This window comes from Callospermophilus lateralis, chromosome X, assembly GCF_048772815.1.
Source record: "Callospermophilus lateralis isolate mCalLat2 chromosome X, mCalLat2.hap1, whole genome shotgun sequence".
Classification (NCBI taxonomy): Eukaryota; Metazoa; Chordata; class Mammalia; order Rodentia; family Sciuridae; genus Callospermophilus; species Callospermophilus lateralis.
The window spans coordinates 18,134,711-18,278,889 of record NC_135325.1 but is presented as its reverse complement, the minus strand read 5'-3'; the positions used below and the strand labels follow the sequence as shown (position 1 = coordinate 18,278,889).

At 36.7% G+C, this 144,179-nt stretch overlaps 1 protein-coding gene across 5 annotated transcripts; it reads right to left on the bottom strand.

Annotated features, from left to right (window-relative positions):
• Positions 1–43,799: 43,799 nt before the first annotated feature.
• Gk (glycerol kinase) lies at positions 43,800–125,608 on the bottom strand. Of its 5 annotated transcripts, XM_077107473.1 has the most exons (22): positions 125,377–125,608; positions 114,900–114,973; positions 111,335–111,441; positions 103,634–103,711; positions 92,388–92,471; positions 88,878–88,954; positions 86,719–86,856; positions 84,704–84,813; positions 84,217–84,283; positions 83,092–83,109; positions 81,108–81,143; positions 80,675–80,742; positions 71,353–71,395; positions 70,436–70,516; positions 58,127–58,205; positions 57,069–57,165; positions 56,144–56,228; positions 55,536–55,656; positions 55,290–55,433; positions 52,698–52,778; positions 47,712–47,798; positions 43,800–45,922 (listed from the first exon to the last, which is right to left on the bottom strand). In XM_077107473.1, the coding sequence occupies exons 1-22, from the start codon at positions 125,452–125,454 to the stop codon at positions 45,912–45,914; spliced, it is 1,764 nt and encodes a 587-aa protein (XP_076963588.1). In that variant the 5' UTR covers positions 125,455–125,608; the 3' UTR covers positions 43,800–45,911. The 5 variants fall into 5 exon arrangements, with proteins under 5 accessions (XP_076963588.1, XP_076963590.1, XP_076963589.1 ...); XM_077107475.1 differs by lacking the exon at positions 92,388–92,471; XM_077107474.1 differs by lacking the exon at positions 83,092–83,109 and having other exon boundaries at positions 125,377–125,607.
• Positions 125,609–144,179: the final 18,571 nt, after the last annotated feature.

The window sequence follows — 144,179 nt, the reverse complement described above, 5'->3', positions numbered from 1 at the left end:
AACTCAGAAAACTTATCAGAAAAATAACCCAATCAATAAATGAGCCAAGGAACTGAACAAACACTTCACAGAAGAAATATGAATGGTCAAAAAATATGAAGTTCAATATCTCTAGCAATTAGAAAAATACAAATTAAAACAGATTCCATCTCACTCCAAGTCAGAATGGCAATTATCAAGAATACGAGTAACAATAAATGTTGGCAAGGATGTGGGGAGGAAGGTATTGTACATTGTTGGCGAAAATGCAGATTGGTGCAATCGCTATGGAAAGCGGTATGGAGATTCCTTAGAAAACTTGGAATGTAATTACCATTTGACCCAGTCATCCCACTCCTCAGTCTATACCCAAAGGACTTAAAAACAGCATACTACAGTGACACAGCCACACCAATATTTATAGCATCTTAATTTAACAATAGTCAAGCTATGGAAATAACCTAGGTGTCCCTCAACCGATGAGTAGATAAAGAAAATGTGGTATATATACACAATGGAATATTACTCAGCCATAAAGAATGAAATTATGGGATTTGCTGGTAAATAATGAATTGAACTGGAGAATATCAGGCTAAGTGAAATAAGCCAGTTTCCCAAAACCAAAGTCCAAATGTTCCGAATTGTGGATGCTAACCCAAAACAAAGGAGGTGGGGGAGGGGAACAATAGAAATCCATTGGATTAGACAAAAAGAAATGTAGAGAGGGGAGGGTGAGGGTAATAGGAAAAACAGAATTAATTGGTCATAACTTTCTAGCCTTGTATTTGAATACATGATCAGGGTAACTCCACAGGAGTGGGATCTTACATAGATTATAACCACAAGAGTGGGATCTCATGTAGATCATAACTTATTCTCTTCAAGTATAATCTGCCAAAATATATTCTACTTTCATGTATTGCTAAAAAGAACAAATTAAAGAATTCCTTGTCCTTCCATGTACTTTTCAAAATGCTCAATATTTTTTTTTTTTTGCTTTCATCCTCCATATATACTTAGTCAATAAATGCTAGCAACTCAGCTTTAGTGGCTTGCTTGGATTCTATTGTACCCTTTCCATCAATATGGCTATAACCTCACTTCTTCTCTAAATTGCTGCAATCATCTCCCCAACTCTTCTTCCTTCCTACACTTATTTTTTGATCCATCTTACTATAATTTTGTTTGGAAATCTACATCTGTTCTTTTTTCCTATAAAATAAAAATCCCCCAGTTTATTGCAATTGTTGATAAATGCCTCTTCAACCACGGTCTGCAAGGCCCTACCTACCTACCCAAGACAATCTTCTGTGACTCTCAGGTCTTCTGCCTGGACCTAAGACATTTTCAAGGGTAATTTTATTTCTACATGATTTAGTCTTATGGGCAGACTTTTTATTTGGTAGACTATAAATTGCACATGTGTCTAACACTGCTATTTTAGTTATTTGGGTCATGAACATCCCTTTCATTTGTTTGAAAGCTGGCAGGGAGTGGTAGTCAGTGCATATGACAGGAAAGATCAGAGTTTCAGAGGGGGTAAAGGGAGAAAGATCAAATTCAGATTTGGTCACCAGATAACATAACAACCTTTTTTGTGCATAACAAACTACTCCAAAACTTAATGGACTAAAAGCAATAAACCTTGTTTCTTACAATTCTGTAGACCTTGCTGGGCAGTTCTGGTCCAGGCTAGCTCACCTGATTCCTGAAATTATTTGGATGCTTTATTGAAACTGAAGCCTGACATCACTCACATGTCCAGCAACTGTCAGACTAGTGTGTCGTGTGCACCTCAGCAGTGAGGGCTCCTTTCTGCTCCACATGTCTTGTCTTCTAACAGACTGGCTCAGTCTTCTTCATATGAGAGAATCAGCATTTCAAAGAGCAACAAGAGGACAATCCCCAGTGGCAAAGTACTTTTCAAGGCTCTGCTTGTATTCAGTTTGCTAATGTCCCTTTGGGCATAGCAAATCATGTGGCCTATATATTCAAGATACACTTTTTTTTTTTTCTGTAGTGCTAGGGATTCAACCCAGGGTCTCTATTATGGTTTAATATGAGGTGTTCTCCAAAAGTTCATGTGTGAGACAATGCAAGAATGTTCAGGGGCTGGGGGGTGTGGCTCAGTGGTAGAGCATTTGCCTTAGCATGTGTGAGGCACTGGGTTCAATTCTCAGCACCACATAAGTAAATAAAGTCCATTGACAACTGAAAAAAATTATATATAGCCTAGACCAGAACTGCCCATATATATATATATATATATATATATATTATGTAATATATAATTTTATATATATATATATATATATATATATATATATATATACATACATACATACATACATACATACTGGGAGCCATCAGCCAAGTAGGTATGACAATTTCCTTGCCAGCGCACCCCCATGTTTCTTTAGTGGAAGGACTCATGGAAATAGGACATTTTGCAGGACATTGCATGTAAGGTGACCTTGCTCTAGGACCAGGGCAGATCCGTGTTTAGGGTGTTCCCCCTTTAGAATAGGGCGTATCCTGCTGCTGAGTTCCTCTTGAGTTCTTAGGGTCAGACAGTATATTTGGGAGACAGAAGCCCAGGAGTAGTGGATTTGGGCAGAGAACGTGGATTTCCCCAGCACGTGTTTGTAAACGGCCTGTGTGAGATCAGGAATAAAGAATTGCTGTTTGAATCTACAAGCTGTGTGGCGACTCGTGATTTGTGCCCAGCCAGAGACTGCGGCATATATATTTTATATATATATATAAAATACACACACGAATGTTCAGATGTGAAATGATCAGATTAGGAAAGCTGTAACTTAATCAGTGGATTGGTCCACTTGAATGGATTAACTGGACAGTAACTATAGGATGTTTTTCTAGGATGTGGCTAGAGGAAGTAGATCACTAGGGGTGAGCCTTTGGATTTTATATTTTGTCCCTGGTGAGTTGAGTTCCCTGCTTCCTTGTTGCTATATCCTGAGCTGTATTCCTCCTCCATACCCTTCTGCCATGATGTTCTACCTCATCTCAGGCCCAGAGTTGTGGAATCAACCAACCATTGACTCTGAAACCATGAGCCCCAAATAAACTTTTCCCTCCTCTAAAATTGTTTCTATTGGGTCTTTTGGTCACAGTGATGAAAAAGCTGACTAAAACATTACATAAATGAAATTATTGTCTTGAGAAATGTACTGTTTTTAATGTGGCTTTTCTCAGATATTTTCATTTAAATGTCTCTTTTGCCTTCCTGATTTTGAAATATATGTTCACGGTAGAAAAACAGTGAAAAGAGGACAGTAAAATTAAGTAAAATCCAGTTGCTAAGAAATAACCATTCTTAATGCTTCAGATTATTCTTCAGTCTTTTTCCCTATGGATTCTCATCTTGTTACTAACTTCCAAGCAAAGTGAAAACTTCTTCTGAAAAGAGCAAATGGATTTAACTATTCCCTATTTTGAAAATATATTTAAAACATTTATGTGTTGAAATAAAAACCAACTGACTGACATGCCATTTAATTTTGTGTGAGGGGGGGGGGTGCTGGGGATTGAACCCAGGGCCTTGTGCATATGGAGGCAAGCACTCTACCAACTAAGCTATACCCCAGCCCCCCATTTAACTTTTGTTAAGAGTACCAGGAATGGAAACTGAGGGAGTGCCAGAAGATAGGAAAGCATTCATCTTGCTCACTTGGCAGTTAAGCAAGAAGTTACAGCCATAAAACTCACAATTACTGACAAGTTATAAATATGTCCCATTCTCTTTCTTTAGAAAATTCTTCATATAATCAAAACCATTTCCTTTACTTGACTCATTACAAGGGCCTTTTTGCCAAGAGTACCTTTTCCATGCAAAAGTGAGAAGCAGATTGTTCAAGAACCTCTACTTTTTTGAGGGGATCTTGACATTTTGGGGGGGTACTATGTTTTTTCAGCAAATTATTGTTTTTTTAATGTGTTCTTTAATTCAGCTTCCCCGATCAATTTCTTATCAGACTTTTAGCAAGTCTATTGACACATGTCCTTGGAGTCTTTCCCAGTCAAAACTGTCACAAATATACGAAAGCCACATAGATACAGTAAAGCTCAAGTTGGCTCTATTTACCAATTTCTACATTATTACTGAGACTAAACTCATCTTGAAAAATTAACATGGGAAAATGGAAAAAATTTCACCCTAACTACAAACCAATCATTAACTTATCTAACAATAAGATTTCAGAGGCATTAAATTTCTCACTTATTGGAAGAAAAGAATGAATGGAGTGATGAAGAATAGTAAATGAATTCTAATTTCCCCTATGGTGAAAGTTTTGGTCATCTTACCATGATATTGATATAAATGCATGTTTTTAAAACTTTTCTTGAAACATTTTTAATTTTAAATGGAAACACTATCTTTATTTTATTTATTTATTTATATGTGGTGCTGAGAATTGAACCCAGTGCCTCACACATACCAGGCAAGCGCTCTACCACTGAGCCACAACCTCAGCCCCTAAAATGCACGTTATTTGGAATGAATTTTTGAAGGGAATGCAGTGAACTACAACTACTCAATTTCAGGATCACAATTACGGAATGGATGTAGGTAGTCCAACTAGCTTAAGGGGTAGGATTCTAGACAGAACTGATTTTAGGAGGGATGGATTTTTTGGAGGGGAGGTCAACTATAGGGATTATTCACCTGGGGTGATGATAGGCACAGACTTTCACAATAAAAAGTTATCTACCAAATAGTAACAAAATCTCTACTTCAAATTAAGCAACCCATGAATAAGTGAGGAACATTGCTGAAAGTCTTTGCACACTGGTAGTTTTGTTGTGGTGGTTATTTTGTGAGCAGTGCTGGGGATTGAGCCCAGGGCCTTGCAAATGATTTACCATTAAACTTCATCCGGGAGCCAACCTTGGACAACCTGGACGTGCTGGAGATAAGAAGGCTACCCGGAGATGCCCAGGCCCTGGAGAGATGAGGGTTCCAGCTTGTCATGAGCAAAACTCCATACAAGACAGGTGCAGTCAAGGACACAGGACTCCTTATTCCCAGAGCTACAAGTCTAGAGCTAAGTCTTTCTGGAAAGAGCAGGATGCTGGCATTTCTCATCTTCACCAGCTCCATGCTGCAGAGGTCAAATTCCAGCCAAGAATTACTGACATATTGAAAGATTGTGCTCTACCGCCGGGCGCCTGCAAGTTACGCAGACCTGCGAATCACCAGCTGATCAGACCCAGCAACCGCGGAGCAGCAGAGCCACCCCGGGCCTGCAAGGTAGGGGCACTTGCCACCCACTGGCAGGTCAGGCCCAACAAATTGCGGAGGGGCACAGCTGCCCCACGAGCCTGCTAGGTAGGCAGAACCCTGACTACCAACAGAACAGGCCCAGAGGCCGGCCAGACACATCGCCCCGCCCCAGTTGGGGGAGGGGCAGAGCCGCTGGGCGCCTGCAAGTTACACAGACCTGCGACTCACCAACAGATCAGGCCCAGCAACCGCGGAGCGGCAGAGCCACCCCCGGGCCTGCAAGGAAGGCGCACTTGCCACACACCAGCAGGTCAGGCCCAACAAACTGCGGAGGGGCACAGCTGCCCCACGAGCCTGCTAGGTAGGCAGTACCCTGACCACCAACAGAACAGGCTCAGAGGACGGCCAGACACATCGCCCCGCCCCGGTTGGGGGAGGGGCAGAGCCGCCAGGTGCCTGCAAGGTAGGCAAACCTGCGTCTCACCAGCATATCAGGCCCAGCAACCAGCGGAGCGGCAGAGCTACCCCCGGGCCTGCAAGGTAGGTGCACTTGACACCCATTGGCAGGTTAGGCCCAGCAACTCTCGGAGGGACACAGCTGCTCCACGCACGTGCAAGGTAGGCGGAACCGTGACCACTGACAAAACAGGCCGAGTGGCCCGCCAGATACATCGCCCCAGTTGGGGGAGGGGCAGAGCCGCCACCAGCGCCTTTTAGGTAGACAGACCTGCAACCAACAGACAGAACAGGCCTAGTGGCCAGCGGAGGGGCAAAGCCACTGCTCACGCCTGCAAGGTAGACGGACCTGTGACCACCGAAAGAACAGGCCCATCGAAAGTACAGGCACAGCGGCCTCCCGGCGTGGTAGGCACATTGCCTCAATTGGAGGAGGGGCAGAACCACCGCCAAAGCCTGCGAGGGAGACTTTGCAGCTATACAAGAGCAATATAAATATATAGGGGGAAAAATCAATAACACAACAGTTTCACCAAGCAGAAAGAAACGCGATCAGTATGAAAAGACAAGGAAAGAAAGGACCACAAGCAATGCAGGTCAACTCAACTTTAGAAGAGGTAATTTCTGCAGCAGATGGGATGTCAGATAAAGAATTCAGGATATACATGCTTCAGATGATCTGGAGTCTCAAGGAAGACATTAGACAGCAAAATCAGTCAATGAAAGACCACTTCGACCACTTTGACAATCAATTACATAAACAAATCCAAGAAGTAAAAGATCAATTATACAGGGAGATAGAGGTTATAAAAAACGAACAAACAGAAATCCTGGAAATGCAGGAAACAATAAACCAACTTAAAAACTCAATTGAGAATACTACCAGCAGAGTAGAACACTTAGAAGATAGAACATCAGACAATGAAGACAAAGTATTTCAACTGGAGAAGAACATAGACAGCTCAGCAAAGCTGTTAAGAAACCATGAGCAGAACATTCAAGAAATATGGGATAACATAAAGAGACCAAACTTAAGAGTCATTGGGATACAGGAAGGTACTGAGGTCCATACCAAAGGAATGAGCAATCTATTCAACGAAATAATACGAGAAAACTTCCCAGACTTGAAGAATGAGACAGAATCCCAAATCCTAGAAGCCTACAGGACGCCGAATGTGCAAAATCATAAGAGATCCACACCTAGACACATTATAATGAAGATGCCCAACATACAGAATAAGGAGAGAATTTTAAAAGCTACAAGAGAAAGGAAGCAGATTACATTTAGGGGTAAACCAATCAGGATAACAGCTGATCTTTCAACACAGACTCTCAAAGCTAGAAGATCCTGGAATAACATATTTCAAACACTGAAAGAAAATGGGTTCCAACCAAGAATTGTGTATCCAGCGAAATTAAGCTTCAGGATGGAAGATGAAATTAAAACCTTCCATGATAAACAAAAGTTAAAAGAATTTGCAGCTAGAAAACCATCTCTTCAAAACATCCTTGGCAAAATATTACAGGAAGAGGAAATGGAAAATATCAATGAAAACCAACAGCGGGAGGTAGTACAGTAAAGGGGGGGGGGAATAATCAAAGAGGAAAACAAACCATGTTTAGTAACATAAATAAACAAATATGGCTGGAAGAACAACCCATATCTCAATAATAACCCTAAATGTTAATGGCTTAAACTCACCAATTAAGAGACACAGGCTAGTAGAATGGATCACAAAACAAGACCCAACAATATGCTGCCTTCAGGAGACACATTTGATAGGAAAAGACATACATAGACTGAAGGTGAAAGGTTGGGAAAAATCATATCACTCATATGGACTTCGGAAACAAGCAGGAGTGTCCATACTCATATCAAATAAAATAGATTTCAAGCCAAAGTTAATCAAAAGGGATGAAGAGGGACACTACATACTTCTTAAGGGAACCATACACCAACAAGACATAACAATCATAAATATATATGCCCCAAACAATGGTGCAGCTATGTTCATCAAACAAACTCTTCTCAAGTTCAAGAGTCTAATAGACCACCATACAATAATCATGGGAGACTTCAACACACCTCTCTCACCACTGGACAGATCTTCCAAACAAAAGTTGAATAAGGAAACTGTAGAGCTCAATAACACAATTAATAACCTAGACTTAATTGACATATATAGAATATACCACCCAACATCAAGCAGTTACACTTTTTTCTCAGCAGCACATGGATCCTTCTCAAAAATAGATCATATATTATGTCACAGGGCAACTCTTAGACAATATAAAGGAGTAGAGATAATACCATGCATCTTATCTGACCATAATGGAATGAAATTGAAAATTAACGATAAAAGAAGTAAGGAAAAATCATGCATCACCTGGAGAATGAACAATAGGTTACTGAATGATCAATGGGTTATAGAAGACATCAAGGAGGAAATTAAAAAATTCTTAGAGATAAATGAAAACACAGACACAACATATCGGAATCTATGGGACACATTGAAAGCAGTTCTAAGGGGAAAATTTATTGCTTGGAGTTCATTCCTTAGAAAAAGAAAAAACCAACAAATAAATGATCTAATACTTCAACTCAGAATCCTAGAAAAAGAAGAGCAAAACAACAGCAAAAGAAGTAGAAGACAAGAAATAATTAAAATCAGAGCTGAAATTAATGAAATCGAAACGAAAGAAACAATTGAAAAAATTGACAAAACTAAAAGTTGGTTCTTTGAAAAAATAAATAAAATCGACAGACCCTTAGCCACGCTAATGAAGAGAAGAAGAGAGAGAACTCAAATTACCAGCATACGGGATGAAAAAGGCAATATCACAACAGACACTTCAGAAATACAGAAGATTATCAGAAACTATTTTGAATCCTTATACTCCAATAAAATAGAAGATAGTGAAGGCATCGATAAATTTCTTAAGTCATATGATTTGCCCAGATTGAGTCAGGAGGATATTGACAACCTAAACAGACCAATATCAATTGAGGAAATAGAAGATACCATCAAAAGACTACCAACTAAGAAAAGCCCAGGACCGGATGGGTATACAGCAGAGTTTTACAAAACCTTTAAAGAGGAACTAATACCAATACTTTTCAAGCTATTTCAGGAAATAGAAAAAGAGGGAGAACTACCAAATTCATTCTATGAGGCCAACATCACCCTGATTCCTAAACCAGACAAAGACACTACAAAGAAAGAAAACTACAGACCAATATCTCTAATGAACCTAGATGCAAAAATCCTCAATAAACTTCTGGCGAACCGGATACAAAAACATATCAAAAAAATTGTGCACCATGATCAGGTAGGATTTATCCCTGGGATGCAAGGCTGGTTCAATATACGGAAATCAATAAATGTTATTCACCACATCAATAGGCTTAAAAATAAGAACCATATGATCATCTCGATAGATGCGGAAAAAGCATTCGACAAAGTACAGCATCCCTTTATGTTCAAAACTCTAGAAAAAATAGGGATAACAGGAACATACCTCAATATTGTAAAAGCAATCTATGCCAAGCCTCAGGCTAGCATCATTCTGAATGGAGAAAAACTGAAGGCATTCCCTCTAAAATCTGGAACAAGACAGGGATGCCCTCTCTTACCACTTCTGTTCAACATAGTTCTCGAATCACTGGCCAGAGCAATTAGACAGACGAAAGAAATTAAAGGCATAAAAATAGGAAAAGAAGAACTCAAATTATCACTATTTGCAGATGACATGATTCTATACCTAGCAGACCCAAAAGGGTCTTCAAAGAAACTATTAGAGCTAATAAATGAATTCAGCAAAGTGGCAGGCTATAAAATCAACACGCATAAATCAAAGGCATTCCTGTATATCAGTGACAAATCCTCTGAAATGGAAATGAGGACAACCACCCCATTCACAATATCCTCAAAAAAAATAAAATACTTGGGAATCAACCTAACAAAAGAGGTGAAAGACTTATACAATGAAAACTACAGAACCCTAAAGAGAGAAATAGAAGAAGATCTTAGAAGATGGAAAAATATACCCTGTTCATGGATAGGTAGAAGTAACATCATCAAAATGGCGATATTACCAAAAGTTCTCTATAGGTTTAATGCAATGCCAATCAAAATCCCAACGGCATTTCTTGTAGAAATAGAGAAAGCAATCATGAAATTCATATGGAAAAATAAAAGACCCAGAATAGCAAAAACAATGCTAAGGAGGAAGTGTGAATCAGGCGGTATAGCTATACCAGACTTCAAACTATACTACAGAGCAATAGTAACAAAAACAGCATGGTACTGGTACCAAAACAGGCGGGTGGACCAATGGTACAGAATAGAGGACACAGAAACCAATCCACAAAACTACAACTATCTTATATTCGATAAAGGGGCTAAAAGCATGCAATGGAAGAAGGATAGCATCTTCAACAAATGGTGTTGGGAAAACTGGAAATCCATTTGCAACAAAATGAAACTGAATCCCTTTCTCTCGCCATGCACAAAAGTTAACTCAAAGTGGATCAAGGAACTTGATATCAAATCAGAGACATGGCGTCTGATAGAAGAAAAAGTTGGCTATGATCTACATACTGTGGGGTCGGGCTCCAAATTCCTCAATAGGACACCCATAGCACAACAGTTAATAACTAGAATCAACAAATGGGACTTACTCAAACTAAAAAGTTTTTTCTCAGCAAAAGAAACAATAAGAGAGGTAAATAGGGAGCCTACGTCCTGGGAACAAATCTTTACTCCTCACACTTCAGACAGAGCCCTAATATCCAGAATATACAAAGAACTAAAAAAATTAGACAATGAGATAACGAATAACCCAATCAACAAATGGGCCAAGGACCTGAACAGAAATTTCTCAGAGGAGGACATACAATCAATCAACAAGTATATGAAAAAATGCTCACCATCTCTAGCAGTCAGAGAAATGCAAATCAAAACCACCCTAAGATACCATCTCACTCCAGTAAGATTGGCAGCCATTAGGAAGTCAAACAGCAACAAGTGCTGGCGAGGATGTGGGGAAAAGGGTACTCTTGTACATTGCTGGTGGGACTGCAAATTGGTGCGGCCAATTTGGAAAGCAGTATGGAGATTTCTTGGAAAGCTCGGAATGGAACCACCATTTGATCCAGCTATTCCCCTACTCGGTCTATTCCCTAAAGACCTAAAAAGAGCACACTATAGGGACACTGCTACATCCATGTTCATAGCAGCACAATTCACAATAGCAAGACTGTGGAACCAACCTAGATGCCCTTCAATAGACGAATGGATAAAAAAAATGTGGCATTTATACACAATGGAGTATTACTCTGCATTAAGAAATGACAAAATCATAGAATTTGGAGGGAAATGGATGGCATTAGAGCAGATTATGCTAAGTGAAGCCAGCCAATCCCTTAAAAACAAATGCCAAATGTCTTCTTTGATATAAGGAGAGTAGCTAAGAACAGAGTAGGGACAAAGAGCATGAGAAGAAGATTAACATTAAACAGGGATGAGAGGTGGGAGGGAAAGGGAGAGAGAAGGGAAATTGCATGTAAATGGAAGGAGACCCTCAGGGGTATACAAAATTACATACAAGAGGAAGTGAGGGGAAAGGAGGAAAAATATAAGGGGGAGAAATGAATTACAGTAGAGGGGGTAGAGAGAGAAGAGGGGAGGGGAGGGGGGAGGGGGGATAGTAGAGGATAGGAAAGGCAGCAGAATACAACAGACACCAGAATGGCAATATGTAAATCAATTGTTGTGCAAATGATGTGATTCTGCAATCTGTATATGGGGTAAAAATGGGAGCGCATATCCCACTTGAATCAAAGTGTGAAATATGATATATCAAGAACTATGTAATGTTTTGAACAACCTACAATAAAAATTAATTAAAAAAAAAAAAAAAAAAAAAAAAAACTTCATCCCAGCCCTAATTTTTTTTTTTTTTTTTTTTGTGTGTGTGTGTGTGTGTGTTGGGGGGACTGTACTGAGGATTTAACTCAGAGGCTTTCTACCATTGAGCCACATCCCTAGCCTTTTAAATTTTGAGACAGCGTCTCACTATGGTGCTGAGGGCCTTGCTAAATTGCTAAAGCTAGCCTTGAATTTGCAATCCTCTTGCCTCAGCCTCCTGAGTTGTTGAGATTCGAGCCCTAGTTTTAGAAGAAAGTTTGAAGTAAAAGATCATAAACATTGTTAAGTCACTCTGGACTAGTATTTTACTCCAAGTTTAATATTTTGGTTCACTCTCTGGAGTCTTTAGGTAGTTGCTTTTTGTGTTTTGTCCAGTGATTTTTAGTTGTCTATTATAGGATCACTTAATTGGGTACCTGCTTGGCCACACAGGAAGTGCAACTCCTATTGAACTACACTGTAGGATGCGGATTCTTTGAAATATATTGATATTTGTCTTAAGGACCATTTTTTATATCAATTGTGTGTTTGAAAATATGTATTTTGCCACTGATGCAGTATCTTTCTTTATTGTAATTATGATTTTTTAACTAGAACATTTACAGTTATATATAATAGTTGGGTTCATTTTGACAAAAATCATACATGCATGAAGTTTGATTTACTCCATTTCAATCCCCAATGCTCCCTGCTTTCCCACCTCTCCTTCTTCCTCTTTTTCTCCTTCCGCCACTCTACTGATCTTCCCTTCACTCATTTATTTCATTTTTTAATTTTTTGGTACCAGGTATTGAACTCAGGAGCACTCAAACACTGAGCCACATCCCCAGCCCTATTTTGTATTTTATTTAGAGACAGGGTCTCACTCAGTTGCTTAGAGCCTTGCTTTTGCAGAGGCTAGCTTTGAACTCATCTTCCTGCCTAAGTCTCCCAAGCCACTGGGATTATAAGTGCCTGCCACTGCACCCGACTTCACTTGTTTATTTTTGTTTAGTGCTTTCATAAATAAAGGTTAAATTCCCTGAGGCATATTAATATACACATATGGAATAAATTTAATAAAATCACACTATATCTCCTCCCTTTTCCCATTCTTCCTCAATCTCCTTTCACTCCACTGATAATCCCTATATCTTTATGATATCTGCTTGATAGTCTTTCTAGCCAGTCAAATGTGATTAATTGTGTAGTTGAAATAGTCTATATCTTCAATGATTTCTATCTTCTTGATATATTAAACTAGAATATCTAGATGAATGTCTCTCATTAGGAATATGGATTTGTCTCTTTCTTGATCTGTCCATTTTTGCTCTATATATTTGGAGTCTTATTAAGTGCAGAAAAGTTTTTAAGTTGTTATAACTTTTTTTTAAACAGTTGTAGACAGCATGCCTTTATTTAAATTTTTTATGTGGTGCTAAGGATAAAACCCAGTGCCTCACACATGCTAGGCAAGCGCTCTGCCACTGAGCTATAGCCCCAGCTCAAATTGTTATAACTTCTTAGAAACATTGAACCTTGTATCATAATGATCACTTGAAACTTTTTTTTTTGGTAAGACTTTCTGCATTCTATTCTATGTTTAGGTATCTTGGTTTATAATCAGATTACAAGCTTTATTTGGAGAATGTTTATTATCTATCTCAACAGAACAATGATCTTTAGGGAGCTGTTCCTCCCTCACCTCCTTGTGCCTTTGGAACTGCCACCTGTATTCCTTCCACCTCCTTATTCAGAGTTCCTTAGTCTGAGGGAGGTGGATGTGGCTCTAGATGGGCCAAATTTCTTCCTTATACTTTTCTAAACTGTGGCTGGGGAGGAAGTTTTTCTGCCTTGTGGTCTGTAACACTGTAGAGATATGTGTCCAGAGCTTCCCCATCAGTTACCTTTTCTGTGGAAAATTCTCTTTGCTATGAGAAAAAAGCACTGATGTCTTTATGTCCATGAATCTAGTTCTGTTGCTGGTTGGTTAAATAAGATAATACATTTTTGCCCCAGCCTTTTGCCCCTAAGGCAATTTGATCCATTGGTTGCAACAAATGCCCCAATTAACATTCATGAAGAACTTTAAACAGCTATCTTCACCAATTTTTCCCCCAAAACCTCATTTGGAAGGAAAAGGAGTGATTTTCTGTTTAATAACAAAAGTATTCTTGCACCAAGTGTGGTGGCATATACCTGTAATCCCAGCTACTCGGGAGGCTGAAGCAGGAGAATCACAAGTTCCAAGTCAGCCTCAGCAACTTAGCAAGAACTTGTCTCAAAATACAACACCCCTGTACTGCCAAAAACAAGTATTCTTGATTACAGGAATATAGTTACAACATCTTTCAAACATACCTAAATGTTTGAATGCACATAATTTGCATTCTTGGAATATATTGGGCAATGGCTTAAGGACAAAATATTGATTTAAGCAAGCAGGGAATTAAAAACTAATTTTTCAGGGGGTGCTAGGATCTGAGCCCAGGGCCTCACACATGTGAAGCACATGCTCTATCTCTGAGCTCACACCCTGTTTCATAAGCTAATTTTAATATTTATATGACTTCATAAATGACCTTAGTGCTTTACCACCTACATAAGCACAAAATCCACACAAAATAGAAACAACTGTCTGGAAGCAATAAAATTTAGATGTTATGAAACAAATTTCTCATAACTATAATCAGTAGATCAACAAAGAGGTCAAAGTTTAATTTACTGGTAGCATAACATGCAAATCTGAAAAATACCCTTTGAAGCCAAATTTCCTGTTAAAAGACATATGGATTGAATGAAATCATGACTAATTTCAAACTATATTTAGAAGTATCATATACAAATATATACTTTTCACTCAATATTCAATAAATCATATATTATATGTAAAACAACTATTTGGCTCATTATTAAATTCAGTAGTATTTTATAATTTTAATATTAATTATATTTCTCTATTCTGGCATACAATATTTAATTCAATAATAGTTTGCTGAAGGAAAAGAGTTCTTGGTAAATTTATGATTAAAAAATTCTATTTTCCTGCTCTTGTCTATGGTAATGGTGAATGACCAAATATTTATGAGCCCATATTTGATATTTTAATGATGCTTGCTTGTAATCATTCTCCCTGCCCTTTACTTTTGGCCTTCTATTGTATCTCAAAGAAAGAGAAAGATAAAGAGAAGGAAGTTGCTAGATTAGAACTACAATAAAGTATTGCTTTGAACTTATCAGTCAAACACTGGGCCTGGAAGTTCTTCTAAACCTGGTCACTTCCATTCATTCAGTTTTTGCTACAGTGATATTAGACAAACATAAACCACTTAAATATACTTCTATAATGTTCTATTTATAATCTATTTAAAGCAATACCTGCAATAAATTATTCAAATCTCGATTTTATAAATCAAATATCCAATTATTTCCCCATGTAGTTTTCAAATACTATGTTTTCTACTGGTAGGCAAGAATATACTATAAAAAATTATTCTCTAGCCAATAAGCAAACTCACTCTTTGAAGAGATCATGTTTTAGTTTCTGGCTAATGCCAGTTGTTGAGTTGCTATTCATACCATTAAGATCACTTGTGGGATAAGCTTTGATATACAAGATGCCCATTATTTTTCAGAGTAAGTTCCTTTTCTAAAATTTCCATTTCATCAGAGAAAAATCTACAAAGGCTTTAAACACTAAGGATTTTCCTATTAGCCTGGAAATATTGTGAGGACAGGCCATGGTAATAAAAATCCAAATCTCAGTGGCTAGGCACCAGAAAGATTTTGTGACTTCTGATTAAAATGGCTATTGTAGGGACTTAGACTGAATGAGGCTCCGTCAAGACACTTGGTTTTACAATTGCAAGAGGAAGAGAGTGATGGAGTGTCCCCATGATCCTTTAAACAAAGTTTAAAGCTTGGCAGTTGTGGTAGGTGTAATTTGTTATCTGTAAATTAGAAATAGTGCCTATTTGGAGTGATAGAGAAGAATCAGCTTTGATTGCAGAGACACAGAAAGAGTGACAGGAGCCTGATGGCTTGATAACATTTCTTTTAGCATTGAATAATATTCCATTGTCTGGATGTATCATAGTTTTTATTTATATGTTCACCCACTAAAGCACATCTTGATTGCTTTCAAGTATTGGTAATTATGAATAATACCACTATAAATATTCACGTACACGTTTTTGTGTGGATATAAGTTTTCAATTCCTTTGGATAAATACCAAGAAGCATGATTGCTGGATCATACAATAAAAACATGTTTAGTAAATCAATAAATGGGCAAAAGAAATGAACAGACACTTCTCAAAAGAATACAAATGGTCAATAAGTATATGAAAAATGTTCAATATCTCTAACAATTAGAGAAATGCAAATCAAAACTACTGAAATTTCATCTTATTCCAGTCAGAATGGCAATTATCAAGAATACAAGGATCAATAAAATATTGGTGAGGATGTGGGGAAAAGGGTACATTCCTTCATTGTTGGTGGGACTTCGAATTGGCGCAACCACTCTGGAAAGCAGAGATTCCTCAAAAAACTAGGAATGGAACCACTACCACTCCTTGGTAGATATCCAAAAGATTTTAAATCAGCATACTACGGTGACATAGCCACATCAATGTTTATAGCAGAACAATTGACAATAGCTAAGCTATGGAGCCAACCTAGGTGCCCTTCAACAGATGAATGAAAAAAAATGTGATATATATATATCAAAGAAAATGTGATAAAAACAATATTACTCAGCCATTAAGAAGAATGACTTTATGACATTTGCCAGTAAATGCTAAGTGAAATAAGCCAAATGCAAAAAAAAAGAAAAACTAAAGGTCAAATATTTTCACCAATATGTGGAAGCTAATCCACAATAAGTGGGGGGGGGGAGGGGAAGAACAGAAATTCTGTAGGTTAGAGGCCGGGGTTGTGGCTCAGTGGTAGAGCACGTGCCTAGCATGCGTGAAGCACTGGGTTCGCTCCCCAGCACCACATAAAAAAAAAATAAAATACAGGTATTAAAAAAAAGAAATTCTGTAGGTTAGACAAAGGGGAATGAAGGGAAAGGAGGAAGATAGGAAAGACAGTGGAAGGAATCTGATATAATTTTCCTGTGTACATATATAAATACACCACAGTGAATCCCACCATCATGTATATCCACAAGAATGGGGTCCTAACTAGAATAATATTCCATGCCTATATAATTATATCAAAATGGATTCTACTGTCATATATAACTAAAGAATCAATAAAAATCTTAATTCAAAAGAACATGTTTAGTTTTATAAGAAACTTCTGCTTTTCAAAGTGGCTATATCATTTTGCATTCTAACCAGCCAACTAGTGAGTGTCTCATGAGTCACATTATCACCACCATTTGGTGTTACTGTTCTGGATTTGGGTCATTCTAATAGGCATATATCAGTATCTTATTGTACACTGCATTTCACTGTATGTAGCTCAACATCACAAAGGCCATTTACATCAAACCCACTGCTAACATAATAGTGAAAAGTTGAAAGCATTTCATGTAAAAATTAGGAACAAGTTAAGGATGCCCACTCTTATCACTTTTATTTAACAGAGTACTAGAAGTCCCAGTGAAAGCAATTAGGCAACAAAAATAAGTGAGGACTGGGGTTGTAGCTCAGTGGCAGAGCACTTGCCTAGCATGTGTGAGGCATTGGTTTTGATCTTCAACATCACATAAAAATAAATAAGTAAAATAAAGATATTGTATCCATCTACAACTTAAAAAAATTTTAAAAATAAGTGAAAGGCATCTAAATGGGATACAAGTTAAATTATTTGTTCACCAATGACAGAATTTTATATATAGAAAACCCTAAAGGTCTTCAATAGACAAATCATTAGAATAAACAAATTTAGTAAACTTACAGGGTATAAAAAACAAAAACTGGCAACATTTCCATATAACAAAGAACATTTTTACTGAAAAAATAAAACCAAGAAAATAATCCCATTTAAGGTAGTAAAAATGCTTAGGAATAAATTAAACCACAGAAGGGAAAGATTTGCACACAGAACATTACAAAACATCAATGAAAGGGATTAGACGCAAATGATCAGAATGATGTCCTGTGTTCATGGATTTGAAAATTAACATTGTTAACATGTTCATATTACCCAAGGCAATTTACAGATTGAATGCAATTCATGGCAAAATCCTAATGACATTTTCAGAAATAGAAAAAAAAATCGTGAAATTCATATAGAATCACAAAAGATCCTGTGTAGCCAAAGCAAGCATGAGCAAAAAGAACAAAGTTGGAGTATCCTGCTACCTGATCTCAAAATCTACCACAAATCTATAGTAATCAAAGCAATATAATATTGGCATAAAAACAAATACTTAGACCAATGGAACAGAATAGAAAGCCCAGAAATAAACCCAAGCATATATGATCAACTAGTTTTCAACAAGGGAACCAAGAACATTTCATGGGGAAATAACTTTTTCAACAAATGGTGTTAGGAAAACTGAATATTTACATGCAAAAGAATGAAATCAGACTCTGATCTTATATCATACACAAAAATCAAGTAAAACAGTGGATTAAAGAACTAAGCATAAAATCCAAAACCACTGAAACCACAAAAATCCTAGAAGAAAACAGGTGAAATTGTTCACAAAGTCTTGGGATTTTTGTTATGATGTCCAAAGCACAGGCATAGAAAGCAGAAATAAGTAGAATAATAAACTAAAAAAAAAACTTTTCAATAGCAAAGGAATCATTCAACAAAATGAAAAGGCAACCTAGGCGTTGGGAGAAAATATTGTGAGCTATAGGATAAAAGGTTAATATCCAAGAGATAAGGAACCCACATAACTCAATACCAAAACCCCCAAATAACTGGTTAAAAGTCAGGCAAAGGGCCTGGCACAGTGGCACATGCCTTTAATCCCAGTGGCTCTGGAGGCTGAGGCAGAAGGATTAGTTGTTCAAGCCCAGCCCCAGCAATTTAGTGAGACTGTATCTCAAAATATAAAATAAAAAGAGTTGGGGATGTGGCTCAGTGATTAAGTGTCCCAGGGCTCATTCCCTAGTACAAAAAAAAAAAAAAAAAAAAAAAAAGGAAATCCTGCCATTTATAAGAACACGGAAAAACCTAAAAGCCATTATGCTGATTGAGATAAGCCAGAGAGAAAAGTACTGCATGATCTCATTTATATGTGGAATTTATTTATATTTGTGCCAGGTATTGAACCCAGGGATGCTTAACCAATGAGCAACATCTCCAGCTCTTTGTTGTGTCTTTTTTATTTTGAGACAGGTTCTCACTAAGTTGCTAAGTGTGCCACTGCACCCAGAGGGAATCCTAAAATATGAAAACCGAATACATAGAAACAGTAAAATGGGTGGTACTGAGGATGGGTTAAAAAAATTGGACTGGGAAATCTGATTGGGTTGACGTTTGGGTTTTTTCATTGCTTACCAGATATACAAGCTTGTAAAATATCTTCACCTCAGACAATATGGGTTTTGTTTTCGTGCTGATATTCAAATCCTTGATTCTGGTTGTTTCTGAGGCCCAAGGATATCTTCTCCTTTTATCCCAGCTTGGTTGGACTTCAAAATGCACAAGAATCTTCTGATGAATCTTTTTTTTTTTTTTTTTTTTAAGCTTAAGCAACGTAGCCACCACTCTCTACTGCACAACTTCTCCCACACCTCTGTAGCTTAAAGCCAGTATTTATTTAGTCTCTAATAATGTGGATCAGCTGGATGATTCCGGGCTGGGTTGACTTTATTGCTCTCACCTGGGTCTACTCATGCAAATTTGTGGTCACGTGCCCAGCCTCACCCAATGGCTGTTAGCCAGGGTACTAGGGGCAGTGACTGGGACATGTAATTTCCTTTCCTTGACAGTCTATCTCAGTTTCTCCACATAGCAATTGCAGGCTTCCATTCAAAAGTCAAAAGAAAGCTGGGTGTGGTGGTGTATGCCTGTAATCCCAGTGGCTTGGGAGGCTGAGGCAGGAGGATCACAAGTTCAAAGCCAGCCTCAGCAACTTAGTGAGGCCCTGAGCAACTCAGCAAGACTATGTCTCTAAATAAGATACAAAATGGAGCTGGGGATGTGGCTCAGTGTTTAAGCACACCTGAGTTCAATCCCCAGTACAAAAAAAAAAAAAAAAAAAAAAAGAAAACATAAGAGGAGGCAAGCCTCAATGTGCAAACACTTTTTAAGCCTCTGATTGCCTCACATATTTTAGTGTCCATTGGCCAGAGCAAGTCATGTGGTCAACTCGATTCCTCTGCTAGAGAAATAGACTACACCTTGTGAAGGGAAGAAACAAATTTTGGCCACGTTTGCAATGTACCACAGCTACTTCAAATTGGATTTATTACTTGTGCTCCAACTGCCAATACAAATAAAGCTTTTTAAAAAGTGTTTTGTGAAATAATGTTTACAATCATATCTCATTGCAAGAGCAATCGCTTACAACTAAGCAGGCAAACTACAAGAAATGTTTTTCAAGGTTTTAAACCAACAGTGCCTTCAAAGCAGTCTCCTGCTGGCATTTTAACAGGGTACTCCCATTTGCAAGGATTTTGGATGGGATATTTAATTAATGATCTCAGAGACACATATTGTGTATATTTATTCTTTGTCCTGAAACTACTTCCTTTGCAAATGCACTTGGTAATACTCCAAAGTGCTTTTCTGCTAGTAGGCAGAAGAACAGTTCTATAAATTGTTGGTTGTGGAAAACACAAAAACAGCTAGCTCATCCTGTTGCAGTAGAGAGCACTTTTGATTGCTTTGTCACACTTCATGTGAGTTTTACCAGAAATGCTGTAGGCTTTGCCTTAAAACCCCTCCCAAAGTGGTAGAAATGGCTCAGCAAATATTTATTCTTGCAGCTCAATAAAACATTCCTATTTCTTCAAGCATTGATGAAGCCATCTGGAGCCCAGAATGACCAGACAAATGGGCAACATTGGTTACTATTGCCTCTCCTCAAGGAACATTAACTAAAATGTCCTTTTAAAGTAAAGCATCTGGACCTATTTATCACTGTTTAACAATGTGAAGGAGATTGCATCCTAACCAGAGGATTGTGCTGACATGCTGAATAGGCATCAGAAAGAAATTCAAATGGGAGCAAATGACTGCCAACAGTTCTCCCTCCCTAGAGACTTAGAACTCTCAGTGTCATGTATGGCCCCAGGTCCCCAATTCATGGTTCCATATTTTAGAGTGTTTTTGATTTTTTTAAAATAAGGTTAAAAGCTGGGCGTGGTGGCTCACACATGTAATCCCAGCCACTCGGGAGGCTGAAGCAAGAGGATGATGAGTTCAAACCTAGCCTCAGCAACTTAGCAAGACCTTAAGCAACTCAGTGAGACCCTGTCTCTAATAAAATATTAAAAAGGGCTTGGGGAGGATGCTGGGGTTGTGGCTCAGTGGTAGAGTGCTCACCTACCATGTGCAAAGTGCTGGGTTCGATCCTCAGCACCACATAAAAATAAATAAATAAAATAAAGGTATTGTGTCCAACTACAACTAAAAAAAAAAACCCATTTTTTTAAAAAAAAAGGGCTGGGGATGTGGCTCAGTGGTTAAGTGCCTCTAGGTTCAATCCCTGATACTAATAAATAAATAAGGTTAGAACTTGCCACTAGATTAGACTCTACAAAAGCATATGTAATTTCATGGACACAGTCTCTCCCTGCCTCCTCTTACCCCAAACATAGACATGCATGTGTGTGCATGCATGTGCATACACACACAGATGTCTGACCAAACTTCTGAATAATGACTTCTCTTCTGAAAGGCATCTCCTCATCCAGACCCTGAGCCCTCAGAGTTGATGGTTCCTTCCTCAAGGCCACTAATGAATCATGAGCATTTTAAAGTAATGGTGTGATATATCAGATTAACATTTAGAAAACTTTGTTAGTGTCATATTGAGGTGGTTAATTTTGCTATGTAAAACAATGAACCCCAAACATAGAACCTTAAACTATTATTTTATTGCTCATGATTCCAAGGGTAAAGGAAATTATTTCAATATTCTTATTTCTTCAATTCTTAACTCAGTACACATGGGGCCCAGTCAAAGGCGTGGATACAGAAAGGTGTGATCAATTTGGGCCATCTGAAGCAGAAGGTTTAATTGTATCACAAATGAGTTACTTTCAAGTTTAAGGATGGAGCCAGATATAGTGGCATAGTCCTATAATCCCAGCAGCTCAAGAGGTTAAGGCAGAAGGATCCCAGGTTCAAGGCCAGCCTCATCAATCTGGCAAGCCCCTAAGCAACTTAGTGAGATCCTGTCCCAAGATAAAAAATAAAAAGGGCTGGGGATGTAGCTCAGTGGTTAAGTGCCCCTAGGTTTAATTCCTGGTACCAAAATAAAACAACAACAGCAGCAAGAAAATAAACCCTTAAGGATGGGAACTGGGTCCTGTGGTACACAACATAGCCCCAGCTATTTAGGGGGCTAAGGTGAGAGGATTACCTGAGCTCACCAAAGTTCAAGACCATCCTGGGCAACATAGTGAGACCCTATCTCAAAAAACAAACCAAACACATTATGGGTGGATATTTTATAACCCTGGTGATGTTTATACATTTGTGTATATTCAAGAGATGATAAAGCAGGATGCAATAGCAGATGTCTATATTCTCAGCTACTCAGGAGGCCAAGGCAGGAGGCTCACAAGCTCAAGGCTAGCATCAGCAACTTAGTGAGATCCTGTCTCAAAAAAAGAAAAAGAAAAAGAAACAAGAAGGTTTGGGAATGTAACTCAGTGATAGAGTGCTTTCCTAGCATGTGTAAGATCTTGGGTTCATTCCCAGCACAATAAACAAGCAAAAAAGATGAGACTTTAGGGGCTGGGATTGTGGCTCAGAGGGAGAGCTTTCGCCTCACATTCGTGAGGCACTGGTTCAATCCTCAGCACCACATAAAAATAAAATAAAGTTATTGTGTCCACCTATAACTAAAAAAATAAATATTAAAAACAGATGAGACTTTAAATAAGGTTAACAAGGAGGACTATTGGGGAACAGGTTAATATATATGTTCTATTTTGATTTCTATTTATGTTTAAGAAAATTTCACTATATGGCTTATGCTCATTTCTAAACTGGAGAGGTGTTAGTATTGTCTAACCCTAGAAATTTCATCCCATAGACATTATAGAAATATTAGATAATTATGATCACAGGGTATTGTCACCACTATTTACTGCTTCACATCCAGAGAAGTACCTGTTTATTTATTTACTTTTTTATGGAGCTGGAGATCAAACATAAGACCTTGTGCATAATAGGCAAGTACTCTACCACTAAGCTATACCCTAGCACTGAATTTATTTTTTGTTTACAAATCAGTTCCATGCCTACACAAAGGAGACCATAATTCATGATTACTTCAAATATAAAGGAAACAAATTCTTATTCTCTTTTTGTTCATAGTCTTTTTAATCTCTTTAAAATCTTCTAATTAGTCATTTATTCCAAAAATAGTTATTTGGCTTATTTTGTGCAAGGAATAATATTCAACACCATGTAAAATAGGGTTTCCCATTTGCTAACCCCCTATCCCAGGCTTATTCATTCATTCAGTAAATATCTAATCAAGTAGATTTTGTATCCCAAGTATAATTGCAACTCCACACATCAAACTCATTCATTCAATCAACAAATACGTAGTGCGTATCAGTTATGTGCCAGCATATCACTGTGCTTGATGTTAGTGCTCCAAGAGTGAGCGATGTTCGGCCTTCTTTGCTTTCTAGAGTTTATAATGGGTTCAATCCCTGGTACCAAAAATAGGGAATGGGATCCTAATTAGAATAAATTATACTCCATATATGTATAATATGTCAAAGTACACTCTACTATCATGTATATCTAAACAGAACAAATACAAGAATGATTGCTGTGAATGTCATGTAGGGCCACTGTGGATTCAAGGAAACAGGTTAAGAGCAATCCCCATTTAGTATTCCAGGTGGGAGTCTGGGCAAGACTGGGGTCAGTGAAAATGGAGAAAAGGAGATGGATTTCAGATTTACACAGGATAAAAACAGACCTTGGAGGTGGGTACATGTCAGTGGTGGATAATTATAGGCTGGGCCTACTGTACTGACCCCCATATGCTTTCATTTGAAGGGTAATTTGCCTAAGGCTGCTCTGACAGTGCCTGGCTTAAGTCAATAGAATATGCTCATTCTTAGCAACCGAACAGGTACTTGGAGGAGAAATGCAGGTCCAAAAGTCTCCTCCATGCTGATAAGAAGAACACAAGTGGGCTGGGATTGTAGTTCAGTGGTGCAGCGCTTGCCTAGCATGCATGATGCACTGGGTTGGATCCCTAGCACTACATAAAAAAAATAATAATAAAGTAAAGGTATTAAAGAATAGTATGTGCTCATACCTGAATTATCTCTTTCCAATGAAAAAGAGAAATCTAACAGCTTTCCCTTATTTTGAAAAATCTATGTCCCCATCAGTTGAAACTGGTAGTGTTTCTGTCATAAATTCTGAGGGAGAGGGGCTGGGATTGTGGCTCAGTGGTAGAGTGCTTACCTAGCATGTGTGAGGCACTGGGTTCGATTCTCAGTACCACATATAAATGAATAAAATAAAAGTTCATCAACAACTAAAAAAAAATTTAAAAAATTCTGAGGGAGAGGGAAACACCAAAATTGACTCCTAAATCTCCCAAAGTTTCAATATTAACTTATTTTTTAAACAGGTCGTTGAATGGTTTCTTTGAACGTTGAACTTTTTTGTTGTTGTTTATTACCTTTATTAAGGTTTCTACAAACTTCCTAGAGGTAGAAACAATCCATGTTTTCTTTTGGAGAAGAATGGCAAATGCATTCACCTGAGGTTGTCCATGTGAGTCATTCACATGGTGTATCAGCTGAAACTGTATAAAAAACCACTCCCAAAATGTAAGGACAATAATTTTTTTTACCCATGATTTTGAGGCATGGCAATTTGGGTTGTGTTCAAATGGGTAGTTCTGGGCTCACACTTGTGAACACAGTCAGCTAGGAGGTCAGCTAAGAGCCTTCAGCCCACATGGCCTGGTGGCTGCTCTCTGTGGTCTCATCTTTTAGCCTGGCTTCTTTACATGGTATTGTCAGAGATCCAAAAATCAACAAAAGAAGACCATCCCTTAAGTGCTGCCACTTTTCCAGTTTTGCTTGCATCTCATTTACTCTTGTCTATTGGACAAATTCAGAATCATTGTACAAGAACATGGATATAGAGAGCCATGACCAAATTGGAGACCATTACTGAAACAAATTGCCACATGTGATTTCATTGTTTTAACAGTGAGTGACTTCAAAACTGTGAGAGGAGCTAGGTGCGGTGGTGCACACTTGTAATCCCAGCAGCTTAGGAGGCTGAAGCAGGAGAATCACAAGTTCAAAGTCAGCCTCAGCAAAAGCAAGGCACTAAGCAACTCAGCGAGACCATCTCTAAATAAAATATAATGAAGGACTGCGGATGTGGCTCAGTGGTTGAGTACCCCTGAGTTCAATCCCTGGTACCACCACCCACCCTGCTGCCAAAAAGAAAGAGAGAGAGGGGGGGGGGGGATTTTCTGTGATCCCAGGAATTTATTCACATTTATATAGGGTCAAAATACTAGCTTATGAACACCAACTACTTGACCTGGTGTTCTTGATCTAGTGTGTATTGAGGTAATATAAATTTTAAGTATTCAAGACTGAAGCATGGAGTTGATTGATGCTCACCCATCTTATGCCTTTGATGCATTTATTTCATAGAAAATTCTAGAATCACTGCAGCTTCTTTTCTTGTGGGTTTGTGTGTCTAATATGAATTATCTTTTGGTTTATCAAACATCTTGTGGCTGACTCAAAGTGTATCCTGGATCACTGAACACTTGTTTATGTAGGATTTCTTTTTAAAAATGTCCTCTCTTTAGAATAGATATGGGAAGTAATGACAAACTACAAAATGTCTATAGTATACGACAAAACATTGCTCTTGCTCACATGCTGTAGATCAGCCAGGGAGTCTGCTGATCTAAGCTGGATCAGGGTCAACTCCATGTGTCTCATTGTCCTTGATCCCAAGGGTGAGCTAAGTAAGGCACATTCAAAAGTTTAAGACACGAAGATTTCTTTCTTTGATCTTTTGAAAGAAAAATATTTCCAATAATTTTAACTGCCAATCTCTTCCCTAAATGACAGTTAACATTATTGGAAATATTTTTCTTTCTTTCCATTTTATTTACAAAAGTTATGGAGACATTCTAGTTGCCCATTGTTTCTATTCTTGTGTGTTCCCAGCACAGGTGAGAAATTTGTTTGTTAAACTAAATTATTGAGTATATCTCACACTATATCCTCTTAACCACAAGTATGACAACAGATTCTTTTCTTTTGTGGTATTTTATTATTCATAGAGGAAGGATCATCTTCTGTTCTCATTTTTAAATAGAAGTTCTAGACATTTATCAAGCATCTAACACTTTCAAAGGCTGCTCAGGCTATTTTGCCAGTTAGCTGAGAAGGAATGGCCATGGAAAGCAGTTCTAAAATCCCCCTAGAGAACCAGTGATTAAAAAAAAAAAATAACCCTAGAACAAATAAATCTTCTGTGGTTGATAGGATAAGAAATGTTACTTTAGGGTCATCTACTTAGGTACAGTCATGTAAGCTTTATGGATTGATAATAAGTATTAATGACAGAAGGTACTGAAGTAGAAAATAAAGGCTTGGAAGTAAATATAGTAGGAAGAATGTCTGTGTCATAGACTAGTATGTGGAATCTAAGCTAACTCTAGCAGGATTTTAAGACAGGTGGAAGCAATGCACATGATCATAGACTGGGTCACTACCATTTGTGGGTAGCATATTTGCATGTGTACATCATCCAACTTATTTATTTATTTACTTATTTGGCACCAGGGATTGAACCGAGGGGTACTTAACCACTGAGCCATATCCCCAGCTCTTTTTTATATTTTATTTAGAGATAGGGTCTTGCTGAATTAGTTAGGGCCTCACTAAGTTGCTGAAGCTGGCTTTGAACTTGTGATCCTCCTGCCTCAGCTTCCCAAGGCACTGGAATTACCAGTGTGCATCATCGTGCCCAGCACATCACCCAACTTTTGGCCCCAGGAATGCATATGACAGAAAAATAATTGATTATGATCAGAATAGAATCAACAGTGCTAAGAAGTTTGGGAGAGTGGTTAAGAGATTTGGCTTTGAAGTCTGACACACTCAGTTCTGTCACTCTTTGACCTTGGGCAAATCACCCTTCTCTGAGCAGCTGCTAGGGATTCAGGAAGTTTGTGTCTTCTTGGGGAAAATTCTAGTCCTAGGAGCAACCTCTTTGTACCATTCTGTCATCTGCCCCTTCTCATTCTTGACTACTCTTTGGGGGCTCTGAAGTTTTCTTCCCAAGTCTCTTTAAGGAGCAGAACCTGAGCTTCCCTCTTTCTTTTCCTTTTTTCCACACTCACTGCATTTAGAAACATTTATCTCTTTCCCTTCCCTCAAAGCATAAATCCTCCAAAGCAGTAAAAATGGAAAAATATACGCCAGGGAAAAAACATTTTCTTAGCACAATAAACTGTCTAGTTTAAGTGGGGAAATAATAGTAACTAATTTAAAGGGTATTTAGGAAAGTACAAGAAGTAATATTGTATGAAAAAGCACCTAAAACACCTAAGCTGCAAACATAGTAACAAATAAATATTATTGTTGCTTGCCTATCCCCTCACCTGAGCAATAGTTTATAAACTGTTAATATACACTATATTAAACCTCTTAGGCATTTTGCTTTATTTAAAAAATCTCTATTTTTTTTTTTACATTTTTTCTTAAAGTAAGAGATCTTGACTCAACTCTTGGCTCATCCTTTGTAGAGAAATGCAATACTTTTTCAAGCTCTGGGAATGATTTTATTTCCCAAAAGATTCCAAAATTAATGTAATCTATTCTTATTCCCCAGATGTCTACTTTGTTGTAGTAGTTTAGAGCTGATGTGTTAAAATCTTGGTCCTCAATGTGGAAGTCTTCACTAGGTCTCACCCCTTCAAGTTTCCACCACCTCCCATTAGCACCACACTTCATTGTCAGGAAGCAAGTGTCGGGGGGTTCTGGAGTTCCACAACCCCCTTCAAGGCATAATGAAGTGAGTGGTGTTGCTCCACTGGGTACTCCCACCATGATGGATCTTGCAACCAGGGCCCTTATTCCCCTCATGGAGACAATTCCCATTCACACAGTGTATATAATCCTTGTTCTACAGAGTTCTCTGTCTCCTTTTCTTTTTTACTTTCCATCTTCCCTCTTTACATTTCTTATCTGGCTTCTTTGGGCATCGGACATTTTGACACAGGCATAGGAACCAGAGGGTACAAAGGAAAGGAGAAAAAAACTCAGTAACCCCTTTTCCTTTTATGTGCCTTTTCATTACTATTTTTCCTGCTTATTAAATGATAACACTAGTTAGTATTTATTGAGCAGCTGTTCTATGTAACATCCATGCTCTATGAAATGTGTATGTATTGTTCTATTTAATCCTCACAATCTCTAAGAGGTAGGGATTCTTTATTTTCTAGATGAGGGAATGACACAATCAAATAAATTATTAACAATTAATAACTGATTCATAACTCATTGTGTGTCAAATCCAAGCAGACAATTCAAGATTTTAATTAATATGCTCCCCTCCACACGTTGTTTTCCTCTAATGTTTTAAAAATGTGTTTTATTTTTCGTCAGGATTCTCACAAGTTGTGATTTGCTTTTAGTTTTATGCCATTCTCTATAGAGTTGCAATTCTTTCTTAAACCTTTTTAAAAATCAAACAATGCAAATGTGTATACAATAGGAAGTGGAAAGTTCACTTTCCCATAATTCACTAGGAAATTACTACTACGAGTTTGATGTAGACTTTTTCTTATGAATCTCAATAGCATTCTCTGGTTACACCACAATGGCCATATTACGAGAAAACCACTATGATGGAGTTTATGATTGCAATAAGCACGAACTATGTCCAGAATTGCACTCTGAGTTCTGACAATTTCTGTTAAGCTTTCCTCACTTTGCCTCAACCATTAAGGAGAATGGAGAAGCCGAAAAGTGACTCCAGGGGCAACTTCCAGGAGATAAAATGGCTAACGTTCCTTCCTTCATGCCAAACTGCAATGACTGATCACCACATGTGGGGAGAAAAGTCATTACCTAAGCCATCAGGAGGACCATCATTCATAGAATGTCATTCTAAAGTGCCATTCCCAATGTACTTACTACAGTCTCTCTTATAGCTAAAGGTAAATTCTTAGAATGTTATTCATTCATTCATTCACTCAGTTATTCATTCATTCAATACATGTCCTTTCAGCACTTAACATGTGCTACCCATTCCTAGGCACTGGAGGTTAAAAATAAACAAATATGAAAAAAATCCCTGTCTTCATGGAGCTTACATTTCTAAAAGAGGGTAAGGGAAATAGGCAGCAAACAAAGTAATTTAACAAAATACTTAGTGTGTGAGGTGGTGATAAATACTACAGAAAAAAATATTAGGGAAGAGGGTCAAGTATATTGAGTAGGCTTGTGATTTTGCCTCTGCTTGATTTTTTGGCTTTTTATTGTAATATATAATTGATAGAAAAGTACACAAGAAGCTGGGCATGGTGGCACACACCTGTAATCCTGGTGGCTTGGGAGGCTGAGGAAGGAGGAACATGAGTTCAAAGCCAGCCTCAGCAACTTAGCAAGGCCCTGAGCAACTTAGCAAGACCTTGTCTCTAAATAAAATATAAAAAGGGGTGGGGATGTGGCTCAGTGGTTAAGCACTCCTGGGTTCAATCCCTGTACCCCTCTCCCCCCAGATTTTAAACTACATAAGAGATGAATAGAAAACTAAACAAATTATTTGTTATTATAAAGTGAACACTCCTGTATGGACAAGCTAGAATGGCCAACATCCTAAAAGCTTCTGGCAATATTACTGCCCAGCCACTGCCTCTTCACTGTCCAATCTTCTATGCTTATCAATCCCTTGCATTTTTTTTTAGTGGATGAAAAATATGTAAGCTTTATTAATTTTTATAACTACATGGGGGATATTCACAAGAGATAAAGATCCAAAGGAATGGGCAAACCAGGAAACTCTTATACTTTTTTATTTTTTTTTTAATTTTTTTTTATTGGTTGTTCAAAACATTACAGAGCTCATGATATATCATCTTTCATACATTTGACTCAATTGGGTTATGAATTCCCATTTTTACCTCAAATACAAATTGCAGAATCAAATCGGTTACACACTCACGTTTTTACAAAATGGCATATTAGTGACTGTTGTATTCTGTTACCTTTCCTATCCCCTACTATCCCCCCTCCCCTCCCCTCCCATCTTCCCTCTCTACCTCATCTGCTGTTGTTCAATTCTCTCCCTTGTTCCCGCCTCCTTTCCCCTCACAACCTCTTGTACGTAATTTTGTGTAACATTGAGGGTCTCCTACCATTTCCATATGCTTTCCCTTCTCTCTCCCCCCACTCATCTTTGTTTAATGTTAATCTTTTCCTCATGCTCTTCCTCCCTGTTCTGTTCTTAGTTGCTCTCTTTATATCAAAGAAGACATTTGGAATTTGTTTTTTAAGGATTGGCTAGCTTCGCTTAGCATAATCTGCTCTAATGCCATCCATTTCCCTGCAAATTCTATGCTTTTGCCATTTTTTAGTGCTGCGTAATACTCCATTGTGTATAGATGCCACATTTTTTTATCCATTCATCTATTGAAGGGCATCTAGGTTGGTTCCACAGTCTAGCTATTGTGAATTGTGCCGCTATGATCATTGATGTGGCAGTATCCCTATAGTACGCTCTTTTAAGATCCTCAGGGAATAGTCTGAGAAGGGCGATAGCTGGGTCAAATGGTGGATCCATTCCCAGCTTTCCCAGGAATCTCCATACTGCTTTCCAAATTGGCCTCACCAATTTTCAGTCCCACCAGCAGTGTACAAGTGTACCCTTTTCCCCACATCCTCGCCAACACTTATTGTTGTTTGACTTCATAATGGCTGCCAATCTTACTGGAGTGAGATGGTATCTTAGGGTGGTTTTGATTTGCATTTCTCTGACTGCTAGAGATGGTGAGCATTTTTTCATGTACTTGTTGATTGATTGTATGTCCTCCTCTGTGAAGTGTCTGTTCAGGTCCTTGGCCCATTTGTTGATTGGGTTATTTGTTATCTTATTGTTTAATTTTTTGAGTTCTTTGTATATTCTGGATATTAGGGCTCTATCTGAAGTGTGAGGGGTAAAAATTTGTTCCCAGGATGTAGGCTACAGACCAATATCTCTAATGAACTTGGATGCAAAAATTCTCAATAAAATCCTGGCGAATCAAATACAAAAGCATATCAAAAAAATTGTGCACCATGATCAAGTAGGATTCATCCCTGGGATGCAAGGCTGGTTCAATATACGAAAATCAATAAATGCTATTCACCACATCAACAGACTTAAAGACAGGAACCATATGATCATCTCGATAGATGCAGAAAAAGCATTCGACAAAGTACAGCATCCCTTTATGTTCAAAACACTAGAAAAACTAGGGATAACAGGAACTTACCTCAACATGGTAAAAGCTATATATGCTAAACCTCAGGCTAGCATCATCCTAAATGGAGAAAAACTGAAGGCATTCCCTCTAAAATCTGGAACAAGACAGGGATGCCCTCTATCACCACTTCTATTCAATTTAGTTCTTGAAATACTAGCCAGAGCAATTAGACAGACAAAAGAAATTAAAGGCATAAAAATAGGAAAAGAAGAATTTAAATTATCACTATTTGCGGATGACATGATAATATACTTAACAGACCCAAAAGGGTCTACAAAGAAACTACTAGAACTAATAAATGAATTCAGCAAAGTGGCAGGATATAAAATCAACACGCATAAATCAAAGGCATTCCTGTATATCAGCAACAAAACTTCTGAAATGGAAATGAGGAAAACCACTCCATTCACAATATCCTCAAAGAATATAAAATACTTGGGAATCAACCTAACAAAAGAGGTGAAAGATTTATACAATGAAAACTACAGAACCCTAAAGAGAGAGATAGAAGAAGATCTTAGAAGATGGAAAAATGTACCCTGTTCATGGATAGGCAGAACTAACATCATCAAAATGGCGATATTACCCAAAGTTCTCTACAGGTTTAATGCGATGCCAATCAAAATCCCAACGGCATTTCTTATAGAAATAGATAAAGCAATCATGAAATTCATATGGAAAAACAAAAGACCCAGAATAGCAAAAGCAATTCTAAGCAGGAAGTGTGAATCTGGAGGTATAGCGATACCAGAGTTCAAACTGTACTAGAAAGCAATAGTAACAAAAACAGCATGGTACTGGTACCAAAACAGGCGGGTGGACCAATGGTATAGAATAGAGGACACAGAAACCAATCCACAAAAGTACAACTTTCTTATATTTGATAAAGGGGCTAAAAACATGCAATGGAGGAAGGATAGCATCTTCAACAAATAGTGCTGGGAAAATTGGAAATCCATATGCAACAAAATGAAACTGAATCCCTTTCTCTCGCCATGCACAAAAGTTAACTCAAAATGGATCAAGGAGCTAGATATCAAATCAGAGACACTGCACCTGATAGAAGAAAAAGTTGGCTCCGATCTACATACTGTGGGGTCAGGCTCCAAATTCCTTAATAGGACGCCCATAGCCCAAGAGTTAATTACAAGAATAAACAAATGGGACTTACTTAAACTAAAAAGTTTTTTCTCAGCAAGAGAAACAATAAGAGAGGTAAATAGAGACCCTTGCAGTTTTGATAGTTTTATTACCTATGTATGATTCAGAGCTATTAGTTCCTCAGGGCCCTTTCCAATTTTGTTTTTTTCTTTCTTCATTTGTTCTTTTTAGTTATACATGACAGTGGAAAATATTTTCACATATCATACATACATGAAGTATCACTTCCGATTCTTGTGGTTGTACATGATGTGGAGTTTCACTGGTCATGAATTCATATATGAACATGGGAAAGTTATGTCAGAATCTTTCTACTGTCTCCCTTTCAGATTTTCAACAGAGGTCATGTTCTTCTCAAGGGGTGGCCTCTGGACAATGACTGAGCAGATGGTGATACTCAGGCCTGGACATTTCTTCCCTATATGGGACTCCTTTAGCAATCTTCATTCCAGATCTCCCATTTGGGGTGGCAGAGATTTTCCACCTTCTTTTCTTTGGGTTCTCCAAATTGGGTAATTTGTCCTGATCTACCTTCCGATTTACTAGTGGAAAATTTAATATGTTCTATCTGTTGTAAACCACCATATTCTTTTGTAGTTGTTGTTCTTTATAGTTATACATGACAGTATAGTGTATTTTGACATATCATACATACATAGACTATAACTTATTCTAATTAGGATCCCATTCTTGTGGTTGTACATAATGTTGAGTTTCATTATTTGTGTATTCATGTATGACCATAGAAAAGTTATGTCTGATTCATTCTACTGTCTTTCCTATTCCCATTCTCCTCCCTTCTCTTCATTCCCTGTGTCTAACCCAATTAACTTCTACTTTTCCCTTCCCTCCCTTATTGTAAGCTACTGTATTCTTTTTCTTTTCTTTTCTTTTTTTCTTTTTTATTTTTTTGGTACTAGGAATTGAACTCAGGGTACCTAACCACTGAGCCACATCTCCTGCCCTATTTTGTACTTTATTTAGAGACAGGGTCTCACTGAGTTGCTTAGCACCTCTCTGTTGCTGAGGCTGGATTTGAACTCACAATCCTCCTGCCTCAACCTCCCGAGCCACTGGGCTTACAGGCTTGTGCCACCATGCCCGGCAAGCCACAGTATTCTTAATTTTGGTAATTGAATTTTCCATTCCTAGAAGTTCAGGTTCGTTCTTTTTCAAACTGGCTATGTTGCCTTTTATAACTTTCTTCTTTGCAAGGCATTTATTCCTTGAAACTTGTCAGAAAATATCTGAAATTGTTAAAATATATGTTATCAGGTTCTCTTTCATGGTGCCTTGTTTTCTAGTACTATCTGACTTTCGTGCTGGTCATTGCCTTTGAAGAATTTTTTTCTGGTGGCCTCCCAAGGCCTAGGATGAAGAGACTTTGTGATTCAATTCAGTCATGTGCCTGAGAGCACTTCTAGTCCAGTTGCATCAACCAAGTTCAGGGCCTGATGGCCCCTGCTCATTGGGGTGCACATTTGTATAAGGGAAGATATGTCCCTCTCAGGGATTCTTTACATTTTCATTCTTTTTCTCTTGCTCTGCTCAGATCCAAGGCAGCCTTCTCCTCAGATAGGGGGTGAAGGAATTGAACCAGTCCTTATCCTGAGGTTGTGGTCTTTTTAACCCTTCTATAAACCTGGAGAATCCCCTGTAAGATTCCCTGTATTTTGAATACATCCTCGTTCTGATCTTCTGTATCTGGATCCCCAAGCATGAAGCCTGATCATCTTTGATGCTCCAATAGCTCATCTCTCTGATTATAGGCTATCATCCAAATATTTTAAATTGCCTGAGAAGTTCATTACTGTCTTTTCATCTCAACACTTTAAAGGTCTTGTTTTGACATTTACATGAGAAAGTTGATCTGAATAACCCTATGTGATAGATTAATATGACCACAAACTGTTTGCAGCTCTCTCTCTCCCTCCCTCCCTTTTTTTTCATCATGCACTTAAGTCTATTTTCCCTTCCCTTCAATCTAGTCTGGCCTTCTGATTTGCTTTGACCAATAGAAAACAGTGGAAGTCACATTGTGGAGTTTCCTAGGCCAGGAATTCAAGAAGCTTTACAATTTCCACTTTTGCCCTCTTGGAATTCAGCCACCAGGGGAAAGATGTTTGAGATATCCTACTGGACAAGCAGTGTGGAAAACAACTGAGTTGTCCTGTTCAACAGCCCAGGTTCCTGCCGATGTGTGAGTGAGGTCAACCTGGGCCAACCAGCCTCCATCCTATGGGCCATCTGACTGTAGGCCCAGGAGTGATTCAAGTGAGACCAAGAGAAATGCCCCTACTGAGGCCAGAGCAGACTAATGGTCTATAGAATTGTGACCAGTAAAATGGCTGCTGTTTCAAGTCACTAAGTTTTGGGGTAGTCTATTATGAATCAATAGATAACTCATACACACAATTTACTGTATATCAAAATCTATAATCACCTTTAACTGAAAAAAAAAATATATATATATATATTTTTTTGGTACTGGGGATTGAACCCAGGAGCGTTTAACCACTGAGCCACACCCCCAGCCCTTTTTATATTTTATTTAGAGGTAGGCTCTTGCTGAGTTGCTTAGGGCCTCACTAAGTTGCTGAGGCTAACTTTGAACTCCCAATCCTCCTTCCTTAGCCTCTTCAGCCGCTGGGTTATAGGCATACGCCACCTCACCCAGCCTTAACTGAAATTTTAATGCCAAAAACATCATTAACTTAGTTTTTGTCATGCATTACTCTAAGAAGATATTTATGTAAAGTGTATTAATAAACTACATATATTTTATAGTACTAACCCAATATTTGATAGCAGAATGGATAATTTTCTTTTGATTTCAGGAAAATCTTCCTGAATGCACACTTAAAATTGCCAAGTTGAGGGCTGGGGTTGTGGCTCAGTGGTAGAGCACTTTCCTAGCACTTATGAAGCTCTGTGTTTGATCCTCAGCACCACATAAATACAAATAAATAAAGGTATTATGTCCAACTATAACTAAAATAAAAATATTAAAAATTGCCAAGTTCATTTGGATACACCATAGTCAATTGATTACTAAGCCTTGGTAAGAAAAATTGTACCTTCCTTTCTCTAATCACTTCCTAGAGGACTAAAATTAACTGCTATAGTAATATTTAGAAACAAATTTCATGATTCTTTAACCTAGAAACCTGAAAGTAGAGGAAAAAATAGTATAACCCTAAGGCCAGTCACTGTATTTCAAGTTAACATCTTACTTATATTTTAAATAAAAAAGCTTTTCTATAACTTTCTACAAGAGAACTCCAAAAACAGTTTGGGAAGCAAGACAATCTCTTTGACTACATCTTTATGGTGAGTATTTTTAGCATCCATCCATACATCTACAACTAAATTTCTCACTAATAGTGTAATGCAATGATGAATGTCATTACCTCCCTTGGATAATAATTAATTTGGATTGCTCAATTCCAATGTAGTTCATGATACTTTTAAGAGTACTATATTAAAGAAGAAAATTTAAATTTCTTATTTTAAATAAAAACAATTCCACGGAAAATATGCTTTACTCAAAAAAAATGTCTTTGGAATTAGGATGGTGAAGTTGTTGGCTCAGTAACTGTTTTATGATTAAAAGAATTTAATCCTGTTTATAGATTTTTAACATTGACATGAACTTATTGTGATCTTTTTAAATATTTTTTAGTTGTAGGTGAACACAATACCTTTATTTTATTTTTATGTGGTGCTGAGGATTGAACCCAGTGCCTCCCTAGCGCTCTACCACTGAGCTACAACTCCAGCCCCGTTATTGTGATCTTATATTACAAGTATACCCATTGTCTCATACAACTGTATGAATTCATTTTTTAACTACATAATATCCTATAAATTAGATTATTCATCTTTTTCCAAATTAGCTAGATTTTAATATATTTGAGTGCTTATGGTGCTTAGAACATTTGATCAAAATGTTGATGGTTTATAGTAATACAGAAAACTTTCTTAATATCTTTGTAAAGTTCAATATGTAAGAAGCTAATGACAACGATAATAGTTAAAAAAGATTTGCCACATATTGAGACCATAATTATGCTATACAATTAACACGACTTTATTTTAATTTGGTCATGTTTATGGATTATTAGAGAGAGATTCTTTTTCTTTAAAATTTTCTACAACCAAATAGGTGAAAGGCAAAAATAATAAAATAAGGAACAGTGAAACATAATTTGGTTTGTATTGGGACTATAATGGGGACTGTATTTTGCCTTGGAATTGGTTGATTCTATTACATATAGTATCTAAACAATCAATTATGAACAGAGGTTTTATATTATTTTTTAATTTTTTTTTTAGTTGTAGATGGACACAATACCTTTATTTTATTTATTTATTTTTATGTGTGCTGAGGATCGAACCCAGCACCTTGCACGTGCTAGGCCAGGACTCTACCACTGAGCCATAACCCCAGCCCCCAGGTTTTTATATTTTATTTTTTAAGAGAGAGAGAATGAATTTTAATATTTATTTTTTAGTTTTGGCAGACACAACATCTTTTTTTGTATGTGGTGCTGAGGATCGAACCCGGGCCGCACGCATGCCAGGGAGCACGCTACGGCTTGAGCCACATTCCCAGCCCCGGTTTTTATATTTTAAAGTTTCAAAATTAAAACAGGACATAACTAAGAATATATTTGTGACTGAATAAATGTAGGCAAGTACATAATGTGTAATTATCAAAGTTTCAACTATTAAATGATGAACTTTAAGTTATGAAGATGAATATCTATAAACCTGACTTTTATGATATATTGAAAAGTCTAAGGAAAAGCAAAGATGCGGGAGAGTGTAGGTGAATTTATGGCATCAGTTAAGCTTTTGGTTTTTATCATCTAGCATGAAAGCACCGTGTACATCTCCCAACGGTGCTTTTGTTTAACTTTGATTACCAAAGACTAATTTCTACATCACTTGCTGCTGGGAGTCTCAAGAAGACAGAGAATCCTTGACTGTGGGGAGCAGCTCCATCTAGTGGTGAAATTTGTTTCTTACACGAAACCAGCTTTTCAAAAGGTAACCAGATACTATTCTAGACCGCCTTTAGCAAGCTGATAAAAGTTTAGATTACAAATGATGGATTTGGAAAAGATTGGGAGTATTGAATGGCCTATTCCTTAATAAATGTGATTGGATACTTGACACATTTCAGTATAAACGACTTGGCATCTGTGTATGTTATGATTATTTTATTGACATTATGGTGTCTTCAGATTCAACTGGAAAAAGAAAAAACAGCACCACTAAATTTGAAGTCCTGTCTACTATGACCAAATAAAAGAAACCTGTTTAACACAGCTTTACACTGTACCTTCCCCAGTCCTTCAAGATGGGGGCAAGATGGGGCTGGGGATGTGGCTCAAGTGGTAGTGCGCTCGCCTGGCATGCGTGCGGCCCGGGTTCGATCCTCAGCACCACATACAAACAAAGATGCTGTGTCCGCCAAAAACTAAAAAATAAATAAATAAATATTTTTTTAAAAAAAAAAGATGGGGGCAAGAATCTTTGCCTTGAGCTACTTAATATCTTGGCTCAAGCCAAGAATCTGAGACAAGAGTATGGATGGAGGATTTTCTTTCCTTAATTTTGAAGGCCAATCTTTTTTGTGGGGGAGGCCCATGTGGTTACCAAAGAGTAGTTCAATTAGCTAAACATAGACATTGGAGTTAATAGGAGACAGCCATAAAATGCAATAGACTCCAGAGTATATGAAGCCATTATAATAGGTATAGGCCCTCAGCCCTAGCATACATCTGTGTCTGAGAAGGAAGGGGAATGTGCTGTTGTGGAAGAACAAATGTGTACACTGAACACCTGGTAAAAATTTCCCTTCAATAATGTCTTACTTGTGGTACCCCATGATCTTAAGCATGCTAGGCAAGCACTTCACCACTGAGCTACATCCCCAGCCCCTTTTTATTTGAGGCAAGGACTTGCTAAGTTGCCCAGGCTGTCCTAGAAATTGTGATCCTCCTGCTTTGGTCTCCCAAGCTGTCCCTTCAGCAATACTTATTATTCCATTCTGTAACCCATAGAATAGCCCTGATCTTGGGTATTCTAAATATACAGACTTAATAGAAAGTTTACAGAACTCTCGTATGCTCACATGTGAGTATACCGAATAAAAATATATACTCTACCTGGGCACAATGGCACACACCTGTAATTGCAGCAACCCGAGAGGCTAATGCAGTAGGATTGAAAGCTAACTTGGTGAGCGAGACCTATAGATGCAGTTCAGTGGTAAGGAACCTCTGCATTCAATCTCCATTAACTCCAAGTTACTTGGTGTGTGTTAGGGAGCAGAAGTACAACTTTACAGGATATACATATACACATATATATTTAACACATAGAATTAGAGAATTAACTCTGTCCATGAATGGATAAAGATAACATTGAAATTCAGAAGGATCCTGACAACTTTGTTTTAGTCATTACTCGTGACTATTCTTTTAAAATCAATTAGCTATCACAGATGGTTACTTTAGAAGACTAGGGCCTCAAGATTTGATTTAATTCTCCCTAGGACAGATTTTCAGGTGAAAATATCTGAGGCCCTTTGAGTTCTCTGGTAAACAGTCTCCTTAGATGTGGGTCAGGCATCCTAATATTGAATTTATCACAGGAAAGCCCAAGTATATTTTATCTCTTGGAATATCATCCAGGTTACAAAAAAAATCTGGTGAAGGTACTTAATCCTAACCACAAACCAAGAAAAAAAATATGTGTGTGTGTGTGTGTGTCTGTCTGTATATGTGTGTGTAATGACTAAAGTTATATATATATACACACACACAATTCTTAATAAGTAGTGACTGAATTAAAAAAATAAATTAGCTAATACTAACTAACAATAACATTTCCCTGAGTGTGAGCAAAGAGAACTAAAATAACAAACACCATAATGGCAAACAAACAAAACCAGCATAGGTGAAATTGGATACTTGGTTTGTATGAGAGCCCAATTTTCCCTTCTATAGCAGTTGTTAACCATTTTGATTATCATGCTACTGTTTTATTTTACCCCATGTCTTTGTGATCCTTTGAAAACATGTTCAGAAAAAAACAAATTCCAGTTTTATTATTTAGTGCTTCCTTTGGACCATACTGAACTAGAATCTTGCAATAAGAGGCCTTGTGCCAGGTATGGTGGTACGAGCCTGTAATCCCAGACACTCAGGAGGCTGACACAGGGGATCGAGAGTTCAAAGCCAGCCTCAGCAAGAGTAAGATGCTAAGCAATTCAATGAGATTCTGTCTCTAAATACAAAATAGGGCTGGGAATGTGGCTCAGTGGTCCAGTGCCCCCGAGTTCAATCCCCGGTACCAAGAAAGAGGCCTCGCATCTAAATTCAAATCCAACAGGATGATCACAATTGTTTTTCACATGAGACTTTTTGATCCAGAAATTTTCTACCCTTAACATGTAATTACAAATGTGAGCTTACAAATGTATAGCTAATAAAATTTGTGGAAGGCACTATGTAGGAAATAAAACAAATGGGAATTTCTTTTTGAACTTTTAAAATTCACTTCATAACAAGTGAATGGTTAAGGGTGAAATTATTTTTAGGATATAATTTCAAATATAATTTTAGGATATATTTGAAATTATACCTCTTCTGTATTTGAGGTGCTTAAAATTTTTTTTTTGCTGGAAAACAAGATTTCAAACTTTTTTAATTGAGAAGGATGTCAGGATAAACAATTAAACTGATGGCCAGTGAGTGATAAATTTAGATTCAAACAATCATGAAGGCAATATATCTTTTTTATTATGAAATAGACCAAGTATTACATAAATAGATCAAGTACATAAATGTAGGGGATATAGTAAATACGTGTGTACTTACCATTAAGCAGTGTCAAATCTAAAGATTTTGTGATATTTGCTGTAGCTCTTTTTTAGAAACAGCTTTTCAGGTTTCAGGGAAGTCCCTTTCCATCCCCCATTCCAGAGGTAACCACTCTAAATTTGGTTATTATCTCTAACCATGTTTTATACTTCATGTTCATTTGTATGAGGTACATGGTACATGTTAAAAATCTTTATATAAAGTTTATGAATATTCAAGATGTGTGAAATATTCCCTTAAAGTTCGGGGGGATCAAAATGATAACCACAGGGATTATTTTAGGATTATGGATGATTTTTCCATTCTTTGTAACCTTTTATTTTTCCAATGTCCCTTTTTCTTTTGGTACTGGGGATTGAACCCAAGGGTGCTTTACCACTATACTACAAACCCAACACCTTTTTATACTTTGTTTTAAAGCAGTATATTACAAACAAACCTACTGTTGTCTTCCAGAAGCTTTGTAGTAAACAAAGAGCACATTTAGTAGAAAATTAATCAAAGGCTGACGGTTTAAAGAAGTTGGGAAGAAGTTGATAAACAGATAAAATTAAACCTTTAAGGAAATTAGGAAATAGCACAGTTAAAATTTTCACTTAAGAAAAAGTCAAGTTACTAAGAATTATGATAATGTTGTGGCTAATACCTTCAGAAGACTTCCTCTTCATTTATCAAGTTTTTTTTTTTTTTTTTTTTTTTTTGGTGGGGGGTAGTGAGGACCAGTTATCTGCATCCTTTATTATCAGTATATTCTAGTGAGCATACCATAAAAACCCCTAGAGGGTGAATGGAAAGGCATCAGTGACAAAAGCACCTTAGTTTTTCCCCAACAATAAGTTAATGGAAGTGGAATAAAAGTTCCCCAGCACCACAAAGAAGGAGGAGAGAGTCAAACTTACTAACTTCCATTTTTCAAGGAATAAATAAAATTCATTTTAGGGATCTCAAATTCATATTCCATCAGGGACTAGGTATTTGTTACTTTACATAGTGCAAATTTAAAAAATAATTTTGTTTTAAATGAGCCCATGGGAGTGAATTTGGCATGTAGATTACTAACTCATGACCTCTGATATTTTAAATTACTTTTAGAGATAGAATTCATATATTAGAAAATGCACCCCTTCCAAGTAAAGTCAGTGGTTTTTAGTAAATTCACAAAATTTGGCACCCTTCACATCTAATTCCAGACAATTTTCATCACCCCCCCAAAGAAACCCCATACAGTCTGTAAGTTCCCATTTTTCCTTCCTTGTCCCTGGCAATCACTAAACTTTCAGTCTCTATGGATTTATATATTCTGAACATTTTATATAAAAGGAATCATACAATATGTAGTGTTTTGTGTATGGGTTCTTTCATTTTGCATAATATTTTCAAGGCTCATCCATCTTTTCAAGACACAACAGTACTTTATTCATTTCTATGGCTGAATAAAATTTACTATATGGATGTACAACTTCTGTTTATTAACCCATCAATGGATATTTGGGTTGTTTCCTCTTTTGGCTATTACGAATAATGCTATAATTATTCATGTGCAATGACTTCTGAATTTAAGTTCAAATTTTAGTTTTATAAATAGTGGATATATTAAACATGATTCAATAGTATACATACTAACACTTAAGATAGTTCAAATATATAGTGATAGTAAGATGGTTCAAATATATAGTGAAAGTTCTTCTCATCCTTGTCTCCCAAATGTCCAATTTTCATTCCCTCCATTCTGTCCCAGAAAATAAACACTATTTTTTTTTTTATTTAGGTAGCTGGGATTGAATACAGGAGCACTTGATCACTGAGCCATATTCCCAGCCCTATTTTAGAGACAGGGTCACAACGAGTTGTTTAGTGCCTCTCCATTACTGAAGTAGCTTTGACTTGTTCCCCCAGCCTCACCCTCCCAAGCCCCTGGAATTACAGGTGTGTACGCCACTGTGCCCAGGACCCCATTAATCACTTATGTATTCCTGAAAGCAAGATAATTTATTTGTGCTGGGGTTGTAGCTCTGTGGTAGAGTGCTTGCCTTGCAAGTGGAAGGCACTGGGTTTGATCCTCAGCACCACATAAATATAAAAGTATTGTGTCCATCTACAACTTAAATAAATTAATTTATTTATTGGAGGAGGAGTGCTGGGGATGGAATCCAGGGCCCCATGCATGCTAGGTAACACTCCCAGGCTTTTTTCTTTTTAATAGAAATGTGCTTCTCAGTACCTTGATTTTTCACTTATCTTGAATGTTTCTATTTATTTTTAGACAGTATCTTCATTCTCTTCTACACATTTCTCTTGAGCAGCTATACCACAGTTTATCTACTCTCCTTTTTATGGTTACTTTGGTGATCTAAATATTTGCTTTTTACAAAATTCACTTGTCAACTAGCCATACAATAATAAACAACCAATGAGATAAATACTATGAGATTTAATAATGAGAAATAAAAGAACTGCCATCCTCTTATGTCATTAGGTAAAACTGAAACTGAAAAATCGGTAATCAAAGATATTGGCCTAGTTAAGCAACGTGGGGTTTTGTATGGTGAGGGAGCAACCCAGAGCCTTACACATGAGCAATTTGTTTTTAAACTACTTCTTCTCAGAATATTTTTATAGCCCTCAAATTTAATTTAATGGGTCATTTTCATTAAATCCGATACAGGGAAATCTAAGAGGTTTTTGCCTATAGGAAAGACTTAAGATACAAACCTATGAAGTATAGACAATGTAGCAACCAAACTGCTTTCTTGTTTTTCTAATTGCTTACTATGCGAATATATTAAGATACTTGTTAAGTTGCAAGAACAAGGGATCAACTAAACTTCAACATTTAAATATTAGTTAAAACAAGCTATTAAACAGTTTGTTAAAAATAATTTTTGTCATAATAGGCAGCAGGGGAGAGAGGAGTGGAGGTTCGCCAGATTGGACAGGAGGGAGTGGGGGGAAAGGAGGAAGGGAGGAAAGATAGGAATGCAAAAGACCGCAGAATGATTAGGACGTAACATTCCTATGTTCACATATGAATACATGACCAATGTAACTCCATATCATGCCCAACCACAAAAATGTGAAGTTATACTCCATGTATATCAAAATACATTCTACTGGGCTGGGTTTGTGGCTCAGTGGTGCAGCACTTGCCTGGCACCTGTGAGGCACTGGGAGGCACTGGGTTCTATCCTCAGCACCACATAAAAATAAATAAAATGGAGGTATTGTGTCCATGTACAACTAAAAAATTTTTTAAAACATTCTACTGTAAATGTATGACTAAAAAGAATAAAAATTTTTTTACAACTATTACTATTAGGTAAGCATGGGATAAATAGTTCCTACCCTATTGTTAATGTCATTAGTTTCTATGCTATGACAATTTTTATTGGGTGGTTTCTCTGAAATAGCTTCTACTCTTCATTTTGCACAAGGCTACAGTATACCAATAAACATTCCAAAGTATTGGGCTTTGGACACTTCAAAAATGCATTAAAAACTCTTAAGATATCATCACAGAAGGAAAGATGCATTATTTATTTTACCGAATAGTTGGAGAACAAAAGACTGAGGTGTTGGCTATCGAGTTGAGAGAACAATGGTACAACTAGACTCCACTGACTAACCCAGGTAGAGAGAGGCTGGAAATGCTGAGATGGACCATTTTAGTCTGTTCTAATAGACTGATTAAGGTGTTCATCATTCCAGAAACTATTTCTTCGGCTGTTGTTTAATTCTTCCGAGTATGCCTGATCAAGTGCTAACAGCTGAGTTTCAAGTTTGCTGAAACATCTTTGTTAATTTAACTTGATCTAAATGAGAAATTCAAGTAAGAATGAGGGGTCAATTTATTTTGTGTAAATTTATCATTAAATATCAATGTGTACAATTCAAACATTTACAAATCTTGCAATCTGTAGAAAAATTAATGTAATATTAAGATTATCTGAACAGTGATTTGCACCATTATTTAAAATTATCTCAACCTACCTTTGTAGAAAGGTAATTATGTTTAAAAGTATCCCTGCCAAAAAGTGATAATTTCACAGTACCTTTCTTTAGTATTTGTGTCACTTAAATGCCAGCTGCATCAATAAAACCCAGCAGATTTAATAATTTAGAAACAGCACAACCAGAACAGTAAATACAAACTATGATTAATTCCAAACAAAACCTCTTTTATCAACATATAAATATTTTCCCATTCAACACTGATAGAAGAAAAGAATTAGGAGGCAATATTTTCTTGTTTACTACAAAAAAAATTTAAAAAATGTTAAGAAACTAGGTGAATTCTTATATAATACTAAATATTTTGAGAAATAATTAGTTTCACTGGAAGGCATTTCTAATGGTAAACCTTTTTTCATTTGTAATATGACAATGAGCATTGATAATTCTCTAGCATTTCCAGATTGAAAGAGATTGTCTTTATTCCTACATTTTCCTTTTGTTTTTAAAATCTGACATTCCCTCAATCCCTCAAAAGAATCCCAAATATATAAAAGATTAATTGAAACAAAAAATAATTTTATTTTGACTAACGCTCGTGTTTGAGAACAATGTTTACTGTAATATTCCATAGTTTTCTTTTTTAAAGATATATATCCAGCTAGACAATTAAATAAAAAGGTAAAGTATAAGAAATATAGCTGAAATCATAATAAAGTACATTTTCTTTTATTGACATAGGAGATATACTTAAATTTTAAATATTGGCTCTTTAAGAAAAATTTCTCTTGGTTAAATAATATGCATAACCGTTGCCCAAACATGTATACAGCTGTTTCCCCCAAACTATTTATATACATAGTAGTCCACTTAAAACCAGATATGTTAACCTACTAAATACAATGTGCTCCTAAATTTATAAATGGGCTACCAGTAGTATATAAAATATATAGGCATGTATGTTATACATATAAAGTAAAAAAATATAAAAAGGAGAGATGGAAGAAATAAGAAAAAGAAAACATCCTTTCCTATAAGATCCAGACAAAAAGTCACTCTAATTAGCCAGACAATGTAAAATACTGAAGCATTTCAGTTTTGGCAAATACTTTTCAGAAAAATATTCAAACTATGAGATACTAAATTGTTGTCTTAATAATTTTAGTAGAATTTTACATTTAAACATTCAATGAAGATGTGGTTTTCTAATATATAGAAAAGAAAACTTTTGGCAAACCAAAAAAAAAAAAAAAATCACTCTTTTTAACAGGTTAGTATTAACCCCTTAATCAGGCATGTAAGGTGCAGATAATCAAAATCCTGGTCCGTTAGCATCTGAATATGTTTGATGAAAGACTCCAGTGGACAGGATCTGAATTCTTCCTAAATCTTAGAGGGAATGGGGCAGGATGTTATGACAATGGAGGGGGTCAGCCCCAAATGTAGCTGGCCCAACCTTAACTGTCAGTGTTAAAAAACACACCAAATATTTCTGTAGCATTCTTTCTGCGGCATTTTCTTTATCTCAAGCCACAGGTCTACTTGGAGGATCATGCAGCAAGTGGCTTATAAATAAAATCAGAGTCTATGAATAGTGTCATCACATTAAGAGACAGAATTGCTGGATTCTCTCATTACATAAAAAGCTTGCATCTTGGGAATCCATGAGTTGGTATTATTTATGGGATACCTAAAATAGGGGACAAAAACCATATAAATCAATAAGACATATATACAATTCAGGAGTAAAAGCAATGAAGACTATTCAATCATTTATTGAGCTAGAAATTCAATGATTTCAAAATAATGCCTTCTAGTTAAAATGCAACAAATGTAACTAAGCCTATTCCAAAATTGGCAAATACAACTACTGTTGCTAGTTGTTTACAAGGCAAACAATTCCACTATTCTTGAATTTTGGTATATGTCACAAAAAGAACCTAAAGATGGTGACAATGTGCATTCTAGAAGCCTACCAATTTGAATACAATGTGTCCTTTAGTTTACAGATAGGCTACATGTCTCAATTTCAGAGACCATGCCTTATCACACTGTCAGAGTACCAAAAGAAAAATACCAACACCATTACCACCGCCCCCGCCCCCCCCCCAAAAAAAAAATCAATGAAAACTTTCAGCTGCAATGTTTTTTTTTTCCTTCCTTTCCATACCATCATTATGCATCTCAAAATACTCGGGATAATGAAAAGTAACAGAACAGTTTCTAAAAGTGTATGTTTATATTTCTCTATAAATTTAAATTACAGTTCTCATTGCAACATTTAGAGTCTTCCACCAAACATTCCCGAGAAGCAGAAAGAGAACAGACATTTGCTAATTCCATATAGATTTATGTATACAGAATCCCTTAGCATATTAGCACTAATACCAGGATACTGTTAGTACACAAGCAATGATTTGGGAAAAAAAATTATCTTGAGTATACTTGAATATGAAATCTAGTTTTAAATTCTCATGCAAGTAACTCAAATTTTTCATTAAAAGATAATCTAATGTTCAGATATGTAATTTTCATTTCATAACACATAGCACTAAACTGATGATGCCAAGCAAAATAAATACTTCTCAAATTTCTACAAACAGATGTTTCTCCCACAGTAATATGTTTAAAATTTGCATTTTAAATCCAGGTCATCATCATATTAACTAAGAGAGATAATTTAACTCTTTCTGTAATCATTATGATTTTATAAAATGTTTTTCTTTCATGGAAACATATAAATAAGAAGCAAGTTGTTTCCATTTAAGCCAGTAATTTGAAGAAACACTGAGCTATCATCAGGAGCAACTTCCAAAATGACTACTATTGAAATAAACACAGATTATGTTTTGCATTTCATAATATGCTGAGACATTTTACTTTACAAGAATATTCAGTAGCTGTTAATATGCAAAAATAATTCAGTTTTTGTTTAATCTCCAATTTACATAATAAATTTAAAAATTTCAGCTCACCAAATATATTCTTTTAACTAAAATAGAAGTGACTACAAGTCTTTTCTGATTTTAGAGTTTTATAAGAACTCTACTAACATGCTCTGGCTTAGAATCTTGCCAGATATGAACTATCAAGTCTTGTTTAGCAAATTTTCAAAAGTATGAAAAACAATTTATATACTTAATTAATGTCAAAATTACACTTTAACTTTCATCAGTCACTCTGAAAGTCCTTTCATTTAAACATTAACATTTGTACTCTTCCACTTTAACTATTGATGTAGCTGACAGCAGAATGTAGCCCCTCAAAGAAACTATCTACTAAAAATAAAAGTTTAAGCAAAGTCACAGTCCTTAATTCCAATTGTTCCAAAAGATTAATTGATATAATTATATCTTTCATTGATTTTCCAGGTTCCTAAACACAGAAAGAATGAAAAACACTGAAAACTTTCTGCTGAATTATACATAAACACATTAAAGCTAACTAATAACAATTGTCTAATTTAAAGAGTAACTAACCTGAGATGTACCTTGCTCCGATTAACATTACCATGCTACTCACTATAAAAATGCCCAAGGGCAGACTACAGAAGATACTAGGGTCACCTGTGGTCATCCAAGTAGAAGGGAATTCCAGTCAAGCAAACCAAAAGAGAGACACATAATTACAATATTTATGTTAAGAATCACATGATAGCAAAACAAAATAAGTTATAAAAATAGCATATTCATAAAAGCTAGCAAAGAGTTATTACTTTAAATCAAAAATATAATCAATATCAAAGGCTTATGACAGATAACAAACAATACAGAGACCATGCCACAAGTAGCCAAGAACATAATACATATAGACCAACATTAGCCTTCCACTGGCAAAGCCAAAGAGAGCCTATGGAGAACTTTTTGGGAGGCTGATGAGTTTTGGGGTTTTCTCCCCCAAAGACACTAAATGAGCATATTCACTCAAAGTTCAAATTATACATCCTTTGGCTGTCAGAGAAGAGTTATATTAGTCTATTAAAAATGAATTCCAAATCCCTTCTTTGCTGAAACATTGATTCAGTCTCATTTTTTAAATAGATGTTGATGTGTAAGGAAATGTACCTGTAATATATTAATCTACATTTTCAAATTACGCAAGAACAACTATTTTGGTATTTTCTAATCTGACATCTATTGGAATCCCTTTTTTAAAGAACATTCCTTATATATACCCATTTTTAAAATTTAAATATTATATATTTAGGGCTGGGGTTGTTACACAGTTGTAGAGCACTTGCCTAGCATGTGTGAGGCACTGGATTCAATTCTCAGCACCACATATAAATAAGTAAAGGTCCATTGACAACTAAAAAAATATTTTCTAAAAAAGTAAAAAAAAAAAAAGGGGGGGGTACTGGGGTTGTAGCTCAGTGGTAGAGCACTTGCCTAGCATGTGTGAGGCACTGGGCTCGATCCTAAGCACTACATAAAAATTAATTAATTAAATAAAGGCATAAAAATACAATAATGGGCTGAGGCTATGGCTCAGTGGTAGCGCTCTCGCCTGGCATGTGTGAGGCACTGGGTCTCAGCACTGCATATAAATAAATAAATATCAACAACTAAAAAAAACTTTAAATACAATAACATTATTAAAATAAAGTTTAAAGAGATTATATATTTAGAATATATAGTACTTTTTATTTTGGTGTTGGGTATTGAACCTAGGACTTCCAAGCTATATCTCTAACCTCTAGAATATTTAATAACTCTTTAAAGAAGCTTATTAAAAAACAACGCCCAAGAGTTGAGGAAGCATAACCATTAGACAGGGGCTTCACTGAAATGTGGTTAAAGATTCTCTGTGGGTGTATTGTGTGATACAGTAACTAATGACAGTAATTTCTTTGCTTTTCGAGGAAAGGATTTTTCCTCCCTCACCATGCATTTCTTTCCCCGTAGAGGTAACTTTTCATTAGAGGGACATTATCCATTTTCCCTACTTTGTCACTGTTTATGTTATTTTTGTTTTCAAATAAAATAGGGTTTTGTTCCCTATTTATACTGACTGCTAAGGCTTGGATATGAGGTTTCCCCCAAAAGCTCTTGTGTTAATTTAGGAATGTCTGGAGGTGTGAAATGATTGGATTGTGAGATCAGTAACCTAATCATAATCAGTCCATCCTAGTTTGAATGGACTGTGTGGTACCTGTACCCACGAGGAAGTGTGGCTGGAGGAGGTGGGTCACTGGGGACATGCCCTGGAAACATGCATCTTCCCTGTGGCCCCTTGTGACTCTCTTTGCTTCCTAACTCAGCTGGGATCTGAGCAGCTTTCCTCTGCAGGGCCCTTCCTTCATGGTGTGCTACCTCACCTGGGGCCCAGAGCAATGGAGAACTAACCAAAGACTGAACCTCTGAAACCATGAGCTCAAAATAAATTTTTCCTAGGCTGGGGTTGTGGCTCTGTGGTAGAGTCCTTGCCTACCGTGTGTGAGGAACTGGGTTTAATTCTCAGCACCACATAAAAATAAATAAATAAAATAAAGGTATTGTGTCTATATACAACTAAAAAAATATTAAATAAAATAAATTTATTCCTCGTGTAAGTGGTTCTTGTAGGATATTTTTGGTCACAGCAAACCTGAATAAAACAGAGACCGTATTTTAATTAGATTTTAGAAAAGGAAAATCTATGTTCTGGTTCTCTTACAGCAAGTTATAAGTTATGCTAAGGTACAACATCTGCTTTTTTGGATATTCCTACGGTGAATTCTATTTTGAAAAGATCTGAAGATTATCTATATTCAGGAGTTGCTATTTATATATAATGTTAATGAAGCCATTTCTCTTTTGGTGGAATATATACATGTTTATATATTACATATATGCTTATATCACTCATATATGTATATATAGTGTTAATGAAACTATTTCTCATTAATTCCACCAAGAGAAATAACTTCATTAAAAATATCCCACCTAAGTTGATAGTAACTCTTGGATGCAGATAAGAGTAAGATTCTCTCATATATATATATATATATATATATATATATACACACACATACACACACACTATACATATTGATGTATTATCATATATAATTAATATACATATTGATATATTATCATATATATACCCACATGATGTTACATTATATACATATACTAGTAATATACAGATACATATTATATAATATATAGTATACGTATATATAGTTATATATGTAATATGCTTGCTATTTGATATGTATAATATATATAAACCAATTTGACCTGCTTTCAAAATGCCATTATGGTGGGTTGGAGCCCAAACCCATTGTTTGTGATAAACCTTCTCTAAAAAACATCAAACCTATAAACACGTCTACATCTAAAACACATAACAAATGTATATTAATAATGCATTCAAATAAAGTCACAAGCAAAAAATAAATGACTGTTCTAATGTTGACAAAGTGCTCTGGAAATCAAGCAAACAATACTCTTCCCATAATTTAAAGCAATTCTAACATGCTTTCGAGTTTATTAAAATAGGGCCCTTTGTAATTCTATTATCACATAGCTCATTATATTATAGTTATATAGCTTAAAAGAATATAATTAGTAATTTATTAATTAAATATTATTTGGAGCTTATTAATAAACAGCTTAGAAATACCCCACATATTAAATAATGTTTTTAGAACTTTGACCTTAAAGCTACTATTGTCTAGCTGAAACAAAAACAAAAAATCTAAAACTCCCAAAAACTCAAATTACTTTTGTCATCAATGTTGATAAGCAGAACTGAAGAAATGTAAATTTTTGTTTGTTTTTACCAACTTTTTCTTAGCATTTTAAATTAATTGATAGGTACATAAACAATGGGAAATGGGAAAATAGGTACATAAAAATGGGAAAATTGATTTGGGGGGAATTCTGCAATTAAAAGTTATATCTTCAACTACCAATATAGAGAACTGTGAGAGTACAAAGTATGGCATACAAGGAGGAAGACAGGAAAATTATGCTATTAACAAAAATTCACCTACTAAAAAAAAATCTTGTAACCCAACTTCTCATTAATTCAGGACAATTAAAAAAGAAGTCAGGTACCACACCTATTACGTCTCACATAACATATGTATATAATGTAACATCACATATAATACATACATCTCACATAACTAGCATTATGCTAGAAAAATACATATGACTAAGAAGTGTAATTGTAAAGGATCTCAAAATTGCAGTCTTGAAAGAAAGGCTTGGCTGTCATCTTGGAAAAGGCAGCTGAATCTGAGAACAAAAAGGATATCAAGCTCATTTTGGAGAAAAAAAATGAAAGCTCCAAAAGTAGGAACATCAGGACTGAAAATACAGATCACACACGGAGCTGTGGTGACAGATTGTTCTAGAGGCTTGTCTTACAAGCCAGATACATTAAAAGTGGTTCTAGGGGGCTGGGGATGTGGCTCAAGTGGTAGCGCACTCGCCTGGCATATGTGGGGCACTGGGTTCGATCCTCAGCACCACATAAAAATAAAGATGTTGTGTCCACCGAAAACTAAAAAATATTTTTAAAAAGTGGTTCTAGGGGGTAGCTCAGTGGTAGAGCACTTGCCTAGCATGCATGAGGCACTGGGTTCCATCCTCAGTGCCACATAAAAATAAAACAAAATAAAATAAAAGCATTTTGTCCATCTACAACTACAAAAATTGTTTTTAAAAAATTCAAAAGTGGTTCTATACTCACTTTGGGGGTTGCAAGGCAGGTAATATTTCATTTACAAATCTTCTCCATTAAAATATATTCCTAATCATATTATTGGCCATTGTTTTGTTCATTATACTCTTGTATTTAGCAAAGAATTTAATTAAAGGCAGTTTGAGGCTGTTTAAATCTAAATGGTTTACTTGAGCTAAATATCTTCCTGCCTAAATGATTTGAAAAGTAAAATAGTCCTTAATTTTCTGCTAAAAGCCTATCTCAATCTGTTATAATACTTCTGATTTACAATGTTTGGTAGATTTCTTCCTGTTTCTACAGTATTCCCATTATATAAATTTCCTAAGTACTTTGAATCAGGATAGGAAGTAGTAGAATATATTCTGAAATTAAAATAGGTTCGACTGGTTCAGTTCATAAAGATAGCCTCCCAAAAAGGTAAGATAAGACAAGAGAGAGGAAAGGGGAGGGAGAGAGAGAGAGAGAGGATTCTAGTTGATTTTTTGTTCATTAAGAATAAACTAGAAATAATTTTACTTTTGGAATATTTAATTATCAATTGAAGTGCCAGGAATAAACTTATAAGGAAAGATATGACAGAACAGAGTTAAAGAATTTACATTAACCTGATAATTTCCATTTTATGTTAAGAACTTTAAAGTGCTTTCAAAATATTAGAAACTTTGGACATATGATAATGCTTTTCTTCAGAACAGCCTGGCTAAGTATGTGTGAATGGCCAGATACGTAGATAAATTGTTTAATATACTTAGAAAATATAGAAATAATAAAAAATGAAAATATTTTACCACTTTCCGGAGACTGAGTTGTAACCCAACCCATTGACTTCATCACAGCTTTCTTCCACGTAGAATAACGAATTTCACTTTCTAGAATTTGAAAGGAGGAAAAAGAAAACAGATATGAAAGGTAATTTGCAGAGGTGTTCTGTGTCATACTTATCACTCTGCATTTTACTATGATTATTTTTTGTACTGAGGATTGAACCCAGAGGTGCTCTATCACAAAACTACATTCCTACCCCTTTTTTGAGACAGGTCTTGCCGAGTTGCTGAGGATGCTTTTGAACTTGTGGTCCTCCTGCCCCAGCCTCCTGAGTTGCTGGTATTACAGGTATGTGCTACTGTGCCTGGCATCACTTTGTATTCTTGACATTGTTGTACACATTACACTAAAGTGAGGACTCAGATTTGGGAGCACATGGCTGTAGGTTAATGGGCAGTGACAAGAAGAGACATTTGCTTAGATGTTATAGTGTTGTAGAGAAAGAAGCATGATGGGAAATTCAGCATGGGACCGCAGGGTGAAGGGAGATTGGGAGACAGACTACCTGCTATGAAGACAGGGCTATTCAGAAATAAGTGGTGGTCAATTTGAAAACAGAATCCCATTTCCCATTTGATTTCTCTTTCTCTCCCCCTCCCCCTCCTCCCCTCTCCAGGGAGAGGGGGCTAATGTGAGGAGAAGGGTTTAATATGATGTGGAAAAACTAGAATTGCTTTTGGTCCAGTTAAAGGATTTAGCAAATACTGATTTCTCACAAGATTCAAAGTGAATTCCTGTGAGGCTCCCCTGACACCTGAAAGCAAGATTTCTTAGGGTGAAAATCTACAACAGGAGGACTAAACAAAAAATGAACATTGATGCTATACTCTAAAGTCTACCAAATCATGTGTAAGACTAGCCTTCTGTCAAGCCCCCCCAGCCTTTCCACAGCTCCTGAAACCTGAAACTCCCAGGAGATAAGGCTCAAAGATCACTTGCTTCAGAAAGTTTTCCAATGTCCCACTTGTAACCCCATCCCCACTCTTGCCTTCTCACATTCCTTAAGATGTTGGTTACCAAGTGAATTTTTATGGTTTGGTCTACCTCTCCCAGTTTATGTGAGTCTAATGAGGGGAAAGGATTTGGTCTTTTACATCTTTGTAGCCTCATGAAAGTAACAATCTCTGACATGCAGTTGGCTCTAAATAACTGTTAGCTGAAAGGATGAAGTAGGTGCCTATTAGTATGTGGGGGATAGTGGGAAGAAATCAGTGAAAGGAAGGAAAGCTGGCAGAACGGATCAACTCCAGGCTAAGGCCTTAAATGATGGCAAAGATGGCTCACCTAAGGAAACAATTATCTTATCCCCTTTACTCAAAACTTCCTTGCTTTAAAAGTTGGATAAGCATTTAGAGGCCACATACATGTTCTAAATATTATCTGCCTATTAAGCTGGTATGTTTTTTCAGAAGAAAAAAATTTTGAACTTCATATTTTATCCAGTATTACAAAAATTTAAAAATTCCACGGCTGGGGCTGTGGCTCAGCAGTAGAGCACTCGCCTAGCATGTACGAGTCCCTGGGTTTGATCCTCACCATCACATAAAAATCAATAAATAAAGGTTAAAAAATTATTTTTAAAAAAGTTTTAAAAAAATTTTAAAAATTCCGACAGAATATCAGATTTTGAAACAAATTTCTACATCTTGGTACATGGTCTAATGTCTTACTATAAAATTATAGTATTATAACTCATTTTATTGTATATGAAAAATAATGAAACTCTAGTATAAATTCTATAAAATTCAAGAAAAATGCATTTGAAATTTTATTTTCCAAAAGCTCAAAATCCACTTTGATGCTCTTTTATGCATAAAAGGTTATAAAATCAAATTAATAAATAAAATCATATTTTCCTATTCACATCTTTAAGAAAAGTATCACTATATTTTAATAAAGATGTTGAGCAGAGCTTTTGGCCTAGTTTAATTGCTGAGGACAGTGAATCTGATATTTAATGCTCATTTATTTAAATTGCTGCCACTCTTGTTAGGGTAGTCCTGTTTGCTAAAACATTACCAGAGTGTCTCTTAAATCAGCTAATCATATTCTAGGAGCCAGGCCATCACACTGAGTGTGACTTGGTATACACATTAGAGGTGGGTGGCTAATATATCTCATTTATCACTTTGTTATTCTCCTATTCTCCTAAACAGTGTAGAAATGAATGGTTTAAAAAGTGACTTTAGAAAAAAAATAAATAAAAAAAAATAAAAAGTAACTTTGGGGACTCGGGTTATAGCTCAGTGGTAGAGTGCTTGCCTAGTATGTGTGAGGCCCTGGGTTCGATCCTCAGCACCATATAAAGATAATAAGTAAAATAAAGGCACTGTATAAATCTACAACTGAAAAAAAAATAAAGTGATTTTAAAGTTTTTTAAAAGGAAACAATTCTTTCCTCCACACTTATTCAGCATAGTCCAATATGGCTTAGCAGCCACATCTGAAATAGTAACTTTTGCTATTTTACTTTGTTCCTAAACAGAAAGGCAAACCCCCTGAAACTGAAGTCATTTTCACAGAATACCATTCAAAGTTTCATTCTTTATATTTACCCTCAGCATTGATCTGAGGTTCAAACCGCTCCATCGTGACAGCTGACAAATCCTCAGGTTCAAGACTCCAAACGCCAACTCCTTCTGCAGCCCCTGCTGCCATTGCAGCACCCAGTGCAGTTGTTTCAGGCATGGAGGGCTTCACTGAGGGGAGAAAGATACATCAACAGTTTTGCAGTTATGTATGCCTAAGTTCTTCCGAAGGAACCATTACTCCTGGAGTTAAAGGAATGGAGACTTACTAACCTACTGGAATATACAGGATGTCCGCTTGCAGCTGCATAAGAATTTTGTTGCTGGTCATTCCTCCATCTACCTGCAAATGGCTGAGTGGAATTCCACAGTCGCGATTCATGGCATCCAAAATCTTAAATAAACCAATGCAATTGACATTATGAAACTACTTCATAGTAACATCTATGAAAATAGCAATCCTCCACTCAAAAACCCTAAGGAACTTTCCAAAGCCTACAATATGAAATTGAGATATCTTATATTCATTTTCCAAGCCCTCCTTGATCTGGTCAGACTCAATCTTTTCTCTCATTTTATCTCTGCACTATGATATTCGGCAAGCCATATGATTCTGTTCTGCACCCTGGTTTCCTGGCTTGATAAGTCTATGTCTGTGTTGTCTCCTCTGTTTACTATGTACCACTCAGACTCCCTGAAATTATAAAATGCCTAGTAATAAAAGCTGGGAAAAGGGGGGAAACATATTTATATTTGTTTGTACTAGTTCTGGTTTTTTATTAAATATACTTTTGGCATTTAACAAATTTCAGGCATTAATATATCATTTTAAAATTCATAATAGAGGATAATTTACAAGAAAACAGGCCAATATTTATTACCTCTCGGGTTTGAAAACAAACAGCTTCTAGTGCAGCAAAAGCAATATGGCATTTATTGGTAAACTGGGTAAGTCCACAGATTATCCTAAAAATACACAAAACATTTTCAGATTAAAGTGTTATGAATAAGTCATCCATTTGAAATGTCCCAAATATGCAAAGAGTGAATTTGGTGAACAGAAACATTCAGAGAAATATAATCATAAAATAACTTGGAAAGTCTTTATAGTACACAATCCTGCATTCACATATGGAAAAGTTCATGAGCCATCTAAATAGATGACAGTAAGGCAAAATCAAATCTATATTCATTTAGATGATGGCCCTTTGCTATACAACTTGTAGATGCCTTGAAGAAAAAGGATAACAGTATTATCATGAATATGAATATAGCAGAAGCTATAATATACTGATTTATAACTTTTTATAGTTTAAGGTTCTGAAGTTAGAGTCTCCAAACAGGAAAGGTTTTCTTAACATTTTAAAATCATGAAAATAGGAAACTAGGGCTGGGGATGTGGCTCAAGCGGTAGCGCGCTCGCCTGGCATGCGTGCGGCCCAGGTTCGATCCTCAGCACCACATACAAACAAAGATGTTGTGTCCGCCGAAAACTAAAAAAAATAAATAAATAAAAATTCTCTCTCTCTTAAAAAAATTAATTTAAAAGAAAATAGGAAACTATTAACTAATTTGTTAAAAGAAAACACCAAAAAGTAGACCATATTGTCAATACTTACCTTCTTTATTTTCTAATTGATAACAGTTTTACATATTTGTGGAGTATAGTATGGTATTTCAATATATACACACAATATGTGATGATCAAATCAGGATGCTTAGCATATATATCACCTCAAATGTTTATCATTTCTCTCTGTTGGGAACATTCAAAATCCTCTCTTTGTTAATTATAGCAATACTTACCCTCTTGCACTAGGTTCCCAATAAGGTGCATATAACCCTGAAAATGCCGGAACAAAGTAGCAGCCATAAGAAGTACCTACTTCTTTAGCAAGTTTTTCTAATAGTTAAAAGAAAAAGAAAAAGATCAGAAATCACACAAATATCCTACATTTTGAATAAATATACCTATTTTCAAAATTATTTCAGGGTTTTGGTTTCCAATTCACTGGGATAGCCAAATGTTCCTAATTATAGAAGTATGTTAGGAGCAACAAAAAGTTTTTTTACACTGAAACCCCTCCCCCACTAAAATATAATCCAGCTCAAGAAATCAAGGAACTGGATTCATTTCCTTAAGGTATTTTAGCTCTTTTCTATTTCTTTTTAAGGTTACTGATTAGAAGATGAAGAAGTGGCCTCTTCTGTGCCTAAATATTTCTGATTATCTATACAAGTGTCTATACAAGTGGAGAGTGAGTGGCTAAGTTCAAACTAATTACTCATCAATTGACTATAACCATATTAGTAAAGAGTTTTAATGTTCACTGTAATCTAGTGGTTAAAGCTCTTTTTTTGGGGGGGGGAGGGTGCCAGGATTGAACTCAGGAGCACTCGCCCACTAAGCCGCATCCCCAACCTATTTTGTATTTTCCTGTCTCACCAAGTTGCTTACCATCTAGTTTTTGCTGATGTTGGCTTTGAGCTCACAATTCTCCTATCCCAGACTCCCCAGCCACTGGGATTACAGGCATGTGTCACAGCACACAGCTAAAGTTCTTTCTTATCAGATAAACGTAAGTAAACTGCTTTAGCTGCAAATTTGGGCGATCTCTGGTGTTTGATTTTACATTTGGGTAATTTTTATGCCCTCCCTTTCCATTTCCAGTTTATTAATAACTACTGCTAACTACATCAATTTGTTGTTTAAGAAACCTTCACAATATAGTTTAAGTCAAATCTATAATAGGGGCCCACCTCACTTATAGAACACCTGTGTGGCAATGCAATCTATGCAGAGATAAAATATTAGTAAGTTTTCATTTTTAAGATTTTCTAACCTGTTGTTAGAACATACTCACCAATTTCCTCTGAGGACTTAATAATACCAAGATTGTCTCGTAGCCAGCGAATAACAGCTCCAGCTATAGCTACAGAACCCTGAAGGAAAAAAGAAATCCAAGACAGAATATACATTAGCACTACAAAGCATTTTTATTGATCCTATTCTCTGTATATGGCACTAGCAAATGGATAAATTTCAAGCAAGTCAACCCTGGGAATCCCATAAATAAAATAAATTAAGTCTTCTAATATGAATATAGTACTTCTAATATAAATATAGTTCACTAATAAAAGTTTTTCGTGGGATAGGGGAAAATGAGCCCTCCAGATACCCTTGGACCTGTCCCCTGTCGAATCTTTTAAGCAGTTTGATTCTTTTACCATTTTGTATTTGTTGCTAAGCTACTGAGGCATTCTATCACCTAGAGTAAATTTCTATTTTATTCACAAAGAATTATTATTGGGAGAGGCCGCATTAAGTTTCTTCAACCTGGGTACAATGATGCATGCCTATAATCCCAGCTATTCTGGAGGCTGAGGCAGGAGGACTGACTGGTCAGCCTGGCAATTTAGAGATCCTGTCTCGAAATAAAAGAAAATAAAATAGCTGGGCATAATGGCACATGCCTATAATCCCAGCAACTCAGGAGGCTAATATAAGAGGATAGTGAGTTCAAGGTCAGCCTCAGCAACTTAGCAAGGCACTAAGCAATTCAATGAGAACCAGTCTCTAAATAAAATATTTAAAAGGGCTGGGGATGTGACTCAGAGGTTAAGTGCCCCTGGGTTCAATCCTCAGTACCAAAATAGATAGATTGATAGATAGGCTTGGGATGTAGCTTAGTGGTAGAGTGTCACTGGGTTCATTCCCCAGTACTGTCAAAATAAGTTTCTTCAAATCCATTTTCCACATCCAATAGCATATAAAAATCAAGCAAACAGCTGGTCATGGTGGTGGATGTAAAATCCCAGTGATTTGAGAGGCTGAGACAGGGAGCAGAAGTTCAAGGCCAGCCTAAGAAATTTAGTGAAACCCTCAGCAACTTAGCAAGCCTTATCTCAAAATTAAAAAAAAAAATCCTAGTATGCATGAAGCCCTGAGTCCAATCCCTAGCACTGCAAAAATAATTTATTATTTTTGGACTGGGGATGTAGTTCAGTGGCAAAGCACCCTTGGGTTCAATATTTAATACCCCCAAAAAAAGTTTAACAAAGACACTAGCTCCAAAGTAATTATTCTTTAAGACCAATCAATCACCAATGGATTTGGAGGTAGGGGCTGTGTCACAAGGATGAAAAATATAATTCAGAGTCAGATAAAATGAGTTTGAGTCCCATTTCTAGAACTTAACTTCTATGTAATCTTAGACAAATTATTTAGGCTTTCTGAGCTTCTTTCCTTCCTTTTTTGTGGGACAAGAGATTGAACTCAGAGGTACTCTACCTCTGTGCTATACTCCCAGCCTCTTTTTTGAGGCAAGGTCTTGCTAAATTGCCTGTGTTGGGGCTAGGGTTGTAGCTCAGTGGTAGAGCATTTGCCTCACACTTGTGAGTCACTGGGTTCAGTCCTCAGCACCACATAAAAATGAATAAGTAAATGAAATATCTATTATGTCCATCTACAACTAAAATATTTTTTAAAAAATTGCCTGTGCTGGCCTTGAATTATGATCCTTCTGTCTCAGTGTTCTAAGTTGCTAGGATTATAGGTGTGTACCTTTGCACCCAGCTCTGCACTTCATTTCTTTACATGTAAAATGACAGTGACTACCACAATATGTACTTAAACAAAATTACTGTAAGGCTCAGTATGAGAATACATGTGAAGGTTCTTAATATAAAAATATTAACTTTGTTAATTTCTTTTTTTAGTTGTTGATAGACCTTTATTTTTCTTTATACGTGGTGCTGAGAATCAAACCCTGTGCCTCACATGCTAGGCTAGGCAAGTACTTTGTCACTGAAGCTATAACCCCAGCCCTAACTTTGTTAAAGTGTTCAATAAATATAAGTTAAGGGTGTAACTCAATGCCTACCATGTATAAGGCTCCAAGTTCAATTCCTAATATCACCAAAAATATATTTATATAGCAGATATATCAGCCAAATTCCATCAACAGATGAATGGATAAAAATGTGAAATAACACTATGTAATATTATTTGTCCAGTAAAATGAATGAAGTACAACAATGGGGAAGCCTTGAAAACATGCAAAGTAAAAAAAAAAAACAGGTATAAAATATCATGTACTGCATGACTCCATTTATATGAAATATCTGGCATAGGCAAAGCCATAGAGACAGAAAGATCAGTAGTTGTTTAGGGTGAAGGTTGGCAGTTATGGGGTTTCTCTTGAGGATAATGAAAAGTTTTAAAGTTGGACTGTGATGATGGTTGTAAAAATCTGTGAATATTCTAAAAACCAGTAACTTATATACTTCTAAGGAGTAAATTTTGTGGAATGTGAATTAAATCTCAATAAAACTACTATAGGGCTGGGGTTGTAGCTCAATGGTAGAATATTCGCCTTGTACATGTGAAGCACTGGGTTCAATCCTCAGCACCACATAAAAATAAAATAAAGGTATTATGTCCATCTATAGCTAAAAAAAAATTAAAACTATTATAAAAAAGACATTAAGGGCAGAAAAAGTATCAGCGTGAATCAACAGGAATTTTAAAAAATATTTTGCTCTGATGATATAGATTTTCAATGTAAATTACTACCACTGAGTCACTCCAAATCAAATGCCACATGATATTAAATGTAGAAACCGTCAGTTCAATTAACTGAATTACAAATGTCATCCCTTCTTGTTGTCATTTTTCAAGATATATACAAATCAGAGGATGAATGTACTGATAAAGTTCTTCATTCATACATTTTATGAGAAGTCACTATATGTTACTACAAAGCCACAGAATACCATAACTGTTCTATTTATTCAATGGCTTTTTAACTACAAATAATTATATGTGGAGCATATTTACATAACAGTACAAAGATAATGAAGCTTTAAAATTGGGACTGGGCTGTGGTGCAACTCAGTGATAGAGTGCTTATCCATGAATAAGTGCCAGGGTTCCATCCCCAGCATGGCAAAAACAAAACACCTTCCTCCCAGTAAAAAAAAAAAAAAAAAAAAAAAAAACAAGGGGGCAGGACAAAAGCAATTCAATTAAGTAGCAACCTTAACCTACTTCACTACTCCCAGTGAATCTTATTAGTACATTTCCCACCTTTGATATGTTTACATTTAGATACTTAGTGAGACTATTCAGGAGTACTAAGTAAAACTTTTTTTAGAGAGACTTTACCTTTGGATTTCCTTTGGAGCAGACAATTCAAAGATAGTAGCTGTCAAATACTACTAGTCTGGTGTTATCCAATGAAATATAATGAGATATAATGAGAACCATAGGTAAATTTTTACCACATTAAAAAAAAACTAAACATCTGGGTGCAGTGGTATATGCCTATAATCCTAGTGACTTGAGAAGCTGAGGCAGGAGGATTGCAAGGTCAAGACAAAATTACTGAGATATTTTATTTTTTGTACTATGTCTGAAATCTGGTAAATATTTTAAATTTACAGTACATCTCAATTCAAACTAGCTACATTACCAATACCCAATAGCCAGATATGGCTAGTGGCTACCATATTGGGCAGCACAGTTCTAGACCTCATTCATAAAACAAACATCTTTTCCCCTTCTGCTCTCAAAAGACACTATGCATAACTTGGATCTAACCAAGAAACACATATATTTTCAATACTTATTAAGGCAAGTAGAGTGAATTTTGAACTAAATTCAACTATGAATTTTTAAAAGTTACTTTGCTAGAAGTCTAGCAGGGTGATTCTACGCCTATTAGCTAGTGGAAAACTTTGGGAAACCAAGTGCTGATATACCATATTTCCATTGAAAATGGTAGAATACTATGTACTTGAGACATTTTTTTTAAAAAAGAGGAAGCAATATGGCTTTAGCAAAATGAAAATCAAGGTTTTGATAATCGGTTGACAAGCAGAGGGCATTACTTTGACTTAAAACAAAAGAAACAAAATACAAAGCCACTGCCAAGACTTCAGAAGAAAAGTGTTAAATTTGGTCATCAGGAGATATAGAAGCATTGTGCTGTAATCAAAGAAATAGAGTGAATATAAGAAAATAAAATATAGATTAAAAACACTGATCTGAAAGAAGTATAAAATTTTGGTGTCAGGATATAATACACAGTATGGTTTAGCTTTTACAGAAATTACTAAAAATGAGAGAAACCTCTAAATTCACACAAAAATGTAGTTTTCTGAAATCAGAGGCAGGGGATAAAAATGAAAGGTATAAAATTTTGAAGCTGGACAAGAAAACAGAAACAGAAACCTAAAATGATATGATAGAATGTAACTGTCCACTTTGTTATCAATTAAGTTACCACAAACCTAAAATATAAAAATCCAATACTTTGGTGCACTATCTACAAAAATGAAGCAGCCCTAGTTATGAGTCTTGACCCCCTGGGAAACATACACGCAATTGTTGTACCCTAAGGAAGACACAATGGAACTGAGAGGGTATAATGAAGAATAAATTAAATGATATGAGGAATAAATTATGTAAAAATTAGACAATGTAGTCTGGAAAATGAAAGGCTATGGGAATACTAGATTAAAAATAATCAAATAGCGGGGCTGGGACTTGTGGTTCAGTGGTAGAAAGCTTGCCTAGCATGCTCGGGCCCTGAGTTTGCTCCTCAGCACCACATAAAAATAAGTGAATGAAATAAAGGTATTGGGTCCAACTACAACTAAAAAATTTTTAAAAAATCAAGTAGCACTGATGTAACATCATAGCAAGTGCATGAACTCTTCCTCCAAAATTCCTTGACATGAATGCCACTGTCACAACAGTATATGTACAAAGGTAATACTTCAGAATGTGCTAGACTTGCATCTCAAAAGGCAGTTGGTGAGAGTGGAGATAATAATGTAAAATCAAGATTATCATTAAAATTGTTTAAAACCACTCATTAGGCATGGTAAACACAATTTTGTGCATACTGCAGTACTATGTATCCTACATGTATAATTTATACTATACTTAATTTGTATATATTAGATTACAAATGCAAAGTCTAACTCCACAGCATTTTTTTTTTTTTTTTTGGTGGTACTGGAGATTCTATCTAGGTCCTCATACATACTAGGGAAGTACTCTACAACTGAGCTAGACTCCCAGCCCTTTTAAACATTTTTGAGACACACACAGTCTTGATAAGTTGCCCAGGCTGGCCTCAAATGTGTGATCCTTCTGCCTCTGCCTCCCAAGTAGCAGGGATTAAAGTTGTGTACCACCATGTCTGGCTCTGTGGAATTTTTTTTGGAGGTACTGGAATTGAATTTGGAAGGGGGTTGGTTCTACCATTGAACTACATCCTGAGTCTCCTTTTTTCTTTTGAGACAGTGTCTCAAAGTTGTGTAGGGTGACTTGAACTTTCAATCCTTCTGCCTCAGATTCCTGAAGCACTGGGATTATAAGTATGTGCCACTGTGCCCAGCTTCCATAGCAACATTAACCACAGAGAAAAGGGGATTACAGAGTTGAGCTAGGGCGACATAATTTTGAAACATAGTCCATTTCATTGATATTTCAGTAATAAGTGAGGAAACTAAAATTCAAAATGGCATTTATTGATCAGAAGATATACTTCTCAAGAAAGTACATTATGAAAGTCTATAAACAATGTTTATAAATTTTGACAATCAAACTCTTAATTTAGGTGGTCCCAATAATCCTCACTTCCTGGTGTTTATACCCTTTTGTGATTCTCTCTCCTTGAGTGTGGTGGGACCTTTGAGTTTCTTCTAACCAACAGTACACATCAAAGGTGACACTATGTATGCAATGAAATAGGTATGGTTATGATACATAAGATCATTGCTCTGTCTTGCTGGAAAACCCTTCTCTTTCTGGCTTAGAGGAAGCAGAGGCTATGTTGGGAAACCCCACGTGGCAAGGAACTCTAGGTGACCTCTAGGAGCTGAGGGTCACCTCCAGCTGAGAGCCAGCAAGAAACTGAAGCTCTTAGTTCTACAACCACAAGGAATGAAATTCTGCCAATAGCTTGCCTGAGCTTGGAAGCAGATGGAGCCTCAGATAAGACCACAGCCTCAGCCGACACCTTGACTGCAGCCTCATGAGACTCTGAACAGCATAACCAGCTAAGCTGTGCCTGGACCCATGAGAACTGAGAGATGATAAATGTGTTATTTTAAGCCACTTATGTTTGTGATGATATTGTTATATAGCAATAAATGACTACTACATAGGCTTATACCTGAAATGCAAAAGTTAGCTCAAGAAGAATGAAAAGCTCTCACAAAGGAAATCTTAATACTATAATCATAAATTAAACCAAAGAATAGATGGGCAAAGACATTTAAAGAAACCAATGAGGTGATATTAAAAAAATCCTCTTTGAAGGTTATATTTAAAAAGAAAAATGGCATAAAAACAGAATTTGGTGTTTAAATAATATTTACTATCTGTCTGCTAGCCTGCTAGGATAGAGGAATGAACAATGCAGACAAATACCCCGACCTCAGGAATCCTAGATCCCAAACATGGAAGTCTTATATCCTAAGTAAGTTCAAGTTCATAATTATATTGAAGCCCCCACAACCCGCCAAAGGATTTTTGTTTTATGAAGCAATACTTAGAAAATTAAGAGGAACAAGGAGAAGGGAAAGCACGGCTTCAGGAAGATAGTGTACTATTAGCAGATGACAGAGGAAAGCAGAACCACTCAATTGCTCTATTTGCTCCAGTATTTTCCACCCCTGGGAAACATTTTCCAAACTAGAAAGGGTAGGACAAATTTAAAGTTGTACAATAATTTAAGGATCATGTGCCCCAATTTCCTTATACAGATATAAAAATAAGAAATCAGAGATGTTAAAATGTCATGTTTAGAATCACCTGACAGGGTCTTGAGAGGAAAAAAAAATATGAAGAGTCCTCTTTGTGGTAAAAAAAGAAGATGCAGATGTTTATATCAACAAAGAGTGAATTTGTACTTCAAAAATCCCATTTATTCTAAACACAAAGGGAACAGAGAAAGAACTAAAGCAACACATGATGAAATACAGAATAATGTCTACATGGATGGAAGAGAAAATGTACCACTGAGCAGGACTGAAGGCAGAAGCATGATGGATTCTGACTTATTTTTCTGGTTGTGTCATGGAGTAGGAATAATGGCCAGGAACTGGTTCCTCCAGAGGAAAGGTGTCCAAAATGCTTTGTGCAAGACAGGAAACAGAATCAGGTTCAATGCTTGAAGCCACGGGCTAGGTGGCGCTCTCCTACTTGTGCATGGATGCTGGAAAAATAAAGTAACTGTCTATTCTTGCTGACTAAGGCTATGAGAAGGCTGGAACTGAAAATTCTAAACTACTTGAAGAAATCTATGGTAAGTAATCAGCCAACAAAACTGAACACCTGGAATAGAAATCATTTTAGTCTGACAAAGACATTAAAATAAATATGCTGAACGTATTCAAAGAGATAAATTGAGGCATGACTTCCATTAAAAACAAACATGAAATTATAATCAAAAGAAAAGAGGAATGAAACAAAATTGGATTGATCTGAAAAATAACCAAATAAAAACCATGTAAGTTAACATACTGATTTAAATTTAGAAATGTAATAGTTGGGATACATCCTAGTCTAAACGGAGATGATGAATAAATTAGTGTTCCCATAAATGGCTGGTGAGAGTACAACTTACTACATCTTGTGAAATGGTTTTCAGTATCTACTCAAAGTGAAGATACATTCCATGGCACAGAAATTCTAACCCTACAGAAATGTGTACATGTACATATATAAAAATGTTCACAGCAGCATTTTTTATAAGAGCCAATATCAAAAACTTGAATGTCATCGACACTGAATACATACTAAGTTATAGCAATGGGAAAGAATGAAAAAAAAACCAGCTATATCTAACAACATGGATGAATCTCACAAACAAATATTGAGTAAAAGAAGCCACAGTATCTGGCTCGACATACATGCAGGTGCTCTTTCTTGATCTCATTTACATTTTTAATATATAAACTATTAAAGTCATGCAAACTCAATTCTAGTGTTTAGGGTTGTACATTTTAGTGTTAGAACTATAAAAAAAAGTAAGGAAGTGATTAATGATAAAAGGCAGGGCAGGATTTATCTCAGGGAAGAGCAAGGGTGGCTTATAGGAATTCCCAGGTGTTGGCAGTGTTCTATTTCCTGACCTGAGCACAGGTTACATGATCTTCTCTTTATAACAATTTGTTAAGCTGTACAGTGATGTTTAGATGAATTTTTCTGTATGTATCTTATGTTTTACAATACAAAAGAGGTTTATCGTTTGTTTTTAAAGAAAGTATTTGGAAATGGAAGATAGTTACTGAGAAACTCACCAAGGATGCAGCACAGAGAAACAAAGAGATTTTAAAAATATAAAGGGCAGTTAAGAGACATGGAGGATGGTTTGAAAGGTTCCGACATTCATCCAATAGCAATTCCAGAAGAGGATGGAGGTAATGGTAGAGGAGCAATATTTGAAGAAATAACTGCTGAGAATTTTCCAGATTTGAAGACAGACTTGGATCCAAGCACCTAACAGGATAAATAAAAATAAATCCAAACCCAGGCACATCACAGTAAAACTATAGAGCATCAATGATAAAGAGATAATATTAAAAACTCTCAGACAATAAACCAACCAGATTATCTACAAAGGAACCACATTTAGAAATGACAGCAGGTCTCATTAGCATAAAAAAACAGCCAGAAGGGATGTGGGAAAAACTGTTAAATCTAGGATTTTATACCCACTTCAGAGCTGGAGAGCAAAATAAAGACAAACCTAAAAAAATAGGCTTACTATACTATAATCTTAATAAGTGAAATATAAAATGATGTCCCTTAGCAAGAAAAATTATGTGGATGAGGACAAAAAAGGGGCAAAACCAAAGACATGATACTAGACACAGAAATGGATACAAGTCAATAGATATGAATTACTCGACTGTGAAACAAATATCAGTAATTATTGTATGTTGAAGGATAATAGGAAAATGAAAACTTATAATATTGATTGCTGGTGGAGATAGTGGGGGTAAGGTATTTGAGGTTCTCAAATTTAATCCTTGGGAGATTAAAAATATTAAACAAATATATACACTGATAGAAAAAAATACAGTTAAATAATATCTTAAAAATTTCAAACTACAAACAAAAGAGAAAAAGATTACTAAACCCCCGCAAAACAGATTTGCATCATGCTACTTTCAAACCAGCAGAGGGAAAATGAAGGCAGGCTTACTGACTAAAGATGGGTAGCTACAGTTTCAGTTTTTAAAGAGGGTAGAAAGTAAGATTTTAATATCTCAGACTTCCAAGCCTATTGACAACTTGTCAAGTTAAAGACTTGATTATTCAATATATATTTTGTAAGCACTTTTAAAAAAAGGAATTGGTGTGAATTTGTTGAGAAAAAGTTTTATCAGATTAGCATTATTTCCTATTTTTTAATGTGGTTTAATTTTTAAGTGTTCTTTATTGTTCATTAATTGAAAAAATTAATGAAAATAATTTGATCAACTAAAATTAGCAAGGTAAACATATTCCTCTCTGTGTGTGCTGCTCCTGCTGAGACTGCTAAATTAGCAGACAAAGGGTCGGGGGACACATGTGAGTTTGCAATGAAAACAACACAGGACTCAGGCTAATGCCTAATATATCTAAACTTAGAAAGAAGGAGATAGTAAATGGGGTGTCCTATGCAATGAAACCTTGATGTTCATTAACCTGAATTTGCATCCTGGATCTATCTGCTACTCACTGCCTGTCAAAAATTACACTGACCAAGTTACTCCAATTTCTCTTCTCTATTTTTAGATTGTGTGTAAAACAATAAGGAGAGTGTACTAAGTGTGTTGTCCTGTGATCTATGTAATATCTCTCTCAGTCTTAAAATTCTATAAATCTAAAAATATTACATGAATTGAAAGAAAATCATGAAACATATGCTTGTTAAGTCTCCAGATGAGACAAAAATTTAAGAGTAATAGACAAACAATGAAAAATAATTCAGACTATATCAGAATAGGCTTAAATATCTATTGTGAAATTAAACAGAAAGAAACAAAGACCTAAAATTAGAATAATAAAAAAATCTTGTACATACAATGGAGTAGACATGGTTTGATAATGATTCATTTGAAAGAGAGGTAGGTATTTTAGCATATTTCCAGGCCAATGTATGAAGGAACTATTAGACTAAATTAATGAACTCATGGACTAGATTACCAAAAATAGTACTTATACTTTAAAAGGCAAAAATCACACTATTGAGCACAGGTCAGATTACATGTAGGATTTTATGTTCTGTTTGGGAAGACACTGACTGGCCAATCGGAATGCATTTCTTACAGGGAGCTCAGAACTACCAAGCATCTAGAAATCATGTGATATCAGGCACTGGGGCAGTTTATCCTGGAGGAGCAAGACTCACACAAACTGATAGCTGCCTCCAAGTGTTTGAACACTTGACAAAACAAACTAGGTCCACTGCAAGATGTATTAAGAAGTGTTTTTGTGTAGAAGCTAGAGCAAAATAAGGGAAAGAAGGCAGTGGGAAGGGGATTGAATATTATGAAGACAGCAAGATCAGTGGAATAGATGCAGACCCAGAGGGAGGGAGGGAGGGAGGAAGGGAAAGGGTTTTGAAAAAAATATGAAATTAACAAAATCATGTTATATAGATACATAAATGTGCCAAAGAGAATTTCATGTTTATGTATATGTAGAAAGTGCCAATCAAAAATAAAGGGTTGAACAGAAGATCAGTAGCATAGAGGAAGAGAAAAGAGTGGGGACTGGAGTAAAAGAGGGGGACAAGAATTGAAATCAAATTTCTTGCATGTGTAACTTTGTCAAAATGAACCCAAATACTATGTATAATTATAATGTTATAATAAAAAAAAATTACAAAAGCAGTTTTGGGTGCCATCTTCAAACAAGTTGGTAAGGAGACCAAGAGAAGGCTTTCCTATTGGGTGGGAAGTTAAGATCAGGTGTCTCCTATCCCTGAGGTCTTTGCCAAGTCTAAGGAAACTAATTCTAACTGCTAATTGTCTCCTGTGCAAGGAAAAAAAGAGAACATCTTACTACCATTATTATCATCATCATCATCATCATAGGTAAAACTGATCAAGTGCATATTCTATGTTGCTACTGCCATGCTAAGTCCTCTCCATAGAAGGAAAAGAGAGGAAGTGGGCTCACAGGATCTTAAGTTCTGAGGAATGTTAAGATACCTTAAATACACAGAGCAAGTATTTCAAAAATTCTTCTCTCCCTCAAAGGAAGAGACTAGAGGGAGAGATTACACTGTTTATAGGGGGTGGGGGTAGGGAAATGTGTAGAAAAACTGGAATGAAGTAATATTCTTCATGTTCTAAGCCTAATGAACAAGAAAATATTTTAAAACTATAATTATAAGTTTGAAATTTTGACCAAATTATTATCAGACACTCTAGAAAACGGACCTTAAAAAGTTTTTGAATCAATATTATTACCAATGTTACAAGGTAGCCATTCCCAAATTATTTGTGTAGAAATGCTCATAAGAAATATATCTGATTTTACAAAAAGAATATTGCTTCTTTGACTTTATAAACAAATGTTTCTAATTTTTCTCATACAAACTTACCATATCCTATAGGATTTGGCTGATATATTCATCTAAAATTTACAAGTGTCTGAAACAAATACTTTCAGTAACAAATAAGATAAATTACCTCACTTTCTTTCATGCATCAAATGTTACACAAAAAAACAAAAAAATTTACACAGAACTGATTTTAACGAGGATACAGGTGAAGAAATCTGTTCTGCCTTTTTATTCGCTGGGGTTCTCTTTAAAAAACTGTGCAGTTATAAAAATAGACTTTTTCAAGTAAGGCAATCCCTTCATTAAACTTCAAGGGTAGAAACAAAACTTACATTACAGAGTCAAATAATATTCCCAAGGTGACACAATTAATTGGTATAATAATTAAGGACACAATGTAATCAAGGTCTCCTGGAAGTAGTGATCCCCAGCTCAGTCCCAGTTTCTTTCCACTCAATCAAAGGCAAAGAGAAAAAAAGGAAAATTTTGAGTCCTATATATTTATATTCAGCAGAAAAGATATTAGAAAACACTGTAATTTTCATTTTATTTGAATGTTTGTCATATCATTCATATTGATTGAAAACAACTTACTTCCAATGCATAATATACTGGTTTGTCTCTGCCAAGTTTGTAAGCCACTGTGGTCAGAAGGCCATGTTCAGAAAATACACACTATCAGAAAGAAAAATAAAACATGTCAATATGGAGAAAATTAAAACATAGCATTTTTAAAATCTAAACTGACATAGTTTCATAATGCTATATGCTTTAAATGTATACAATTTTTATTTATCAGTTATATCTCAATAAAAATAATATTAGAAAAATCTTAAACTGATAGCTTCAAAATAATTTAATCAATAGGTCAATTTAAAAAATATTAGTCAAAATCATCAGTATTAAAAACACTTGAGGGGCTGAGGCTGTATCTCAGTGGTAAAGTGCTTGCCTCCCATGTGTGAGGCACTGGATTCAATCCTCAGTACCACATAAAAAATAAATAAAAAATACCATGTGTTCATCTACAACTAAATAAATATTTTTAAAAAACACTTGAGTTGTGCAAAAAGCTTATTGCTTATTCCAAATTAGATTTTTATTAGAAATCTGACAAGATCACTGTCTAGATTTCAACTAACACAATTAAAACACACACATAGGGGCTGGGGTTGTGGCTCAGTGGTAGAGTGCTGCCTAGCATGCAGGAGACACTCAATTCTCAGCACCAAGTATAAACAAACAAATAAATAAAGGTCTATCAATAACTAATATTTTAAAAAACACAGATACACATACATAGAATTCAAAGAACATAAAATGGTTCTTCCTATACAAAAATCATTCAAATGTCATGAGTTTCATCATTTTTATTGAACTCTAAGTTAAACACTGATAAAAGTAAAAACTTAAGTCTCAAAAGTCAATTAATAGCAAATTATATTCAAGCATTATTCATATGAACTTAAAGAAGACTGTCATCAATCTTTTTATTTAAAAGAAAAACCAACCTTATGGCCTGTATTACATAGTAAGAAACATCCTGTACCATACCTATAAGTGGAAAGAAGAATGAAGAGTATGACAATTTTATTTAAAACAAATGATAAAGTATTAACAGTACAAATGATCTAAACTGACATTTAATTTAGTACAACAGAAGTCATTATATTAAAGTTCTAGGCAAGTCCTGAAAGCTACCAAGTATCATATACCCTTTATGGTAGAATGTTTCAGAGATCAGTCTAGAAGAAAATTTACTTGGTATAATGAAACAAAAATGTAGCTATAGTATTTAGTACTTGGTCATCACCCATGGCTGTATTTACTTAAAAAAAAAGATTAAATTACAACAAATTCTGTGTTTCGTTGCAGTTATGTTACTAAGTCATGTGGAATAACACATCATGACTTAACAGCCACTCCACAATGGAGTTCACTAGCTTAGCTCTATCATTAATAGTTATTTTTAATATGCATTTTTTAAATTCTTTTTTAAGTAGGATACATTTTTTAGAGAGAGTGAGAGACAGAGAGAAAGAGAGAAAGAGAGAGAGAGAGAGAGAGAGAGAGAGAGAGAGAGAGAGAGAGAATTTTTTTTAATGTTTATTTTTTAGTTTTCGGTGGACACAACATCTTTGTTTGTATGTGGTGCTGAGGATCGAACCCGGGCCGCACACATGCCAGGCGAGCATGCTACCGCTTGAGCCACATCCCCAGCCCCAGTAGGATACATTTTGACATAACCACAAAAGCATGGAATATAATTTGCTCTAATTCAGTCCCCAGAACTTACCCCTTCTCCTTTCTCCCTCCCCCTGCTTCCCTCCCTCTACCCTACTGATTTTTCTGTAATATATATAAATATTATTTAATTAATGTCTTGATGTTGGGATACACTGTGCTCTATTCAGTTTGGTCATATTCATTTCATTGTGCTTCCCTTTCAATAAGTTAATAAACTGAGAAATGTCTCTATCTTCTGGCAGGGTAAGGAGACAAGGAGCAGATTAAGGAAAAGTGTAGCTGAAAAGCCAGGACAAGAGCAGCAAAGAAAGACAAACTATTCAAGGTCTACATTTCCCATTATTTCTGCAGGAGAGGGAATTATAACAGTGGTGGCATAATCAGAGCCAGAATGCAACACAGGTGATAGGGAAGAACAGAATTTCCTATGGCAGACTTATCAGTATAAGCTTTAGACTCTGCAAGGAGTCTGGCACTTGACAGTAATGAGTAATTTTGACTTGTGCCAGGCAGATAAGCAGTCCTAACTGATACCAGTAAGAGTCATAAAGAAACAGTTTTAAACTGAGATGGGGTAACAAGGGTAACCAATGGCTCTGCCCAAGCTTGGTATTCCCTCCCCTCAAGCCTTGCTGATGTGCACTGAGCTACCACAGTTCTCCGCTGGTGACATTCCAGCAAGCAGGACAAGGGATAGTGCTCAGTCCAGGAGATAGCAGAAGGGTCCCAACAGAATTTACTATCAGTCAACAGATTCATCAGCTACATTTTTCTTGTGCAACAAACATGAACCAGGGGCTGGGGATGTGGCTCAAGCGGTAGCGTGCTCGCCTGGCGTGCGTGCGGCGCGGGTTCTATCCTCAGCACCACATACAAACAAAAATGTTGTGTCCGCCGAGAACTAAAAAATAAAATATTAAAAAATTCTCTCTCTCTCTCCCACTCTCTCTTTAAAAAAAAAAGAATAACATCATCAAAATGGCAATATTACCAAAAGTTCTCTATAGGTTCAATGCAATGCCAATCAAAATCCCAACGGCATTTCTTGAAGAAATAGATAAAGCAATCATGAAATTCATATGGAAAAATAAAAGACCCAGAATAGCAAAAGCAATTCTAAGCAGGAAGTGTGAATCAGGAGGTGTAGCGATACCAGATTTCAAACTGTACTACAAAGCAATAGTAACAAAAACAGCATGGTACTGGTACCAAAACAGGCGGGTGGACCAATGGTATAGAATAGAGGACACAGAAACCAATCCACAAAATTACAACTATCTTATATTCGATAAAGGGGCTAAAAGCATGCAATGGAGGAAGGATAGCATCTTCAACAAATGGTGCTGGGAAAACTGGAAATCCATATGCAATAAAATGAAACTGAATCCCCTACTCTCGCCTTGCACAAAAGTTAACTCAAAATGGATCAAGGACCTTGATATCAAATCAGAGACTATGCGTCTGATAGATGAAAAGGTTGGCTCCGATCTACATATTGTGGGGTCGGGCTCCAAATTCCTTAATAGGACACCCATAGCACAAGAGTTAAAAACAAGAATCAACAAATGGGACTTACTTAAACTAAAAAGTTTTTTCTCAGCAAGAGAAACAATAAGAGAGGTAAATAGGGAGCCTACATCATGGGAACAAATTTTTACTCCTCACACTTCAGATAGAGCCCTAATATCCAGAGTATACAAAGAACTCAAAAAATTAAACAATAAGAAAACAAATAACCCAATCAACAAATGGGCCAAAGACCTGAACAGACACTTCTCAGAGGAGGACATACAATCAATCAACAAGTACATGAAAAAATGCTCACCATCTCTAGCAGTCAGAGAAATGCAAATCAAAACCACCCTAAGATACCATCTCACTCCAGTAAGATTGGCAGCCATTATGAAGTCGAACAATAACAAGTGCTGGCGAGGATGTGGGGAAAAGGGTACTCTTATACATTGCTGGTGGGACTGCAAAATGGTGAGGCCAATATGGAAAGCAGTATGGAGATTCCTGGGAAAGCTGGGAATGGAACCACCATTTGACCCAGCTATTGCCCTTCTCGGACTATTCCCTGAAGACCTCAAAAGAGCGTACTACAGGGATACTGCCACATCGATGTTCATAGCAGCACAATTCACAATAGCTAGACTGTGGAACCAACCCCGATGCCCCTCAATAGATGAATGGATAAAAAAAATGTGGCATTTATACACAATGGAGTACTACGCAGCACTAAGAAATGACAAAATCATGGAATTTGCAGGGAAATGGATGGCACTAGAGCAGATTATGCTAAGTGAAGCTAGCCAATCCCTAAAAAACAAATGCCAAATGTCTTCTTTGATATAATGAGAGCAACCAAGAACAGAGCAGGGAGGAAGAGCAGGAGGAAAAGATTAACATTAAGCAGAGTCATGAAGTGGGAGGGAAAGGGAGAGAAAAGGGAAATTGCTTGGAAATGGAAGGAGACCCTCATTGTTATACAAAATTACATATAAGAGTTTGTGAGGGGAATGGGAAAAAAATAAGGAGAGAAATGAATTACAGTAGTTGGGGTAGAGAGAGAAGATGGGAGGGGAGGGGAGGGGGGATAGTAGAGGATAGGAAAGGCAGCAGAATACAACAGTTACTATTATGGTATTATGTAAAAATGTGGATGTGTAACCGATGTGATTCTGAAATATTTGTAATGTTTTGAATAACCAATAAAAAAATAAAATTAATAAAAAAAAAAAAGAAAAAAAAAAAACATGAACCAAAGGCAATTTTTTCCTAATAAACATTTAGCCCAAGGTAATTCCATCTCTTCTTACCCAGACTCTTGGCTTGCATGATGAACAGGTGACACATTCAAGGAGCATAACACTAATGAATACCCAATTTTGTAAAGACACTTGCCAAATAACACCAGATACAGGTAATACATTTACAGGGGGCTGGGGTTGTGGCTCAGCAGTACAGCTCTAGCCTCACACATGCGAGGCCCTGGGTTCAAACTCAGCACCACATAAAAATAAATTAATTAATTAAATAAAGGTATTGTGTCCAACTACAACTAAAAATAAATAAATAAATACATTTACAAGTGAAAACACATAAATAGCTGTACCTTTATCTTGCCAAATTGCTTAAAAGGCTATATTGTATATTCCAAATTAACCTCTTAATAAAAATAAAATTTAGGGCTGGGGATATAGCTCAGTTGGTAGAGTGCTTGCCTCGCATGCAAAGGTCCTGGGTTCAATCTCCAGCACCACAAAAAATAAATAAAATAAAATAAAATTTAGTTATCATTTCATGGTGTTTTTTTCTTTTTGGGGGAGGTGATACTGGTACTGATATTTGAACTCAGAGGTGCTCTACTAGTGAGCTACAACCCACACTCCTTCAAAAATAATCTTATATTAAAATAGGGACTTGCTAAACTGCCCAGTCTGTCCTCAAACTTGTGATCCTCCTGCCTCAGTGGCTTGAGGCTAGAATTACAAGCATGTGTCATTATTTTCACGGGTGTTTTTGTCGGGGGGACACTCAGGGGCACTTGACCACTGAGCCACATCCCAGTCCTATTTTGTATTTTATTTAAATGAGTCAGGGTCTCACTGAGTTGCTTAGTGCCTCACTGTCGCTGAAGCTAGCTTTGAGCTAGCAATCCTCCTGCCTTTGCCTCCCAGGGGCTGGGATTATAGGTATGCACCACGATGCCTAGCTAATTCCATTCTTTTTAAGGGAAAAGCAGGTATCAATTTAGTGTCCGGCTAAACACCCTATTTTTAAATTTTTTTCAGTTAACACTCTGTTTGTTTGTTTCTTTATTGGGTGGGGTTACTGGGGATTGAACCCAGGGTGCTAAACTATTAAGTGATATCCCCAGCCCTTTTTTATTTTGGGACAACGTCTTGCTAAATTGCTGAGGGCCTTAATAAATTGCTATGGCTGGCTTTGAACTTTCAATCTTCCTGCTTCAGGCTCCTGAGCCACTGGGAGGGATTACAGGCATACACGACCATACCTGGTGGCTTAAACACTCTTTATACTAAATAGTTGTGTATAAGTGTTGAAGTGAATTCTTCAATTAATATACTTAGTAAATATAAGTTTTATCAATGTATGAAGAGATTTTTTTGGTACCTTTAGACTGTAGCTTTCAAAGCAGTACATGGGCAATTAATTTCCTCTTAAATTATATTATTCTGTCTTCTCAGTCATCAAACACATGTGAAGCTATCAGCATTTATGTGGTCTACATAACTTGTCTCAACATTGTACCATTTTAAATATCCCAAAAAGATATTGATTTTTCTAACTCTGCAAAGGTAAAGAAGATGGCACACAAGGGCAGGGCAAGTAGCCTTGAGCAAAGCTGGGAGGGAGGTAAAAGACAGTATTATACTAGTCAGTGTCCCTAGGGAGAGGAGGTTGTCTTCCTGAAAAATGTAATTTTTTAAAACATTTATTATTTACTTTCAGTTGGACACAATACCTTTATTCCATTTATTTTTATGTGGTGCTAAGGATTGAACTCCGGGCCCTGCATGTGCCAGGAAAGCACTCTACTGTTGAGCCACAACCCCAGTCCCTGAAAAATGTAATTTAATATTCAAAGAATCCATGTTCTTTCTAGAAAGATTGGGAAATACAGCTAAACTGAAAGACAAATTAGAAGCAGCCAAAATCTGTTCTCCCACCCTAAATCAGTGATGGGCTTTCCATTAAATTCTGTGCTGCCTGTCATTTTCTCCCTGCTGAGAATGGGAGAGATTAACTAATTGTTCAACCCTAATTTTTCCAGCCTCTTAGAACTTCATTCTGCCCATCATCTATCTACCATGTATTTTACAACTTCCATCTGTTCTCTGCTCAGACTCCAAAGGAACATTCTGTGGTCTTATTATAACTTAAAAATAAAACCAAAATTCCCAAAATGTTCAATAATTCTGTGAATGCTACAAACTTTGTACTTCTGTCACTATTCCTAAATGGTTGCATTTCTGGAAAACACATTCCATCACGTCTCTACTCACATCTCTTGTGACCATTTACAACTTAGCCTCCATCTTGAGCATTCTACTAAAACTTCCTTCTTGGAGATAACCAAATGAAGATCTAATTTCTACATACAATGGTCTGTTTTCAGTTCTCAGCCTCCATAACCTCTTTGTAGTACTCTGCATTGCTGACCATGCCTCAGTTTTAAATATCCCTACTGTGGCTTTCCACATTAACAAATACTGTATTCTACGTTTCTGAGTTCTCTATTCTGGTGCCTAATTGTCCTAAATATCTCCTTGACCTGTATACTTATTCTTGGTAATGTCACCTATACCTATTACTTCTTTATAGAGGAAATTTTTTTAAAAAATCTCAACTTTTATATTGAACTTTTTTGGGGGTGTTTGGGGATTTGAACCCAGGACCTCATGCATGCCAGGCAAGCACTTTACCACTGAGCCATATCCCCAGCCCTTTATATCAAACTTATTTCACATTTTTAAGTATTTGTGATATATTACCTACCTGTATCACAAACAGTAATACTCCTAACAGAAATTTTTCTACATGGACTTATTCCTTACTTTGGCTAAGCCTAACCACTTTGTCCTAGGACCTAGACTCCATAATTAATTTCTGCAGTGTTATGCACATCTACCTACAGTCTCCTTCTGTGTCCTCCTCTGGTGAGTCCATATCCTCATCACTGGGATACTATAGTGGCTTCTTCCTTGCCTCTTTGTCTCTTTTTTTCTTGTTTCTCCTCGCTTTAAGCCAGAACTGCCATATAATTAACTGAAAGTTCCCACCATCTCTCTACACACTTCAAAAGTTTCCCACTACGTATCAAGTAAAAGCTTCTTGGCTTGAAATTTGGGGCTTCATAACATGACCCTAATTCCATTTTCTACTACCTTACTCTAAGGTTCTCTACATTCTCTAAACTAAGACTTCAATTTCCCTATTATCATTGTTCAATGTTTTCTACACTCTCCAATTTGCTCATTCTGTAAAACATCTCGTTACTAACATAATCTTTTTTTAATATTTATTTTTTAGTTTTCAGCAGACACAACATCTTTGTTTGTATGTGGTGCTGAGGATCAAATCCGGGCCGCACACATGCCAGGCGAGCACGCTATCGCTTGAGCCACATCCCCAGCCCCTAACATAATCTTTTGTGATTTTTCTTCTCTTACTTTAAAACCCAATAGCATGCTGCATGTGGTGGTGCATGCCTGTAATTCTAGCTACTCAGGAGGCTATGGCAGGAGGATGGAAAGTTTAAGACCAGCCTCAACAACTTAGTGGGAATTTGCCTTAAAATATTAAAAATAAAAAAGGGGGACTCTGGCTGCAGCTTGGTGGCAAGGTGCCCCTTAGTTCAATTCCCTACTACTGACCCGCCCCCCAAGGAAAGAAAATAGAAAAAGAAATCTAAAAGCATTACTTCTAATTTTCTTACAGCACATAAGTTCTGATTGATATATAATTGTGTATCTGTGTCCTCTCTCTCAGAGAAAAAAAAATATAAAACCTAGGGTTTTACAATTTGTTATTTCCCTCCTCCAACCTGTAGTAGCAACAGAGGTACTCAAACATGTACTCCTTAACTTCACTGATTACACTTAAGGATATGGCTGATAATGCTTAAGGGGGAGAGAAATAAAGAAGGAAAAATAGGCTATTTCATTGGGTCCCTACCATGTGTTATCTATTATAGTAGGCACTTGACATACAGAGACAGCATCTGATTTACTAGCATTAGTGTTCCTGGCAGAGGAGGAAATAAGGCAAAGATATCCTCATTTTCTATGACTCCTCAAACAGCTGCCTGAAACTAGGATTCAGAGAATATGTTCCCTTACTCAAGCTGACATAAGTGCTCCTTGATCGTAACCTTACCAAGACCTGCAAAGAATTTTCATATTTCCCCATCCCCAAAAAATTCTCACATAAATAATGCTATACTCGTTACATGAGGACTGATGACCCTGCTGGACCACTGGACTATAAGAACATTTATTAAAATTGTTAGACATTCTATTATTATGATGATGATTATTATACCAGGGATTTAACCCAGGGGCACTTAACCACTGAACCACATCCCCAGCCCTTTTTTTATATTTTAGTAGTAACAGGGCCTCGCTAAGTTGCTGAGGCTGGCTTTGAACTTGTGATCCTCCCGCCTCAGCTTTCCCAGTCAATGGGTTTATAGGCGTGAGCCACTGCACCCAGCCATTCCATTATTCACTGAAGTAAAAACTGATGAGAAAATTAATAAATCATCATGAGAACCATTAAATATAAAGAGTCTTTTGCCTCTTGCTAGGTAAATAGAAATCTTTTCCACACATGGACAGTAAAGTATGGAGGGTAAGAGCCCCAGCTAAGGAATGAGATGACAGGGATGCAAATAATACATTTCACACTCATTGAATGTGTGATGCTGCGTAAATTAGTCCTCCTATTTAATTCTCAGTTCCCCAATTCATAAAATGATAATCATACAATATGTATGGATGAAATGATATAATGTCATTCAAATATATGGAACATTATATATAACCCAATAGCCATTGGCTGAGCCTGTGTTATAATCAGTATTACTTCAGCCTTTGGGGCATATCTATTTCTGTTCATAAATACATGTAATTGACAAGTGTTTTCTTTAAAATTTAAAAGATTACCTTCAAATACAATTAATGGTGTTAAAAGAAAGAGCACCAGACAGAGAAGATGTAGGCTTGAGATCTGGCTCTGCCTTTAAGTCAAGGCTCTGACCTTTCTCTGAGCATCCATTTTCTTACCCTAAAGTGGGTAAGGGGCTTATTCCAGACTCCACATGGGTAAGTAGTAAGGAGATAAGATTAGGAGAAAAATATTCTTCTCTACTTCCTTCATTCTTTCTACTTCTTGTCATAGAAGACACTTCAGATTAGGAGTAGGGGAAGCACAGTACCAGGAAAATAACCTTAAAAATATGAGCTTATGATTACATTGAAAACTTGTGTAGGAGTAATATGCTCAAAACTGTACTTTATTTTATGGCTCTACCTCACCTCTTCCCAGCCCTCTCTCCTGCCCCACCAATCTTCCCATAAAAAGGCAAGAATACTATGAACCTAAATTTAGTTCCTGTGGAGAAAAAGGTAATAAACTATAAACTCAGATCTTTCCAAACTGCACCAGTGTGTTTGCATATGGTGTAATGCATTTTATTTGAAGGAGACGAAGAAAAACAAATGGTAAAAAGAATAAATAAATAAATAAAAAGTACAGATTTGCTGGGCATAGTGGCCCATATCTTTAATTTCAGCAATTTCAGAGGCTGAGACAGGAGCATAGCAAGTTTGAGGCAAGCTTGGGCAACTTAAGAGATGTAGAGCACTCCTGGGTTTAATCTTTGTTATCACAAAATAAAATAAATAAGAATAATTTTAAAATTATGTATTCATATTGGAGAGAGTAAGGTATTGATTTTCAGTCTGGATGAACTTAAAAAAGTTTTTCTTCCGCAAAGCACCAAAGGAGAAAAAACAAACACACACCACAATGGTTTTTAAGTCTGTTTCTTAAACTCACGTGTTTTTGGCTTGTCCATCCTGGAAACACATTTGTCCCACCAAAGCAGCAGACTGGTCCCCCAGACACTGAAAGTATAAAATGATAGTAAAGAACACTAAAACAACATTACTAATTTCTTTCTTAAAAGAGTGACAGAATTTCTTTTTATTTATCGTTCTATCTATGCTTCCTGCATGTCCTCCATTTGGCCATTCCCCACATTTGTTAATACCCATACCCTACATTATAATAGGTATGGGAATCTTTCTTCAAAAGATTCTCAATGACTCACACTGTCACAAAAGAACAAAAATTAGCCAATTTTGTGACTCTCACTGGTTTTCTCCGGTTTAGGGAGAGGCTGACTGATTAAGATAGAGGAAGAAAACCACAACACAGAGGAGAGTGGGCAAGGGGAAGCATCATGGAGATGTTTGGTGACAAAACTTACCCCAGATATTGGCACACCTTCCAAGGCCCCAGCTTTCTAATAAAAATTTAAAAAAAGGATTATGAACAGTCACAAACTGTTGACTCTGCTAATATTATTGCAACAGGAATAGACATAAAGAGAGCAACGTGCCAGAGGATGTGGGCAGACAAGACAAAGCAAGTGTTTCAACTACATGAGTAGTACAGAGACAGATACTAGAAGTATACCTAGAACGATGAGAATAGACATGGTGCTGGAGAATGAACATGGAACACTGGATTGGTAGTCGGGAGACATGGGCTCTATTCTGGTTAGTTGGTGTTAGGGCACAAGCAGGCTGCTGAAACCTCTCTATGCCTCAACTTATTACAAAATTATATGATTAATATATCTTTTAAACAGCTATCAGACCAACATGGAATATATTTTTGGGGGAAGGCTGTATTTTTATCAACTCTTCTTTCTATTCAAGTTGCTCTTAAGAAACAAGAGTATACAGGTATTAGATATTTGTTCATAGCAAACATCATTCTTCAAATTTAGATAAGGAGCAGTTAAATTATGAAATGAATAATGGACTTTATTTTGATCAATATGACCAACATTCTAGGAAGAATACTGAGATTGAAGTGGCTGGTTGTGGATACTATAAATTTAATTTAAAAATTTACTATGGCTGGGGGTTTAGCTCAGTGGTAAGCCTTTGCTTAGCATGAGCAGGGCCCTGGGTTTCATCCCTAGCATTGCCAAAAACAAACAAAAACTACTAATACAAAGCACGTTTTATTGATTTTAAGGAATTAGGGGGATTAAGAAACATAATCCTTGAGGTAATGATGATGTACCAGGAAGAGCAAAGCTTTGGACTCACTCCTCTGCCATTTGTGATCAAGTCTCTTGGATCCTGGGAGTTTTGGGCACCCTATCTGTTAAAGTGAGGGTAAGAATAAAATCCTTCCTCATATAGCTATGATGACAAAGAAAAAATGCCCTCTAGATATCTGGTATTATTCTATTTCTTAAATGCCTTCTGTTTAAATTAAACACCCGCTACTTACTTGTAAAAAAATATATATTTTTCTTAGTTGTTGATAGACCTTTATTTTATTTATTTATATGCAGTGCTGAGAATTGAACCCAGTGCTTCACACATGCTAGGCAAGTGCTCTATGGCCGAGCCACAGCCCCAGCCCCAAGACCTGCTACTTTTATTTATTGTATATTTCTTTGAGAATCTGAACCTGGATACGAAGTAAAGCCTAAATTCCATAAAAAGGCTTAAACTAAATCAATAGAAAACCTAGGTTTTATGTCTTCTTTGTTTGTTTTGTGGTGCTACAAATGGAACCCAGGGCCTTGTGCATGTTAGGCAAGTGCTTTACCTCTGAGTTACACCCCTAAGAATTTAAATCTTGATATATTTAAATACTACAAGAAGTCCACTTGTACTTTTGAAATTATCAAACTCTCAGCAGGATCTATTGTGTATTCAGGCATGTAAAGCTCTCCTTTTTCTTCACAGTGGGGAGCATTTAGAGGATTCCCGGAGTGTCTTCTGATGAAGCATGCAGAAAAAGTGACAGTGCATTTCCAACTAACTCGTCTGAAAGTCTGCTTAAAGTATCATGTAAGATAGATGTTCAGGACATTTAAAAACTGTATCAAAATTTCCCTACTTTATGCTAAAGTCCAAAGCACATCACAACTGTGCTTTGTAACAGATAATATTAGAATCTCTCATTCCAGGAAACTACCTAAGTTCTTTTATTTTAGAACCATCACTCTCAGTCTATGAAAAACTTTTTAAAGAAATAAAAAAAAAAATTAAACTCTTTTAAAAAAATCTAAAATCTGACTAAAGCTTATAATATTTTTGGAGGGTCATGAACATTCTAGATCCATATATTAAGTAAATAGACTTCCACTTGTCTAAATATAAATGGAAATGCACTGTATCTTTTCCAAATGAATGGGTAGCATAATTGGTGGGGAACCTACTCACCAGGCTATGAGAGATTTTCTATAGTCAGCACAGGGGAAAAAGGGACAGAAGCACAATATTTTAAATGCAAGAGAAAACTAGGCCAGTTAAATGTTTTCTTTCAATCATTCTCTGAAACTAATTCTCAAGAGTAGTTTCTTTTTCTCTGATCCAGTTTGTGATAGCTATGAAACCACAAAAGTGCTTTTATTATAGATAAGCAGTGACTATGTTTCCCTTAAGAAATTCCATGTTGAATAAAAAACAGGAAAAAAAATGAAAAGAAGAATTCTGTGTTGCCTTAAAGCTTTATAATAAATGAAACAGTTCAGAATTCTTATTCAAGCTTTGTCCAGCACTTAGTGTTCAACTCCATGATTAGTAACTCTATAAATGGAATTTCTAATATTCTTCATGAAATGTCTACACAATCTTTTTGCACTTAATCTTAAATTTATTTTTTAAGTTTTATCATAAATTCCACGATATTGTGCTCAAATACCAGTTCAATCCTCTTAGAGGTTTTCATTCCTCCTTTGTTATCATAGACTCTCAATGATGCTGAGCACACTTTTTGCTAAAACTACTTTTTTCCCCCCGGGTTTCAATGAAAACAAAAGTAAAAATGTCCATTATGGATATCAGTTTCATTAGTCATCCCAATTCAAGACTAGATTCTCTGTTTTCAGTTTCTTCCATAAATTTTTCTCAGGCTAAGAATATAATATATAACAATGTTTTGGCTATTAAAAGAGATTCAACAGAAAAAAGAACACCATTAAAATGTGAACAGTTATTCTCTAAATTAAAAGCAGACATCACAACTACAAAACAGTTATTTGGATTGAAAGAATAAACTGGTTCAAACATTCCCACACCACTGTTCATACTTAAAAAATACTAATATTTTTCAAAGAAAAGCCAATTAAAGTTTATGAATATAAAATCAATTGGTAAGAAGAATTCTAATGTTTTTAGTTATAAACTATTTAAATAATATTAAATTCTTAGCTAACATACTACCAACTTTCACAGCAAAGTCACAAATCTCCAAACTATAATACAATATTGGCTGCTAAATTCTGAATGGTAAAGTATTTTAAAAAACAAAGTTCCCTCCTCCATTTATTTTATTTCATTTTTTACCATTAGGCCATAGATCTCAGAAGAACTCCGAACATTGGGAAGAATTTCCATTGGAATTCCAAAAAAACTGAAAAAGAGTAAGTTTGGGTATATAACAATTTTAAATAAACATCTAGAAACATATGTATATGGTCAAAGAAAAATTTAAATTAGAAAATGGATATATTTGAATATAGAGAGTAATAAAAATATACTTGAATATTCAATAATCTAACTTCATGCAATAGAACCAATAAAAATTTAAGGGCACACACAAAACCAAAGAACATTTCTAGAAGGACCAAATCCATGAAGAATAGTTAATTTGGCCTCTTTATTATACATGCATGCCTCTCTTAAAAAGACACAAAACATAAACTTGGCATATTGTAGTTGAAATATCAACTGTTAAATTTTAGTGCTTCACTGACATCTGAAAATAGTGTTATTTAGGTTACAAATAGGTAAAGTATTGGGAAAGCTATCCTTGGGACAAAACACAACTCACTCGCAGAGCTCTTTATCCCATTCCAAAGAATGAATGTTGAAAAGCATTGTCCTACTTGCATTCGTTACATCTGTACAGTGGACGCCTCCATTGACTCCTCCTGTCAAACTCTAGACAGGATAAAAAGCCAGGTTAAATTTGTACTTACTTGCTACTTAATTCACACATTGTTAAGGGCCACAATCAGCAACAGAGCACATAAAACAAAAGAAAGAAATGTCTCAATTATGTAGCTTTTTAGTTTTCAACAGTGTCCAATGGAAATGAAATAGAAACAATGTACATAATTGCAAAATTTCTAGTAGCCACATTAAAAACATAATCACATGAAATTAATTTTAATAAAACCCTAGATTTTATTCAGCCTAATGGATCCAAAATATCATTTGAACATGTAATCAATTAAAAAATTGATACTGAGACATTTTACTTTCTTGTTTTGGGCTAAGTATTTTATACTCATAGCATATCTCAATTAAGACTGACTGCATTTAAAGTATTCACAGCCTCATGTGGCTCGTGGCTTACTGTAATAGTGCAACTGCAGTTAATTGATGGTTTAAAAAATCAGTTTTGTTTTCATCTTATCTTTGGAAAATTCAGAGTCTCATTAAATTTGGCTGGGTGAAATAAATAGAAATATCTGCCTCCTGAAGATTTTTGAGAGCCCCATGTCACTGTTGCTTTATTTTTCTCTTTTTTATGACAATTGGCATTGGGCTGTATCTGTACTGACCCAAGCACATATTCTGAAAGTGGAGTTTTAAACTCTCCATGTTAACACCCTCCCACTGGAACTAGAAGCAATGCTATCTTCCTTTATGCAGAAGCAATACCAGATAAGAAGGAACAAAAGTGGGTAAATGGCATCCCACCCGGGTAAAACCAAGATGTGCTCCCTCCAGTCTCCTGCAGTTCACAGTTCTTACTCTTGCTTCACTCTAGTTCAAGGCATTGTCAGAGCTACTCATTCAATTATGACTCACACATGGAAAAACACCTGGCCCAGAGCACAAAGCCCAACTTGCCCCATCCAAGTATAGGAGAAGGCACCTCTTTTTAGAAGTGGTTCTGAAAGACCTGCTCTCTGGATCCAGCAAGTGAGATTTGGGACAAAATTCCCTTGAAGTTCCCTTGTAACCTTACATATTTACAAATAAAATATTATGTCTAGGATTTGCATTAAAATTATCTGCAGGAAGAAAAGAATATATGGGTATCTTTGAAACAAATAGTCCACAGGTTGATGATCACTGTCCCTGCCTCACAGTTGAAGTTGTTCATTATACTACTGTCTATATTACTCTTGGAAATACTGGAAAATCATCATAAAAATAATATAATGAGAGGGCTGGGGTTGTGGCTTAGTGGTAGAGCACTCGTCTAGCACATAAGAAGCCCTGGGTTCAATCCTCAGCACCATATAAATAAATAAAATAAAGGTATATAAAAATATTTTTTAAATAATATAATGAGGGAGAGGGAGAAGCACCACAGGACATGTACTTTTAAGATACCTGTTGGAAATATTTGAAATGTTAAGTTTTACTTGTCCATGTTCAGCATAGGCAAAAAGATTAACAGAAATTTCCACTCTGATTTACCTTCATATTATGGCTTGATTACACAAAAGACATCTGTGTGATGTTGAAAGCGAATGACAAAAGTACCCTAAGGGTTTTGTCATGTTAAATAGCTATTTCTTCTTAAGAAATGGCTAGTGGCAAAGAAGAGAAAAGCTATACCTAAATTACTTATCCTAAAAATAATAGATATATGAGATATCGTTTGATAGTTGTCCACCATTTTCACTGAAATAAGGCAAGAAAAAATAAAGAGAAAGTAGACAAAAATGACTCTCAAATGGAGACTGAAATGTTCTGCTGCCTTGAGTGGTTTTTGTCAGGAATGCTGCTAACTAAAAGTTTAAAGTGGTAGAAAATAGATAGGCAAGGCAGTCAAAAAAAAGTTGTGAAAAAAAAAATCCTCCACGTATACATTATATTTAAACATACCCAAATAAGCCATGAATCAATGGTCCCAAAAAGAGCTCTATTTTCTTCAACAGCCTTTTGAACTTTTCTCACATTGTCAAGGAGCCAACGAAGTTTCACTGCACTGAAGTAAGTGCTAAGTGGAAGGCCTGTCTTGGACTAAAACAGTTATGAAGTTCGGTCAGAAAATTAAATTTATAACAGTTTTAAATAAAACCTCCAAACCAAAGAACTCAACAAATCACAAAATATTCACTGGTTCTAAAGGCAATCCCATTGTATTATGAATGAAATACTTTTCCTATCTCATGGCACAGGAAGCACGTTCATGAACAAAGATCAGAGTGATTATGTTTGCAGTTCAAAGAACATCCACGTAGCAAAGTAAAGAGAAAATTAAATGAAACGATGTCCTATAATTAGACATTGACAATGTAGATGTGAACTTCTGCAATACGTTACCATCATATGTAGAACCTAACCCAAAACTCTGCAGTTTATTTTATATTTCACAAAAATGATAGTTAACCCATTTACAGAGACTACATTAAATCATAACTACATTGAATCATAAAAATGACTATAGCTGGAAAATTTAATTTTTTCCAAACTTAATAATAATATATTTGTTTATATATACACATATACATATTCAAATAATATAATAATACAAAATTACTGGAAACTAAAATAGAACTCAAAGCCACACCAGAGTAAAGTGACACAGAATTGCTCTGTGTAACAAAGTAGCTGGCTCAATTCAGCAAGTACAGCGAACAGAAGGAATGTGGATTGAATAAAAGGCTAGAGGTAATAAATGAAGGCTAAACTTCATAATGAAATCACAGCCACAGATAGGATACTGATTAGTATCCTATCAATCTTCCTTGAGAATGGATCAGGTCCAATTCTTATTTCTGTTGGAATATTTACTATCAAATTTATTTGCAAATGTTGATTAAAGTTAAGTGGTTAAGAAAATTCATACCTAAAAATAATACAAGTATCTTTCCCTTTGATCTCTATTCTCATTTAGCACCTAACTGCTGAAAGTGATAACATTTCCCCTTCTTATCTCATGTTTCATAAGAAAACTCAAACCAAAGAATTTACTTCAATGCAACCTACAAGTTAAGAATCTTAACTCAAGGCTTCCTAGCTTTCCTAGAAAAAGGATCAATGCTCAGAAATAATGGAAGAAAATAACTTATGGAAAAATTATTATCTGACTTGAAGGACCAAGGGTCATGCCATAGGATGACCCAGGAAGATTCCACAAAGTCAAAAGTGAGATAGTATATAACATCTCATTTTTATGATGAAGGCAAGAAATGTAAAAGTTGCCTAAATGGCAATGTAGAGAAGAAAAACATGCATCCCTTGAAGCAGAGTGCAGCTGCAGGTGGGAGTGAGGGTTAGGCAGAGTGACAAAAAGAACAGAATAGGAAATGGACAAGGGGTTTTTCAGGAGGAGCCCGAAGTTATAGGGTAGGGAGAGGGGCATGGAATGGTTTGCTAGATCACTGCAAATAATGGGATTTGATCACAATTTTTGGATCCAAGAACCAAAAGAAAATGCCTTAAGTGTCCTACTGACAACAAAAAAGGGGATTTAAAAAGAAAAAACAGAAAAAGGGAACTTCCTTTTGATTCTAGAAGAACTTGATCTTGACCTTCCTAAGAAAAATGTCTTGCCCAAAAATTCTCTCCCCCTTCATTTATCTTAAGAGAGAGATCAACACAAGGACTGAAAATTAGGCAATTTTTATTAGCCTTCTTCATATGAAGAAAGTGGAAAAGGTATTCAACCAAGTGCTAGAGTATTTTCTACTTTCTCCCCCTGAATCCAGACAGGAAACAATATGGATGAATTCAGAAAACATGGCTTAAATACAGAAAGCACCCCTTGGGGAATATGGCTTAAGCCACTGAGACCCATTATAATCCCCTCCAGCCTTTCAATGTGGAGTATTATTTTCAAACTTACTATGGGTTAGGAAGAGAGGAAGGCAAAGACTCGATTTGGCCTCAGTTATCTGCAAGAAATATTCTATAAATTGTATAAAATAATTATCTTTTTTGCCAAAAGATATAAGGCCCAGATAGTCTTTCTGGTGAAACTGCAAACATTTTTTTTAAAACAAACATTCATATAGTATACTTTTAAAGAGATCTCTTACCTTGACAAAGTTATTATTTCCTGGAATTCTTTTATAAAGATTTTCAACAGTAGACTGGGTTCTTAGATCAAGCCACACTATGGACCAAAATACAATAATATATATAAAAAACTTCATTAAAAACTTCATAATGAAATCACTTTCAAGGATAGGAGACTGATTAGTTTACATAAGCAATTGAAATGCTATAGCTTTTAATAGACAGAAATTAGAAAATTAGAAATGAATGGGCATATTGTTAGGAGAGGATAAATTTATGAAGGAGAATTTAAAGCTTTTATGCTAAATTATAAACCAAGTTAGGAGAACAATACAAACCTTAGGCCTCTTATTCTTTTCATAGAAAAAAATATGAAAGAAGTGCTTGGAGTATGGATTTTCTAAGCATATATGAATGCAAGGAAGACCTGAGAGCTAGGCAGTCTGGTCGGCAGTGTAAAATGCACAGCCCAGGATGATATGTGTATCTCAGAAAATTCGGTAGCAATCTGTGACAAAGAGAACCTGATCCTATTATTGAAAGAACAAAAGATTTAGTTTCTCGTGTATGAAATGCTTATTTACATTAAAAACTTTCAGTTGAAATGGTTAATGGAATCATGTAAAAGACACCATTCTTTCCCTATGCTGGATTGCAGGGGGCAAAAATGGCCATTTTAAGAGGTCAACATTATCTTCACTAAATAGCTATCAAATACTTTCTGATCCCCTAGTAGAAAGCTTCATGACAGAAGGCTTGAGGAAGAGAAAGCATTAAATAGTACATACAACAATTGTGAAAGGTAATAAATACAATCGAATGAGCTTTATTTGTCATATTTAAGTCTTGTGCTTAACTAAATCTATTAATGGTCACTCGATATTTTTAGGACCTCCTAAAAAAACTCAAGGCCTGTATTCTATTTAAAGGATTCCAGGGAAGATAACACAAGCTTACCCACTACACATTTGAATACTGACAGTTGTTATAGTCTAGTTTCATTCACTTTTAACTATATTACTTTGTTCTCTTCATTTAAAATCCATTCTTAACTGTGGTACATTTTAATCAATTCTTTCTAGTTACTTAAACTGTCATTTCTCTTGAGGGCCCTGTGCTTGATTCTAGCAGTAGCTACTTCCCATGAGATTTAAGTTGGGGACTGTAGGATACAATAATGGTTTCCATAGGTATAAAAAGCAGCAAGAAAAAGACTCATCACAACCAAGAAAATAAGAGGGGAAAAGATGACTATGAAAATAGATGGCTTATAGACGAGATCTGCATTTGCTGCCCAGCAGCTACTCCTCTTAAAGACTTAGAACCAGTACCTCAAATTCTCTTAAGTTAATCAGGTCTCCTTCATCCTTAGCCTTATGGTTTACCTGAGCTTTGACCCTACCTCTAGCTCCAATATTGGGTCTGGATCTCAGGGGTTGATTCAGAAGAAAATATGTGATCAAAGAGCCCAAGAGAAAGTTGTAGGAAGTCTGCAAGCACAACTCTTCCCAGCTAAGTACGCCAGTGTGTGGTGTAGGCCTGCTACCTCATGAAGGTAGATTTCAATCTGCCCTATCAGGAGCCATCTGGGAAAAGACAGACTTGAGGGGGATCTCTGAATTTGAAATCAAACAGCACTTAATAGCACTATGCTACCCTTGGATGACTAGTTGTATTAGCAAAGTAATTCCTTTTTCCCCCACTTCACTTAATTGGAGTTTTCTATTATTTTATACTGATTGATATGGTAGTGATATCATCATAGAGGTGGCAAGATCTCTTATGCCCAGGGAACAAGGGCAATCCACTTTATACGTACATACAGTGAAAGTACTATATGACTGTGGGGAAAAAAAAGTGGAACGTCCTCTCAGACAAGCAACCCTAGCAGGTATTACTAGCATGAAAAAGAGTAAAGTGGAAGAATTCGAAAAACTTTAAATTTGTGATATGTAACATTAACAGGCACATCTCAATCCTCAGTGTTTCAAACTACAGTGATATGAGTTTAAAAATCAATTTAGTGGGTCTGACTGCCTAATTTAAAAACAAAATAGGATAGATTAGAATGGTAAATACTAAGTTCAGTGCACTAGATAAGATAAATATTATGAAACTTTTGTTTTAGTTATGTGGGTTGCTGAACCACAATGCAAAATATAGTTCTTGCCAAAAGGACATGAACAGGGGCTGGGGATGTGGCTCAAGTGGTAGCGTGCTCGCCTGGCATGAGTGCGGCCCAGGTCCCATCCTCAGCACCACATACAAACAAAGATGTTGTATCCACCGAAAACTAAAATATAAATATTAAAAAAAAATTCTCTCTCTCTCTCTCTCTCTTAAAAAAAAAAAAGGACATGAACAATACATTTGAAAGCCATTGCTCTAGCCCTTTTACTTAAGGACTTAAGCCTCTTAGACCAGTGTTTTCTCATATTTTAATAATGGACATACCATTCACCAGGAAGCTTCATGATGGGCCCCATTCCCTGAAATTGTGGGATAGTAGGTCTGGGAATGGGCCCAGAAAAATGCCTTTTAAATAAGTGTCCTATCTTGAAAAACTCTGCTAGACTCCATAGCAGTGGTTCATATTTAGAAAGCAAGCCAAAACCACCTGAAAAACTTTGATAACACATATTTAGGCCCTATGCACCAGGATACTGGTTACAGGCCTAGATAAAACCTGAACCTCTGTACTTTTGTTTAAGAGGATTTCAAGATATCCAATATATTACTAAAACTTGAGAACCTCCTTCATAGGACATGTTCTTTATAATATTAGATGGGTTTCAATCCTTAAAAAACTGATATTTTGATGGCTCCCTGAGTCCCAGTGGCTCTGTGACTCTACTGTTCCTTAACAAGGATCACTCTAGTAACTGGGCTTTTATTCTTCACATGAAAGTTTGTAGTTATGACTGACAACAGTGGTGCTCAGCGTGTTAATCCTCACCAGAAAGAATCAAACACTGCATGTGACATCATGAACTACAAGTTCTTTGTTTGGCTTTGTCACCAATAGCTTTGTGACTTAGACCAGTCTTTTACCCTCTTGGTCTGGATTTCCTAAATACAAAATAAGGAGACCAGACTTGATGGTTTCTGAAGTCTTTCTCCTTCCATTGTTCCATGCTCACAGAAGGCTGTCATAATATTTACTTTGTTTTTATAGCCAAAGACTTTAAGGCAATTAAAATGCATGGAATGAATTAGTAAAATTGCCAAGGAGACGTGTCAGTGGTTGATAACTACCAAGCAATTCACAAATGCTCATAATTAATTGAATTAAAAACAAAAAAATTAGAAAACTCATTAAAGAAGCTAAGATGAACAGAATTAGATTTGCAGAATAAGAGATCAAAAGCCAAAGAGAAGACCCCAAGCTGGAGGACTAAGGTGCTTGTGCAAGTACTTTCTGAGAACAATCAAAAGAAGTGACAGATCCAGATCTGGCAGCAGCAGTCAATTTCCCCCAACACATCTGAGTTGGAAGGCTGGGACATAAGCAATAGCCAGAGCACCAATACCTGAGGAAGTACCAGCAGCTGGAACTGAAGCACCAGAGGGAACAACGGCAACTGGAACTGAAGGGCCAGGAGAAACTGGAGCAGCTGGAGCATTAGGAGAAATAATGGCAGTTCATGCTAGAGATGGCCAGGTTCAAGGTCTATTTACTCTTTTTGACCACTTAGGAACTTTAGATCAGTTGGGCAAGTTCATCAGAATGAAAATCTTTCTACACATGTTGAGTGTAGAAAAGGAAGAGATATGGAGTAGAAGGGGAAAAAAGGAAAGGCAGTCTGAACATTTGGTTCAATAGTATTTCCATTTGGATGAAGACCAGGTAAATATCTGCTTCTTATTCAAAGTGACTCTTTCCTACCTGCCCACATGCATGCATCATAGTTAGAAAAGTGGCTCAGTTGATTATTGACCACTGAATTGAAACAATGCATGATGTTATGAGGGTGTACATCCCCAAGGGATGTTAGAAAGGAATGCTAAGGAGCATGCTACAATCTGTTGTGGCCATCTGCTATAAGACACAAAAGGGTTCCTTTGGGAAAGCATAGCCCCAAGAAAGTACTTTCCTAGTAAGGTAGCTGGAGGTACAGGCCACCTCCACAGAAAGGAATAGCATGTCTAAAAAGAATAGGGAATTGCTAACTTCCAAAGTGATTAGGAAAAAAACAATTGAAGGAAAATAGATACCAGGGAGTCCAGACAATCGTACACCTTCTTCTAGAAGATATGTCCTGTATCTATAGTAAGTATATTGGAATTAAATGGTCCAGACTATCAAATGAATAAGTTAAAAAAAATTGGATGATCTGAAACATGTATGTATTAAATAAAGTCATATCCAACACATGTCAGATTTAGTACTGGGAAAAGTTTTAAGAGTGAAGAGAAATGTAGTAGCCTCAGTCCGCGTGAACCATGGTTTAATTATGTAGTAATAGTACAGAGAAAGACATTATTTTGGAGTATTTAAAATAATAAACCTCACAAATTTACATAATTTGGGGATTGTCAGAACAATAGAAGGAAAAAGCACCTAAGAAACAAAATAAAAGCTAAAAATCAAACCACTAGATATCATCTAAATTACTTTCAGCTGACCAGAAACAAAGGCAAATAGTAAATCTCCACTGGGAGGGTTTGTCCTGAAGAACTTCTAGCTTGAAAAGAAGTGAAATGACTGGGAGACTCCAGCTTATGGAAACACATGTTAAGCCAGGACCAACAGTTGCACACCATCTTATCGAGTTTTCCCCATTAATATAATTGTAAAATAGATCCAACTACTGTTTACCACTTGCCATAAGTTACATTATTAAGTTGGGTAAGAGGTCATTTGTGAGGGCTAAGACACTATACTGATGACTCTCCATTACTTGATGACATTTTGAGAAATAGGTGGGAAAGTGTGGAGGTAAGGAGTAAGTTAAAACCTATTTCCTCAAGAGGTGTGTGTGTGTGTGTGTGTGTGTGTGTGTGTGTGTGTGTGTATAAACACATGCACATGGGCCAGAAAGGAATCTACTTTGGCTCTTAGGTATATAAAAGCCAAAATGCCAATGACAGGCCCAAGTGTAGGTGACCCCAGATAGGCTTTCCATTTCCCCTAGGAAAATGATCCAGTTATAAACCAATCACTTTACCTGGCATTCTGGATTTAAAGGCTATTGGCTAGTTCAGAACAGTAGCCATGGGTAATACCTACTGAAGTACCTTATAATCTGCCAGAGTTAAAAGTACCTTACATGAATTAACTCACTAATCTTCACCTTACACCTACAATGTCCAAACTTTAAATTTTCACAGTTTAACTGTCAAAGGAAAAGATATAGAATGGGTGGAGGTGGAAAATCCAGAATTTGAACTCAGACTCTTGAATCCAGAATTAAATATCTATGATGTGGGTCTTAAATGGGATAAAAAGAAATATTAAAGTTAAAGACCTCAATGTTGATTGACTTTTTTTTAATTTAAACTAGCCAGTGTTGAAGAATTCAATCACTACAAAATACAGTAGTATTACTTTTCTCAGGATTCAAGGAGTTACAAAGCTTTCAAAGAATTAGGTAATAAAAGACTTGAAGTAATTGAGAATAAAGTTTGATGAAGCTGAATGTCCTACATTTTACAAAGATAACATATCTTCTCCCTTCCAAAGAGACAATAACAGTGCCCCCCACACACACACACACAGACACAGACACACACACACACACACACACACACACACACACACGCATGCACGCACCCACGCACATGCACACAAGTGCACTTAGTAGTTTTAGGTGGTTTGCCATCTCTGGTTTTCTTTCTTGCTAATTTTTTGAAACAAAATCCAGTTCTACAAAAAAATATAAAAGCATTGAGCTCAAGGTTCATTCAGATCTCACAGATGATGAGAGGTTTAATAACTGGCTCAGAATTAACTGATAAGTCAAAAAAAGGAAGGCAAGAATGAACAATGTTTAAAATTTAATAGTTGCACAGAGTTATATTATAGGGAATTTTAAATCCAACATGTTAGAAAAAAACTTCAATACCATTTAAATAAGGAAAAAGTTTTACAAGGAAATTATTTTTGTGGATGGTTTTTCAATACACCAAAAGTCTTTAACCAGTGACTCTTGTCTCACTGGATATTATCCCTTATTATGACTGATTTTTTATGACTGATATTTTTACATTAAAACATTAATTGTGTCTGTAGAAAGATACCATAGGGAGAGTCATATTGTACTAAGTGTACCATGTATAATAATCAATTGCAGTGGCGAGTGACCCAACCTGGGCAATAAGGGGAAATTTTTCAAAAATCCTAGTTAAGTTCGAACATTTTACTGGTAGCATTAATGAAATGAGTGTGTGTGTGCACATTTAAATATTATGGACTCAAGACTTCTCCCACTCTGCATTTGAATCACTTGGATAAGTTTTGTGTTTATCAGTTTAGTGTATGGTTTGAAGACAGCAAGGCATGTAGACCACTAATAAAAGTTGAATTTGGAAGGAAAAGGCTTAGAAAATTGAGTGGGCATAAGAAATCTTTTGGAAAAGAATATCAGTGAAGATAATGCTAAAAGGGAAAGACAAAAGTTATAGGGAGACAAGGATAACTGAAGAAAGGGGAGAGAAGTCAAAGGCCTGCTTCAGATTCAGGGCCCCAAAGCTCTTGTGACTCCACCAATAAAGTCATCATAGTAAATGGCTTTATTTATGGCACAGTGGCACTAGAATTTACCTTGTTAATCTCAGAATTAACACATAAATTATAAAAAATACACAGAACTTCTAAAGCAAACCATCTGTACTTCAATGGACCATCAAAACTTTTCTCCTATGCTTATAATTGTTATCTGTTAGAAAAGATATCAGTAAACAAACACACCTTTATTGCAATCAAGAACAAATAGCTTTTCTCAATATTCAACTTAATCTCAACAAACCTATGCCATCCTATCCACAGTACCCTGGAATTCTTTTATCTTGATTTCCCTGTTATCATACTGGGGATGAGGGTATTTATTGCTTACCAAGGACACCAAGTCATAGTATAAGGCCACATAAAAGGTAATTTTGTTTAAAAAAAGAGAAACATTAACTGCTCCTCTCATTTTCTTGTTTGTAATAAATATTGTTCATCAGTTACTTAATTTAGTAAAAGACAAAAATGAAGAGTATGGACCTAAAGTGTCAGAAATTTACAAGAAGAGGAGACAAGGAAGAAAGAAAACACACAAATAGAGTGTTGTAGACTGAAAGTTTATATACTACCAAAATTAACATCTTGAAATCCTAACCCTAATTTGATGGTATTAGGAGGTAGCCCTTTGGGAGATAATCAGGTCATGAGGGTGGAGCCTTCATGAATGGAAGTACAGCCTTTACAAAAAGATAGAAGAAAGCTGGCTTTCTTGCTGTCTATTACCAACCATGAGGATACAAGTAGAAATGTATAAATGTACAAATCAGAGAACAGGGCCTCACCAGACACAGGATCTTCTGGCAACCTTGATCTCAAACTTGTAGCTTACAGAACTGTGAAGAGTAAATTTCTGCTTTATAAGCAATCCAATCTATAATATTTTTACTATAGCAGCTCAAACTGATAGTGGGGGAGAGGGAGGGGGAGGGAAACGTGCATACTATGATATAAATAAAACCAAAGTAGCTCAAAGACAAATGTATGTGAAAATCTGCTTCCAGAGGGCTGAGGATATAACTCTGTTGGTAGAGTGCTTGCCTCACATGCACAAGGCCCTGGGTTCAATCCCCAGCATGACAAAAAAAAAGAAAGAAAGAAAGGAAAATAAAATCTGATTCCATCAGTCCCACCTTTAGAATAAAATTCTAAAGTTTTTATATTATGATGGTATTTTTAACTGAAGACTTACATGAAGATATGACACCTTAGTATTTTCTTTGAAAAAATAAAACCGGATGTAGAATGTATCCTTGCAATTACTTGGTGATTTGGTTTTCTAACTAATTACTTCTCTCTCCTCCTGTTCTGTTCCACTTTCTCCTTCTAACTTCCAAATTCATATCCTTAGGAACTTCTGAGACACAGAGGCAAGGACCTCTGGTTGGTGTGTATACCTGGTTTGTCATTATTTGTTTAGGGGTCATCACAGAAATTGGAACATAGAAAGGCACCTAAATTTCCATTGCATACAACTTTCAAGTCTACATATTGAACAACCAAATTTCTAATGGCCCAGAAATCAGCTTTGATCTCAAGTCTAATACTTATCTCATCCAAAACAGTTACTTTTTCCTATTTTTTCATCCCAGATTGGTATCCCTTATATATGACTTAATTTCCTTCCAGTATCTCAGGATAGAAATCTCACATCTCTGGGATTTTTTTTCCCTTCAACTTTATACCATATCCAATATGCAAACATACAGGCTGTATATTTCCTTTTCTTCATTCTCATTGGACTAAGCAACTCACTGGCATTTAAAAATATTTTTTAGTTGTTGATGGACCTTTATTTTATTTATTTGAATATGATGCTGAGAATCAAACTCAGTACCTCATACATGCTAGGCAAGCACTCTACCACTGAGCCACAACCCCAGCACTCACTGGCAGTTTTAATTGAATCTTTTGCTAGATTTTATGGCAGAGAGAAGAATCTTGTCATTTTATATATAACTACATACATATTTAGATTTATATGCTACTTGTGTGCACAAGTAATCCCAGCTACTCAGGAAGCTGAGGATGGAGGATGGCAAGTTCAAGATCAGCCTCAGCAACTTACAGAAACCTGTCTCAAAGAAAAAAATGCTACTTGTCCTGTTTCGTATTCCCTTCCTTCTTTTAAAATATCATTCCACTTATTATATATCACTCTTCTTTTAATGCTTACAACATGCATCTTTGATAACACAAGGACCTTTAAACACTAGATTCATTTACCAAATTCCTTTCACATAGAACTGTTACCAAATGTGTTAATTCTAAATATGTTTTAAGCATCAAAATGAGTTATCACTTTATACAGTCAAAATCTGCATATTTACCCTTCCTAATGGTCTGCATTCCTTCCTGAATTTCCACATTTCCATTTGAGATTATTATTTTTGTTCTTAACACTGTTAAGCTTTTCCTTTAGTGGGTGCTACAATATGAACAATGTGGTCTCCCAAAAATTTGTATGTTAAGACCTAACATCCAAAGCAATAGTATTACATAATGGGACCTTTGGGAAGTGATTAAATCACAAGGGCCAACTTTTATGAATGGGATTAGTGCCCTTAAATAGAGGCTTGAGGAAACTCCCGTGACCCTTCAGCCATGTCAGAATACACAGAAGGCAGTTTATGAAGAAAAGTCCCTGATCAGACATCAAACTTGCTGCTGCCTTTGTTCTTCTTGAGTTTACAGATTTCCAGAACTGTGACCAACACATTTCTGTTGTTTATAAATTACCAGTCTACAGTACTTTGTTTTTGTCTTGGCCTTTATATTTTACTTTCATTTCTGAATGATATTTTCATTGGATCTAGAACTCTAGGAGGAAGATTTTTTTTCTTTCAGCACTTTAAAGATTATTTCATCACAATGTGACTTTGCATTGTTTCCATTAAGAAATCACCTAAAACTCCCCAGTGTTGCTATCTTGAAGATTATGTTTCTTTTTCCTGTGGTTACTTTAACATTTTCCTTTTTGTCTTCAGATGTCAGTATATGTTTATATATGATATTCTAAGTATTTATCTTGTCTGGGCACCATAATGCTTCTTGAATCTGCAGTTTGATATCTTTAACCAATTTTGGAAAACTTTTTCTAATTTTCTTTGAAATATTATTTCTTCCTCATTTTCTCTCTCCCTTCTTTCTGGAGCTCCAATTACAATGTTAGATTTTCTCACCTTAGCCCATATTTCACTTGGATTTTTTTTTGTATTTTCTAAACTTTCCTTTGTGTTTCAGACTGGATATTTACTTCTTATCTCTCTTTCAGTTCATTGGTTTGTTTCAGCTGTGTCTATTCTGATGTAAAATGTATCAAGTGAGTTCTTAATACAGCTCTAAAATTTCCATTTGTTAATTAATGTCCAATTCTTTGTCAAGAATATCAATCTTATCAATTAATTCCTTGCACATGTTAGTTGTTATTATTATTATTATTATTATTATTATTATTATTATTATTATTTTAAATCTGATGATGCAGTGGCACATGCCTATAATCCCAGTGACTTGGGAGGCTGAAGCAGGAGGACTGCAATTTTGAGGCCAGTATCAGCAACTTAGCAACACCCTGCCTCAAAATTAAATATAAAAAGAAGTGGGGATGGGGGCTGGAGATGTGGCTCAAGCGGTAGCAGGCTCGCCTGGCATGCGTGCGGCCCAGGTTCAATCCTCAGCACCACATACAAACAAAGATGTTTTGTCTGTTGAAAACTGAAAAATAAATATTAAAATTCTCTCTCTCTCTTAAAAAAACGTGGGATGTAGCTCAGCAGCAAAGTGCTCCTGATACAATTCCTAGTACCAGAAAAAAATCTGATGATTAATATTGGAATTTCCTATGAGTTTAGCTTTGATATCACTCTTTCATGTTGGTTTTCATTCCTGTCTTGTTTTGTTTTATATGTATGGCTATTTTTGAAAAGTAGACATTACATATGGAAATTTTTAGAGATAATCTATGTAATGTTGTCTTTTACCAAGAAGTGGTTTACTTCTGTTTCTGAAAGGCTAGCAGCATTAGCAATCTCAAATAATATCAATTCAATCAGAGTTTCATATTATTTTAATCTTTAGGATTTGACTCTTCACAGTCCCAATCCTAAGTCTGGGTTTTTACCAATACTCATCCCCATTCTTGGCAGCACCTGACTCCATTTTTTTCACTCCTATCTTTATGAATCTATAAAGTGTGCTGCTTAGCCTCTCAGATCCTCCTTTCAGAACCCATGGATATCATTAGGGGATAAGCAACCCCAAATATCAGGCTTAACTCTCAGGGCTCCCTTTCTCTATTCTATCTTGGTCCCATAATTTATCACTTCTCTAGTAACCTTCTTTCTAGTACCTCTGAATTTCATTTCATTTTTCTAGCTGTTTCTCAGTAGAATGATGTGTTTGAAATAACACATTCCACCCATGGCATGTTAAACTCTCCTTCATGACCCCTTTTGTCCCAAGCTGTCCAAGGTATTAAGTCTACTATTCTGTGCATGGTTGTCAGTGTGCTCTTACAGATCCAAATCTATTCAAACTTGAACATACATTTTGGGCTTAACTTCAACTAAAAGCTACATGATATTAAATAAGTTATAGAGGTTTCTGTAATTAATTCATAAAATAAGTCTAGTAAATCTACTTCACAGGGTCAGTACAATCCTACTATAATAGCAGTTAGGACTTATTGAGCATTATCATCACTATTAGTTCTATTAAAAATAATATGTAAGTCAACCTATGCTTGAATCTGATCAATTTTCATTCTGGTAAAATATATATACATATTTTTAACTTCAAAGCTTGGTCATGCTGTTCCTCAATTTTGCCTTTTCCTAATGCCATCCAATACATGCTGTAAAGTCCAAATTAAGATGAACCTCTACTATAACAGGCATGGAAAAAAATCCATACTGATATGGACTTGTTCTAATTCCCATCCACTTAACAGGACACAATTATCAACTACTTCCTAATTTTCTGTTGTTCCCTTTACAAAACTAGACTATAAAGTACTTGCCAAAACAACCAATAAAGTTTATATCCTTTATAATATAATAATATCAAACATATTAGAGGTTCTCAAAACATAGATGTACCTCAGTATAGAAAAGGAAAGTTCTTCATTTGTGATAGGTACATTTGAATATTCCAAAGAACACAGAATAGAGGAGAGGTACAGAGGTAAAAGAAAAGGAAATAAAAAGCACATCATAGAAAACTTTTGTGAAAAAGTATTTACTTAAAATCTTCACTGTAAACCTGACTTCAATTAACCTAGCTGCATTATTTAAATATGATAATTCAAATTGAGATAGGTAGGAACAAGAGGGGAATACACTCTTGGATCTTTATCCATAACCTATTACCTCCTAAAATCTTTCCCTACTGTCCCCAACTTCAACAATGTTTGAACTATGCCCTTCCTTACCCTTTTAATCAAATTCTACCACAGAAACAAGATGATACCAAGATGTCTCCAAGGATCTTCCACAAGAAACTCCAAAAAAAATTGACCATACTTATGACTAGAGGAAAAATACTACACCCTAGCGTCCTACCTCAGCTTTGCAATGTAATGTTAGCTCCTTTCTTTATTCAGCCTGAATTTTCTCTTAATCAGTTGCTGTTCCCCTTTCTCTTCAAGGAGAAACTATCACTGCTTTTATCTTCCCAATTAAAGCCTTGACTGTGTGTTCATAATCTTTGACCTAGTTTCATTTCTATTGTCACTGGGTCAGGAGTTCCCATCTCTGGTATCAAAATTCCAAAGTTCCATTTTTACAATTCAAAATTTAGAATTTAATAGGCACTTTCTGGTTCCCTGAATAGGCCCTTCCTTTCACTAGGGGAAAAAAGTAAAATTCTACTGTGAATTCTTTTATCATTTATGTTCTCTCAGCATCCATTTTAAATATGTTTAACTTTCTCATACAGGGCTTAGTCACCTTTGACACAATTTCTACTTCAACACCTTATCTTGGTTCCTGGACATAGGTGATCCAGATATTTGCCTTATATCACTTTTTCCTGGTGTCCACCTCCCTAAGGGACAGTACATATGGCCAACTTGACTGGCCCCACTGACCCTCATGCCCCACATGGTCTGTACAAATATGACAGTGACCACTTTTCAGTAAGAATGACTTCTTTAAACTTGTCCTTGCATTAAACCCATAAAACAGTATTCCCCACAGGCAATCTGTTTGAAAAAGTTTTGGATACAATTATGGTGTTGGCCCATAGGTCCCTCCCTATCTCTCCCTGCCTAAGTTATCTGATCTCTATGAGTATGGCCTCCAGGCATGTGTATCCCCAGGGGCCAGAAGTAAAAATATCATTATTTCTATCTTATGACTCTCCTAATCATTTAAGGGGTACTCCCCATTTTAAAGATCCTAAGTCACAACAAACCCTAACTAGTTCCAGAAGTTAGCTAATATTAATATACGAAAAATATTTCCCTAAATACCAGTTATTAAAATTACAATAGTTTTGCTTTATTTATTTAAAAAACCCAGCTCATATAAAAAAAAACAGTTTTTACCCTAAATGTTAAAGTCTTTCATTTGGATTAAACTATCATTACAATTATGAGTGAAAAATTGATCAAAAAATAAAGTATGTTCAAAATTTTGATAGGTAATTATAATTCAAAACTCATGTCTTCATGAGCTAAATGGCTGCTCCTCTTACAATTACTTCATATATTCAAGAATGAAAATAACCAACTTCTAGAATAAAGAAGAGTCAACCTAAAAAAAAAAAAAACTGCTCATGACACTGAGAAAAAAAGGTTTTTAAAAAATGTACTTTTATGTGATAGAATCTTTGGTTACAATTCTTTGAAATTTTTTTGAGTATTTTTTAATCACAAATATAGAACATACACTAAATGTTTTCTTATAAACATTAACATTTAATATCTTAATTTCTTTTTAAAATATTTTTATTAGTTATTGATAGATCTTTATTTTATTCATTTATTTATATGTGATGCTGAGGATTGAACCCAGTGCCTCACACATGCTAGGCAAGCACTCTATCACTGAGCCACAACCCCAGCCCAATATCTTAATTTCTTTATAAAAGAATTTATGGTACTCTTACAATATACCCTTTTCACATACCTTTTGCTTTAATATTTCTTTATCCCAATCAAAACTAATGTAACTATATTACTAAAATAACTATAAAGTAAAAATAGCTCACTCTAGTTGGGTGGGGGTGCAGACCTGTAGTCTCAGCACTCAAGAGCCTAAGATGTCCAGACCAGCCTGGGCAACATAGCCAGAGCCATTCTCCAAAGGAAAATAAAGGCCTACTCTATAAATCAATCCCATCTCTGACAATTTCTACTTCATTCCCTATCCTACAATCTGTTATTTTACTGATTAAAAAAAATGTGCTTTGCTATTTCTGACAGAAGTGTTTTAATGATTATAGACTTAGAACACAATTTTCCGTTTAGGAAGTGGCAGTATCATTCAGTGTTCACTAATTATTACATGCTAGAAAAATAACCATGGTCATGTATATCTAAGATGTGATATCTAAAATTAATATATTTGAGATTTGAGTTGTTTAACCCATGCCAAAATGGCAAAATTTGTAGCATAAGCAGCTAAAATTATGATATTTCATTTTTTATAACCTCAGAAAAGTAATTTGGATTCTTAAAGGAAAGAACACTTTATAGATAGGTGACTATGAACATTTGTAATTTTGATTTGAGGGTAGGAAGATGTGGAATCTCATTTAGATATCATAAAAACAGGAATTATAAAACAGTCCCCCCACCCGTTTTTGTAATACAAATAATCAACAAAAGGAAAGAATATGGGAGAAAGTTAATTCAATATGTGAATAAGTATGATCTAAATATTATAAATATTATAAATAAATAATATTATAAATAAATATTCAGAATTCTTCTACTCATCCCAGATTATATAAAACATGACTATATACTTTTTTAGCAAGATATTTTAGTGTGACCACATTTGTAAGTGGAAGAGGCCCTGTACTTGACCTCCAAGCATAATGGCTTACCCACAGCATTGTAGAGAGGCTCTCCTGTTAACTTGTCCCAGACTACAGTGGTTTCTCTCTGGTTGCTGACGCCAATAGCTTTAAAGCAAAAGTTAAAGAGAGTAGAAAATTAAACAAATAGAAAACTGCTTTAGGAGAAAGTTCTCAACTTTTTTTATAGGCACGACTAAACAAACAATTCCCCCCAAAATTTTGGAAGATTTGTAGTGGTATTAAATTTGTTTTCATTGAGTGGCCCTAAGAAAAACAAACACATAATGTCAAGTTTTTCTTTTTATTTCTACATATGCCTTGTAGCTTCAACACTAGCACATAGATATAGAGTCAGTTAAGTACCCAAAGGAAAGGCTCCCAGATTGCTTTAAGGAATGCAATAACTTTCCAAGTTTATAATACCTAATTTATTATTTTGAGCAGACCAACATTTACCTCATTCATTTATTTACCAATTGGTATAAAAAATTTCCCTTCCCATATGTGTGTGGTTGTGTATATGTATGAAAATGCATGGGAGCAGACCTGAATTTTAAGAACTAGCCCAGACAAAATCACACATGCTGAGCAACCTCATATTATCATTGGTTTGAAATGAAGTTTTACTTCCATATTTTAATAATGTGTCACAAAACCTAAGAGTTTGAATTAGGCACAAACATAATATGTAATGGCATTTACATTATACTAACTACACATAACTCAGGTGCTATATACTTACAATAACTTAATATAAGTAAAGTATAAATCTCTACCATCTTATTCAGATCCATTTGGTTCTGGTAAATCAGAGATTGTCAGACTTGGCTGTACTTTAAAATCAACTGGGGAGCTTCTTAAAAACAAAAATCAACGTCTAAGCCCTGGTCAAAACATTCCAATTTAACTGATCTGGGGTGGGACCTGAACATTGGTATTAGTTCCTATAACTCCCTCGGTCATTCTAACATGCATCCCAGGTAGAACACTCTGAGCCAAAGAATGGAGCACTTCCTGAATTTAAGACGAGGACAGACCTTAAAGGTTATATAATCAGTTACACTTTTATGCACAAATCTCCTCTAAAATCATCTGTCATGTGACCACACAGACTGTAGTTCTGGTAACAAGATACTACAGCTCTCAAGGCAGACCAATCTCTACTAGACAACTTTGGTATTTAAAAAAAAAAAAAATCCTGAGGCTTAGTGGTAGAGCATTTGCTTAGGATTTCATGAGGCCCTGGATTTGATCCCTAGCACCACAGAAATAAAATTTAAAAACCCTTTTCCTTGTGGCTTCCACCTAAAGTTAATCTTCCTTCCATATGCTAGTTTTTCAAAAACTTCAAGTAGCTGCTTTGTACCTTAAGTCTTCCCTTCCACTGTCCAGGCTAAACAATCCAATTTCCTCAGCTGCCTTTGTTTCCACATAACAAGTTCCTTTACTACAGCTCTTGGGAATACACAACTATCTGTCCATATCATTCAAACTGTAGATGCAGAATAAAATACAATTTTCTAGTAGTGTTTGGAGTAGCTCAGAGCTGAGGATGACCATCAGTTCTCTTGTTCTAATACCATTTATCCAATGTGGATTTACTTGCTTCATTTGACACCTTTTGTAGAGGTACAAGGTACAAAGATGATTGAACTTCTCTTCCAAAGATACTTAGAGGCATAAGTTAAAGGTAGGAGATCCTGGGTTAGTTGGTTATAAAAATAGAACAATTATAGGAAGAAAGAAGAGAAAATGAGGACTGAGGCTGAAATTCAAAGGGACATGGTTGTGATGTGCAGAGACAGAAGGTGGCATGAATAGCACAGGCGGAGGGAAGAGCCCCAAGTGGGACAGAATCTATTTCCCTTATGATTAAGGAAAGGGGGCACGGGCGGGGGGGGGGCACGAAATCCACACATTAAGTACAAAAATAAGAAATGAAGGAATTAAGGTCCTAGAGCCTTCACCTTTCTCTGTGAAGTAGAAGGCAAGGTTATATACTAAAATGAGGCCAAGCAAAAACAGTATCAAGAGTTTGGAGCAGGGCTGAGAATGGTGACACACACCTGTAATCCCAGTGGCTCAGAAGCAACAAGTTAGGAGGAGTGTGAGTTTAATGCCAGCCTCAGCAATTTATCAAGGCCCTAAGCAACTCAGCAAGATCCCATCTCTAAATAAAAAATATAAAATGGCTCACTCAGAGGTTGAGCATAACTGGGTTCAATTCCTGGTACAAAAAAAAAAAAGTTTGAGGCAGTCAGGATAGGTGACATACCTGTAATCTCAGCTACTTTCGAGGCTGAGGCTGAGGCAGGAGAATCTAAAGTTTGAGGCAAGCCTGGAGAACTTAGGGAGACCATGTCTCAAATGTCTCAAAATTAACTAAATAAAAATGGCTAGGGGTGTAGCTCAGTGCCTAGCATGTGCAAGACTATAGATTCAATTCCCAGTTCTACAAAGAAAAAAAAATTGGCAGGGGTTTGGGGCTCTTCAGTAGAATTTAGGCTCTGAAGCCAGACAGTTGAGGTTCAAATTACAATTCTGAGTTTCCTATTTTGTTTTCTGTCATAGTTTTGTCTCCTATAAAATGAAGGGGCAAAAAAGTTCCCACCTTACTGGGTTATACTGGTGAATCGATACATGTTAAAACAGATGCCTGGCACATAGTAAGTACTAAATATTACCTACTGCAGTTGCCATTATCATCATTACTGAGGAGAGAGAGACATAACAGTTGCAGAAAATGGGACAGAATTAAGCAGACATATAAAGGAATTTCCCAGAAGCTCTGTGGGTACAACAGTGGGACTTGGGCAGTAGGTTGCTACAGTGGAGTTTTATAAACTTGTTAATTTAGTGACAACTTTTCAATGCAAAATCATAATAAATTATAATGGTAAACTAAAGTCTCCTATTTTCTCCTTACTACATTAATTTTCTTGTAAACCAGCTGGCTGCTCCCTTAGCTACAATCCTTGAGTCACCATTAGGACAGGCATCAAATAGTGCTACCTTCTTTATTGGCTCCTCCTGACTTGTACACAGATTCTTTTTTTTTTTTAAAGAGAGAGGGGGGGGGGATTTTTCTTAATATTTATTTTTTAGTTCTTGGCGGACACAACATCTTTGTTTGTATGTGGTGCTGAGGATCGAACCCGAGCCGCACGCATTCCAGGCAAGCGCGCTACCACTTGAGCCACATCCCCAGCCCCCACAGATTCTAATCTACAGCTATTTCCATCTGATTCTTTGGTCATGCAATCCTCCCCGACTACTCAATCTCCTCTATCTTAATTCTATTCTTTCATGCCAAGTAAAATTGCTTTCCTTGCAGACAATCAAAGTCCAGCAAAATAGCTTCTCAGTATTCTTTCCAGCCAGCACATCTTTATTACCCATTTCTCCCCAAGGCACACAGGTCTTTTGCAATGACTGAGTTTTTCCAAACCTCTTCCTATTTTACCCTAAAATCTATGTCTTTTAAAAAAACTTTTATGACTATTAATCCCAATGTATATGCCATTTTTAATGGCTCCTAATTTTAATCCCCTTTCTCAGAATAATATATCAAGTTTTGTAATTCTCCACCATAGTTCATCTGCACCACATAGAGGCAGGCGAAAATTAACAGGTTAAAAAAATAAACCCCAAAAACTTTATACAGTTTCATATAGAAGATATGTACTTGGGCTGGGGCTGGGGCTCAGCAGTAGCACACTTGCCTAACGTGTGAGGCACAGGGTTCAATTCTCAGCACCACATATAAATAAATAAAATAAAAGGTCTATCAACAAATAAAAAATACTAATAATAAATGCAAAGGAAGAGAAGGCTGGGAGTGACAGAAATGTGTAAATGTTGGGTAGGGTAAAGCAGTTAAGGAATGGATTTGTGAGTTTTCCTTTTCTCAGAACAAAGTAACTGCTTTAGGTACAAGAGAATTTAATTCTTTAGAATTCTGTGCCTTTATTACTAACACAGTTTATGTTTTATTTTGCTTTTTTGCATGAAAGAGAATGAATGAGGAATATTTGCTATTGTAATTCTTTATACTTGCTGATTCTTTAAGTCCCATGACACAGGTGCTTGACTGAAAGTTGAGTAGGAAAGAAGCAGAATATTTTCTTGCTTTGGGCTAGAATGTGCAGTTAAATTTGAGAATGAATTTTAATTTTGAGGACATTGTTCATAGTAATCTGAAATCAACAGACTTTTTGAAAGATGAAGACAACTAAAACCAATGAAGCAGGAATTTGTGAAGGAAATACAACCAGATGTATATGATGAGCTCTGTTAATAATTACTAGGTAAGACTATAAATGGTATCACTCATCAGCTGGCAAAGCCAATTTACCTGCCACACAGCAAATATATAAATAAATGGTTTTTGAGATTATCATCAGCATAGCTCAGGGGAAAAAAGCACTGGTCTAGGAATTACAGGAGCTGTACTTTAATGCTATTGAACACTAAACAGCAGCATTATCTCTAGTAAGTCCCCTTCCCTCATTGCAGCTCGAGGAAATTGGTCTGTATTAGTGAAGATCTTTTAGAGCTTTAACAATTTGAGATTTAGATCTCTACACAGGAAAGTGAAAGCTTGCCCATTGGCAATGCCAATTCAGTAAATTATCAGAAGAAAAGATTAGTACAACTGGCCTAATATAGAGGGGCTTGTGAGACACTTTTCATCCCTGGCCATAGGCTGGTAATTATGGAGAGAAAAAAAATGCTGGGTCACCTTGGCTCAGGTAGGGGTTTCACGTTGGCCAAAGAAAGAGGAGTGTAAAGAAGAGGGCTTCATGTTCAATTACAGACCAGTTAGTGCAAGTGGAAGACAAATCCCTTGGGTAGTTGTGTACATCTTTATATAAACCACACACACAAAAAAAAAGTAGAAAAATGAGTGGCACCCGAGTGGGTGCAGAAGGAATAACATATTACAGCCCAACTTACCTGTAAGGAAGGTATAACAATGTCAATGCATAGTCAGTCCCCCTGTACTCCACATTCTGAACATGACTTTAAGCCACGTAAATCACCTATGTCTTGGGAATGACTACTTTGACAGTGTTTCTGAATGCCTATTATTTATCTGCACTGCTTAAAACATGAGAGATGTAAACATAGCTTTAAGAAATGATCAAGAGCAATCACTTTGATGTACAACTCATCTAAAATTTGGTGATTGCAACTCTTAAGTTTGAAGCACCCCAAATTAGATGTAGGGATAAGACAAGTGTACAAGTAAAACATGAATGATCCCCATATGAGGCACACACCCATAATCCCAGTGACTTGGGAGGCTGAGGGAGGAGGTCACAAGTTTGAGGCCAGCCTCAGCAATTTAGTGAGACCCTGTCTCATGATAAAAACTAAAGGGCTGGGAATATAGTGGTAGAGGACTTCTGAGTTAAATTCCCCATACCACAAAAGATACATGATATTAAAAACTGCTAATAGCCAAGCACAGTAGTGTACACCTGTATTCCCAGCAGCTTGGGAGGTTGAGGCAGTAGTGTCATGAGTTCAAAGCCATCCTCATCAATTTAGTGAGGCCCTAAACAACTCAGTGAGACCCTGTCTCTAAATAAAATGCAAAAAAAGGGCTGGGGATGTAACTCAGTGGTTAAGCGTCCCTGGGTTCAATCCCTAGTACGAAACAAACAAACAACAACAATAACAACAAAAACCTGTTAATAAAATTTCAAATTGTACCTACGTGTTTCTATTAAAACTCTATGATAACAGAAGCTACTATTGTTCTGATTGTTCATTCATTGTGATTATAAGATTAACATGTTTCCCCCATTTGACTGTTAGCTACATGACTCTATTTGTGCCCCCACTGTATACCTAGGTGTACACTGTATACGATAGGCTTTCTACAGACTTGCTAAATGATGTGATTATGCATAGTCTTTATTTTTAAATGAGTTTCTATTTATACAAATATGGGAAAGTCTCAGGAGTGAAGGCAATTCTTAGAGCCAAGATGATGTGAATCAAGGTACCACTACTATGGCCAAACTAAGAAGATCAGAACTATCCTTGAATGGTCAACTTGAAAAACATAGCTATAAAAAAGCAATTACCACATCATGCTGCTACTCTTTATGCTGTTATATCAATCTTGGATGACTGCATTATTTTCTCTCTCTGTGTATGAAAATCAAATGTAGATATTCTACTAAAATACTAGGAATTCAGACAGAACTGTTATAATCTCAAACTTTTTTTGGGGGGAAGGGTACCGGAGATTGAACTGGGTGGGGGGGTATCCGACCACTGAGCACATTCCCAGCCCTATCTTACATTTTATGTAGAGACAGTGTCTCACTGAGTTGCTTAGTGCCTCACCGTTGCTAAGGTTGGCTTTGAATTCACGTTATTTCTGTCTCAGCCTCCTGAGCTGCTGGGATTACAGGAGTGTGCCACTGTGCCTGGATAATCTCACATTTTCAAGTAATTATTTTTAAATATTTATTTTTTAATTATAGGTGGACACAATAATTTATTTTATTTTATGTGGTGCTGAGGATCGAACCCAATGACTCACACCTGGCATGCCAGGTGAGCGCTCTGCCTCTGAGCTACAGCCTCAGCCCTCAAGTAATTATTGCAAGGAAATTTTATAAGCAAAGCATTTAGATTTCAAACACCCCTCCCCCAACCTGCTCCTTTAGTTTTTCTCCCTTTAATAAGAGGTCTGTCTATCCAGGTCCCATCTACTCAGGACCTCCAGGAAAAAAAAAAAAAAAACAAGCATTAAGGTGGAGGTGTGACTCAGTGGTACACCACTTGTCTAGCATGCGTGTGGTCCTGGATTTAATATTCAGGACTACAAAATAGAAAAAATAAACAAGCATCACCTTTGACTCATCTCTTATCTTTATCCTGCTACTCTCTCTAATACCTAATATCCAATCTATCAGCAAGTTCTGGCTCTTCTTCCCCACCTCTGTGTTGCCACTGTTGGTCAAGCCACCATCCTCTTTCAGCCTCTATACTGGTCTCTCTGTATCTGCACTTAAACCCATATATGGTCTACTTTCCACAGAGCAGTTGGGGAATTGTCTTTCAAGTGCAAGCCATCCCTAGCCACCTTGCTTAGAATCTCTTAATGGGTCCTTATGATGCTAAGAATAACAAATTACTAACTACAGCTGACAAGGCCCTACCCACTTTCCTGAGTTTAATTACTACTGAAACACCTACTCAGCCACTCTCACACCTGAACCTTCTGTTACTGTCCTTTTGACATGCTGGCCTTCTTTCTGACCCTGGAATGTCCTAAGCTCATTCTCACCTCAAGGTCTTTGCATATGACACTTTCTTTGCCTTAAACACTCTTTCCTCCCAAATAGTCACATGACTGGCTGACCCCTTATAGCCTTGGAAATGTCAGAAAGTGTAGCCTCCTTTATACCCAACCTCAAGTAAGCCCCTCTAGGTATACCCCACCACATCACTTAAGTTTTATTTTCTGCATGGAGTTTACTGGTAACTGAAATTAGCTTCTATTTGTCTGCTTTAGTTGTCTTACCCCAGACACACCAAAATAAAAGCTCCAGAACAGGAACTTAAATCTTCCTATTCATAACAGTTGTAACCTCAAGTTTCCAAGAAATAGCTAGCCCTGCATAAGTACTCATTGTGAGCTGAAAAATGAATTAATGAATCCAACTGAGAGTCATACCACAAAAATATAATATTCCATTAAAATACCTTTTATGTTGGAAATATCAATATTGAGCTGTCCAAGTTTCTCACATGTTTTCTCTATGCATTCATAGACAGACTGCAGAATTTCCTTAGGATCTTGTTCCACCCATCTTTGAAAAAAAGGATGTGTTTGGTTAATCCATAAGAAAGCAATATAATTGTAACTAATTTCTACAAAAATGTTAACTTATGAATGTGGCTGGTGCATAAACAAAATATATCTATATCCCATAGTCTAAAGAAATGATTTAAAGAAAAGCTTTCCCTTACATTTTTCTTATTCTTTGCACAGCAATCAATCATTTTAAAGGAGACCATTTTTTCAAGTCCAAAAATAAGATGTATTAGTTCCCCAATTCTTTATATTCTGTGGGTTTGATGAATTTTGATAAACTATCTTCATGTTTCATTAGTTACTTCTAAGTAGATGAAAATACATTATTCTTAAAATTATATATTTTGGAATCAAAAGGAACTCATTAGTAATATTTTTTTTTTCATACCAGAGATTGAACTCAGGGGCACTCGACCACTGAGCAACATCCCCAGCCTTATTTTACATTTTATTAGAGACAGGGGTCTCACTGAGTTGCTTAGTGCCTTGCTAAATTGCTGAGGCTGGCTTTGAACTCATGATCCTCCTGCCTCAGCCCCCACCTGAGTTGCTGGGATTACAGGTGTGAGCCACCACGCCTGGCATATAGTAATATTATTTGCCACACTTTTTCCCCAAAATGTTTTGTTGAAATTTAGGAGAAATTTTTAAACTTCTAATAACTATTTCATGTAGATGAATTATTGATTCATATATTCATACTCAAACCCAGTAAAATGTTGGTATGGTCCCAGCACCTCCGAAGGGTAGAAGACTAATAAAAAATGAGAAGGAAGAGAAGGCTGGGAGTAACAAACAATTTAACAAGCAATTTAAGGAAGCCCAAAGTAGAAATGACACAAACTAAAAGAATTCTACTTCGAGGTTCTGGAAATAGCAATGGAATTCCAAACACCTTTTCTCTCTGCCTTCCTGGAGCCAGATTAAATGTTTCCCTTTCCTGAGCTTTAAGCTTTGTGTGGAACATTTCTTTTTTTCAAAAACCCAGTATTTTAATTCTCATCCCTCCGAGAACCAGGTATCCTCTTTCCAAATTGTACTAGGATCAGGCCTATAGACAGTCATTCTAATGCTCCTAAATATTTAACAAAGGAATGCTTTTAAAAATAGGAGAACCACAGTCTCTGTGATGCAATCCATTAGCAAGTTCGGCTATTAACTGAAAGGTTGGTGGTTTGAGCCCATCCAGGGACGCTGTCTTTTGCTGCGCAGTGACTTCAGCAACTTAGCTAAGCCCTAAACATCTTAATGAGACACTGTCTCAAAATAAAATATAAAGGGGCTGAGGATATAGCTCAGTTGGTAGAGTGCTTGCCCAGCATGCCCAAGGCCCTGGGTTCCATCCTCAGCACCATCAAAAATAAATAAATAAAAATTTAAAAATAAAATAAAAAGGGCTGGGGATATGGCTCAGTGGTTGAGAGCCCCTGGGTTCAATCCCCAGTACCAAAAAAACTAAACATTTTTTCTTGGGGAAAAAATAATACAATTTGTTAAGACATTGTATTTTTCTTTTTTCTCAAATTGAGGTAAAATTTAGACTCAAACACATGTATCTAAAGTTGACAATTGGCCACGTTTGGACATATATATATAAATAAAATCAATACCCCAGACAAGATAAAAAAAATTTATCATACCCCACATACCCCAGAAAATTCTCCCCCCGCACCTGGGTATTGGGGATGGAACCTGGGGTCCCTCACATGCTAGGCAAGCATTCTACCACTGAGCTATTCCCCCAATCCATATCCCAGAAAGTTCTTTCATGCTCCTTTCAATTCAATCATATACCCCATAGGCAATCACTTTTCTATCATCCTATATTAATTTAGTCTACTTTTGAATTTCAGATAAATTGAGCCATGCAGTATATACTTTTTGTACTTCTTTCAACATCCATTACTTCAATGAGATTCATCCATGTTGAAAGTATCAGCTCACTTTTTAAAAATGCTGAAAAGCATTCTACTGTTATCCATTGTTCTAAGGACAGACATCTGGGCAGTTTCCAGTTTGGGACTATTATGAATAAAATGGCTATAAACATTTGTGTGTGAGTCTTTCTATAGTTATATGTTTTCATAAGATTGAAATGCTGCAGATATATGATTAACATTACAAGAAACTACCATATGGTTTTTAAAGGGGTTGTATCAGGAGTATCATTAAATTTTAAATAATGTACAACATTATATTTAATGACAATTCTCACATGTTATTCTAAAAAAGGATTATTTCAGAGATGGACATCATTACCCTAAGTACATGTATGAAGACACGAATGGTGTGAATATACTTTGTATACAACCAGAGATATGAAAAATTGTGCCCTAGGCCTGGGTTTGTGGCTCAGCAGTAGAGTGCTTGCCTCGCATGTGTGAGACCCTGGGTTTGATCCTAAGCACCACCACATAAACATGAATAAATGAAATAAAGTTATTGTGTCCAACTACAACTAAAAAAAAAATAAGTATAAAAATTGTGCTCTAAAATGAATTACAGTAGAGGGGGTAGAGAGAGAAGAGGGGAGGGGGGGGGAGGGGGATAGTAGAGGATAGGAAAGGCAGCAGAATACAACAGACACCAGAATGGCAATATGTAAATCAATGGTTGTGCAACTGATGTGATTCTGCAATCTGTATATGGGGTAAAAATGGGAGTTCATATCCCACTTGAATCAAAGTGTGAAATATGATATATCAAGAACTATGTAATGTTTTGAACAACCTACAATAAAAATTAATTTAAAAAATAAAAAAAATTGTGCTCTATATGTATAATATGTATAATACATTCTGTTGTCATAACAAATTAGAATAAAAAATATATTTAAAAAATAAAAAAGGATTATTTCATATTAGTGATAAGATATACATGCTTTTTAAAAAGCTTACACTCATATTAGTAAAAACTCCATATGGCAATGATGGGAACACAAAACTAAATATAGAATTTCAGATATTTAATAATTACTATAGTTTGGATCTAGAATGTCCCCAAAGGTTCATATGTTGAAGACTTGGTCCCCAGCTGGTGGCACTACTGGAAACTGGTGGAAACTTTAGGAGGTAGGGCCTAGTTGGAGGAAGTAGGTCACTGGGAGCATGTTCTGGAAGGTTAGATCTTGTTCAGTTTCTCTCCTTGCCCTCATCACCACTGCCCCCCAACACACACACACACACACACACACACACACGCACATGCACACATACACTCTTTCGTCTTATTATTTTATTATTCATTCCTTTTGTGTCACTGATTTCATAAACCACGAATTACCCACATGTTTTTTTACTGACCTAAAGATATTACTTTTTTTCTTGACTAATACCAATCCCTCAAGTCTTCTCAGGAGGGTGCCCAGGGAAGGTTACTTTACAAATCTACAGGGAAGGGTAAAATGAACCAATAAACACAATTTGTCTTCACAAATCAAATTAGGAAACATACCCTTCTCTTGGGAACTCCTGTTTTATTTCTACTTGATGATGACTAAGTAGTTCAGCTGTTTTTGAATTGAAAACCTAAAAAAAACATATTGCAATATTAGTGTAAAAATGCAAGAAGATATTAAACATGTCTAAATTTATTCAGCAATTGAAGTTCTTGTTCACAGATTTTAAAAAGTCCAATCAGATTAAATGCTACACAAGATTTTCTCTTCACATGGAATTGTAAAAGTTATAAGACAGCATCAGAAATAACTTCTCCTGGCCAGGGTCAAGGGCACATGTCTATAGTCCCAGCCACTTGGGAGGCTGGGGTGAGAGCATCACTTAAGCCTAGGAGTTTGAGGCCAGAGTAGGCAACATAGAGACTAAAGAAAAAGAAAGAAGAAATAAATTCTCCTTAGAAAAGGAAATAAAACAAAAAACCTGAATGAAATCAAAAGAAATAACTTCCCTTTAGAAGAAATGAAACTTACTGAGGGGAAAGGTAAATTTAAGAGAAAATTCCTTAATAAACCAAAATTACTCTGGTTTTAAAAAATTTAATACATCAACCAACTAATAGTATGAACTTCCTTTCAAGAATAGGAAAACTTAATAATAAAAGTGAGCTGATACAATACTAATAGCTATGGCTTAAGGATTCATTCCTCACTCATGTTGGAGATGTAGTCAGGAAGGGTCACATGACACACAGGCAAGGATGCATACTGTGTGGATTCCTTTGAAGGGAAGTGCTGCACTGCCTCTAGCTATCATGAGAGGGAAACAGCATAATCAGCAAAGTTAAGTATATACTGGCCCCAACCAACCAAGAATTCTCTGTGATATCCTTATCATAAACTCCTGACCCTTGAGATAAAACATGAGAATCAAGGGATGAATGCTAACAAAGAACTGCTACATAATCCTCCGTAATTTTAATGCTACTGAAACATTAACTTTTTTTAAAAAATTGGCAGATTTTTTCTTATATTTTTTTCACCTGGTAGTCCCTATACTTGAGTACCAAAGCACTTACTTTTTCAGAGTAAGAATGCATATTTTAATTAAAATTAACTCCCCAAATCACTGTAGTATAGCAGTGAAATCACTTTCAATTAGTTAAAGAGTTACCATGTCTAGGTTTCCTGTGGGAGAAATTACCTGTTCAACAAAGGCTAGGAAAAGATGAAGTTAAGAGAAAACACACTGTGACCTGTTGCCTCCCTCCCTCCTCATATGCACACCCTCTTTTCTGGGAAAAAAAGGATAAACATAATGAAACCCAGAGGGCAAATTCTAAAGTTCTCAGAGGAGATAAAGTATCTTGCAAGTCAAAGGTTAATCCAACACATTCTAAATAAAAGACACCTGGCAGAACCCCAAGTAACATCCCTGCAATTATAACTTTGCATTAAGGTATGAGATCTAGGATGTCAGCTCCATTTGTTCTGTTTTATTCACTGAAGCATGCCTAAGACCTAGAAAGGTATCTTGCATAGAACTGGTGCACCACAAATATTTGTTAAAGTTCTAAAAAATGGTCTGTCACTGCACTTATTAGAAGAAAAATTATCAAATCAAATAAAAGAATTATCAACCACAATTATATATTTTTTATTCATATCACTGCTGCTCCCTTTTAACTCTCAATTCCCCAAAGGAGTTTGGGTCAAGGGACATGAGGTATCCCTTTTTGCTGGTTGAATTAGTAAAGACCTCATAGCAGACAGAGGGGACTCTGAATGAACTGGGATCCCTCTTCCATCACCTCCTAGTTTTAACTAAATGAACTTCAGGACCTCGTGCTAAACATGAATTCATAGGCATTTGAAATAGACACAGAAAACATTAGAATTTTAGCATTTGTTGTATTAAGTAAAACATGAAGCCATCCAATAACACAGTATTTGTAACCCTACTTTATAGAGCTCTGAACCTTAGGAAGGTACCACTACCAAGTTTGTGGGATACTTTATAGGTTTAATATTTTCAGAATCTGAAACTTCTCAAAATAGCACTCTCCAATAAAATATAATGCAAGCCATAAACGCCAAGTCAAATATGTAATATTTGGATAGAACTCAGGACCTCACACAACAAGTGCTATACCACTGAGTTGTGTCTCCAATCCTTTTTTATTTTTATTTTGAGACAGGGTCTTAACTAAGATGACCAGGTTAGCCTTGAATTTACAATCCTCCTGCCTCAGACTCCCAAGTAGCTAGGATTATAGGCATCCAAATATGTAATTTTATGTTTTCTCATAAAACCAGTAAAAAGAAACCAGTGAAATTAATTTTAATAATACATTTTATTTAAGTCAACATGCCTATACATGATTATTTCAACATGTGATGAATGTTAAAAAATTATTAATGAGATCATTCACATTTTAATGCTGTTTTTGAAATCTAGCATATATATACACATACATTTTATACATACATACATACATACACATGTATGTATGTATATATATATAAAATGCTTAAATGCGAACTAGCATATTGGCCTTTTTTTTTTTTTCCAGTGCTGGGGATCAAATCCAGGGTCTCATACATGCTCAGCAAGCATTCTCCCACCACGTTACACTCCCCAGCCCAGAACTAGCCACATGTGGCTAATGACTATTGCATTGCACAAACTCCTAGAGTACTTTTTTCTTACATTATCTAGGTTTACATTAAGGATTATAATGAAGCCTCCTGGATGTCCTTTTGTCTGCAGCTGGAAAAAGGTAGAAAGAAAGCTAATGATGTTTCCACAAGATTCTATGATGGAGAGTAACTATCTCCACATGAGAACACAATGCCCAGTAGCAAGAATACTAGCTGGGTTTCATTAAGATTTCAAAAAGCATGCAGATTAAAGATGACAATAGCTGTATAATTTGTTTTATAAAATGCCTAGCATGGGCATTTGTTTAAAAATCATTTGGCGGGGGCTGGGGATGTGGCTCAAGTGGTATCGTGCTTGCCTAACATGTGTGAGACACTGGGTTCGATTCTCAGCACCACATAAAAATAAAATAAAAATGTTGTGTTCACCTAAAACTAAAAAATAAATATTTTTTAAAAGTCATTTGATGGCAATAGCCAAACATTGCAGAATTACAGATACTCCTTACTTTTTAACTCACTTTTCAAGTTTGAAATTCACCAAACTTAAAGGTCACTTAAAGCTTCTGATACACAACAATATAGACTAGAAGAGTATCTTTAAGAAAAAAAATTAAGGGCTGGGGCTATAGCTCAATGGCAGAGCACTTGCCTAGCATGTGTGAGGCACTGGATTCAATCCTTAGAACCACATAAAAATAAGCAAATAAAATAAAGGCATTCTGTTCGTCTACAACTACAAAAAATTTTTTTAAAGGAATAATTAAGACACAGCAGTCCATGGGAGTTAGTAGGCATGTTAGAAATCCCGTGGCCCAGCATTTTCAGAATGTGCTTACTGCACCTCCAGAAGCTGGGAAAGAGGGACAGGGAGCAGAAAAAAAAAATGGTTAGCAATGGAGTTCCAAGGTGAAAATTAAATGACACCACCAACTCAAATCTATAGCCCTAATATAATACTCTCATATTTACAAAGTGAGATCCAGGAGGTTAGATAATACTGAAAAACAGAACTAAGCACCAGGTTTTTTGAATACTAATTCAATACTTTTTGGGTTCAAAATCATACTGATACAATTCACAATTTTTAATCATCCATTAAGTGGCATTGAATACAAATAAGCCTTATAATTGCATAGGGCTGCCAAGGGCTATGAAGAGGAGAAAAGTCATCTTCTGATTAGGACATGTGGGAGTCAGAAGAGCTCCACAAACAGGTAACTTCTAAAGTAGGACTTCAAATTGAACAGAAGTGAATTCACGTGGGAGACAAAGTACAGATATACAGGGTGTACAAGTGGGCGAGGGTACACACTGCTAGCTACTGTTTGGGGAGGTGAGGCTGGGGCCAGGAGAGCAGTCAAAGTGTGTCTGTAGAGATCCTGGTGAGCTGCACAAGACTCCAACTAGGACAGCAGCAGAAATAGGGATTGAGAAGAGTGAAATGTAAATGCAGAAGTATAAGTATACACAGGAAAAGAAGGAACACTCAGGGATGATAGATTCCAAGTTAGCACAAATAAGTAAGCAATGTTTCCAAGCCAAGGGACAGGGTAGAGCAGTAGCTGCAGGACAGGAATAGGTAATGAGTTTGCAAACTTCATTTTAGATATTGTGTGTTTGAGGTGTTGCTCTGTTAGAGTGGAGATGCCCAGCAGTCAGTTGCTTCTATTTTTAGGTCATAAGTTTAAAGAAAGAGATTCATTCTCAGAATTTCATATGGGCCAGGAAGGCAGATGAGAATTTCATGTCTGCCATAATGTAAAGGTGAAGAACACAGGGCTCAGAGGCACACAGATTTGGGAAGGTCAAGCCCCCAGTCCTGCCCATGTCAACAGTTTTAGAGGCTCAAGTTTTCCACCTGTAAAAGGACTGAGTAAAATAATTTAAGAAGATTATTTAGCACAGAGCAAACACATTATATATATATTGTATATGTATATATATGTATATACACATACATACACATCATACTATATATAAATGTTATCACTATAGTTGGTACTACTACTGCTACTACATATTACTATTATTAGTACAACCACCACCAACATCAATATGTCAGTTCTAGATTCATCACCGTAAATCATGTCTTAATTCCAGATTTTGTTTTGGGAGAAGGACAATTAAAAATAGAAGAGGAATTGGGGTTTTAGCCCAGTGGTAGTATACTTGCCCAGCATGTGGGAGGCCCTGGGCTAAAGGAGGAGAAGAAGCAGCAGGAGGAGAAGGAAGAAGAAGAGAAAGGGAGGAGGAAGAAAAAGAAACAAGGGAAGTTAATGTAGGAAAAGAATTTAGTAAAGTGCAGATACACAGTATACACTCAAGTGATATTACTATTACTGTAGCTGCTACCATTACTGTTACATTATTGTGTTTTATTACCACTAGTACCTATAAGTGGTACAAGTCACCAGGTGTATATTCACCCCATGCCTAAATTATGACTCAATTCTAGGTTTGGAGTAGGGAAGTAGTTAAAAATTAAAGAAACAAGAAAATTTGTTTTTATACAATAAGTTTTAAAATAACCTGTTGAGGGGCTGGAGTTGTAGCTCAATGGGAGAAAACTTGCTAGCACATATGAAGCACTGGGTTAGATCCTCAGCACCACACAAAAATAAATAAAATAAATGTATTAAAAAATTAACCTGTTGAAACAAATGCATGCCTTACCAGTCTCATAAGGAGAATTGTAGACAGACAAAATGCTCTCCTAACTAAATAAATGTCTTATAGGTTTGCCTCTCTCATCCTATTACTAATTCGGTCATCCCATCATAAACTTGCACATTCATTTCCCTCCCCACGTGACTTCCCCACTAGACTAGTCTTTTATGGCACACTAAACTTCACTATGTGATAAGACATTGTTCAGGAATGTAAACTCTCTTAAGAATACCATGACTGCATAAATTTGAATGACCAAGAATAAAAATACGAACTACAAATATATCACATTGCAAATTTTACCAGAAAAGTCCTAATGGCATCTTCCAACAAGCCACAAAATTAAGAAAAAGAAAACAGCACAAGACATATTTTTCTTCTACATGAAATCATATTAAATATGGTATGCATGTATCTAACACAGTTATACTTGCCAAGTATGTTATGTTCAAAGACCCTTTCAAGTTTTATTGTGCTATTCTTCTAATACAAGACTTCTAGTCAACACATTTGAGCCCTACATGCCCCCTCACTGCTGAGGTCAGTTCATATAATAATCACCTATTACATGACTTTGGGAGAAATAAAGACACTGTTTTGATCCTCAAGGGGCTCAAAGTTGAAATGTTTTAACATGAAAGTAGGCTTGAGAGCAGGGCACAGTGTGGCTCACCTGTAATCCCAGAAGTTAAGGAGAGGCTGAGGCAGGAGAATTGCAAATTCAAAGGCAGCCTCAGCAATGGTAAGGCACTAAATAACTCTGTGAGACTCTGTCTCTAAATAAAATACAAAATAGGGCTGGGGATGTGGCTCAGTGGTCAAGTGCCCCTGAGTTCAATCCCCAGTATCAGTCAATCAATTAATCAATCAATAAAAATTTAGGCCTGAGAGACAAGAGGAAAAGTGCAGGTGGCAGCTGTCTGAGGAGAATGTGTTCATGCCACCTTGTATAATACAATGGGCAAGAAAACAAGCCAATGTAGTGAAGAATAAAATAATAAAAGTATCACAAGTTCCAGTTGTTATAAAAGTGGTCTCATTCCAGTTGTAAGCCACACTCGTTTTAAGAAACTTACTGTTTCTCAGTCTCTGGCCCATAACAGGTACCTAATAAATATGTGTTAAATAAATTGAAGCGACAAAGAAGGAGGAAATCTATCCATAAACCTTATGAGATCTCTAGGTATGATGAGACATCTGGGGCCAAGGCAATGTTTCCTGCCAAAACAAGCACAGAACTACAATTCTAGTCATTCTTCATATACACTGGCTGTTGGAACAAAATGATTATGCAACCATTATCCATGGTGACACACCTAAGCCCTGCCCAGGACCCGCTGAATATGAGTCACAAGATGATCTTAACCTGAAGTTCTTATCCAAAGCAACATTTTTATATTTTGTGAAACCAATTAGCAAGCATGTTTTTCTTGGTGAAGAGCCATTCATTTGTAACCCTAATCCCATAATCAAAACTGACACTTGAGTGACAGATGGGGAGATAGTCTTCCCCATTCTTCCATCTCCTCTTCACAGTACTCCAGGTAGCTGGGGATCCCAAAGCAGTAGTAAGGAGGACTGGTTTCAGAGTATGACAGATCTGGACTTAAATCCTAGTTCCAACATTACTCTGTGACCTTGGACACTATCCTCAGCCACAGCAAAGGAGCTTACTAATACCATCTACATCACATTAAATGAGATAATGCTGGAGAAGTCCCCAACACAGTACCTGATAAATTTCAAGTCACAACATATTTCAAGCCTTTCTATAATAGGGAAAATTTAAGTTACCAAATTAAAGAAGGAAGTTGACTGTTAAAGCTGAAACTTTTGTCTCATAAAGAAATGGCCCCTCCTTAAAACCTGTTACACTAATATTCTTTCCAGGAAGTTCCTATTCTGAAATCTGAGTAAAGATGTGCCAACCTCAGTTCACTTTCCTATCAGACAAGGTGGAAATTTTCCTCCAGTTCAAAACATATGCATAGGGATCCACCTAATGAAGAAATGAACATATTTTAAAATTACAGGTCTAACACTAAAATAAATTAACTGATCAAATATATCCAAGTCAGAAAATTCTCAGATTTTTTTTTTTTGGCAACATAAGAAAGAAAACCAGGGATAAAATTTGGTTGACCTATTAAGAGAAATTAAAAAAAATCTATTCAATAAACATGTATAATGTTCTTTCTGTAACAAAACATGTGTTCATTTGTCATTTTGATCAAGATGTTTTAAGGAATTCAAAGAAGAACAAACCTTAAAAAGAGGTCTCTGCTTCTAAGTATAAAAGGTATACAAATACAAGGGAGAAGGTGATAAAAGTTATTAATAGATGGGGCAGGGGTTGTGGCTCAGTGGTAGAGTGCTGGCCTAGCATGTGTGAGGCCCTGGGTTCAATCCTCAGCACCACATAAAAATAAATAAAATAAAGGTATTGTGTCCAACTACAACTAAAAATATTTTAAAAAGAGTTATTAATAGAGGTGTAAAAAAGTGCTATAGGGTGGGAGAGAAAATCCAACTAAGGAATTTTTTACTAAAAAGTGGCGATTGAGTCATTATTTAGAGATAGGATAGATTTAAGAGGCAGATATGAGGACAAGGGAGGAGGCATTTTACTCTGATGAAAAAGGACAAATAAGGCTTTTTCTCCTTATGGGAGAAAGCTAATATTACTAATAAAGAAAAGGGGAGAAGAAAGAGGTTATTGGTCTTGTGAAACGTAAGGCAAATTGATGAATAATGGCCAGGAAATTAAATGCTTTTAAATTCATAAGCTTCATTATGACAGTTCTTATCCACTATATTCTCTCCTGAGTCATAATTACAACGTAGAACAATATGACTGGAATAACTCCCGGAATCACCTTGTGATTGAAGCACTGGTTCAGCAAATCTATTATCTGCATTTCACAGGGAGTGGTTTAGCAACCTCTTCCTTATAACCAAAGGGAAAAATCTCCCTTGCTAAACCATTCCCAAGTTTTTCCGCTTTCACTTATGATCCTTAAGCCTTTTATCTGTCTCTGAAGAGTTATTTCATGGTTGTTTCTCAAGGAACAGATGATTTTATTGATTAACTTTTATACATCATTCTCTAAGCAGGATGGGAATCTTCTGAATTTGCAACTTAGCTTACTGCCTGAGATCATGCCCTGTGGAAATTAGTAAAGGGAACCCAGTCTTTCAAAGTTCATATTGTTCATGTTACATGCTGAACAAATGATTGTGGCATTAGGAAGTTGATCAATTCCTTCTCTATCAGTGTAGACAGATGCCTTTTGGCAACAGAATCATAAGGACTAGGAACAACCTGTAGTGGATAACCACAATCACTAGGCTACATGGACAGCAACAATGAAAAACTAAAAAAGGAAGGCAAGCATGTTCAGGCTGACTCCTTAAAAGGAAGCTTACAAAATTGTGAAATATTGTATCCACTTTTACATAGGGCAAACACTGTATAAACTTGAGAACAATTGCCATGCTTAAAAAAATAGTTGCCATCACTTAAGAATTTGAAGAGTTCAGCTGGGTGGGTGGTCAAGCCTGTAATCCCAGTAGCTCCTGAGGCTAAGGCAGGCGGATTCCAAATTCAAAAGTAGCCTCAGCAATTTAGCAAGGCCCTAAGAAATTCAGCTAGACCCTGTCCCTAAGAAAAATATTAAAAAAAAAGGGCTGGGGATGTGTCTCAGTGGTCAAGTGCCTCTGGGTTCAATCCTCAGTACCCCCTCCCCCAAAACTGGAAGAGTTCACTGAGCACTCTAAACTACTGGCTTTCTTAAAGAATCTGAGGATCTAGCAGCCCTGTGCTTGCATTTCTACTTAGCAGTTACTGGCTGCTGGCTATCCCCTTAGCCTCCAATCTGCTGGCCCTCTTCCTGACCCCTACAGGCATTTTTGTCAGCGATTTTTGAATATGGCTTTAAAACTCAACCCACACATCTTAATGGTCTTAAGTTGAGAAGATAATAATGATTGTGTATTTTATATATTAATCAAATCCAGTTAAGGAGACTTACTTAAGATACAGGATTAGAACATTTATAGAAATTTAAGACAAAATGAAACCTGGCTTGGGTGATCAAAAGATACACAATACCGAAAACATGGAACTATGCCTTGTCAGTGTGGCAGCTCAAACCATGTTGTTATTAAATAAGATTCAAACTAAAAGTGGACTGAAAGTTTCTCAGTTTCAAAGCACAAATGCATTTTTTTTGTCAAGTGCCAGCTAAATAGAATAATATATGCGTGCGCACACAATGCATATATACACACATACATGCCAAATAAAACAGGAAAAATGAATCGAAGTACCATGAAGAGGGAGCTAAATAATCACTAAATATTTACATCAACTTGCCAGGCTAGTCAAATGTCCATTGAAAGCATGAACTCAATTCTACATTAAGAGTAACTTTCCTAATGGTAGCAGAGTTACTTAAATAGCACTCTTACATGGTAAAACTCTACTGTTATACGTGGTAAATAAAGAAACAAAGAATTTCCCTGACACATTATGCTGGGAAGCACTGAGAAGACAATATTTGTTTATAATGGGCAAAGTATCCAAACCAAATTTCTCGAATCTTTGAAGTTGAATAGATTCTTGAAAAAGCAGTGTAGTGTGACTGTTTCCTAATTTTTTCAGACACCCCCTCAGTTTGCTACCCTCTGCAATTTCTGTGGGAGAGAATGACAACGCATCATCACGCTAATACTTCATTCTTTCTACTGCTGGAAAGGACGCTGGGTTGAGCTACCACAGCCGTGACACAGCTTTCCCTCCATCCAAGGACGTCCTGTGCCTCTCAGGCCAAATGCTCCTGGGGAAAACCGCTGCAGCGGTCAATTTGGCCACCTGTCCCCTGCTGCACGCGGGCCGCTCTGCGTCGGATGCTCAGATAATCCTCGCTCTATTTGGGCAAAAAGTCCCCCTATTAGTGCGTGACCCAGCTCCACGACCAAAGCTGCAACTGCTCAACTGTGCCTCCGGGGTCCTGGGAAGCTGAGTTCCTCAGGCCCGGGCGGGGCAGCCCCAGCGTGGCAAGCCCCTCTTCGGCCTTCCCCCCTTGCCCGGCCATCAGAATTCAGGGCCGCGAGAGGCGCGGGATGGGGACGCGATACCCAGCTTCAGCGTCCTCGGGCTCCCGCCCCGGCTCAGCGCCTCCTCAGATACCACCCCAGGCTCACCAAAAAGCGTGTCGAGCTGGTACCCTGGTCCACTGCCCCCACCAACGGCCCCAAAACTGCTTTCTTCGCCGCTGCCATGAAACCAGCTTCAAGTCGGCCGGCTATCGCGGCCGGTTTCCCGGGTGACCGCGGTGGGCGGGGGAGGGGCGGGCGGAGAGACCGGAGAAGGCTAAGACGGCGAGCGTCTGCTGAACACTCAGACCGCGCTGGAGGCAGCCCCTTTACCCGCGCGGAGCCTTCCTACCCCGCCCCTCCGGCCCAAACTCCGCCCCCCAGAGCGTTCCCCCACGGCTTTGGGGGCGTGGTGGAGGGGGGGGCGCTGTCTGTCAGGCTGGCCAATTAGCGAACACGGAAAGAAACAGAACATTCGGACAGTCAGAGGGCGGTGAGACGTAATGGGGGCGGGGTCTGGGCGCGGCGGAGGCGGTGGCCCGCGCAGCAGATCACGTGAGAGGAGGCCAGGGAGCGGGCTGCCTATCCGGCCTGCTGCAGTGTCTGGGGCGGAGGCGAGTATTAGCCGTTGGCTCCGAGCGCCTCTGACCCGCAGAAAGAACACAAGTCCGCCCGAGCCCACAAATGGGTCCAAAAGTGCAGAACTGCTTGTTCCCTCCGGTGGGCTGTGCTGAGAACGACGTGAATCTCGGGAATCTCCCGGGGGTCCGACCTTCCCGCGCTTCCCACGCCCCGCCCACCTCCCGCGCTTGGCCCCTGTTAATAATAGTTATAATCTCGCCTACTGGGACTGGCCCCACGTGGAACCACTACAAGGAGCAATGCGAATCCCTCACCTTTGTAGATTTTTCAGAATCAAGAAATACCATAATTCTTTCGGTTTAGTATTTAAGGGAAACATTCAAAAGCAACTTCCCCGAGTCCCTCAATTGACCAACCACACAGAAGACACCCGGCACCTCCCTGTCCTGACGCGCCCTTGCTCCAGGCTGGGCTTCTGTCTGGTGTCCCCTCCCCCACACGCCATTTCCGCTCCCCTCGTTAACTGCTTTGGACAGTCAAGGGGAGAGAAAAGGGATTCTCACTTGACCTTGAATTTACCTTGCCAAGATCCTGTTGAGTCGTGTGTTCTAGGGGCTTTCAAATTTTGGACCTAGACTCATAATGTGAAATAATTTCCAAACAACTTTGGGATTTGTGGGTATGTGAGCATGCATGCATTATATAAATATATAACAGTTACATATATAGATACATTATATATATATTTGTATGTATTATGTTTCCTAAACAGTTTTTGTCTTTCCATGCTCTATACAGTCTATATTTTTTATATTATAGTGTATCACTTTTAAGAAATATTGGTTGAAAAATCATAAATTGATTTAGTAAATCATATGCACTTATCAGTTTTCAAAAGCTCTCTTATTTCTTTCCATCGCTTTCCCAAATCTCCCAGTTTTTTGGGAACATCATTTCTATTTTTTCCTCCTCTTGCATTACTCTATACCACCTTACTTCTCCATTTATTTATTTAGTTACACCACAGTCGTTCTGGAAGCAAATTTTTCTATACTCCTTTTAGCCATTAGATTCTGGTGTTCCAAATGAAGCCTGCTTGTGAAGCTACTGGACTTGATAACTATTAATAAACTGACTTGCTTTGAGGTAGAAGGGCAGATGGGTAAGTATTTCTGAGTTTTCTTGAAAGAGGAAAAAGATACAGGCATATAGGTAAATGTTGAGGAACTAGGTCAACTTGCCTCTAAAAATTGTGAAATGCATTAATTGAATAAGTGATATATAAATAAAGATTTCCTTGGTTCTAGAAGTCAGTAAAAACAAAGCCGCCAAACCTATCACATTGATCCATTTATTGAAAAAAAAAAAAAAAAAAGGCCCTGACCATGTTTGAACTTTCACACACTTTTGGCTCAGATTCTACTAGGACAGCAAATTATTTGTTTAGCGGCACAGTGGGGATCAGAATTCAGTCATTTCAAAATAAGTTGAACTGTATGTACATGATAGATCCTTAAATTTATTGGTCCTCTGGTTCCTACAGCAGTGTGTACCCCACATCCTCAATCCTTTCACCAAAACAAAACTGAAAAGCCAAAATATTATTTGAATTTTCAGGAGTTACACACATCTAAGTGTCCTCTAAAAGACAAGGGGAAGACAAAAGGAAGCGTCCTAAGTGGAAGAATCAACCTCAGCCTGCCTAAACTCCGCACTCTAAACTCCCATAAATCTATTTTCTCTTACCCTTTTAGAATTATTCTCTTGCTTGCCCTTTCTCACCCCTTCAAGCCCCAGCTGCAGTCCAAAATATATTTTTAATTTTTTTAAATAACTTTATTTTTTAATGTAATGCTTAGAGTTAAACCCAGTGCCTCACATTTTACCACTAAGCCACGACCCCAGCCCCCCAAATTTTACATAAATGTAAAAATCAACCAATACCTATTCTGATTCCATTTTTCATACTATTACTGAGACAGAATTGGAAGTAACAATGACCTGAGGCCCAAACAGGATAAGTGATAGACATGTTTGAGACCAGCCCTCCTCTGTGGCAGAACCAGGACTTGAATTTCAGTCTCCTGACATCAAACCTAGTGCAGCAAACCTTTTACAGCAGACAGAGGCAATGGAAGCTGAAGGAAAATGGACTAAAAGAGAAAAGATGGGATGCTGGTCCACCTTTATTTCCCCACCATGCACTGCAGATCTGAAGGCAAAGTAGCAGAGGAGTAAACATTTAAGTGGAAATGTAAGGACTTGGTCTGATTTTGGCCCTGCCATTCAACTCTTACTCTTCTTGACCTTGAGTAACTCATTTCCTCTCAGGGCTTCCTTTTGCTCATGTGTAAAATAGGGAAAATGTCACTGATACTGACGCGGATGGGTTAATGTGACTTGACTGATGTAATGCCTGTGTCATGAAAGGCAAGATGCAGTATCCCTGTCATTTCTGTTTTCTACCAAAGAGATCTAGAGGTGAAGAACCAAAGTTCTTCAGGCAAATGATTTAAGTAGTTTGAGTCATCTAAGGCTTGCTATGATAATTTCTGCCTAGTAGAGCAGGAAATCAAAGTTAAGCCCCTTTAGAGTGTCTCTAGGTGTTTCGCTTATTCCTCCTCTAATTTTTCCTGTTCTTTTTTAACTTCCACAGAATTTATATAAGCAGAAAAAGCCTACATTTCCCTAGAGAATCTTTTTTTGTTGTTATTGTTTCTGGCATCGCTTCTTGATCTCATGTTCTCCTGAGCTGTAGCACTTACTTTTTCTAGTCTAGTCTATTTGGAAAACTAGCCTTTCCTTAATTTCTCCTGACTATTCTATTGACTTGAATATGAATTGGTATGGATAGGAAAACCATAACATGGAAAGTTAGTGCTAGAAAGATTTATAATAAAAACCCAGGCACTTTATTATTTTATAGAACTGAAATGCTTTAAGCAGATATATGGAGTAATCTGCCTCTGCTAATTAGAGGGAGTTAAAAACAGATTAAGAATTTAAATAGGGGTGCTGGAGATATAGCTCCGTTGGTAGAATGCTTGCCGTGCATGCACAAAACCCTGGGCTCAGTACCCAGCACCACACACACACACACACACACACACAAAAGAATTTAAATGTATTTGTTAAAAATAGCCAAATTGGGAGCCTCTCTCTTCCACTTGCAGATTGGAGAATCCACTCACATGCATGTTAATCATCTAAACGTGACTGCCTAAAATTGTGTGTCACTTTACACAATGTTGTACTCATAAAAAACATAAGGATTGGGAAGGTTCTCACTACTTGTGTCAGAACCACCTAGAGGATTTGTTAAAACCCAGGTTGCTGGGCCACAACCCCACAATTTGTTTCATGGATGAGGTCTGAGAATTTGCATTGCTAACAAATTCCCAGGTGGTGCTGATACTGCTGATACAGGGACCCCACTTTGAGAACAATTAGGCTCTGGATAGAGTTTGACAAAACTGTAGTAAAACCCTGAGGTAAAAAGAGGTCTCTGTTTTATGAGTTGTTAATGTCCCTTTTTCCTAAACCTCAGGTCTCTGCTAAGAATCAAGTCTTCTACTTAAGATATTGGTAGATGAGGGGCTGGAGTTGTGACTCAGTGGTACAGCACTTGCCTGGCATGTGTGAGGTGCTGGGTTTGATCCTTAACACTGCATATAAATAAACAAACAAACAAATAAATAAATGATCCATTGGCAAGTAATTTTTTTTAATTTTAAATTTTAAAAAATGGTAGATGAAGGCTTAAGGAAGAAGGTTCTCAAACATTAGTTTATGTCAGAATCATCTTGGGCACTTGTTAAGGAGGCTCATTTGTGCCACTCTCTTTTACCCCACCCCAATAAATACAATGAGGTAAGCTGCTTAATGCCAGCAATTTTGTCCTGATCATTATTATGATCCCAGGAACTATGAACTATAAGTGATATCAAAAGAATGATAAGTGATTATCAAAAGAATGAATAAATACGGTAGACTGAAAAACCAAATGAGTGGCTCGTAATGACTCATGCTTTCTAGTAATAAAGCCCTTTTATTGTGCCATCCCACAATGGCCTTCTGACTTGGACCATTGATATGCATAGACAGTGGGATAATAGGAAACATGATAGGAACAGCAAAAAGCACTTGTGCAGAAGTGAATGTTTCCCTCTTGGAACTCAGTGTAATCTGCAACCAAATAAGAGGCCATGTTGGGGAAAACAAAGACACCCCCAGGTAACCAGCTCCAACTTTAGATATATGTATGAAACCATCTTGGATATTTTAGCTCCAGCCAAGCTCCCAGCCAATTGCAGCTGCCAAATGAGCAACCCAGCTACTGAACGACCTTAGATAGCACCTGCAACAAAACACTACACAGCTGAGTCCAATGAATCCACAGACTCATGAGAAATAATAGATTATTGTTATTAGCCACTTGGTTTTGGAGTCTTCTTCTTCTTCTTTTTTTTTTTTTTTTTTTTGGTGGTACTATGGATTGAACCCAACGCCTTGTGCACTGAGCTGTATCTTCAGCCCTTTTTAAGTTTGTTTTGAGACAGGGTCTCTGAAAGTGCCCAGTTTGGCCTTGAAATTGTGATCCTCCTACCTTCCAGGAAGTTGGTATTACAGGCATATGCACCATGCCTGGCTTGAAGTCATTCTTTTTTTTGACCAGGGATTGAACTCAGGGGCACTCAACCACTGAGTCACATCCCCAGCTCTATTTTGTATTTTATTTAGAGACAGGGTCTCACTGAGTTGCTTAGCACCTTGCTTTTGCTGAGACTGGCTTTGAATGCAAGATCCTCCTGCCTCAGCCTCTCCAGGTGTTGTGATTACAGGCATGTACCACTATGCCCAACTTGAAGTCATTTTTGATGCAGCATTAGATAAATAGCCTGATCAGTATAATTTTGGTGTGATCTCTATTCTTCATAATTTATTTCTTTTTTAATATTTATTTTTTAGTTGTAGTTGGACATAATATCTTAATTTATTTATTTATATATGGTGCTGAGGGTCAAACCCAGGGCCTCGCACAGGCTCAGCGAGCACTCTACCACTGAGCCAAACTTCAGCCCCCATAATTTAATTCTTGGTCATATTTGGTTATAACAAAGGCACTGGGTTTTTCAGAAAATTACAAATATGAAACTTTATAATCACCCAAATATTTTTGGAAAACTTGTAACTAGTACAATTTGAGACATCTTCCATTCAAAAACCTGTTCCTAATAAGGTTCTGGAACAAGAATGATACCGGGAATGCCCTAAAATCAGAGTTGGTTCTGTTAAGATGGAACCACTGGCTACTGAAGAGAGAAAACGATATATGTTCTTTTTGATTTCTTGCCTTTTGCCACTATATAGATAGAAGTAAAGCAACATGGATGCTGATAAAAATTAAGCCTTGCTGTGAGTTCAAAGCCAACCTCAGCAAAAGCAAGACCCTAAGCAACTCAGGGAGACCCTGTCTCTAAATAAATACAAAATAGGGCTGGGGATGTGGCTCAGTGGTCCAGTGCCCCTGAGTTCAATCCCCAGTACCCTCCCCCCAAAAATGAAGCCTTAACCACTATTGAGTTCAGTTATTTTACTTATATAATTTTGAGGCATTGACATTTCAATACTTCATCCAACATTCTGTAAAGGTAAAATTTCTAAGCTGATTCTAAGCTGCAAAGCTTGAGTTAAAGTGTAAAAGACCGGGCATTGTGAAGTTCCTAAATTGCAAGGCCTGGGCTAAAAAGTAAAAGACTAGGTATTGTTAAAATTCCTCTGCTACCCCAGGAACCTGTAATCTCTGTAGCTGTTAGGACAATACTGGAACTGCCCAGTAAATATTTCCATTGATTCCCTGGTTGTTTAATAGCTAAGGGCTCTGAGTAGCTCGGCACGTAGGCATCCAGGCCCCAAAACCAATCAGTTTAAATGTGTACTTCACTTAGAAGTGACCAATCACCCCTGCCCAGCCTGCTCCCACCAATGAATGCACTAATCAGGTCTCAGAATTGTTGTTCAATTTTCCCGCGCCTCATGATGATTTATTCTGATGTATGCAAAGCCCCCCGCCCTCTCCAAAAAGTTCACTTAAGCTCTGCTTGACCTCTGCTCTAGGCTCTGGGCTGCTCTCTTCTCTTGAGTGGGCACGGAGCCCCAGCATGCTGGTTCAATAAAACTCCCCTCCTGCTTATTGCATGAAGTTGGTCTCTTGTGGTCTCTTTCTCCGACGCTTCGCCGGACCCTTACAATTCAAATCATACAAAGGAAAGAATATTCAGCCTCCTGCACAAGTAATATAGTAAGAATGAAGTGCATATCCAGTGGATTGAATCAATGAGATCACAGTCATTCATTTGCTCTTTAAACAGTGTGCTATTGAAAACAACTTTATATTTTATTTATTTAGACTTCATATTTAGACTTGATTATGAAGAAAACATATCATTCACTACTTAATGGCATGTAGGGAAATAGGAATGATGATTTTAATTGAAGTGTATTATCTTTTTAGTGGGAAAGTACTGCACCTTTTTGAAATATTCCACTGGGATCACATTTGTCTTTGGGGGCATTTCTGCTTTATGAAGCAATGTATGGATTTAGTTTTTATTAATTAAAGAATCAGAAGGAGCTCCCTAGATTGTGTAGCTCAACTATACTTACTAGAGATGAAGTAAATAAGGACAAAAATCAGGGTAATTTGTTCAAGGTCACTTAAATAAATGGTCACCAGGTGGTGAGATGCACATATATGTCTTTTGTATTTATCACTATTCATGAAGATAAAAAGAGCATACCTAACCTATAATCAACCAATAATACTATTTCCCCAAAGATATTATATACATTATTTGTATAAATTAATATAATGAATACATATAAACATAATATGTATAAATAATTTAGCCATGACTTTTAAAAAGTAATTTTTTCAGAGAACTTTCTATTATACTTTCAGTACTCCATTGTCTCAATGCCCCATTTCTCCCCACTTTTACAAAACCTAGATCTTCGTCCTTGTCATTAATCTCTTGACATTAGAGATGGGGATTAAAACTGTAGAGGAACATCAAATGCTGGAAAGGATTTAGAACAACAAAACCCTCATTCATTACTGGTGAGGTCACAAAATGTTATAGACACATGGGAAGACAATTTGATGATTTCTTACAAAACTAAACATACTCTTACCATATGATCCAGCAATCACACTTCTTGATATTTATCTAGTGAGTTGAAAATTTATGTCCCCACAAAGACCTGCATGGGATAGTTACAGTGGCTTTATTGCTAATTTCCAAAACTTTGGAAGCAAACAAGAAGTCCTTCAGTAGGTAAATGGATAAACAAACTGTGGTATATCTGTTCAATGGAACATTATTTAGTGATAAAAATAAATTAGCTCTTGAGCTGGGCATGGTGGCACACCCTTGTAATCCCAGCAGCTTTGGAGACTGAGGCAGGAGGATCATGAGTTTAAAACCAGCCTTGCCACAGTCCAGCTGCAGCAAAATAACCGGGGGTGGGGGGTGACGAACAACTTGTGTACCTTGATACAGCAGGAGTGGGAGCCGTTTATTGTAGGACAGGAGGAGTATTTATACATTCCACACAGCTTATCTAATTAACATAAACTCAGGAGGAGTATTTATACATTCCACACAGCTTATCTAATTAACATAAACTCGATACAGCAGTCAACCAATCAGGAATCTCCACACTTAATGGCTCACTGGTGTTACTTCACAAACCACTCCCTCTGGCATTTTGCCAGGCGCCATCCAGACTTGTTTACAGACTCTAACATTTGCCAGGTGCCATCCTGACTTGTTTACAGACTCTAACACAGCCTCAGGGATTTAGCGAGTCCCTAGTCTCTAAATAAAGGCCCTGTCTCTAAATAAAACACACAAAAAGGTGTGGCTCAGTGGTTGAGTGCCCCTGGGTTCAATAATACCCAGTACAAAAATAATCAGCTCTTGAGTCATGAAAAGACATGGAGAAAACTCAATGCATATTACTAAGTGCCGCAGTCTCTGGCTGGGCACAAATCACGAGTCTCCACACAGCTTGTAGATTCAAACAGCAATTCTTTATTCCCGAACTCACACCGGCCGTCTACAAACACATTCTGGGGAAATCCACGTTCTCTGCCCAAATCCACTCTCTGCCCAAATCCACACTCTGCCCAAATCCACTCTCTGCCCAAATCCACTACTCCTGGGCTTCTGTCTCCCAAAATATACTGTCTGACTCTAAGAACTCAAGAGGAACTCAGCAGCAGGATACGCCCTATTCTAAAGGGAGAACACCTTAATCTCCTATTATGCTAAACCGCCCTATTCTAAAGGGGGAACACCCTAATCTCCTATTATGCTAAACCACCCTATTCTCACCCTATCCTCCCTGGTCCTTGAGCAAGGTCACCTTACATGCAATGTCCTGCAAAATGTCCTATTTCCATAAGTCCTTCCACTAAAGAAACATGGGGTTACGCTGGCAAGGAAATTGTCATACCTACTTGGCTGATGGCTCCCAGCAACTAAGTGAACAAAGCCAGTCTAAAAAGCTGCCTTCTGCATGATTCCAACTATTTGAAATTCTAGAAAAGGCAAAACTATAGAGACTGGAAAAAGGTCTTTGATAATCACGGATGCAAAGAGAGGTAGGATGAATAAATGAAGCACAGGAGATTTTTAGGTCAGTAAAATACTCAGTATGATACTATAATGGTGAATACATGTCAATATATATTTGTCCAAATCTACAGAATTTACAACACCAGGAGTGACCCCAATGCAAACTATGAATGATGATGTTTCAGTATAGATTTATTTATTTATTTTAAAATATTTATTTATATTTTCTAAATTTTAAAAATTGTTTATTTGCTTATTTATATGTGGTTTGGGGGAGGCAAGCACTCTACCTCTGAACTACAACTCCTAAATATTTATTTTTTAGTTATAGATGGACATAATGTCTTTATTTTGCTTTATATGGTCTGAGGATTGAACCTAGTGCCTCATGCATGCTAGATGAGTGCTCTACCTCTAAGCCACAACCCCAGACCTCAGTGTAGATTTATTGATTGTAACAAATGCACCCACTCTGGGATAAGATGTTGATAATGAGAGAGGCTATGCATTTCGGGGGTAGGGTCCATGTAGGGAAAACAGTGTATTTTCTGCTCAGTTTCACTGTGAATCTTAAACTGCTCTCAAAATAAAGTGTATTTTAAAGACTTTATTTTAAAGAGATTATTTTGATAGATATGGATGGTTCTGTCACTTACTCACCCTCATCTGACTGCTTATTGCTAGGCATTCACTACCTTGGTTGAGAAATCACCACTTTCCCCTTTCAGTTGCCATTTCTATTTCCCCAGACTTAACCTTCCTTATTGTTGGCCACATTGCTTGCATTGGTATATTTCCTTGCTTATAATGACATTGATTTTACTAGAATGCTTTTTGGTTATAATTAACTTATTAATAATTATTTAAATTATTAAATTAATAAATTATATTGTTAAAAGCTAAGACTATTTTAGCTATTTTGTAAACTATTAGCACAACATAAAGTCACTAACTTATGGAGAATAAAATAGTTTTTTTCTCCAGAAAAAACAATTGGCTCCCAATTCCCTACCATTAAGAACAATTTCAAGTATATTTTCTATTTACATTTTCAAATGTACCTTAATTTCTCCCTCCCCTTCATGCCCCTTCCCCCAGTTGCTGGTTAACAGCACTTTTGTCCACAAATGGAAATTTTCTCTTTTGTAGTTTGTGTCTGACTGCCTGGAAATGGTGATGTCACAATCATTGGTTTGAAGTTAGGCAACATAATAAGAGGAACATGGTTAAAGGGGAAACAACCTCTGTTTGTAAATTAGTATTTGTACAATGTGGAAAACATAAGTATATATGACTCCTGACTCCTCCTTCTGCATAGGGTGATATGCTATCTCTTTCCATTGAAGAGAATTTGCTTTGATGTAGTGCCTATGTGTACACACTTTGGGATACCTGCATATTACATGATTACAGAGCCCATGTTGTTTCAAGCATTGGAAACCTCTGATCTGCGCATCTTGCAATGATATTAGACAGGTAGTCAGGTAGTCAGGGTAGATAGGTAAATGGAGTCAGGTTGGATCTAGGAGGCCAATTTTGAGTGAGTCTGAGAAGTTGGAGACTGTCCCCTGAGGGATCTTATTAAGAACCTGCACCTGCTCCAACCTGTTGCCAATGTAACCTGTCCCAAGAATTTCCCCTCCCTACTGGGAGCTATAAGGTTGTTAATGTGTCTTTGTCTAATCCATCCTGCCCTTCCCCCTTCAGCCTATTTCTCACCTTTTGGCCACCCCACTGAGCATTCCTGGGCCTAGACACGTGCGCAGGAAGGAGAAAGATAAGGGGGGAAAGCAGGAGAACAAAGGAATCCTAGGACATATAAAAAGGGTGGAACACCTGGCCTCTTGGGATATCAGGATACCAGCTATGGCTCCCTTCTCCCTGGTGGAACAAATCTATGTTACCTCTTTTTAAATAAACCCTGCTTTATATGCTTGCCTCAGCATGCTTCTCTGATGTTCAAACTTCAACATGTGGGGAAGCAGGACTCGGCACCGGTAACTGGCAGTATCAATATGGACCCAGAATGGCATGTATTCAGGAATAAGAAACAGAATGTCCAGTGTTAAATTATGATTCACAGCTATGTGATTATGAAGCTTAAAGGGACAAACCGCATTTCAAGTGGTGTCTTTTGTGGCATCACTGGATGATATTTTTGAATTGCCTAACCCATGAGGTTTTCATGGGACACCTCTTCTCCAAACTATAACATTTGATCCTTGGCCCCCAAAAGTTCATGCCCATCTCACAATGAAAAATGCATTCATTCCATCTCCAAGGGTCCCTATAATCTTAATAGTTCCAACATTACCCAAATTCCAAGTCCAAATTCTCCTCTGAGACTAAAGAGAAACTCTTAGCTGTTAGTCCCTATATAATTCAAAAGCAAGTTACATACATCCAATATACAATGGAACAGAGTAAACATTCCCATTCTAAAAGGGAGAAATAGGAACATAGAAATAAAGGATGGAAGCAAAGCAAGACTGAAACCCAGGGCTGGAGTTGTAGCTTAGTGGTCACCTGGCACTTTGAGGCACTGGGTTAAATCCTCAGCACCACATAAAAATAAATAATATAAAGGTATTGTGTCCATCTACAACTAAAAAAAAATATTTAAAAAAAGACCGAAACTCAGCTGGGCAAATAATAAGCCCTGTAGCTCCATGTCTGACTCTGCGTTACATGGCAGTGAGATGTGATCTCCAAAGGGCTTCGGCAGCCCCAGCCCTACAACCTTGCCAGTTGTAGCCCACATGATCTGTCTCTTGATCTGGTTCTGCTCCCTTCCTACAGCTTTCCTTAGCCAGCATTTCACATTCCTGGCATCTCTTAATTCCTGGGTTCTCCATTTTAGTTTCAGTTTATCTCACAGCTTCACACATTGCCTTTTTAGCAGTAGCCCCCAGGGATTCTGACCCTGTTACACTTTGCCTGGCCTCCCAAGCCTTCCTTTGAAATCACAGTGAAAATCTCCCTGACCCTTTAACTCTAGCATTCTGGATTCTTGCAGAACCAGCACCATATGGATGACATCAAGGTTTGCTGCCTGTTTTAGTTGCCACCCCTCGGATCATAGCTGCAATGGCCTCTGAGTGCTAGACATTTGAACATAATGAAACAAATCATAGGGAAGCAACTTTTTAGATTTCCCCATGCAAGGTTGCCCCAAGGAGTCTTCCCAAAGGAGTTTTTACTTTTACACCTTCGAGTCTGTGTCAGGTAGGGTTTTTCTGTTTGATAAGATACCCTCAAGGCATTTTCCCATATTTCTGTGAAAAATATTTAGTTTCTCTTTAGTGGTGGTAATCTCTTCATTTTCATTGGCCCTAATATTATGCACATTTTTTCTGACCAAACTACAAGTTTTTGAAATTCTTCCACTCTGTTATCTACTCCCACTTATCACACTAAACCTAGCTAAAAGCTAATAGCAATATCCATGCTACCACTGAATGCTACACTGCCTTGATATTTCTTCCACCAAATTAATTTGTCCATCACCTTTAAATTTAGTCTTACAAAAAGTCTTGGAATACCTCTAGTCCGATTCTCAATAGAGTCCTTGGTATCATCTGAAATCTCATGTGCAGTCTTTACTGTTCTCTTTCCTGTGGGCAATCTGTTCTGAGCTTCTGTCAGAATCACCCAGAAAGTTCTGCTTGCAATATTCTAAGCCTTCTCCAGCCTGAATCTCCAAACTTTTCTAACCTGCCACAAACCAGTTCAAAATGCCTCTCAACTACATGGCCAGGCTAGTCATAGCAATGACCCTACTTCTCTGTACCAATTTCTATGTTAGTCAGCTTTCCATTGCTATGACCAAAATATCTGACAAGAACAACTTAGAAGAGGAAAAGTTTATTTTGGGCCATGGTTTTAGAGGTTCAGTCCATGGTTGACTGACTCCATTGTTCTGGGCTTGAGGTAAGGCAGAATATAATGGTGGAAGGGCATGATGGAAAAAGGTTACTTAGTTCATGGCACCTTAGAAGAAGGGAATGGGGAGAGATATAGTCTATAAGACCACGTCCAGGGTTGGAATTGCAGCTCCACAGTAGAGCGCTTGCCTAGCATGTGTGAGGCACTGGGTTCAATGCTCAGCACCACATAAAAATAAATAAATAAAATAAAGGTATTGTGTCCAATTACAACAACAAAACAAAACATGTTCATAGTGACTTATTTCCTCAAGCCATGCCCCACTTGCCTATAGTTAGCACCCAATTGTCCATTCAATTTATTAATTTATCAAATGGATTAAATCACCAATGTGGCTATAGCTTTCACAGTCTAAGCCTTTCACCTTTGAACATTCTTGTACTGCCTAAAACTTGAACTTTTCAGGGGATAACTTATATCCAATCCCTAACATCTTGTGTGTCCTGAGTCTACACCTAACCAGATGACTTGCTTTTGGCTATGAAAGCAATGGTAAATATGACATAAGCAGAGACTTACATCATATTTGATGGGAATTTGAAGCTTATGTCAATTAGATGGGAATACCATCTAATTATGCACCTGGATGCCATCTTTCTAAAGCCAGATTTAAAGATAGGTAGTTAGGGTAGTTAGGTAAATCGGGTCTAATGTCAAGTAAGATAAAAAAAAAATGGAGGCCATTATTGAGAATGGAGTCCTGGAAAGCAAAGCAGCACTTGGGAAAATTGAAATGTTAATGTCCCCAATGCCCTGGAACCCATCCTAAAGCAGCAAACAAGGAAATGCTAATCAAAAGCTGCCCCAGGCCCTTTCCTGCCCAGATTACTCCTCCAGCCCACCTATCTCCTACCCTTTGGGCCTTCCCACCTGCATTCTAACACTGAAAGATAAAGGGAAACAAAGGATGACAGGAGTGTGGGAAAGCTGAAAGAAGACTTTAGCTATAAAAAAGGGAAGACCTCCCCCTTCCACGGATTCCACCTTTTGCCTTTCTGGTCCCCTTCTTCCTCCGAGGAGAAGTCTTCTCTGCTGTCCTTTAATAAAGCCTTCCACTTTCCACTCTCCACTTGCCTCGGAGTGCTTCTCTGGTGCTATACTTCAGCATTTGGGGAAGCAAGCACTCATCACTAGTAAACAGTGATAACATTTCCTCCTCTGTCATTATGGAAAGTATCAAAATCACTAACAATTTACGCTAACTAAAAACAAAACTCCCTCTGGCACACTCTTTTCTAAAACTCTTTCAACATCTTTTCTACTTTCCTACTTCACTCTGAAGACTGGTTTCTCAACCATTCCTCAGGTGGCACAGGGCTCCAAATGACACCACAGTCTCCAAGTCCAGAAGGCTCTATCCTTTATTGATTATGATCAATTTTGCAAATCAAACCTTGAAGAAGAAGATCTGACTATCTCAACCTTTTCTTACTTCTTGTGGTCAAGAGATCACCATGATCTGGTCAATAGTGGTGACATGGGATAGATGGAGTATGAAAGAAGATCTTGTGCATTTGCTTGTTGGCTAGAGTTCTGCTGATCTAGGCTAGGTTCAGCTGGGAGTTCCCACTTGAGGTTCTGGCAAGGAGGGTGACCTTTATTCTTACAGCAGACTGTGTATGGGTATGTGTTCTCAACTTCCTTGGACCAATGAGATTGCTTTTCTTGGATGTGTTTACATGGTGATGGCAAAAGTGTAAAAGAATAAGTGGAAACATGCAAGCCCATTAAGGCCTAGACTTGTAACTGTCACACTGGAAATCCATTCAGATATCATTCTCCAAAGTAAGTTATTTGACTAAGCCCAAAGTCAAGGGGCAGAAAAGTAAACTTTACTCAGGATAACACCATGACAAGTATGTGCATGGCAGTAGGACTGGAAAAATGAGGCTAGTAATGCCACCTAGTACACCTTTTTCTTTTCATGTCTTGAATACTCATGTTTGGATTAGCAGGGATGGTAGTAGTGGTGACTACTGATAAAGAGTTAGAAGAGATGGGTCCACAAAACAGAGGGACTAACTTGTCTATAGGATTGACTTTTAAGATTGTTACCAGTCAAAATGTCAGAGTTTAAAGGAACACAGTGGGTATGGGCTTGCTCTGGATCAATACTATTATTTCAATATGGTGCCATAGCTGAAATCTTTAGGCCATGACATGGCCCCACAGTGGAGAGCTGGCTGATCCAGAGGAGAGCTATACTTTATGGAATGAGAAAACTGCTGTGCACATCAGGAAAGCAACATAACTATGCAATCATATATCAGGCCAACATAATAGAGGTCAGAGGCAAGGTGTCAATATAACAGCAAGCACTGGTCTGAGACTAAAAGGGCAAGACCAATTAAGGCACCAGAAGTTCTGCTTTGATCAGGATTGACTAGAGTGAGATGCATAAGTTTATTAAAGGTCCTTAAGGACTGAAAAAAAAAAGACTGATCTTGCTACTAATAGTGCCTCTTCTGTCCTGCAAAACTTGCCACCCACCACCCCACTCCCCCACTAAAAGGCTCCATCCTTTATTGATTATGATCAATAATCAGCTTCTTTCAGCTTTCCCACACTCCTGTTCACTTTACTATCCTCTACATGACTCAGTTGGCATTACTTTAATTTGTTATGTGTGGATTACATGATAAATCAAGTAACTATTTTAAAAAATCAAACTCACGGGGCTGGGGCTGTAGCTCAGTGGTAGAGAGCTTGCCTCTTACTGTGAGGCACTGGGTTCGATCCTCAGCACCACATAAAAATAAATAAAGATATTGTGTTCATCTACAACTAAAAATATATTTAAAATATCTAATTCAGAATAGGCCCTTATCTATATGGTTGATCTTGGTTATTTAAAGATAAGAATCAGTGTCATGAAGTCACAAGACCCAGTAGGGAATAAGAGGCAATCAAATTGTGAACGGAGGTTCACTCTGATAGTCCCAGGACAAGTCCCTGATGCAAGTTATTTACTAATGGAGGAAAAGATGCCCTGGCCTATGCATTAGAAGAAATAGGGGAGGAGCTCACTTCCAGCACTTAGGGGAAGAAGTTGACATATGCCAAGTAGGAGGTTGAACTCTGCACTTCCTCATCTCTGAATTCAGAGTAAGCTCCTGTTTACTTTTGGAGCCTTATGTATCACAACTTCCCCATGTGTACTCTAACCATTGCCAAGGAGAGTGCTTCCCATTCTCTGGAGACATCTTGCTCTTTCCCTGTTCTGTGCTTTACACCATGCTGTTCCAGCCATCTGGGATTCTGCCTTTTCATCAAAATGGTCTCATTCTTCAAGGCCTATCTCTAATTCCACTTCTTCTATAAAGTATATTCCCTAAACCTACATGACCTGTTCCTCCTTGAACCCCCATAGCACATCTCATAGTCAGCTTTATATTATTATTTTACCAGTATTTGTTTTATCCATCTTTTCCCCAGCTTCTTTCTGTATTAGTTCTCTATTGGGCATCCCATATTTTCTGGACATACTATGATGCACATCCTCAAAGTTTCTGCTCTCAAAAGACTCCATTTGCTTTAGAGAGAGATGCAACAGGTAAACTAGAATAGCAACATATGGTAAAGACTAAACAAAAGTAAGCATAAGTGCTATAGAGACTCTAAGAAGGTAATGCTAACCAATTTTTAAAAGTGAGAATCCTGGGAGTAAATAGGGAATAAGTCATTCCAGCAGAGCCAGCTGTATGTGCGAAGGCCCTGAGGTTATTTACAAATTGTTATAAGGAGCAATACATTAGATATTCATGTTTAGATAAATTATGCAATACTTTTCTAATTGTCATATCTTCTGGCAGTCTTCAGTTAGCTACCATTAACCTCAGTTTCTAAGCAAGAAAACCAAGGCTCAGAGTTCAAATGATTGCTTTAGAGTAAATCAAATTAAGAGTAGTAGAGTAAAGATGACAACACAGGCTTTCTGATGCCAAAGCCATGCTCTTTCCTCTACATTCTGCCTCTCAAATCTGGTTCTCTCTGATAGGAGAGAACTGGGCAAAAGGTTAGGCAGGAGCTCCAAGAGAAAAGTTAGGAACTGGAGGAAAAATGATATGACCTTCCCAATTTTTGCCCAAAGGTTAATTCTGCTTAATAAGGTATACCAAGTACATGTAGGTAGACCTGAGCACCTTACACCCTTTCCATGAACTCTTCTCTGCTTTAAATACTTGACATTACCATTTACATAGGTAATAAAAAGGGACAGGGAAGCAGGATGACTTCTAACCTACTTAACTAACGTGGATGCAATGATGATAGCCAACAAGAATGTCATAACATGGAAAGTAAGCATAAAAAATTATCTTGGAAGAGTTACACAAATAATTGGACATAAATTCTAACCTCAGTACTAATGACACACCAGTGGTGTGCCTTTAAAACAACAACACATTCTAACACAAAACAGAGCTTCACTTCATTTCCATTGAAAAAAAAATATACAGGTATCATATGAAATGTTAACAAGAGGTACTAAGGATTTTGTGGAAATCTAACAAATAATAAGGTTGCTGTTCCATTGTATAATATTTTTTTTCTCTATAGAGACCAGCATTGCCACCTTCAGTAAGAGGTGGAAATTGCAATTATCAAGTACAAATAGTGCATCTTTAATTTTTTTTAGTTGTAGTTGGAAATAATACTTTATTTTATTTATTTATTTTTTATGTGGTGCTGAGGATCCAACCCAGGGCCTCCCATGTGCTAGGCGAGTGCTCTATTGATAAGCCACAACCTCAGCCCAATATTGTATCTTTAAATATAAATGGCTGTTCTAATTAGCAGTCTTGAATGACAGTCTTGAATTTGAGTTGGAAGAAACCTTAGAGATAACTTATAATTTTCTACATTGAAAATAGATTAAGAGAAATTTAGTGACTTTGCTAAGTAACATTTGGGGGTTCTTTTGTATATTTGTGATTGTAAGTTTTGGATCGAAGGAACCGCTGAGCTAGAGCCAGTCCTCTTTTGTATATTTGTGTCATTTTATCTTTGAAGCCTTGCAAAGTAGACGTGACAAGTGGTATTCAATTTTATAGCTAAGAAAATTAAGGTTCAAAGAGTTTGAGACTTGCTAATTGATTAACACAGCATTAATAAATTATCGTGCCAGGATGTTGTGCTCTTAATTCTACCATGTGACTTTTCATGAATTTGAATTGCTCTGAAGGAAATTATAATAGGGAATAATAACAACAAAAAAAATAGTGTTTCAGTGTTTTCCTATGCAATTCAATAAGAAGGTCAGAAGATGTCTAGGTTGGAGTCCTAAAACTCATTTCCAGTAGTCATTTGCTAAGCCACCCTGGACTAACTTCTTACAAATCTTCTTCTCTGAAGTCACATGCCTGGAACTGGACCTGTCTTACAGGATTGGTAGGAGGCTCAAATGAGGTAATGAATGGGAAAATGCTGTGTTATCAACAAAATATTCAGTGATTATATGGTCAAAACAAGTCTGGATTTGATTCATGCTTTAGAAATGTAGAAAATAATAAAAACATTAAGTTTTAGGTACTAATCTAGTGAGATACATCTGTAATTTTTAAAGGAAGATTTGGCAACTCAAACAGCAGACATGATAACTCTGAACACAAGAAAAAATATATGCATTCTTCTTTGGGAAGATAGTATGATAAAGAGATATTTCCCAAGTTAATTTATAGATTCAGTACATTATTAATTAAATTTTCAACAGAGTAGTTAACAGAACTTGAGTATTTGTAGTAA

Bases quoted from the DNA above. Each gene is read 5' to 3' on its own strand.
- Gk (XM_077107473.1), bottom strand. From the start codon at position 125,454: ATGGCAGCGGCGAAGAAAGCAGTTTTGGGGCCGTTGGTGGGGGCAGTG. The intron at 88,955-92,387 runs GTATTGGTGCTC...TTTGGTCCATAG, and splicing joins AGCTGCTGGTACTTCCTCAG to TGTGGCTTGATCTAAGAACC. The intron at 80,743-81,107 runs GTAAGTTTTGTC...TTATACTTTCAG, and splicing joins AAGGTGTGCCAATATCTGGG to TGTCTGGGGGACCAGTCTGC.